The sequence below is a fragment of the Phodopus roborovskii genome, unplaced genomic scaffold (assembly GCF_943737965.1).
Source record: "Phodopus roborovskii unplaced genomic scaffold, PHOROB, whole genome shotgun sequence".
NCBI lineage: Eukaryota > Metazoa > Chordata > Mammalia > Rodentia > Cricetidae > Phodopus > Phodopus roborovskii.
Window position 1 is genome coordinate 1,190,475 of NW_026126461.1, and position 121,896 is coordinate 1,312,370.

General features: G+C 48.7%; 5 protein-coding genes across 8 annotated transcripts; all 5 read left to right on the forward strand.

Moving 5' to 3' along the window:
* Positions 1 to 3,120: 3,120 nt before the first annotated feature.
* On the forward strand, positions 3,121 to 7,773 carry Prss56 (serine protease 56). The gene is made up of 13 exons (XM_051190689.1): positions 3,121 to 3,223; positions 3,767 to 3,874; positions 4,171 to 4,224; positions 4,327 to 4,516; positions 4,869 to 4,968; positions 5,055 to 5,214; positions 5,546 to 5,688; positions 5,907 to 6,069; positions 6,190 to 6,369; positions 6,454 to 6,618; positions 6,709 to 6,771; positions 7,073 to 7,179; positions 7,493 to 7,773. Exons 1-13 carry the CDS (start codon positions 3,121 to 3,123, stop codon positions 7,766 to 7,768), a joined length of 1,812 nt encoding a protein of 603 aa, XP_051046646.1. The 3' UTR covers positions 7,769 to 7,773.
* Positions 7,774 to 10,271: 2,498 nt separating this feature from the next.
* On the forward strand, positions 10,272 to 17,648 carry Chrnd (cholinergic receptor nicotinic delta subunit). Its single transcript, XM_051190690.1, has 12 exons — positions 10,272 to 10,356; positions 10,585 to 10,739; positions 11,146 to 11,190; positions 11,797 to 11,906; positions 12,075 to 12,230; positions 12,446 to 12,555; positions 14,304 to 14,504; positions 14,978 to 15,089; positions 15,172 to 15,286; positions 16,381 to 16,585; positions 16,673 to 16,791; positions 17,457 to 17,648. The coding sequence occupies exons 1-12, from the start codon at positions 10,305 to 10,307 to the stop codon at positions 17,637 to 17,639; spliced, it is 1,563 nt and encodes a 520-aa protein (XP_051046647.1). The 5' UTR covers positions 10,272 to 10,304; the 3' UTR covers positions 17,640 to 17,648.
* Positions 17,649 to 23,951: 6,303 nt separating this feature from the next.
* Chrng (cholinergic receptor nicotinic gamma subunit) lies at positions 23,952 to 29,301 on the forward strand. Its single transcript, XM_051190691.1, has 12 exons — positions 23,952 to 24,006; positions 24,181 to 24,320; positions 24,408 to 24,452; positions 24,616 to 24,725; positions 25,289 to 25,444; positions 26,118 to 26,215; positions 26,891 to 27,091; positions 27,245 to 27,359; positions 27,584 to 27,698; positions 28,335 to 28,551; positions 28,719 to 28,852; positions 29,128 to 29,301. Exons 1-12 carry the CDS (start codon positions 23,952 to 23,954, stop codon positions 29,299 to 29,301), a joined length of 1,560 nt encoding a protein of 519 aa, XP_051046648.1.
* A 2,639-nt stretch (positions 29,302 to 31,940) lies between these two features.
* Eif4e2 (eukaryotic translation initiation factor 4E family member 2) lies at positions 31,941 to 60,200 on the forward strand. Of its 4 annotated transcripts, XM_051190723.1 has the most exons (8): positions 31,941 to 32,051; positions 38,274 to 38,388; positions 40,456 to 40,590; positions 44,398 to 44,502; positions 45,861 to 46,013; positions 46,098 to 46,234; positions 52,403 to 52,481; positions 57,778 to 60,200. In XM_051190723.1, the coding sequence occupies exons 1-7, from the start codon at positions 32,032 to 32,034 to the stop codon at positions 52,446 to 52,448; spliced, it is 711 nt and encodes a 236-aa protein (XP_051046680.1). In that variant the 5' UTR covers positions 31,941 to 32,031; the 3' UTR covers positions 52,449 to 52,481; positions 57,778 to 60,200. The 4 variants fall into 4 exon arrangements, with proteins under 4 accessions (XP_051046680.1, XP_051046681.1, XP_051046678.1 ...); XM_051190724.1 differs by lacking the exon at positions 52,403 to 52,481; XM_051190721.1 differs by lacking the exons at positions 52,403 to 52,481; positions 57,778 to 60,200 and adding an exon at positions 47,802 to 48,064.
* A 19,086-nt stretch (positions 60,201 to 79,286) lies between these two features.
* Positions 79,287 to 120,400, forward strand: Efhd1 (EF-hand domain family member D1). The gene is made up of 4 exons (XM_051190729.1): positions 79,287 to 79,694; positions 103,209 to 103,356; positions 111,103 to 111,237; positions 120,061 to 120,400. Exons 1-4 carry the CDS (start codon positions 79,390 to 79,392, stop codon positions 120,193 to 120,195), a joined length of 723 nt encoding a protein of 240 aa, XP_051046686.1. The 5' UTR covers positions 79,287 to 79,389; the 3' UTR covers positions 120,196 to 120,400.
* The last annotated feature ends 1,496 nt before the right edge of the window (positions 120,401 to 121,896 follow it).

Consider the following 121,896-nt stretch of genomic DNA (forward strand, 5'->3'; position numbering starts at 1 on the left):
GTCTGCATCCCTTTCGGTCCTGCTCGTGCAGGCACACGGCTTGCTCTTATGGCCTCTGTCTCTGTCACATTGAATGGAGAGTCCAAACCTCTTCAGTGTTGCATGCTCCACACAAGGTCACATTCTGAGACAAGGGGGTTAGAATTCCAGCGTGCCTTTTGGGGGGATGACTTGGGCCCCAGCAGGAAGTGACTCACGAAAGCTCACACAGGAGTGCAGTGAGATGCACAGGCCTGAGCTGTGAGTCACAGCCCAGTGGCCTCTCACCCCACTCTGATGTCAGTCCCCTCTCACATTTCATTGCATCAGACATCAGTTCATGGTCACTCTGTGCCCTCTGGGCCAGCTGGCGCAGATGTGGGTGGGGGAGTGGGACAGTCTGGCAGTTTCTTAAGCAAATCCATCCTCTTGCCCCGCCCCTCTTTGCTCCTTCTCCTGACCAAGTATGGAGGTCCATGTCTCTTGGTTTTGAGACAGGGTCTTACTGTAGTACTGGCTGTCCTGGTATCACTATTGACACCAGGTTGGCCTCAAATTCACCAAGACCTGCCTGCCTCAGCCTCCTGATACTAAGTTGGGATTGAGTGTATGAGACGCCACAGAGTCAGGGACTTCATGGTGCAGGAGGGAGCTACGGGCCCTCTGTGCCTCCAGCCTAAGTGGGGGAGGGGAATTCCCCTTCCTGGGGAAGAGAAAGACTAGTCCTGATCCCTGCCAAGGGAGAACCCTGGCTCCCAGGAAGAGATTCCACATTCTTCTGACAATGTGTGGGATCCCAGGAGTCAAGGCAAGGATGGATCAGTGAGGGAGAGAACCCATATCTCCGCCAGGACTGCTCAGTCATGAATAATCTACCATCTATTTACACCTAAATCTCATGTCAGCACCCTCAGAAGACAGACTTGGTGGGAGGGGCCACTGGGACTTTATTTGTTCCCCTGCCCAAGGTGACCACATTGAATAAGTCTGTCTCTTTAATTGGTGCCCAAGCCCAGCTGTGGCTATGAGGACCCAGTCTTTTATTTTAAAACCCTCAGTAACACAGACCCCTCTCCCTCCGACTTTGGAACAGATGAAGGAACACAACCTCTTATTTTATTTAAGAGATGTAGTCCTGCTTTGTGGCCCAGGCTAGCTTCCAGGTCCTGAAGCCACACAACCATCCTGCCTCCAGATCCTGGAATTACAGGTGTACAGTGCACTGGGAATGTTCTGGAGGGCCACCACACCTCATGCAGTCACAGCCAGAAACAGGGCAGGAACACAGCTGCCCCACCTCCTCCTGATCCCCTCATTTGCCTCATTGTGGGGAGTGACACAGCGCAGGGGGGAGGTGAACCTTTAATGATACCTGTATGACCCCTGATTTCTCCTCTCCCTGTTTTATCACCTCTTTTCTAGCCACCCACCCCCACTCTCTCTTTCCTGGAGCAGACCAGCTATCTGCATAACGCAGAACCTCCTTCCATCCCCAGTACATGCTGGAGAAGCCAAGGACTTAGAGATGGCCACAGACAGAAAGAATGACATGGTGAGGAGGAGGGAAAAGAGGTCCCACGCCTCCAGGCAAGGACAGGAGCCCACACTGCTCATCACAAGCATGTGTCAGCTCAGTCCTGGTGCTGAGGACAGCATGGGACAGGGCGGACAAGCACTGCTTCCCTACACAGGTAGGTGGCAGTTGACCAGCTCTAAAGTGCAGATAGCTCTGATTAGTTATGGGGGGGGGGGCATTCCTCAACTTGTAGGGGACAGACCCGAAGTGACTGAGTTCCCAGGCCCTGCCCCGTACTGTGTGGGTGAAGCAAGGGTATGCCCCCTTCCAACCAGCAGAGCCTTCAAAGCCTAATCTACGCCAGGGAGGCAGACTGAGGAAAGATGGCTACATGCTAACCACACTGGCCTGACTGGGCTAAGGCACGAGCCCAGGAAAACCACACCCCTCTGCTAAGAACTTAAAGACCACATAAGATTTACCCCGTGATATATGTGTCATTAAAGTCACACAGCAATCCACACCTAGAATTTCCCCCCACCTTCCTGGATGCAGTACGGTGCTAACAGGGGGCGGAATCGGTAAGTACTGTGATAAACAGTCCTTTGGAAGAGAACACAGCCCCTGGTCACAGTATGTCCCAATTCCTGCACTCAAAACCTTAACCAAAATGACCCTGTTACCAACATAAATGGAGGTGCCAGGGGTAGTTTTTTGTTTTTACCCTAGGGTTCCACCCTACCCCAGGTGGTCACTGGGTACCAGGGCAGCTGCCTATTTATGGCCCTTCTCTCGAGGCTCCCTCCTGCCAGATCAGGGTCACGGCCACTGAAAACAATGCTGGACTGACTGAGCGGACAGGGACAGGGGTCCGAGAGAGCTGTGCTCCCTGAACTGGGCCACAGTAGGCCCTTTCATCTCCCGCCTTTGCCTCTTCCCACTATCCCAGTGCAGCAATTACGGCGCAAATTAGGATACTTTGATCATCTTTAGAAATGGCCACACGGAGGAGAGACACTGCCAAGCAATTAGGGGCAGGGGGCTGGCAGTTCAGTGTCTTGCTTAGGGGGTAAGAATGCCCAGGACACCCACCCCATCCCTTGCTCTCCTCCCTCCAAGAGTGCCTGCCCCCAGCATAGTGAACTCCCCAGGGGAGCAGAAGCAGATGGGGACCCCCCTTCCCAACCCCTGCCCACCAGTCTCCCTCTGCCTGGCCCCCAGCCCAACCGTCAGCTTTTCTTCCGCATCTCAGCCCCTTTGAAGCAGCCGCAGTAACAAGGGCTGCTTTGAGAGAAGTGGGGGGACTCAGAGCTGGGATGATGAGACTTCAAAGGTGAGGGTCGAGCCCACTACCTCATTCCCTTGCCCAGTCCTGGCTGCCCTCCCACACACTCCCCCCCCCCCTGCTTCTGCCCTCTATATAGCCCCCTAGCACCATCTCGCTGAAGGCTCCCCGGATGTGAGGGGCAGGTGAGGTGCAGACCACTAGAAATGGGTAATTTCGTGTAAGACAACAAACAGGATCGGGCGGGTTTGGGGACACACATCCTGAACCCAGGAAGAATCACGGGAGCTGGGGGACTCCTGGAAGGGGACAGGGTGTCCTGCCTTGGCCCCAGGTCACCATGCTGCTGGCTATGTTGCTGCTGCTGCTGCTACTGTCCCCAGACTCCCAGACCGCCCATGGGCATCCACTGTACATGCGCCTGTCCCCCAGCACCCTGCAAGGTGAGCCGGGCTGCTCTGAGGAAGCCACTGGGGTGGGAGGGGCATAGAGGAAATGAGGTCCTGAGCAAGAAAGATGAGCTTGTCAGTCACATTTATGAGGGCCTGTGAAGCCTCTAAGCCCACCTGCTGGGAGGAAGGGCCTGGAGTTGGAATATAGGTAGGAAAGGAGGGGATGGCCTCATCCAGGAAGCAGAGGCAGCAAGCGCTGCCAAGGGGCTCTAGAGTTAGCAAGTTAGGAGACCCAGGGTACTTCAGGCTCAAAGACGGATACCTCAAACCACATTTACTGGGTGTCAGTGGGCAGTGATTTTCCTCTGAAATCTTTAAGAAAGAAATGTTTCCGCAATGCCAGCCCAAATCAGTTGAGCAGTAGGAACCATCTGCCCTGGGGGCTGGGCCTCAGGCCTTGGTCCCTCTCCCTATCTCTACATCCCTGGTACTCCAGGAGCCTACCCTACTTCCCCACGGTCTCCCTAGACAGGGTTCGGGAAGACTGAGGCTCTCTGCCAAGGAGATGTGACTTTGTGTCCCATGTCCCAGCAGTTTTGTCTGCCCAGGGGACTCAGGCATTGCAGGCTGCCCAGAGGCGCGCCCAGTGGGCCATAAAGCGTGTGTTGATGGAGATCCAGCACAGACTGCATGAATGCCAAGGTTGTACTAACAGCTCTTCCCTACCCACGCCACAGCAAGCTCACATTGATACAGGGGACTTGTTCTCTTGCCCATGCCCACCCCTTAGTTTTAGGTTCCTTCCTCCTTGGGGTCAGACTGGTTTTGAAGGTCTGAGTGGAAGGGGTAGAGCAGGGAGGTGGAGACAGTGTGGGCTTATGTTTTCGCAGTTCAAGGCTGTTCAAACGTACCTGTGTGCTATTGGGTGGGCCACCCAACATAGGGTGGAGGATCCGCAAGAAGGCTACAGTGAGGCTTTAAGTATTGTTTCTCAGCAGGACCCGGACGCCCCAGACCTCAAGCTGCCCTCCTCCAGGACCCACCCGAACCAGGTGAGACTTAAAGGCTCCACGGAGCAGGGCTGAGAGCGAGGTGGGCCTCAATATGAAGACAACTAGAACGTTTCCTTCATGGCGCCGTTTCTGCCATTCTAGGACCATGTGGCGAAAGGCACCAGGACATTGCCAACGTGACCCGGGCTCACAGTCGTATAGTCGGGGGCAATACAGCTCCATCCGGGTCCTGGCCTTGGCTAGTGAGGCTACAACTTGGGGGACAGCCTCTGTGCGGCGGCGTTCTGGTGGCCATGTCATGGGTGCTCACGGCTGCACACTGCTTCTCGGGGTACGTCTCGTTGAAATCCCAGGCACCTGCCCAGCAGGATTACCCAATGAGGAAGGAGTCTAGCGTCCATGGGCCAAAGCACAGCAGAGCAGGTCTCTGCTGCCCCCTAGCGGAAGCAGGCTCCCAGCCCTGGGTCTCAAAAGGCCAGCTGCCGGCAGGGTGGGAGGGCACCATACCGTGAATTCTCCCACTCTGGGAGCCTCCCTTCCGAGGCCTCCTTCCTTGCCCCTAGGACCACAATAGCCACATTTGGAAGCTCACTGCATGGTACGGGTGTACAAGAGATTAGGCCTCCTAGGGGCCTTACAGCACCTCTGTCCCTGATGCGAGTCACTTTCTCCTTGCTCAGCAGTGCCTCTAATGAGCTTCTTTGGACTGTGATGCTAGCAGAGGGGCCCCAGGGGGAGCAAGCAGAGGAAGTGCAGGTTAACCGCATCTTGCCGCACCCTAAGGTGAGAAGACATGCCCTGTGTTCTCAGAGCTGGGAACAGCACCCCGAAACCTCTTCCTTGACCTTGTACCACCACCCGTTCTCCAGTTTGACCCACAGACCTTTCACAATGACCTGGCTTTGGTACAGCTGTGGACGCCGGTGAGCCCAGAGGGGCCGGCACGCCCCATATGCCTACCCCAGAGTTCTAGGGAGCCTCCTGCTGGCACCCCCTGCGCCATCGCAGGCTGGGGGGCCCTCTTCGAAGGTATTGCCACCTAGGACCTGGGTAAAGTGCAAATGATAGTGGTGTTGCTCCCCTTAGCAAAATAGTCCTCTTCTCTTTGGGCTGCCAACCACTAAGTCTTCATTAGTAAAATGAAAACAAATGGTAAACACAGAAGCGGCCAGAGCCGCCTTCCCTACCAGGAATGAGACAGCAAGCGAGTGAAAAGTAAGCTAAGGAGATGGAGTTGGGGGCAGGGGCTAGGACGATGTTCCAGCTCACAAGCCGGGAGGAATCTAAGACAGCAAGTGGGAGGATCTCAAGACGCAGCTTCTGTCCTGCAAACCCGGACCCCCTACATTCTTCCCGGTAGATGGGCCCGAGTCTGAGGCGGTGAGGGAGGCCCGCGTTCCGCTGCTCAGCGCAGACACCTGTCAAAAGGCCCTGGGGCCTGGTTTGCGTCCCAGCACCATGCTCTGCGCTGGTTACCTGGCAGGGGGCATCGACTCATGCCAGGTATGAACTCAGACTGACAGGGGGCATTGGATACGCTGCTCCCCCTAGCAAAATAGTCCTCTTCTCTTTGGGCTGCCAACCGCTAAGTCTTCATTAGTAAAATGAAAATAAATGGTAAACACAGAAGAGGCCAGAGCCGCCTTCCCTACCAGGAATGAGACAGGTATAACTCAGAAACATGGTGAATTCACTATTCTTTGTTGGCTCTGGTCCCTTAGGGTGACTCCGGAGGTCCTTTAACCTGTTCCGAGCCCGGCCCGCGCCCCAGAGAGGTCCTCTTTGGAGTCACTTCTTGGGGGGACGGCTGTGGGGAGCCAGGGAAGCCTGGTGTCTACACCCGCGTGGCCGTATTCAAAGACTGGCTGCAGGAGCAGATGAGCGGTGAGCAACCCCTGCCAACGATGGTCCCTTAGGCGGCCAGACTCTCTGGACAAGTCGGTTTCCACCCCCTCTGCTCTGATCTCTGGAGGAGTTGAGGGGTGATTTGTCATCTGCTTGCAGCGGCCCCCTCCACTCGCGAGCCTAGCTGCAGAGAACTTCTAACTTGGGAGCCCCTGGAGGAGGAGCGGGCCCCGGAAGCCGCGGGGCTCTGCGCCTTCTACGCGCGCCTGTGCCCGGGGTCCGATCGCTCCTGTGAGCACCTGGCTCTCCAGCAGTGTCTGCAGCGCCGGCGGCGGTGCGGTCAGTCGGGTTCTCCCAGGTCGGCATAGGGGGCCACGTCCCCCTTGGACGACGGCTCAGACCTTGTCCCACCCCCACCCTCAGAGCTGCGGTCGCTGGCTCACACGCTGCTCGGCCTGCTGCGGGGCGCTCAAGAGCTGCTCGGACCCCGGCCGGGGCTGCGACGTGGCGTCCCCGCGCCTGCTCGCTCGGCTCCGTCGCTCCGGGAGCCTCCCGGCCACAGTGCCCGCGAACAGCAGTTGTACTCAGGTATCCCGTGTGCCCCAGCCAGGCCTAGGCCCTATAGTCGCGGGGTCGTATTCCCTCGCCGAAGTGTGCATCCTATGTAGTCTCCCACAGGATCCCGAGTTGCAGGAACCAGGCTCCAGAAGCCAAAACCAGAGAGGCGCGCGGAAACAAAGGGTAATGTTGCCCTCTGCCGGCCTTCTAGAGAGGTGGTGGGATTGTCCCTTAGAAAGCCCCAGCAACAGAGAAGACCGCTCACTCTCTCTTCAAGGAGAGAGAACAGATGACTTTTGGGAGATGTGGCACTGAGCCCTCGTTGGCATCAGATAGAGGCACTCCGCTTTGCATGACCACGGAATCTCTGCCAGCCTCAGTTTCCCTATCTGGAGCCCGCAAAGGATGCGGGCACTGGGATGTCCACCCCTAGGACCCTCTGTTGTCCGTTTTCTGATAGTTTGGGGGTCTTCCCTTCTTGCAGGCTGCCCTGGGTTGGAGCCTCTGCAACAGAAGCTGGCTGCCATTCAGCGAGCACATGCGTGGCTGCTACAGATCCCGGCTGAGCACTTGGCTATGAACTTTCACGAGGTAGGTCCCCAGGCTTCTCAGGCTCCTTCACAGTGGCCTAGGAAGGCTCACCTGACTCGAGCTCTGTGCAGCGAAGGGACAGGAGGATCCAGCTTTCCGGGGCTGGTGAGCTGGGATAACAGGTGGATATGAAGAGAGGAGGTAGAGAGGTAAGAGGTAAGGACTCATATGGATATTCACCTGATCAGGAAATTAGGGGAACTTCGGGGACAGAAAGGGGGAGGGCCTAAGACCTAAATGGTTTCCCAGGCTCCAGGAAGACTGAATGGTCCCCAGGTCAAAACTCTTCAGAAGCGGTTTTCTCCCTCTGCAGGTGCTGGCAGATCTGGGCTCCAAGACACTCACAGGGCTTTTCAGAGCTTGGGCGAGGGCCAGCTTGGGGGGCCAGCGTGTGGTCTTCAGTGGCCTGGTGGGCTTAGAGCCTTCTACACTGGCTCATAGTATCCCCCGGCTGCTAGTGCAGGCCCTGAAGGCCTTCCGCTCAGCTTTCCAGACAGAAGGAGAGCCCCAGGAACCCTGGATGCATGTGGCACAGGAACAGAGGCTGGGCAAGGAGCACCACCGCCAGCTCCAGCCTCTTGTTCCCTGAGGCAAGAAGCCCTATGAAGGTCACACTGTACCCAGGGGCTAAGAAGGTGGTATGAGATATGACAGACTCACTATCCCAGTTGATCTTATACGTGTGGATAGGGTGGGGGTCCTTACCTCATGTCTTCCCAAATGTGTCACCAGACACAGCTGCTTTAATAAATGTTATTTATAATCTACATTAAAATCTGGAGCCTTATTGGGATGGAGCATTAGACAGGAGGGGGGCAGGGGACAGCCTCCAGAAGCAGTTAACAGAGAGGACAAAGGAGCTGGGAGGAGCCAGGGGTGGTGGCTCATGCTTGCAGTTCTAGCCCTCTGGAAACTAAGGCAGGAGGATTGCTATGAGTGGGGAACGTGCTGTGCAAGTGTAAGGATCTGAGTTCAGGCTCTCAGCACCCAGGTGAAAGCCACGGGTGTAGCAGCACACCTGTAACCCCAGCCCTGGATGAGGAGGGCCCAGTGGGGACAGACCAATCTCAGGAGTCCGCTGGCCATTCTAGCTGCTTCAGTCAAGCTCTAGGTCTCTGTCTTGGAAAATAAGGTGGAGGGGTGCAGTTGGAAACCAGCAGCAGCTACAGGGTCGCCGTTCTCCGTGGCTTTCCTCGTCTCCCTCTCACATGGCTTTGGTGCGGCTGTCTCAAGTGGCTGATCAGTGATCTCAAGGTGTGCAAGCCAACCATGCCAGAGGGAGTGGAGGGCAAGGCTGTGCTCTTCCTCCTGAGTGAGGAGAAGGACTCCATCCTCAGGGAGGGCACAGAGATGCGGCAGGTGACATGGGCCAAACCTATGACAAGATGCTGCCAGAACAGGACACTGCCTCTGTGTCCTCCACTGTGCAACCTATGAGACCAAAGGCAGCAAGAAGGATGACCTGCAGCTCATCTTCTGTGACTTTAAGAGTGTCCCCCACCGCTGCATATGAGCAAAATGATGCATGTCAGCTCCAAAGATGTCATGGGGAAGCTGACAGAGGTCGAGGACAGCTGCATCCTGGCAGTAGACAGTGACAGCACTGTCATCTCCCTGGAGAGCACGCCTTTAGCAGCCACCTCCAACCCCCTGCTTAGAACAGAGAACAGCCTCAGACCTGCCTGTGGGTACTGCAGGCCGCTCTCTTCTTGCCAGACCCCTTGGGCATCCCTTCACCCCATGGCCTGACAATCTCCCTGAGCCCTGGACCGGCAGCCTCCCTGCACTCTGATGGTTCTGCCTTTCCTAAATTGCTTTCCTCTTGTGTAGAACAGATCACGATGTCCCAGGCACCCAGTTTGAAGATGTGTTGCATTCTTTTAACATCTATCCCTACTGTCAGCTTCTAGTGACAGTCATTACTCTGGGCGTGACTGTCTAACTCAGTGTTTAAGGGGAAAGTTGTGGGAACGATGCCTCCTTGCCCCAGTGGGTTCCGCTCCCTTTTTCCTTGGCCTTGGCTACTCATGGAAGCAGCAAAGGTAAGGAACTTTCAGTTAAAATTAAACAAATAAAGAAAAGGAAAAAATGGGCCAGTGTGATGGCTCAGCAGGTAAAGGCGCCTGCTGCCAAGCCTGACAACCTGAGTTTGATTCCCAGGACCCACATAGTGGAAGGCAAGAATTCATTCCTTCAAGTTGTCCTCTGACTTCGACACATGTGCCATGCAACAAATACATATGAACACACACACACACACACACACACACACACACACACACACACACAATAAATAAATAGATATATCCTGGAACTCACTCTGTAGACCAGGCTGGCCTAGAATTCACCTGCCTCTGCCTCCCGAGTGCTGGGATTTAAAGGCACGTACCATGCCTGTCTGGCTAATAAATGTAATATTTTTAAAGACAAAATAAAATTTAAAAAAAGCACAAGTAAAGGTGGAAAGCTATCAAGATAGCTCAGCCAGTAACAGGTTTAACTGACCTGACATAACCTGAGTTCACCACCTGAACCTTTTTATAAAGAGAGAAACAACTGTGAGTTATCCTCTGGCCAAATATACTGTGGCATGTGCACTCTCACACTCTTGCACAAACACTAACATTAAATGAATAAAAATATAAAAACAGGTAAGATGGGGAATAATAGACTTTGATCTTCATAGGCCCACACACAAACACATGTATACGCACTAGACACATGTACATACATCATACACATATACCATATGCACAAAAGAAGCTGGAGACAGGGCAGCTGCTAACATGCCTTTTACCTCCCGAGTGGCAGCTGTTGGCCTGTGTCACCACCCTATCCATGGCTGCCAGCATGGACGACAACACACACACACACACCATGTGTCCCCTCCACCCCTACCAGCCTCCACCCTCTCAGCTCTCTGTGACAATCCCTGCCTGGGATCTTTGCATCCTGCCCTTGGGCTCCTGCCCTAGCTGGCAAGCCCACCCCCTCATCACCAGCCTTGAAGTATCAGATTGCGTTTCCGGCTTCTTCTTTCCAAACCCCGGAGCCAACCCAGCACCTGTTCCATTCCACAGCCAACAGACTGAGGGAAAGACATAAGCCCTAGTCAGAGGTGGGGGATGGCAGGGCTTGTGCCCACACTGGGGCTGCTGGCTGTCCTAGTTGTGTGTGGTAAGGGTGGCCATGACTCCCTTCCTGGGGGTTCTCTATGCCCACCTGTCCCCACCACCACTGCATGGTCCCCTCCCTAAGATTATGCCTAATTCCCACTCCCACCCGAGCCTAACTTCAGGTGTCCCTCTCCCAGGGAGCAGATGGCTTCCCTTTGTTCTGCCCAGCAGGACCACAGCGAAGCTTCCTATCTGGGTCCAGTAACCAGCACCCTGTTTCTCTCCCCAGCCCTCCCAGGCAGCTGGGGCCTGAATGAGGAGCAACGGCTGATTCAGCACCTATTCAAGGAAAAGAACTACAAGAAGGAACTCCGGCCGGTGGCTCGCAAGGAGGACAAAGTGGATGTTGCTCTAAGTCTCACCCTGTCCAATCTCATCTCCCTGGTGAGTGGACCATCCCGAGCCAGGGTGGTCTGGGCTGGGCTGGACTGGGCTGGGGCAGGAGAGGAAGTAGAGAAGGGGCAGTTGCTCTAGGCTGACCCAGCTTCTCTTCCACGAGACACGCCTGACTGTTCTCCATGCTGGATGGTGCCACAGGCCTGTGGCTACCCAAAGCCATCAGCTGTGCCTTCCACTGCCACTGCCGGTCGCCACGTTCCCCCAGAACTCACTTCAGCAGCCCTGTGCCCTCTGCTTCTGTAGTCTGCTGACCCACCTCTACTTGCTGCTCTAGCTGGCACTGTCCCTTCCAGCTGCCATGGTCCACTGATATCAGGCGGCGAATTAGTGAGTGGGCTTGAGTGAACGCTCGATGGGAACCTTTGGGGACAGCCCTCTTGTCTGATTACAGAAAGAAGTGGAGGAGACCCTCACCACCAACGTGTGGATAGATCACGTAAGGACACCCTGCTGAAGGCCCCTGTCCCTTGTGCTCACTTCTGCTAGGGATCCACAAGCCCCTGCCAACACTTCTTTGGGGGAGCTTGACTACACAGAGCCCAGCTGCCCTTTTCCACTGGGGCCTCTGCTAGCTCCAAGGACATGTCTAAGAAGACTAGGGTTTCCTCTGTGCTAAAACTACCACCCTGTCCTGATTTGCTTTGTTGTTGTTTTGAGACAGGGTTCTCTGGCACTAGGTCTCTGGCTGGCCTAGAATTTACTGTGCAGACCAGGCTAGCGTCAAACTCACAGAGGTTCGTTTGCATCTGCCTCTGGATCACTGGGATTAAAGGTGTGCACCACCATGTCTGCCCCTATTTGCATTAGAAGTAGTAGAGGTTCATAACATCAAAACAAGCTTGCCCAGGATGGAAACTGCTCCTTAGCGGTGGAATACAAATCCTGCACAGCTGTCCATGAGTCTCACTCTTTACTCTATCTCCCCCAAACTTCTTTTGTTCCAACTCCCAGGCTTTGCTCCACCTTCCCTAGAGAAGTGAGGACCACTGGGGAGGGTGGACAGTGGCAGAGCCCACCTCTGATGAGCCTTTTGGACTTCTAGGCCTGGGTAGACAGCCGGCTACAATGGGATGCTCACGACTTTGGGAACATCACTGTCCTGCGCTTGCCCTCCGACATGGTGTGGCTACCGGAGATTGTGCTGGAGAACAAGTTGAGAGGAGCCCTCCCAGACTGCCCTCCCTCATCCTGCTTCCCTTCCTCATGCTCCGTAGCCTGCACCTCCAAACCTGCCTGCCCACCCTTCCTCTCCTGCCTCCTCTAGCCCTGCCAGTTCCTGGCTGCCCAGGGTACACAGTGATCATGGTTCCCATCCCACAGCAATGATGGCTCCTTCAAGGTTTCTTTCGCCTGCAATGTGCTTGTTTATAATTCGGGCTCTGTGACCTGGCTGCCACCCACCATCTACCGTTCCTCCTGCCCTATCTCGGTCACCTACTTCCCTTTCGATTGGCAGAACTGCTCCCTCAAATTCAGGTGCGTCCACCTGAATGTCTTTCTGTCCAAGGAACCCTGCCAGGGCCAGGAGGTGGTGAATGAAACGCTCTCAGGCAGAGGCCTTGGTCCTATGCTGACCAGAATCCCCTCAGGCCATGGTTCCCCAACTAGCCCTTTCCCCTCCACCACCACCTCCTGCCCCAGAAGCCCCATCCAGAGGCTCATGCCCGCTCTTTGCCTAATGCTCTCTCCAGTTCACTCAAGTATACAGCCAAGGAGATCAGCCTTAGCCTGATGCAGGTGGAGGAAGATGGCCGTGCCTACCCCATCGAGTGGATTATCATTGACCCTGAGGGTTTCACAGGTACTTCAGAAACCATGGTGGACTGGCCCTGAAGACACATACATTGTGGATGTGCACACGGTCACACCAGCACCTTACACACTCACAGCTAGGACACCAACCTATGTATAGACAGGGACAGGCATGTAAACACAACCTACGTTTACTGACCCAAAGAAATTCAAAAGCAGAGCTGAAGGGAATAGGGATCCTCTTGTCATTACTACCCTCAACACACATGGGAGAGAGTTGAGAGTATGGCAGGGTCTCTGGGGATGGATGGGACTGATACAGGGATGATCGGGCCTTCCTGTACCTGGAGAGCCTGGGATGTGACTGGAGGTCCCATGAATGGATGTAGGCCATCACAGACTGTATCTGTGACTAGTTTAACTCTGTGGGGCTCCCTGCTCACACTTGTCCAGCAGAAGAACCTGGGCCTTCTGGTTTCAGGACTGGGACATCCTAGACAAGAGTTTTATATTCATCTAATATCCTCCCTAAGGTCTAGGCCAGAGAAGAATGGCCAAGAAATGTCATTGAAGCTTTGGTTTCTAACTTAGAAGACAGACTCAAAAGGGCATGGTAACACACACCTGTAATCCCAGCACTTGGGAGACGGAAAAAGAACTGCTCCAATTTCAAAGCCAGTCTAGTCTACACGGGGAGATTCAGGCCAGCCAGGGCTGTTTCAAACAAACAAACAAACAAAACAAAACAAAACTAGCAAAGCAAAAGGGGAAAAAAAAGCCAGTGTGGTGGTGCAAAACTGTAATCCCAGTACTTCAGAGGCTGAGGTGGGAGGATCATAAGGTCAAAGGTAGCCTTGACTACATAGTAATAACGTGATACCAGCCTGAACTGCAAACTCTAGGACAGAGAGCATTTATGCTGTTTTTTTTTTTTTAAGTACTACATTTTGTTTACTTTGTGCACGTGTGTGTGTGTGTGTGTGTGTGTGTGTGTGTGTGCGTGTATGTGCGTGAGCACACCCGAGCACGTGTGGACATACATGCCATACATAGCACATGTGTCAAAGTCAGAGGACAATTGGCATGAGTCAGTTCTCTCCTTCCCCGAGTCCCAGAGATAGAACTCAAGTCACCAGGCTTGGCAGACACCTTCCAACTCATGAAATCATCTCACTGGCTCCTGACAGTGATTTTTAAAAAGTTTCTCTTTAATTGTCACATAACCTACTTTTGACTTGTATCTTTAAAACATATGTACTTATATATTTTACGTGTCTGGGTGTCTCATCTGCATCTGCACACCAGAAGGGGGCGTCTGATCCCACGGGACTATAACTACAGTTATAGACTGTTGTGAGTGGCTATGTGGGTGCTAGAAATTGAACACGGGCTTTCTGAAAGAGCAGCCAAGTGCTTTAACTGCTGGGCGTCTCTCCAGACCCCTGTGATAGCTTTTAAGCCAAAATATATTACTTATTTGAACCTTGTATGGCTTCAGCTGCTGGGCTTTTTTTCCAAAGAGAGAAAGAGGAAACACACACACACACCACCACCACCACCAAACAAACAGAACATAAAAGAACAGACCCCCCTAGAAAAGTCACTGAGGGAAACATCTTGTTTGGAGACTGAACTTGCTAGCCCAACTCCCAGAGATAAACCCCACAGCACCCGACTCCTCCATGCCTCAACACTCCATGCCACAGCACCCTGGCCTGCTTTGCTCCCAGCAGTCCTTGGGCCCATGGGTTCCCTTCTCCAGCTTGATCACAAGCTGTGTCCTTATACCTCCCTCAGAGAACGGAGAATGGGAGATAGTCCACCGGGCCGCCAAGGTCAATGTGGATCCCAGCGTCCCGATGGACAGCACCAACCACCAAGACATCACCTTCTACCTCATCATCCGCCGCAAGCCTCTCTTCTACATCATCAACATCCTGGTACCCTGTGTGCTCATCTCCTTCATGATCAACCTGGTCTTCTACCTGCCAGGCGACAGTGAGCCTCAAGCCCCACTCCCTGGCAGCCTCTCCCAAGTCTGCCTAGCATGGGTGTTGCAGCCCCTCCCTTCTCTTCGTGGTGAGGGCAGCAATGGCCCTGGATGCCATTGTGTATAAGAACTCAGGCAGGAATGGCAGGCAGGCCTGGCTGGTCTTTGGTTTAGGGACTGCATGTTGGGGTTCTGCCAGGGTGCCTGGGATCTTTCTGAGTGGCAGGCTCTGGGCAAACATAATAGTGAGTGATGATCGCTCACCCAGTGCTGTGCTTGAGAAACAGGGATTTGAGGCAAGGGTGCTTGTCCAGATCTCTCAGCTAATAAGCTGTGTGGAGCCAAGACTTAAATCTGGGCACAAGGTGCTGTACCCTAAGATGCTTATCATGGCATTGTGAACAGTGGTAGCAGGACCCTGCTGTGGGACAGGACCTTGTGGACTTGGGGTGTGAGCTTCCAGCTAAGCCTTACTCTCCAGGTGGAGAGAAGACATCAGTGGCCATCTCAGTGCTCCTGGCCCAATCTGTCTTCCTGTTGCTTATCTCCAAGAGGCTGCCTGCCACATCCATGGCCATCCCCCTGGTAGGCAAGTGAGTACAGTGCGGCCCACACCCAGCCCTGTCCACGCCTCTGCCCTAAGTCCCCAGCTCCAGGCATGCTGTGTCCCCTCAGGTTCCTGCTCTTTGGCATGGTGCTGGTCACGATGGTTGTGATAATCTGTGTTATCGTGCTCAACATACACTTCCGAACACCCAGCACCCATGTGCTGTCTGAGGGAGTCAAGAAGGTGAGTGTTTCACTAACGCTAGAAACCAAGTCCTGGCCAGGAGGAGCCATGAGAGTAATGTGTATGCTGAGAAGTCCCAGCCACAGAAGCCCTGGACCCATCCTCGGCCCCGCTGAACTTTAAACAATAAGGGGCCAGTTAGATGGCTCAGTGGGTTGGAGTACTTGCCACCAAGCTTGGCCACCTGAGTTTGAGCCTCAGGGCCCATGTGGAATAAGGGGAGGACCAACTTCTGCAGGAGGTAGGGGACATCTGCGTGCGCGCGCGCGCACACACACACACACACACACACACACACACACACACACACATACTCGCGTGCATGCACACACGTGCACATAAATAAATGTAATTTTAAAATTAAAACAAAATTAAAAAGCTTTTTTTTTTTTTGTGAGGACAGAGAGGACATGGTGCTTGGGACAAGGCTATCTCTGTCCTCAGTCACTGAAGGCCAGCAGGTTCTTCTGGAACAAGTCTTTGGGATGATGGTTCGGTAGCGCTTTAACAGCTTTTGTCTTTAATTGCTTGGAGGGAAAGCTCAACATTTGGCCTTTTATTTATTTGAGACGGGGTCTTACTATGCAGCTCATAAAAAAGCTCGGTTAGTAGGATGCTTGCTTGCCTAGCATGCACGAGGCCTAATCCTGAGTGTGAACCCAGCCTGATGGCACAGAGCCTATAATCCTAGTGGTGAGTTCTAGGCTAAGCTGGGGTGCATGAGACCCTGACTCAAATAAAGAAGAGGAGGAGGAAGAAAGAGGAGAGGAAAGAAAGGGAGGAGGCTGGGGTGAGGCTTGGTGATAAAATGTATGCTCAAACTCTTAATTCTCCTGCCTCAGCCTTCTGAATGTGGGGATTAAAGGTATGCACCCCCGATCCTCAGTTTCTTTTTGTTTGTAAGATTTCCAGGGACTGAGTTCTGCTCTGTGCTGTGAGTAATGAGGGAGAGCTGAAAGTCTCCTACATGACAACCAGTGGGGATTCTGGGAACAGGTGGTGGGGTTGGTCTGGGAGCTACATGTGGCAACCAGGGACATTAGAATGCATAAAAGCCACTCCACATTTGTGAATGACCTGTCTTCCTGCTAAAGTTCTTCCTGAAGACCCTGCCCAAGATCCTGCACATGTCCCACGCAGCAGAGGAAAACCCTGGCCCCGGGACTCTCATCCGGAGAAGCAGCTCCCTGGGATACATCTCCAAAGCGGAGGAGTACTTCTCCCTTAAGTCCCGCAGCGACCTCATGTTTGAAAAGCAGTCAGAGCGGCACGGGCTGGCCCGGCGCCTCACCACAGCCCGTGAGTCCTGGTAGCCTTGGAGCCTGGTCTCTGTGTGGGAAGAGGGCATGGATGGCCATCACTCCTGCCCCTGACCCATGTCCACAGGCAGGCTCCCAGCAAGCTCTGAGCAGGCCCAACAGGAGCTTTTCAGTGAGCTGAAGCCAGCTATGGATGGGGCAAACTTCATCGTCAACCACATGAGGGACCAAAACAGTTACAATGAGGTAAGTGACTTGGGCTCACCATCAAATCAGATACTCAAGAAGTATACAATCAAGGGAATTCTGTCTTCCCTCATATACTTTACCTCATATGCCCACCTAAATGAAGAGCTGAGTGGTGGGTAAGGATCCCACGCTGTATGCTCTCCCAGAAGGCAGAATTCCTTCGTGAAACCCCACAGCATCACACTGGGCCAAGCACAAGCTCAGGGGCCCAAACAGACACACAATCAATCCTACCTCACTAGGACACATTCCAATCACTTCCCGGGTCCCTTCTTACTGTTCAGATGCTCCAGACAGTGTCAGATGTTCATTATTTTTGTTTTATTATGATGTTACTTTTGTGGTGGTACTGATTGACCCAGAGTCTTATGCTGGGGAAGCGCTATAAGCCACTGAGCTAAACCCCTAGCCCAGCACCAGACCTTTAATGGCAGCCATACTGGGTTGTCTATTCTTAAGCAACTTCTTAACAGGTCTCCATTATATACTCCTGTTCCGCATGGGCTGTCCCAACCCACCCTAAGTGATGCAAGCCTAAGGTGGGCCCCACAGACACACAGAAGCCAAGCCTATTGTGCCTCCACTTCTGGGAACTAATTAGGGGTATGGGCCTGCAGTCTGAGGGCCTCCCTCGCCCCCATGTGTCTTTGCACTCCTTGTAGGAGAAGGACAACTGGAACCAGGTGGCCCGCACGGTGGACCGTCTCTGCCTGTTTGTGGTGACACCCGTGATGGTCGTGGGCACAGCCTGGATCTTCCTACAGGGTGTCTACAACCAGCCCCCACCCCAGCCTTTCCCCGGGGACCCCTTCTCCTACAATGAGAAGGACAGGCGCTTCATCTAGAGCAGGCATGAGTGGGCAGCCGGGGAGACAGTAGCCCGAGAATAGCAATATTAGTCCTGGCCTTGAGCTTGGGCCTAGCTGATGCTGGGCTGAAGACAAGGTAGAGAGGGACCCTCTCTCAGGAGCAGTTCCTTTCCAAATAAAGGAGGGGGGACTTGAGATGGGCTGAGAGGGGGCATGGCGGGAGGGAGGCCGCAGGGATGGGGGAGAGGCAACGGGTTTGCTCAGGGGCCAGGGAGGTGACAGTGGGGTTAGCTTCTTGGGAAGAGCCCGAGACTCTTCTCTCCCTGCTCCTTGCAAGTCACAACTGAGTTCCTTGTCTTCTTCCCTACCTGACCTTCAAACTCAGGCCCCCAGTGCCCACCTGGGGCTCAAGAGGGGTCCTATTCCCCAGGGGGAAAAGGCTTTCTATGGTGAGGGACTGTCCAGAGTGTCATCTGCCAGCCCTTGATCCCTTGATCATCCTATCTGGGTCCTTCTGAGAAGCTTGGGACTGCTGTGGAAGGGCCGTGCTTGGCATCAATTAAGGCCCCATCGGCCTGAGTTGTGCATATTCTAGAGCTCCAGGCCTCAGCCTCCCTAAAGTACCCCTACACCAAGTCCCTTCCTCCTTGTCCCCAAGTTTCCCAAACCAGGGTTGCCTTGCAATATTAAAGACACACTTGTGATAAAGAATTGTCTGAAGTTCAAATTCCAATGTGTGCCCAGTTGTCTTATTGACTACAGCTGTCAACCCTATCCTAAAGGAGGCTACATTGAGCCATCCCAAGTCCTATCAGTCACGGGCACAAGGAGACTAGGCCTGAGTGTAACCTGCAAAGCCCGCCTCGTGATTCGCACCTTGCAGCAGCCCCTGACTCCCTCCTGGTGTTCAGGGTAACATGTAGAAGGAGATGGAAGTGATGACAGGTCAGTGCTGCTATCGCTGGGCATGGTGGCATGCACCTTTAATCCCAGCATTCAGAGGACAGAGACCGGTGGATCTCTGTGAGTCTGAGACCAGCCGGAGCTGGTCTCACAAAAGAAACCCTGGCTCACAAAAGGAAAAGAGCAGTGGTCTCCCTCCCACGCTCCCAGGCTCTGTAGGAAGCCAGCTACAGCACCGAGGCTCTGTAGGAAAGTCCATCTAACAGCAGCCACTGGGTGGGTAAACTGGAAAGGGGGAGGGGGTCTTTCTGGTAGGACATGGTAGGATCTCCAGATAAGAGCTGAGCCCCTTCCCAGTTCTGGACCCTCAGATCTGTGGGGGATAATAAGTGTTTGGGGGCACAGAGTTTGTGGTAATTTGTTTCACTCACGGTATGATCTTCAGCGACCTTCCATTCCTGTCATAGCCTCGGTTTTACCTTTTTGTTTTGTGATGGGAGATGTCATTCGGTATATATGTTTCTCATACTCGTTAATGAATAAAACACTGTTGGCCAATAGGAAAGGAAGATAGGTGGGACTAGGAGACAAGGAGAAAAGAGGAAGTAGGAAGGAGGAGAGAAGATGGAAGATGGAGAGAGCAGAACGCCAGCGGCCTCTCTCTCCGGTAAGATAAGGCCACATGAAAATTAATAGAAATGGGTTAATACTTAAGACAGAGCTAGCTGATAAGAAATAAGTAACTGGCCAACAGCATTATATCAAATACAGAGTCTCAGTGTGTTATTTGGGGCTGGCGTGGCGGCGGGACAAGTTTTGTTTTTTTTTTTTTTTGATGCTTGGGTTGGAACCCACAGGCCTGCACATGCAAGGCAAGCATTCCCATTATTTAGCTGCACCCCAACCTTTAGTTTCAGAACCTTCATCTGCACTATGCATGAAGTAAGCCCTGTTCACAAGTTGTTGTTAACACTGAATTTGCTTGTTGGGGTAAAAGTACCTGTGTTCTAGAAACTTAGGGAATCTAAGGGCCATTTCTTGTCCTGATCCTCATTTGTGGGCTTGGATTGCAGGACAAGGTTAAGGGGTTTGTGCCCAGGACTCCTGCATCCTAGCCAACCTTGTGGCAGAGAAGAGCCAAGATGGGTGACAGTGGCCCAAGTATTCCCCTTCTTGTTGAACACATGTAAGATCATCACAGCTCAGTCTATTTCCTCGGAGTGAAATGGTGAAGCCTTTGGATCTGGCAGTGACAGGTTGCAGTTTTGCATCTTGAGATGTGACTGAGAAAAGGAAAACCCAATTCAACCCCAAACTGACCCTAATTACATCCAGAGTGAACTGGATACAAGCTCAAGGTGAAGTTCAGGGAAAGCAGCTTGACCCAACACATACCAGACAAGCGGGGAGTCCAGGCCTCCCCAGAATTATCCAGCCATCCTCATCCGCCCTTCTTGGCTGCTTTTCTCTGCCATTCATTGACACTGCTGGCACATCCTGCCACATGGTGGCGCTGCTGGCAGCAGGTCCAACAACTAGTAGGGTCCTTATCCCAGCTGAGACTGGATTCTCCAGAGGTGACAACCCCCAAATGCCACACCCAACCAAGGGTGCCTTTTGTGCCTTTCATCAGCACCCTGGGTGCCGTCAGGACTGGTCCTCCATAGTTGACTTGGAACCCATCTCCTTGTGGACCAAGATATCACAGTCATAAAACAGCTTCCCAGGAGGCAGTAAGGTAACCCTGCACTCCCCAGTGCAGTAGAGCTGTCAGTCTTCTCAATGGGTAGCACATCGGTTATGAGTGAACTAGACTTCAAGGACAAAACGCAATGAGCCGTAGCCGCAGCTTAAGCAAGCAGGTGTCCTTTTCCTCACAGTAAGAATTTAGAAGCAGCAATGGTTGTCCTGAATCCATTGTCAATAAATAAATAAATAAATAATCTACTACCCTAGACTGGCTCCCATATCTCTCTGGCCTTATTACTCATGTTTTCTGCCTCAGGTTGGGAACCAGTGCCACAGCTCCGTACTTTACATCTATGTTCTGGTAGGAGAGGAGCCTCCATTTATTACTCCCTTTATCATGAAGCAAAGCTTTCCCACCAGTTCAGGTGGAGGAGCAATTGTCTAGTATACACAGAGCACTGGGGTGGGTCTCCAGCCTGGTAATCCTGGCAGTTGTGAAGGCAGAGGTATGAGGCTCAGAAGCTATAATTGTTCCCTAACTACGTAAGTGGCTTGAGGGCTACACCAGACTGTGTCTCCAAAAGTTAATTAATTAATTACAAAAAAAAATGTGGGCTTTGAAAAAATGGCGGGAGGCAAGTGAGATAGCTCAGTGAGCAAAAGCTTTTGCCACCACAAAAGCCTGATGATCCAAGTTTGATTCCTACCAAACCCAGCACACGGCTTTAATAAAAGCAAGCATTTGGGAGACAGAAGCAGGTAGATCTTTGAGTTCGAAGTCAGTCTGGTCTGCAGAGTAAGTACCAGGACATCCAGAGCTAGCCAGAGAAACTCTGTTGCTTTCTGACCTACACACACACACACACACACACACACACAGGCATACACACCATAGCCATGGCATATGCAAGGGCTTTCACACACATAATCATACAACAATAATATAAACTTTAAAAAAAAAAACCTTCCCATGAAACCTTGGAGCATCTTGTCTTAGTTAGGGTTCCTGTTGCTGTGATCAAACACCATGACCTAAAGCAGCTTGGAGAGGAAAGGGTTTATTTATTTCAGCTTACCATTGTAGTCTATCATGGAGGGAAGTCAGGCCAGGAACTTAAGTAATGGGCCAACAGATTATATCAAATACAGAGTCTCGGTGTGCATTATTTGGGGCTGGCGCGGCGGCGGGACAAGACTGGCGGCGGGAGGAAAAACCCATACTCATTACAGGAACCTAGAGTTAGGAGCTGAGTAGTGACCATGGAGGAGCACTACTTACTGGTTTTTTGTTCATAGCCTACTCAGCTTGCTTTCTTATACAATCCAGAGTCATTTCCCTAAGTGTGGCATTGCCTTCTCTGAGCTGGGCTCACTCACATCTATACCGTAGTCAAGAAATGCTCTACATACTCGCACACAGACAATCTGGACGGTGCATTTTCTCAGCTAGGGTTCCTCTTCCCAGATAATTCTGGCTTGTGTCAAATCAACAACAAATAAACATGCAAACAGCAACAAACCAGGCTCCTCTGTGAACCAATGTAGTCATGTAATGATTTGATCCATGAGATGGGAGCCATATTTTTTAAGTTCAGAATCCGGGAATTGAGCCGGATGAAAAGTGTGTGCCTGGATTGTACACAGACTTTTTCTTGTTATTATTCATTGATGGACAAAGCATTGTACAGCATTGCCACTGCAGTAGGAGCTGACTCCCCATGGGGACTGAGGAGGAGGTGTCACTAGTTAGTTCCAGCCTTTGCAGAGGCTGGAATAAAGAGAGACCCACACACATGCTTCTCTCTTCCTTCGGTAGCTTTCCCTCTCCACACGGGACTCTCCCAGGAGACTCCACCCCTCCTAAGTGACTTGCCCTGCTGAGAATGACAAGCCAGCTCTGTCCCAGAGCACAGAGGGGACAGGGAACAGCCCAAGAAGTCTCAGTCTTCACAGGCTGGAAGGCATCACAATACATGCTGGGGTTGGGCAAAGCAGCCTTACACTTCCCTTTTCTCTCCCAGACACTTGAGCCAAGGAAAGGGTGGATGGAGCTGGAGGGAGGGCAGGTGGCCACTGCTCACACCACGCCCTGACTATAGAGACCATTGCTCATCTCTGGCAAAGGTGGGCCAGATGGAAGCTGAGTCAGAGACTCACGAAGGAAGTGCATTTGGGGGACACCAGAGAGCAAATGAGAGGACCAGAGGCTTCTGCGGTAGACAGGAACCTCCGGCTTTGGACCTTCCAGGAAAGAGTGTCTCCCGGCTGTTTAATGAGTGAATCTGCAGGAAAATGAGAACTTTCAAAAGAAACAGGAACCCAGAGCAGACCTGGAACCAAGGACAAGCCACCCACAAAGTAACTCAGCAGAAGAGGTGTCAATGCAAGAGATGACAGAAGAAGACAGATGCCACCTGACCCCATCCACAGAGTCCTGGTGGCACATGGAGGACTTGAGTCCGAGCCTGGCTTCACATTTCTAAAACACACTGCAACATCAGAGACACCCCGTGGGGTGGGGAATATAGTCCCCTAGGCAATTAGGGGTGTCCAGTGCCCTACCCTGTCTAGGGAAGCTCCCTATGATAGCACTTAGGGGCCAAATACTAATACACAGTGACTGGACTGCTTGGAATAATTGACCACATGACAGGTGGCCCAAGTGTCGACACAACCAGCAGCAAGTCCCTGCTCCTAGCCAGCCTCAACCCCACCATTTGGTGGCGACAAGGCTAAAAGTAGACGGGGTTCATTCCCCAGCCTTTCCCCCATGCTTCTCCTCCTTTGGCTCTGGGGGACACATCCTAAAGTCTGGCCTGCTTGCCCCAGCAGCCCACGAGCCTCCCAAGCAGCTGGACACATCCCTGGGTCTCCCCATTATCTGTCTGATAATTTTAGGGACTGCAGCCCCACTGACAAGTCTCTGTTCACAGGAGGCCTAGTCACAAGAACCCCCCCCCCCACTGCAGATCCTTCTCAGCCCTCCTAATCCCAAAGCTTGCTGGGTCTGTGTCCCCTGTCTCAGGGCACAGGTGAAGCTGCCATGGTCCCCTCACTTTCAGTGCCATGGTCTACCGACCCACATGCAGCTTTCTTCTCCAATCTGTGGCCTGTGGGCCACATGGCTCCCAAGATGCAGCCCTGCACACGTGTAAATAAAAACAGGGTGTGACACTGTCAAAAGGTAGACACTCTGTAGGTGCTTCATTCCTGTGTCTTGGTTCAGTGGACCAAGGGAGTGACCCACGGAGGCACTGGGCTACTGGGAAAGGGCGGAGATACTAAGTCATGGGGTACCCCATGTATAAGTCACACCTACCCAACGCCCTCACACCTCCCTGAGACAGAATGACCAATCCGCCCCCTCCAGCCTTCTCAGCACCACCTCCCCTCACGCATCCATCTGTCCTTGGCCATTTGTTGAGTCTCCTAGCGGGAAAAATAGACACACAACTGAAGCCACTAAGTTTGAGGGTGGGCCGTCCCTGTTGAGACCGTTTCGAGGGTGTCCTGTCTCTGCTGGGACCATTCCCTCCCTCTTCCCCGGCTGGCCCCGGGTAATCTGAGCCCAGATTGTACGTCCCCTGCAACAGCTGACAATGCTGTGGTCAGACAGCTGGTGGGGCCAGCTAGAGCTGGCAGGGATGGCTGGGACTGGAATGTAGGCTGACATGTGACACCCCAGCCCACCCTACCCCACCCCCCGAGACCTGGAGACGTACTGTCCCACCCATCGATGAGCGGAGCAGAGGCACCATGCATGGAGGCCAGGGACCTCAGCTCCTCCTGCTGCTGGTGGCTATCTGCCTGGGTGTGACACTTAGGGTCGGGGTGTGTGTGTGGAAGGAACAGATCAGGGGTTCAAGGCTACAGTGATGGAGCTTCTAGGGGTTATCTTGCTCTCCCTGGTCCCAGTGCCCCAAGTCTCCACCTTGCCCCTCTGTGCCTCCCACTCCTCTGGAATGAGTCTCCCTGTCTGTTGCAGGGGCCCAGAGCCTCAACCAAGAGGAGCGCCTGCTTGCCGACCTGATGCGAAACTACAACCCCCATCTGCGACCCGCTGAGCGTGACTCAGATATTGTTAATGTCAGCCTGAAGCTTACCCTGACCAACCTCATCTCCCTGGTGAGCTGCAGGAGAGAAAAATGATGGACACCAGGCTCCTCCGGGAGGGAAGGTATAGGGGATTTAACTCTCTCTTCTGTACCCCAGAATGAACGAGAGGAGGCCCTCACGACCAATGTCTGGATAGAAATGGTAAGAAGCCACCAGCTATATCTTTCTGCTTATTTCAGTTGTCTTTGCTCCTGTCTGCCCTGCCCTCTGCCCAGCCTCTTGGACCCTCTAGGCTGGCCTGCTATTATTCCCCAGCCCTGTGTAGCCCAGGGTAGAGGCCTGGCAACTGCCTCTTCATCTGTAGCAATGGTGTGACTATCGCCTGCGCTGGGACCCACAAGACTACGAAGGCCTGTGGATACTGAGGATGCCATCCACCATGGTCTGGCTGCCAGATATCGTGCTGGAGAACAAGTGAGGAGGGGGCTTGGGCAGGAAATGGAGGATACTGGGGTCCAGCAGCATGAGGAAAGCTGCAGAAAGAGGAAGAAGAGAGAGCAGGATGCTGAAAAGTGCCAGGCTGAGGGTGGGACCCCAAGCATAGATACCGGTCCAGGGCACGAGACTTGACTCTAGTCCTGGCTTCCTGTAATGTGTTAGCTTTTCCCATCCTTGCAATTAGGAGCCAATTTTAACAACCAGAGAAATGGTGAGAGGTCATCATGACAGCACAAAAATGGTTCATTCAGGGCGAGGTCCTTGCAAGAGCCTGATAGAGTTAGCTAATTTGCCACTGTTGTAGTTATTAACACTGAGAAAGAGAAGCAGAGATTACAAGGTGATTGTGAGGGCGCTGTCTCGCCCAGCCCTCAGATCCAGAGCAGAGACCACCAGGAGGTTGCTGGGGTGGAGCCTGAGTGATTCAGTGAAGGCCCATCGGGAATGTGGGGACTCAGCCCCCATCCATGCAAGGCAGAGAGCTAGTGTGGGGCTGTGGGCCTCTGCGCACAGCTCTATAAATTGTCCTGTGCACACAGCGTGGATGGTGTCTTCGAGGTGGCCCTCTACTGCAACGTGCTCGTGTCTCCTGACGGTTGTATCTACTGGCTGCCGCCCGCCATCTTCCGCTCCTCCTGTTCCATCTCTGTCACCTACTTCCCCTTCGATTGGCAGAACTGCTCACTCATCTTCCAGTGAGACCACTGATGGAGTTGGGGAGCTTCAGGGAGCTAGGAGGGGACCGGGTAGAGGTGGGGGACCAGCATCAGAGACACCTCAAGGCCCGGTGGCCTGGATCCATCATCTGTACTTACTCAGGTGACACCTGAATGTGTCCTTTCACCCATTCTCCTTCATTGCTCCAGTTTCCTGCCTCTGTCCCAGGGGAGACACTAATGTCTGAAGTATGTGGGTAAGAACACACATAGAACCATAAATAGGCAGGCTGTCCTGAAAAGAGAAACCTGGCCAAAGCCAGCATGTGACTCAAGCCACACCTGGGACCTGTGGGTCTCAGTTCTCTCATCCATAATGAGTGAATGGGGGTCTTGGAAGAAATTGGCATGACTCCAAGAGGTCGTTGGAAGTTGACAGGACCCCAAGGGTCCTCTTATGGTAGACTTGTATTTATACCCTGTGGTCTTTGGTAGCGGTAGTGGCCCTAAACCCTTGGCCAGGCAGTAGCACTGAGTGCCAAAGAGCCTGTGTTCCCCTGCATGTCACCACTGAGGCTTGATGGAGAGCTCAAGAGCGAGACGCTGCGTATCTCAAAGCCCAGTGCCCACAGCTGCCTTCACATGACTGTCTGTGACCTCATGAGCAGGTCCCCCTTATTCACTGTACCCTCTTTCCACTCCTGACCCACAGGTCCCAGACTTACAGCACCAGTGAGATCAACTTGCAGCTGAGCCAGGAAGATGGACAAGTCATTGAGTGGATCTTCATTGACCCCGAGGCTTTCACAGGTAACCCCATCTGGGAAACCCTGCCAGGCCACGGCTGTGCCCTCCCACACACCCCAAGATGAAAACTACAGTGTATCATAGAATATGGCTTTCAATAGATGCCAACGGAAAGCCAGGTATGGTGTCACATGTATGTGATCCCAGCCCTTCAGAGGATTGAAAGTCTGAGGCTAGCCTAGGCTACACAGTGACACCACCCTTAAAGGAAAAGGCAGATCTGGGAAGATGGCTCTGTGGGGAAGAGCACTCACTGCACATACATGAAGACCACAATCCAGGTCCCCAGAACCCACATAAATGATGGTTAGAAATGGCAGCCTACCTGTAATCCCAGCACAAGGTAAGCAGAAACAAGGGATTCCCAGAGCAAGGTTCTGGGTTCAAGTGACAGACCTTGTGTCAATATAAAGGTAAAGAATGACTGAGGAAGACACCTGATGTCAACCTCTGGCTTCTATGTATATACATACATACATACATACATACATACATACATACATACATGATCCAAAGAAGTTCTGGCTTTTCCTACAATAATTACTTTAATTTTGGGAGGGGCAATCAATATCCAGTCTCCCCTTCCATGTGCTGGTGTTTAATAAGGTCATGCTGCCCCTGTGACTTGGTTGTTCAGGCCATACATTTACCCAGCTCACATCCCCTTGCTCTCCACAGAGAATGGGGAGTGGGCCATCAGACACCGACCAGCCAAGATGCTACTGGACTCCGTGGCACCGGCAGATGAGGCAGGCCACCAAAAGGTGGTTTTCTACCTGCTCATCCAGCGCAAGCCCCTCTTTTACGTCATCAACATCATCACCCCCTGTGTGCTCATTTCCTCTGTTGCCATCCTCATCTACTTTCTTCCTGCCAAGGGTACCTGGGCCTGTGGGAGGGCTGCAGCACATAGGCTCATGGGGGAGGCCAGGCCTGATTATGGCACAGGGTAGTGGGCTCCCTGTAGGGTAGGGGAGTTCCTCAGGGGGGTGTGGGTGGGACACGCTCTGAGGGCATCTTGGTCATGGGCAGCGGGCGGCCAGAAGTGCACAGTGGCCATCAACGTGCTCCTGGCCCAGACTGTCTTCCTTTTCCTCGTGGCCAAGAAGGTGCCTGAGACCTCCGAGGCAGTGCCGCTCATCAGCAAGTAAGGCCAGCCTTCACATCTGCTTACAGCCCCCACCACCCACGCAGGGGTGGGACCCATGGCCTTACTAAGCAAGTGTCCTACCAGTGGGCTATATTCTCTTTACCCGCCTTCCCTTCCTGAGGCATTTGTCCTGAGGGGACCTGAGGGAAGCAGGGTGGGTGGTACCTGTGTGTGAGGTGTCTAAGGGACACCCAGCCTCCTGCTTGCCTGACCCTGGACAGGTACCTGACCTTCCTCATGGTGGTGACCATCCTCATCGTCGTGAACTCTGTGGTCGTGCTCAATGTGTCCTTGCGGTCCCCTCACACACACTCCATGGCCCGGGGGGTCCGCAAGGCAAGGCACTTCCCTATTCACTTGGGTGTCCTCTGTCCTTCTCAATCACATGTGACTCCCTCCACATCCCTGTCCCTCCTCCTTAATTCAGCAGCAAATCTATGCCATACATATCTTCAGGCCCAAAGTAGGCACATGATAATGTTAGTGCCCGGGAATATATTACATGTACCAACTTCTTTAACATTCATAAAATCCCTGAAGAGGATATTGGTGTGTCGTCTCCATTAAATAGAGAGGAAACAGAGACCCAAGGAAGTTAAGCACTTACCCAGTATTTCCCAGTTCCCAGAAAGCACAGGATTCTGTCCCAGCTGCCTGTGTGCTCTGCAGCCCACCTGTAGCAGACAGCTGGGAATAGTGTTACAAGAGTAGATTTCCTAGGCACATCATCCCAGTTGCCTAGAGTGTTCTAGCAGGAAGCAGAGGGTAAAAGTCTGTTTGGGGAAGTGTCCTGGTGATTCTGCAGGAAACAAAGGCATAGAGCTCAGGTTCTGTGTCCAGGAGAAAGTAGTCAAGCTCTACCAGGACCCAGTTGCTGCCCCCAAGGCACTTCCTTCATGCCCATCTCCTGCTTGTGTTCCCAAGCTTGGCCTGGCTGCCCAAGCAGGGCCTACCAGAGCAACCCCTCTGCAGGTGTTCCTGAGGCTCCTGCCCCAGCTGTTACGGATGCACGTGCGCCCACTGGCCCCTGCTGCTGTCCAGGATGCCCGGTTGCGGCTCCAGAATGGCTCCTCCTCAGGGTGGCCCAGCACAACTCGGGAGGAAGGGGGCCTCTACCTCCCTCGCAGTGAACTCCTTTTCAGACAGAGGCACCGCAATGGATTGGTGCAGGCAGCACTGGAGAAGCTAGGTGAGGCCCAAGGGGTGCCACTGGGGACAGTTCTGTCTAGTTAATGCAGATGGAGCCGGACATGGCAGGTAAGTGCTGGGCAAGAGTCCAAATTGGAGAGAGGGGCCACGTCTCGGGGGAGAACTCACATCCCTGCTGACTCTCTTCCGCTGACCATTTCCCATCAGAAAATGGTCCTGAAATGAGACAGACCCTGGAGTTCTGTGGCAGCCTGAAGCAAGCCTCCCCAGCCATCCAGGCCTGTGTGGATGCCTGTAACCTCATGGCCCGTGCCCGGCACCAGCAAAGTCACTTTGACAGTGTAAGCTGGGGGGGAGGGGGACAAGTGCTCTAGTGTGATATGGGGACAGGATGAATGGGGTATCCAGCTTAGGTTTGGGGGTGGAAAAAGCAGAGCTGGGAAATGAGGAGTGACCACTGGGGCAGAAACCACGAAAGGAGACAGGTTGGTACCTAGACAGGGGTTAGAGGGCTGAAAAGCAGAGAATGGAGGCCAGACCTAACAGGGACAGAGGGAGCCAGGCTAAATGCTGCCCCTGGTCACACCTCTAGTCCACAATGTGTTTTTGCCCTCAGGGGAATGAGGAGTGGTTCCTGGTGGGCCGAGTGCTGGACCGAGTCTGTTTCCTAGCCATGCTCTCCCTCTTCGTCTGTGGCACTGCCGGCATCTTCCTCATGGCCCACTATAATCGGGTGCCTGACCAGCCATTCCCTGGAGACCCCCGCCCCTACCTGCCTTTGCCAGACTGAGTCAACCAATCATTCCTGGGCCCTGGAGTCAGCTATATGGGCCATGCTGTCTACAGAGCTGTATTCTGTGTTGGGATTTTGAGTGTGCTCTGTGGGGAGCACCCATACATCCCTGGGATGAGAGAGAGAAATAAAGAGACAGAGGGAGTTCTGGAGTGGTTGGTGATGGGCGTGATCATTCATGATTTCGGGACCAGCATCCCCGTGGCAATAGATGGCTCCTACAGACACCAGTCTTCTGTTTCCTACATTCCTGTCACTTCAGTGGGGCATTATTGACTCCAAGTCACTTTGAAGCCCTAAGGACTCTGCTTTCATAATGTCCTTGGCTGGGTAAGGTCTTAGCCTTTGAGGCCTGAGATTATTTCCTCCTGCCTCTTTGTAAGATGCATATTTGTTATTTTTAACTAGATGTTATGCGTGTGTGCTGGGAGTGGGTTGTGTGCACATGAGTGAGGGTGCCAGCACACTAGAGTTATAGGTGGCAGTGAGCAACCAGACGATGGGTGCTTGGAACTGAACTTATATCCTCTACCAAAGCAAGCGTTCTTAACCACTGGGCCATCTCTCGAGCTCCAATACCTTCCCTTTTGTGAATTTTCTCTGGAAGAAGGTTGGTAGGAGATGTGGGAACTCTCTTAAAAGAAGAGAGCCAATGCTGGGGGTAGGGTGGCGCACACCTCTAATCCCAGCACTTGGGAGGCAGAGGCAGGTGGATCTCTGTAAGTGACAGGCCAACCTGGTCTGCAGAGTTTCAGGACAGCCAGGGCTGTTACACAGAGAAACCCCGTCTCGAACCCTACCGACCCCATCCCACCCCCGAAAACAAGAGAACCAGCGTGGTGGTGTCCCGCGCTACCGTCTCGCCAGCAAGAACGACGCGGCACACTCAGGATCCTTCTGCAGTAAAGCTTTAATGCATCTTGAGAGGGAGAGCATAAGCTTACAGAGCGGAGACCCCAAACATCCAAAACCCAACCCTTATATAGGTTTACAACCTTCGCCTTGGACGTGTCACCTCCTGATTGGCTGTAGCCCATCGGCCTATATGACGCCACGGGAGAGGCAGAGGCCAAGGGAGGGAAAATTACCCTGCACCTATGCACTGATTTGTTTACTCTCCACGCCAGCCGGATGCAGGCGCCATCTTGTAATGGAGAATGCCGGGACGGCTCCCTACATGGTGGGGCACACCTTCACTCCTAAACACGAGGGAGGCAGAGAGAGCCAAGCTCTGTGAGGAACACTGGATATTTTCCCAGGGGATCTGGGTTCCATTTCCAGCACCCACATAGTCGCTCATAACCACCTGTAACTCCAGTTCTAAAGGATCAGACACCCTCTTCTGACTTCTGCAAAACATACATGGGCATGGTGCATAGACATATGTGCAGGCAAACACCCATATACATAAAATGAAAATAAACCTTAAAAAAAAAAGTACTAGGAGCTAGGGGTGTGGAATATAAGTGTGGAGTCTTGGCTTTTTGAACTAAAACAGTATAGCCCATTTTAGCTCCCTGTACCACAGCCTCAAACACACACCTTCAGAGGTAACTTCCCATTCATTTGCTGTAATACCCCCCCCCCCGCATTGATCACAAAAGGTTAAGTTTTATCATCTTTTTCCATCGTTAGAAATTCTTCACACTATGGACAGGCAAGGCATTCATCTGACCCACATTTCACATGAGCAGGTTGGGGTCCAGAATAAGGGGAACTCTCTAGAACACTCCTTTAGGGTTCAAATTCCCATCTCTGACCCATCTCAGACACTATAAGGAAGATTCCAACCTTGCAAACGCAGTTTTTGCCTCTCTTCTCAAAAGCCAGGGCACTTGGAGGACTAAGACTGGTCTGGGTCTGACAGGAGAGCTCCCTCAACTTCCCTTGTACAATGTTAACAGGAATAGGATGATCCCTTGAGATCTAACTGGGGAGAAAAAACAAAAACAAAAACAGGGCCTTGCTGAGTGACCAGGGGCAACAGTGGGTCAGGCCAGGGAGACTGTCTCACCTGTAAACAAAGGCATAAACATCAATTTCTGCCTCTCCTCACTTCTAACAATGGGACGTGTTCAGCAGCATGCACCGCTGGTGGCTTTGGAGACCAATTACCAACCAGGGGATTTTTATTTACTCCTGTGATGTGTTTGGCACAGTCGTTAGGAGCGTGGGGGCAAAGACTGAGGGAGCAATTCGATAAGTGAGACCATTTGGGTTCTCGGTAAATTTCCTTTAGGTGTGTCACCCTAGCGGGGAGGGTCTCATGTATCCCAAGCTGCCTCAAACTCTGTTGGTCAGGCTGGTCTGGATCTTCCTGCCTCCACTTCCCAAGAGCCAGGATAACGAAGTTGTGGAGTAGTTTCTCGTCCTCCACAACACCGAGGACAAAGGATCCGCTCTCAGAGATGAACACTTGCTACCATTTACTAGGTGTCACTGTGCTGACATTTCCCCTGGAACCCACGGGGAGGTTAAAGCAGATGGCCGACTACGACAGCGCACGATGCCTCATGAAGGCGACCGAGAGCAGGCGGGCCTGGCCAACCCGGGCCGCGACAGGCGCCGGGACCGGGTGGCCCGTCAGGGAAAGAAGCCCCGCATCCGGCCTCGGCGCCAACGTTCCGCTAAGCGTCTCGCCAACCGGAAGTGGCCGGACTCTTGCCGGAGGGACCGAGCAGAGCGGAAGTCACTCCGTGAGGCAGTGGCGACAGCGGCGGCGAGAGGATGAACAACAAGTTCGACGCGTGAGTGGCGCGTGGCCGCCCCCGGGGCCCCTTCCCCCAACCGTCCCCCGGGACCGCTCCCGCCGGGGCCGGGCGCGCACTCAGCCGAGCCGCTCGCTCCCGGGCCGCCGCGGCCCGAGCCTCCCTACGCCCGCGGGCCCGACAGGGCCGGGAGAGCGCGGCCGAGGTCGCCGGGACCCCTGAGCCGCCGGACCCCGGCGGGGCGCGGGCCGGGGGAGGGGAGGCCGCACCGCCCGGAAGGAGATTTTCGGACGCCCCGCCCTGGTGGGTGCGGGCTGCCGGCGGCGTGGAGGGGCGGGACCTCGGCGCTTCGGGTGTTTCCGCAGCCCTGCTCCCTTCTTTCTGAAGCGGCTTCCCTCCCGCACTCGCTCTGCGTCCTGGGAAGGTCACCTCTCCCTTCTGAACCTCGGTTTGGTCTTCTGCAAGCGGGGACGGTAACAGAGCCCGTGTCGTAGCGTTGGGCAGCTGCGATGAGGTAATGGGGCAGCCGCGCTGGATACTGTGGCCTCTTGAGTACAGAATGCTTTTCATCTGAGATTCTTCCTGCTTCCTTCCCATCCCCTCCCCACCCCCTCCCCAGTTCCTGTCTTCCAACACTTAGTGGCTGCCCACTTCTGCATTCGTTTCAAGTACCCACTCTCATCCCTAATTCCCGAATCAGACATTTAGGAAGTACAGGCAAGAAATATAAAGGTGTTGCGGGGGGGGGGCGGGGTGCTGCTTCCCCTTTAACGATTATACCTTTTTGCATTTAAAAGTAATTTTCATTTTAACAGCACTTAAAGGATTGCATCTTTTGGTAGTGCTCCTTTTTGTAGTGCGCCCTCCTCTCTCTTGTTTATAGTAATCTAATCTGACATCTCTTTCATTTCAAAGACTACATCTTTTTAGTTTTAGGCCCACCAAATGTTTGCCAGTATGAAAGCTCTTCAGTATGAACTATTGCTCCGACCTCCCTAATGGTTAGAACACGCCTGGAAGGATCAGAGCACGCTCTACAGTGCTTACAGGAACTTGTGTAAAATGCTGATAAGGAGGTAGTGGGGAGGGTAGGATGGAACCACCAATAGGTGGTGGAGCTGCAGTCTTTCTGATGTGTGTACTCAGGAAGTACTGGGATTCCAGCAGTCGAGGCAGCTCTTAGCAGGTTTTCTTGATGGCCAAGTGAAAAAAGCAGAAGCCTTCCCCGTCTTGCTGCTTTGCTTAGCGCTGCAGGATTGCAGCCCCTTTGGCCTCCCATCCTAAGCCCTGCAGTACCTAGCTCCAGATCGACAGCCCCTCTACACTTCCTCTCCTTGAGCAAATCAAACTGAGTCCCAAGAAGATAGTTTTAGGTCATCTGTCCCGAATAAAGGTAGTTATCATGACCACTGTCTTAGACACTGTTCTGTTGCTATGAAGAGGCACCATCCAAGATAACTCTTATGGCTTGTTTTCCACCAACAAGGCCACACCTCCTCCTAATCCTTGTAATCCTTTCAAAAAGTTCCACTCCACAATGACAAAGCATTCAAATATGTGAGCCTGTGGGGCCATTCCCATTCCAACCTGCCCAGCTACCCACAGGCATCTCGAGGTACTTCTTTTTTAGATTAGCATAAATTTAGCAGGGTCTGGTATGACACCTTCATACCGTATGATTACTTCATTCTCATTCTTTCCCCCACTGTAGGGCCCCAGGGTCCCTTTCCTCTGATTCCCTTCTAGTTGGTTCCCCCTTCTGCTTTCCTATTATATGTATCACATTGCCCTCTCTTTCCCACTGTCTTCTTTATAACTCTGCAAAAGAGATCTTTATGTCTTTTCTGACAGGTAAGGGAAATGAGGCTCTTCAAGGCTAAGTAACTAGTGCAAGATAGTCTAAAGAGCCAGCTCAGGTTTGCTCCTCAGCTTTGTTCATGAGTGTCTTTATCAACATTTTGTTGGGTGGTTTTAATTACTTGTAACTATTAGCTGTTGTAATGAGTACGGTCTTTTAATGCCTGCCTTCTAACTTTGCAGAAAAAAACAAAATAAGAGTTTGGTTTCATTTGAAATTAGCAACTAAAGATGATACCCTTGCCCCTAGTTTTGGTTTTATCATTTCAGGTTTTCATTTGAAAAGCCTGCAGTTTGTAGACTATTGTTCCATATTTTAAAGTCTGCATTCTTCATCACATGTCCCTGAAATTTTCTAGAGTCATTCTCAAAGTGCAGTCTCCAGTGAGTGCAGTAGTGGGATCTGATGGACACAGATTAATGAGGAGCTCTGACCTTTAATATCTGGGCTCTGCTTCTGTCGAGAGTAACCAAAGCTGGTAGTGGCTTTAAAGTGTGCTCATTAGACTCTCCAATTTGCTAAGTCTAGTTGCCTTTCTTGTTATTAACATGTAAAATCCTAAAATGTTCTCTCAAGAACTACAGTACCAACTGTGGTAAACTCGGTTTTTAGATCCTGCATTTTTGGAGACCAGGATTGATCTGGTCTGTTTTATATGGTCCCTTTCTATCGTAAGCTTTTGGCCCATTCTTAAGTTTCTGAACCACCTACTCTGATATAATTTTGATATTGAAGATCCATTAATTAACCATGTTTGTATGTAACGCTAGAGATCCAATGGAGAATTAGATCAAGTCCCTACCTGCACAGAATTAGCCTAGTTCAGAAGGTATTGGGAAATGCCTGGACAGAAGCTTGGAGATTTAACACAAGTGTCACTTAGACTGGACATAAATTGGGCAGCTTGAGTCTGGAGTGGCTGCTCTTTCCCTGTGACTGTACCTTGGCTCAAGTCCACCTGCAAGCCTGGAAGAGCAGCTTCTGAAAAGTAGGTTGTAAAACTTTTGCCGTAGGTGTAGGTGCAGAGAGCAGGTTATTTAGTCAACTTCTCCTTCAAGAAATAAACGCAGGTAGGGCATAGTGGCATACACCCTTGAGCCCAGCACTCAGAGGCCGAAGCAGGTGTATTTCTAAGTTCTGGGATAGCCTGGTATACAGAGTGAGTTGGAGGATAGCTGTGACTACATAGAGAGAAAGAAAGGAAAGCACTGGAGCTGCTCTATCTGTCGTGGTAGAACCCTTCCTCCCATGAAAGGTGCTGGGTTCTACTAGCATCATCAACCAAAACTGAAACAAAGACCAGAGCACGAGTTCCCGTTTGCTGAATTAGTACAAGATGGCTTTAAACTGATAATGGCATTACTTTTTTTTTTTCTCTCTCTCTCTGCCTTAATTAATTGTTGTTGTTTCCTAGTAGTGACTGAAGGAAAACCACTAAAAAGGAAAGGACCATAACATTTTTCTTGGGTCTGGTAAAATGGAAGATTCTAGATGACTATCTTTCTTCAACTAAAACCTAATGAAGGGACCTCAGAGGCTATATAGTAGGGATTAGGAACTGAAAAGAAAACAAAAGGGCATTTATCCCTAGGGTGTGCCCACAAAAGGGTAGAAAAATCCATGAGATGTTCTTGATCAGAAGATAAAAACGTTGGCCTTGACATTACAGCTAGTACGAATATAGATGTTAAGAGCAGAAGAGGGGAATTTGATTTAACTGTATTGGGAGAGAGTAGGGAAGGTTTCCAAGAGAAAGTGAATCCTGAGGAGCAGTAAACCAGGGGTGAAGGCATGCCTACATGCTGAACATGGTATGAGTGGGCAGAGATTAGGGAACTGTACTTAGGTGGACACAGCAGGAGAGGAAGAGGTTCATTGGGAACAGGCAGGAGATGCTTTGGGACATGGAAACAAAAAGGGCCATTGCACTAAGTTAAAGTCTTTGTATACCTTATCTCCACAGTTCTTTGAGGATAGGCACTCTGGTAGCTAGTAAAATACTTGGTGAATGTTGGTCATTTTAACCTATGGAGCTTGTGTCCAAATCAGGCCCATTTTGAAAAGGGAGCTAAACAATACATTCATTACTAAAGATTGGCAGGAAGCTTTATAAGCACTGATAATGCAGATGTGATATACCAGACAGATGGCAGCCTCACCACACTTCTCAGCTATACTAATGAGTTCTGTTCTCCCTTCTCTCTCTGAACTGACTGTCCCTTCTTTTGTTGAGTCTTGATTCTTTCATGAACCCTATAGTTGCTCCCTCCAGCTTCTGAATCCTTGGTCATTGCTTTCCCTGATGAAACCAATGAAGAGAGGAATCTGTATTTTAAAGAAGGTTTTGGGGCATAGGTTATTAGGCAGATGGGACTGCCCTTTGCTCCTATGTCTTACCTAGTTGGATCTTGATCAGGTTGGGAATGGGAGGTCTTTATCACAGGGAACGGCCACTTGATTATCTCCTACAATATGGCTGCCACATGGACAGAGCAGGCATCCTAACATATGACTAGTTCATCCATCCTATTGTTTATAGGTGCATTTATGCATTAAGAATTTGTAGATTAAAAAAAAAAAACCACCACCACCACCACCCCCAAAAAAAGCACCACTTTCTAAATGCACAATGCTCTAAACCATGTTTGTGTGTCTGAGTTATAAAAGATGTTTCTGGCACCTGTCTAGAAAATGTCTGATTCTGTTAGTGTATCATATTGTCATAGAGCCCAAAAGATGATTCCAGAGAAAACCTATGGTCTAGTTCTAGCATGGATGTGGGTGGGTGTGTGGGTGTGATGTTTTTGTTTTTGAGACTGGGTTTCCTGTCCTGGAATGCTCCTTGTAGTCTAGGCTGGCCTTGAACTCGAAGATCTGCTGACTCTTCAGTGGTGTGACACTACCGCCCAGCTATGAATTCTATTCTTTCTCCCTCACTTTTTTTTAAGTACCTGTATAGAGGTCAGCTTAGTAAGAGTAGGTACTTGTTTCACTATGTAGGCTATGGGGATTGAACTCAGGTCTGCAGGCTTGGCTGTGAGTGCCCTTACCCACTGAGCCATCATGCCAGATTGAGCAAATGACACTCTTATCTTTGTGCACTAACCTGTTTGTTTTTGTCTGCATCTGGTGAGTCTTAGATAGTTTCATAATTGACTCTGCTAATGAGACAAGAGAACACATCCATTCCTCCTTGTATTTTTTCTTTTCATTTAACCTTTATTCAGTGTGTTCTTGTTTTTGTTTTTGGGTTTTTTTTTGTTTGTTTGTTTGTTTGTTTTAAGATTTATTTATTATGTATAAAGTGTTCTGCCTACAGGGCAGAAGAGGGCACCAGATTGAATTACAGATGGCTGTGAGCCACTGTGTGGTTGCTGGGAATTGAACTCAGGACCTCTGGAAGAGCAGCCAATGCTCCTAACCATCTCTCCAGCCTCGTCTTGTTTTGAGTGCCAGAGATACTGAGTGTATGATACTGGTGTGTGATACTGCTCTGAAGAAACCCTCTAACTCAGGCTGGAGAGATGGCTCAGTGGTTAAGAACACCAGCTGCTCTTCCAGGGTTCCTGAGTTCAATTCCCAGCAATCACATGGTGGCTCACAATCATCTGCAATGGAATCTGATACTCTCTTCTGGTATGCATGAAGACAGAGCATTCATGTACATAAAATATATAAATAAATAAAGCTTTAGAAAACCTCTGACTTGAGGAAGAAAGAGGCAGGGAGGCATGGCACTTTGGGTTGATGGCTAGGTGTCTGCCAGAGGAAAGAGGTGCTAGGGAGGAGAGGAGTATGGGCAGGATTCAACTTCTAAAAGTCTTCTGAAAAACATTTGGTGTTGTTCTAGAGGATAAGTAATAAGGAAGCTGACACTTGATAGTCTTAAGAATACAGGTTAAATAACAGATTTACATTTAGGAAAATGTAGAGTGTGGATGGAGAAGAGAGATTTAGAGAATGATAATGAATTAGATGACTAAAGAAGAAAGTTGACCTAAGGTACAGAGGGAGGACAGCTAGGAGAGGTGAGAAGGGGAGGAAGTAGCAATATATATAGATGGGCAAGTTTTTAACTTTCAGATGTCAAAGGAATTATTTGCCCAGAAAGTCTCATTACTGGCTTGTTTTTGACAACAAAACCATGCTTTTAACTGCTTTGTTGTGCTGGTGATGGGAAATTAAAAGGCTGATGGCTGGAGGTCACAGGTTATCTAATTTAATAGTAGCTATTACTTAGTTCTTGTTTGATTTCTGTTTTGCCCTTTTCACAGTTACATCTCATAGGCCTGTGGTTTGAGCAACTTCGGGCTAGTTACATGGTAGTCCTGTGACCTTATAGTTTTGTTAGGTAGCAAGAATAGTTTAGTCATGGAATGACATTATTTTGCTTTTCTGCTTAGCTTAAAAGATGATGACAGTGGAGACCACGATCAGAATGAAGAAAACAGCACACAGAAAGATGGTGAGAAGGAAAAAACAGAACGAGACAAGAGCCAGAGCAGCAGCAAAAGGAAGGTATGTTTTGGGTTATAATCTGGGTGCAGTTACCTTTGGATGCATGCCTTGGTTGTCTCATGGAGTCGGTTTCTCTGAAGATAGCAGGTTAACTTGATGGTAGGGACTCTTGGCGTCTCTGATTTGTTCTAAAAACAAAAGGTTGCGGGGCTGGAAAGACTTCTTCCCTCCACGTGCTCTCGTGCACACACTCATGAACACATACACATACAGAAACACCAAAAGATTGTGAGACTAGGGCTTTGTGGGAGAGTATCAGGCTTTGGGTTCAATCCCTAGCACTGAAAAAAGGGAGAGAGGTATGGAGTGGGAGGAAGAAGGGGAAAAGGAGTACATGGGTCACTGGATGCGATCAAAGCCTGGTGGATATATGTATGGGAATGTCACAGTGAAATGCTTAGATTCATTTATGATGACACGTTTTTCAAAATAGTGGAATGACTAGAGATCATTTTAGAACTCAGTACTTCCTCTTGTTATGAGGTCTTGGGGTACTGCTGTGGTTTACAATATCCTTATGTGTGATGGAGTCAGGGTTCTTAACTGGGATTTCTTTAAAGTTTGCTCAGTAATTCAATCCTACACATTGCTATTTTAGACTCTTCACTATCCCAAAAGTAGCTTGGGATAGAAAGAATTTAGAGAATGAAGGATAACTGGGTCAAATTTTTCAATATTCCAGTCCTATTTATTTGGTAATCCTGAATGCCTGCCGATAATAAGCATTTACTTCTAGGTGGTAAGAGTCACAAAGGTTTAAGTGGTGGTGGCATATGCTTTTAATCCCAGTGCTCAGGAGGCAGAGACCAGCAGATCTCTGAGTTTGAGGCCAGCCAGGGCTACACAGAGAAACCCTGTCTTGAAAAGCTCAAAAGAAAAGAAAAGAAAAAGAAAGGACAGGAGGTGGTAACACATAGCTTTATTCCCAGCAAAGACAGGCAGATGTCTGAGTTCAAGGCCAGCCTGGTCTACAGAGTAGGTTCCAGGATAGCCATGACTATTACACAGAGAAACCCTGTCTTGGGGGTGTCAGGGGTAGAGATTCACAAGGGCGAGAGAGCCTGTGATTTGATTAGCTTATGTTCATTGAGCACTTGCTATGTCAGGCAATGCCCAAGCACTCTAAGCTTTCTAGTTCATTTGTTCTTCACAGTGACCCTTTGGGGTGGTTATTGTTATCTCCACCTTGCAATAGGGAGCTAAGGCACTATCAAGTTTAAGGGACCTGCCAATCTTTAGTAATGAATGTTGAGGAGGCAGACCTTGGAGTATGCATATGTTGAGATAATGAATGCCCATGGTGGTATAAGAAAGGCAGAAAGTTGTGTTACAGCAATGTAGAGTCATCTAACCACTAAAGAATATACTATGTGAGCAGACTCCAGCACATTGCAAGTAATTGAGATTAGGGTATTATTTTCATTTGTGGAGGTGGGAAGGGAACTATACTTTTTTTGTTCGCTTTTCAAAACAGGGTTTCTTTGTGTAGCCCTGGCTGGTCAGGAACTCAATCTATCAGCCAAGGTGGCCTCAAACTCACAGATCTGTCTGCCTCTGCCTCCCAGTGCTGAAATTAAAGATTTGTGCCACCATTCCTAGTAGGTGTGACGCTGGGAAATGTTTATTAGGGATCAAGAGAGATGGCTCATCAGGCACAAGCCTGATGATCTGAGTTCAGCCCCCGGATCTCACAGTGGTAAGGAAGGGACCAACCCTGAAAGTTGTCCTCTGACCTCCACACACACACCATGGCATGCATAATCCCACATTCTGTCTTTCATACATATACATGATAATAACAATCACAATTTTAAAAACAAGGTGTTGAAGAGATGACTTAGTAGTTAAGAGCACTTGCTGTTCTTACCAGACTTTGGTTCTCAGCACCCATGTCGGATAGTTATAAGCCGCCTTCTGGCCTCACGAGCACCCACATTGCATGCATATGTGTACACACAAATAAAAAAAATGAAAGTAAATCTTATAAAAAAGACAATACACTAAATATTTGGATTTACATCATTGTGACAAATGCCATGAACTAACTTAACCTTCTATACTTCCCAGGCTGTTGTCCCTGGACCAGCAGAACATCCCCTGCAGTACAACTACACCTTTTGGTACTCTAGGAGAACCCCTGGCCGTCCTACCAGTTCACAGAGCTATGAGCAGAACATCAAGCAGATTGGCACCTTTGCCTCTGTGAGTACTTAATCTGGTGGGATATTCCTTGGCACATACTCATACCTTCATTTCTTTCTATAGTTGTGTCTGCCTTCCTAGTAACATGCTAACATTCTGGTTTCCTTATTTAAATGGTTTGCACTCCCACGGTCGTGTTTGTTCAATTCTTAGATTTATCATTAGACATCCATAGGTAACATTTAGGTAATCTAAGTATGGGAAGGTAGCTTTAATCAGAAAGGCATAATACAAAAATAAAAAGAGTTTTGGTTTGAGGTTTCTTATTTTTGCAGGTATTTATTGAGTCTTTATATATAAGGGTCATAAGAGAGACAGATTTGCTATGTATGATATCTGTCCTCATGAAATTGGATTCTGACAATTCAGAGTGCTCAGGCTCCTCTTCACCACAGCCCATCCTTACCCTCCCTCCTGGCTCTGTGCTACATTTGTAAATTCGGATACCCTGACTATATACAGCTAACACCAGTGTGTCTTGTGCAACAGAGGTGTTCCTGCACTCTCAGGCTGTGTGCAGAATCAGTTTTCTAAGAGTGGGTCTTGCTGGGCAACCCAGCTGGCCTGGAGCTTGCCACAGTCCTATCTCAGGTGCTGGGATTACAGATGTGAGCCACCACACCCAGTTTATCCATTTATTTCTAACACAGAAGCCATCAGAGAAGTTTTGATTATTGCCTGTGTGGGAATGTTAGACTAGTTTCCAAGTACAGTGGCAGCCACTATGTTAGGAAGACGTTTTCATTCAGGGTTCCATTGAGTTACTTTGGAATAACTGTGCATTTTTAATTCCTATATAGAAAAAATGTAAAAAAAGAAAGAAAGAAAAGAAAAGAAAAAAGAAAGAAATGTGAGTTTACACCAAAGAAACCAAGGGATTTTATGTTTTGCTTTCTTTGCGTTGTGGCATTAAAAGGTTTGCCATCAACACTGTCAGTATTCACTAGACAAGTGATAGAGCCTGAAGTCTGCTGTCATAATCCACAACATTAAGAAATAGCCTATGACTAGATGGTGGTAGTGCATGCCTTCAGTCCCAGCACTCAGGAGGTGGAGGCAGTAGGATCTCTGGTTTTTCAATGTACAGAGTAATTTCCAGAACAGCCCTACACAGAGAAACCCTATTTCATTGAAAAATCTAAAAGAAAGAGTCTGTGATACTAAATCCCTCCCAGAGAAGTAATGATAGCATCAATCCTTTTTCAAATCCAAAACAATAGTTCTAGTGTTTTGTTTTTTACGTTTCTTTTAAGATTTTTTTTAAAAGTTTCATTTATGTATATGTGTATATATGCACACATGCTTGTGGTCACCCTCAGAAGACGGCATTGGATTCCCTGTAACTGGAGTTACAGCTGATGTGAGCCTCCTGTTGTAGGTGCTGGGGATCAAACAGTTGTCTGGAAGTACAGCAAATACCCTTAGCCACTGAGTCATCTCTCCAGCCCAAAAGATGTCTTTTCAAAAGCTCCACTTGAAGCCAAAAGTACTATTCACTGCTCAGAATAGAGGCTGAGAAAGGACCTATAAGAGCCATTGCAGGTCCTTTTCTCATACATTTGAGAAGGTGGAGTCTGCCTAGCACAGCCAGGGACCAGCACAAGTTGTTATTTTTTGTTTTGAGACAGGGTGTTGCTAGACCTTAGTCTGACTTGGAATTTGTGAATCTCTTGCCTCATCTGGGAAATGGCACCTGTAAGCCACAGCCTCTCACTAGAATGCTGCTTTTGCAGAGGACCCACTGCACCCATATCAGGTAGCTCACAATTGTCTGTAATGCCAGCTCCCAGGAATTCTTGAATTTGGCCTTGTGGACATGTACACACACACACACACACACACACACACACACACACACACACACACCTTTAAAAAGCAGACATCTTTCACAGTTTAATGCTATTTTTGTTATTTTAATTATGGTGGGGGGTGCACATGAATGCAAGGGACCACAGAGTTCAGAGGTGTCAGATTCCCCTGGATCTGATGTACTAAGCAGTTGTAAGTCACTTGATGTGAGTGCTTGGAATCAAACTCAGCTTCTTAGGAAGGTCAATATGTGCTTTTAACCACTGAGATCTCTCTCCAGCCCCTTAATGCTATTTCTTAAGGCGTTTACTTTACCTCACTTGTGGTTTGAATACAAATTTGTATATTTTGCCTGTAAGATCTGGAGACCTAACCATCAAATGATTCTTGCCTATGGAATTAGTATATTTTGTCCCCACCATATTCTTCCATTCCTAGTTCACAGTAAGCCTTGGTTCTCATGAGCTTAGTTTTTTCAGTTGTTATGGTGGGTAAAAGTTTAGATTACTGCACACTGTATATATGACCACTTAATATTCCAAATTACTTATGTACAGATAGGCCTAGCACAGATGAGGTGTTGCATTAAATCCTATTGATAGTATTAGTTTCTGACTTTGAAATAAGTCAGAATAATAAGATGTTTCACATGTTCTGTTCTGAGGCAGCTCGAGAGAGAACAACTATTTCATGCGATAGGAGGTCAGTTTCTCTTACTATCTAGATTTCACAGAGGCCTGAATCTCTGCCAGTACCTGTTCCTGCTACAGTTTTGTTGAGTGTGGTATTGACAGTTAACCAGTAGTTGGCTCCTGTTCCATGTCTCCACTTCTTCAAGTGCTTCCTTACTGCTCATGCCTACAGGTGTGCTCTATAGATCACAGGGACCAGAGAGTGAGAGAGACAGAGAGAGAGAATGTGTGTGTGGAGAGAAAGAGAGAGAGAGCACCTGCTAAGTGTCTACAAAAGAGGACATCAGATCCCCTGGTGTTGTATTTATAGGCAGTTGTGAGCCACCCAGCCTGGGTGCTGGGAACCGAACTCAGGTCCTTTGAGAAGAGCAGCAGAGCCTCTTAACCACCCACTGAGTGTCTGGATTTCCAGCCCTTTGTTTTTGGGGCAGCGGCTCACTCTGTAGCTCCATCTGTATGGTCCCAATCCCCTAGCTCCTGAATACTGGAATTAAAAGTGTATAAACACATTTGAAAGAAAGGTAGAGATCTAAGATGTTTTCTTCAGAAATTTAAGGTAAGTCAAAGAGACACATAATCTTTCCAGCTGAGAGGAGAAACCCCAGCCCTAGGTCAACCTGGGCTGCAGTGACTCTGTTTAAATAAAGAGAAAAAAGTTATATTTGGCTCTATGAGTATATGGAGGTACAGCCCTGTGGTATCTGATATACCTCAGACAGAAGTTTTCGGGTGTGCAAAAAGCTGGTGCTGACACTGCATGCTGGGAAGAGATGTGTGTCAGTGTGGCTTGTTTTGCTGTCTTGAAGCTTCTGCCTAAGGCCAGGTTTTTGTTTTAGATTGCAGTTTTATTTTATCTGTATTAGTGTTTGGCTGAATGGGTATCTGAACCACATGTTGCAGTGCTCAAAGAAGTCTGAAGAGGTTATTGAATCCCCTGAAACTTTGAATCTGGAAGGTCAACCAATGTACTTGACCCTGAGCCAGCTCTCCAGCCCCAGAGTTTATCCTTGTATTCCAAATGTTGTCTGTTAGGGTTTTGCTTTGCTTTTGCTTTTGTTTTTTTCCTTTGATTAAACTATATTTGCCAGGCATAGTAGTGCATACTTATTATAAGAAACCTTGTCTCAAACCAAATAAAAGACTTTTTCCAATATGCTCTTCTTTCTACAATGCTCCAAATGAAATGTGTACTCAAAGAAGATAGCTCAGGCAGGGTGTCTCTCATATTTCTGTTCTCAGTAACACAGCTTTATGTGCATTCAAAGAAGAGATAAAATTTTTGTACTCTTGGCTCTTCTTTCTGCAGGTGGAGCAGTTCTGGAAGTTTTACAGCCACATGGTCCGTCCTGGGGACCTGACAGGCCACAGTGATTTCCATCTCTTCAAAGAAGGGATTAAACCTATGTGGGAGGTGAGGACTTACGCCTCTGGCGTAAGAGCAGATTTGTTTCTCTTCTTTCTTTTTCTTTTTTTAAATTTAAGCTCTATCAAGATTAAAACAGTTTTGAAGTTTCTTTCAAAGCTGTAACACTATTTGATAAATCTTGGGAGTCTTGCACGTCTGGGAAAAGGCATCAGTTGCATATATTCATAGGTGTGGCTGCAGGGTGACTTTAAAGATGGTGCTGTTTTAGTTACTGTTGTGTCCCTGTAAGAGACATCATGACCAAAACAAATATTATAAGACAAAGCATTTAGTTGGGGCTTGCTTAGAGTTTCAGAGGTTTAGTCCATTATCATGGTGGGGAGCATGGTGGCATATAGACAGGCACTGGAACAGTAGCTGAGTATCCTGATCCATAGACAGAGAGAGATTCTGGACTTGGCATGGGCTTTTGAAATCCCAGCATCCCACCACCACCACCTCTGCAACACATTTACTCTAACAAAGCCACGTTTCTTAATCCTTCTAATCTTTTCAAATAGTGCTACTTCCCTGCTAACTATGAATTCAAATAAGCCTTTGGGGGCCATTCTTACTCAAGCCATCATAGGTGCTGTCACTTAAAATGGTGTTATTATAGGAGTAAAAATGTAATGCATTTGCTTAGTAGATAGAGAATAAAGAGGTAAGAAAAATGATTACAAGTGACAGGACAGCCAGAGGTAAGCTCTGTGATCTCTTTGCAGAGTTGTTACTTAACTGCACTTTTGTGCAGTACATGCTCCAGTGCCAAAAAAAAAAAAATGTTGTAGAAGATGTTAAAATCTTCCCATCCTTTGTTCATGTATCCCTGACTCCAGGTAGACATTTTCCTCCCAGTGTCCTCAGCACCCTTCGCCTACTTTACATGTCAAGACCAGCAAGTGTGTTTCCTCCGAGATTTCTAGCCATGTGCTCTCTCACCATCTGTGTGCACTGTTACAGTGTACGCATTAGACTGGCTGTAATTAATTTGTTGTCTGAGTTAGAGCTGAGCTTCTGTCTGTGTACTTGCTACTTAGTGACAGTCAGCTTTTTGCAAATGGTGATTATGGTCTGTGTTTGAAATGTGACTTTATTTCCTTTTGATTCCTAAAATAGTTATTGTAAAAGTGGATTCTTCTTGAAAAATCTATTTCGTGTTTTTAAGAAAATGATGTAGATCAAGAATGCTTGCCTTTTTTTCTTTTTGCTTTTTTTCCCTCCTATTTCTATCTCAGTAACATTGAAATAACTGTTGAACTAGAGAGTGGCCAGACTTCCTGGTCTTGAGGGGTGTTCCTTTGGTTTTCAGAGATGACACTGTGGACTAGAATTTCACCTTGATGCTTTCTGTCTTTCTCTAGGATGATGCAAATAAAAATGGTGGCAAGTGGATCATTCGACTCCGGAAGGGCTTAGCGTCCCGCTGTTGGGAGAATCTCATCCTGGCTATGCTGGGGGAGCAGTTCATGGTTGGGGAGGAGATCTGTGGGGCTGTGGTCTCTGTCCGATTTCAGGTAAGTCAGCCGCTGCTGTGTTGCTGCTGATGCTCTCACTGCTGCCTCTGGTTGGTTTGATGATCCACTCTGTTCCTCCCTCAGGAGGACATTATTTCTATATGGAATAAGACTGCCAGTGACCAAGCAACCACAGCCCGAATCCGGGATACTCTTCGGCGCGTGCTTAACCTACCTCCCAACACCATTATGGAATACAAAACTCACACCGACAGCATCAAGTACGTGTTGGGGGGTCTGGGGGGGTCAGGTCCCTGAGCTTAGCAGAAACAGCTCCATAGTTGGGCCCAGACACGTGGTCATACATGACCCTGACTGGTGGAGTAGGAACACAGCAGTCCCCAGGGCTTTGGCCACTTGCTGAAATTCTTGTTGGTGAGGACCTGCTGTGAGGTGGTGTGCAGCAGAGAGCCCTTCTTCAGGATCCCAGTTTTCCTGCCTCTGCTGGCTTCAGTATTACAGGCTGTCTTGTCTTTCCTCTGCTAACCACTACTTTAAAGTGAAAGACAGAACTCTTTCAGTGGTTTTTTTCATGGCTGTTTTTAAAGACAATTTCATTGAATAATAAAATCCTCTTCCCTGCCCACCCTGACCCCACCTTTGCATGTCTGTTTAACCTGTTAGCTTATAGTCTGTCTTCTTTGTCTTGGGAGGTTGACTTTTTATCAGAGATGGTGACTCCACTTTCTGTATATAGAGCTGAAATCTAGAGAAAGCAGGGTAGATTGTGAGAGAGGAGAATGGAGGGGAAGGTAGAGTCACAGGACAAAGAAGACAGAGTGCTTCCCACATTGAGAATCACTGGTGAGGGTTTACTCCTTCAGGGACAGTGTCAGGGATGAGCTCAGGTCATTATGAATAGGTTATGGGAGTGGCTGCCAGATGGTCTCAAAGGTGGATGGAAAGCCAGCCAGCCAGGACTTAGGTCTCTTTATGTTTATTGTCTCCTGTGGCCCTGAGTCAGTATGTGCCTTTGGCGAGTCTTTACAGCTCTGCTTTAGTTTCTCCAGCTCTAAGACAGGAGTGTAGGAATAAATTGTAAGGTTGTGGTAGGCTGGCTTAGTCTTTGTAACTGAGGGTCCTCAGAGCAAGAAAGCTCTTACAGGACCAAATATTATTGCTGTCATCATTAGTAGTGCAATGTCATCATCATGCCATTCCTGTTCAAGACTAACAGTGAGCCAGTAGTTGTGTTCATCAGCATGCAGACTATATGAGACTCTCTTTCCCATGCATTCACATATGATGTTGTGGGTGGAGTTTGCTTATACCAGCTAGGTGCCAGTTTTTAACTGGGAGTACTGCCATGGGAATTGGTCTGATATCAAGTGGTTGGCTCTGATTCACTGGAGCCACCAGCACTCGTTTGCCATCTATGACCCTGGTTGCTTGTCTCAGCAATCCTGTATCAGCATTATTTTTCTTAGAGTAGGTCTGTCTTACTCTCTGCTGCAGGATAGAGGTAGTGTCTGCCCTCCTGCTAGGTTTAGTCCAAGCTCTAAAGGTCTACATCTTTCCCTAGGACTCTTGTTTGCTAGGTTCCCATTTACCCTGGTTAGGAAAGGAAAAGGGTAGTTTCCATTCACTCCCCAGTGTTCTCCCTCTCTGATACCTGGAGGCAGTTCATCTTGACTTGTAAAATCCCATGAGCAAGTCCTTCCAGGACCTAGGAGCCTCTGGGACTCCTGCCCTGCAGCTGTAACGCCCTCCTCAAGACCCAGATGCCACTTTCCCTTGCTCCCCACTCTCTTTCCTCTCCCAATGAGCTACCTTTTGCACTTCCACTAGAATGCCAGGCAGGCTGGGCCCCCAAAGGCTCCTTTTTCAAAACCTCTGGAAGCCGCGATTGAATGTGCCATGACCCTCTCCCTCTCTGGATGGCACCATCATTGAAGCTGGCGTCATCGGAGTCTCTTGTTCTGTTGGCGTGCCACCTGGAAGACCCTTCTGTCCTGGACAAGAGGAACGGAAGAGCATGTTATGCTTTGAGAACAGGCTGACAGCAGCAGCTACAACAACAGCTGAGATCACAAATAAATGGTGCTAAACCAGCTTGTCTCATGCTCTTGCTCTTTATGGTGCATCAAGATGTGGCCTTTGGATTGACTGTCAACCATTTTCAAGGGATGGCACACAGACTTCTCCATGCAGGGCCATTCAGGGAATGCAGCTTTATATCCACAAGCCTATTGTGTAGTCATATGGTACCTTATTCCTGGACTTGTGCGGTCTGACATAATGAGGTGACATCTAGCTCTCAAAGTAAGCCCCTACTGCCTGGTGCTCAAGTGTACTCATTTCCATCCAGTTAGACCGATGGCTGGCCCAGATTGGTGGCTGAGTTCAGGTCCAGCCTGAAAGTCTCTTGAGGCTGAAAAGGGGGGTATTCTTAGCTTTTCTTTGCTAACTTCCATTTGCCTTTAGTTCATAGAAATCTCTTGCTTGGAGCTAAAACCCTGCTTCTGTCTGTCTGTGGCCGTACATAATACTTTTTGCTTCGTGCTAATGGGATGTTCTCTATGGTGCCAGAGCTGCTTGGCAGCCTCCTCCCTTTCCTTGCAGAGTAGATTGTCTTCCTCTTTAGTAGTCTTGCTTGGTGAGAGCCCTTCCATCCTCCCAACCCAGGGTTGCTATGCCAGGTCTAAGGAGAGAGGTGCCTTCATCTTGGGGGACTTTGCCCCTGAGGTCATCTGAATGTACACTGGCCTTGTGAGTACTATGGCTTTGCTTATGTGTGCGTGCAGCTTGGCTTTCAGGCCCTTAACCTGCATGGAAAGTTTCAGCAAGCTTTGTTAGCTACCCCCATAACTAAACACTAATAAGCATTTTTGTGAACTCTGGGTTGCTTGAGTGGGAGGTAACTACAAGATTGAGTTCTCCAGAGTGCCTCATCCAATCTAGAAGCAGCACACTCCTTAATACCAGCTGGCTGACTTAACCCCAGTCTTTGTGTGGCCCAGGACTCCACAAAACACATAGTGAGACCTTAGGCTCCATGTTCTGGGAATGTCCATGCCACTGCTGCTTTACCACATTCTCCAAATTGGCTAAAATGTCTAGAAAAAGAGATTTGCTGGAATGCAGAAAGACAAGTGTTGAACACTGGTCAAACATTGGCTTTCTTGGTCCTTCTGCCTTATCTTTCACTGTGAAGTATGTGTGCATTGTAGCCGCACCAGCGAATAAACTTGATGTCACTGTCCAGAGTTAGAGTCTATCAGCAGCAGACTGAGCTGAGACCCCTTCAGACCCTGGCCACATACGGGAGGTCTGCAGTGCTCCTGCCTTGATCTGTTCCTTGTGGCTTTTGGTTGAGCCAGTGAACAGCATCTGCTGAGACTTGAGGAGGCCAGCAGTAATGGTTGGCTCCCAAGTGCTCTGGAGATGAGGACTGTTAATAGTGAGGGGCATGTTTTTAGGAGTTACTCAGCTTCTTCACTCAAGCATCCCTCCAGCTTGCTGTGTTCAGCCAGTTTCTAGTGTCCATTACTTGTTTGTCTTTCCAGCCTTCCCTGGTCACCCTGCCTGTTTCCTGCAGCATCCTTGAGTGAACCAGGAAGTATTCATTACCCCACAGACAGGCTACTTTTGCTTGGTCCTTGTGCTGCTGACTATCCCTAAGAAGGACAGAGCTTACTCACTGTGTTTGCATCAGGTCACAGCTCTGAAACTTGCCATGTAGTCCACACTGGCCCCCCACCTTCACATCAGAGTGCTGGGATTAGAGGTGTGTACCACCATGCCCAGATTGTGGTTCCTCTTAATGAAGCAGATTTGAGTTTTCATAGGTTTGGGTCATTACATCAAATGGCTCACTGCATCCTCTACTTGAGAAAACTCATAACACAGCCAGAATTCTGGGGCCACCAGGGTACTGCTCTCACAAAGGTTGTTAACACAGCAGTGTCTTGTGAAAAAATTGCTTATTGGAGTTGCCTCACTTGATTCCTTGTGCATCTGGTCTGGAATAGTAAAAGAGCCCTCTTCCCATAGTGGAGTGCAGTGCTGGAGAAGACTGGTGGGATTTCTCTGCAGAGTAAGGAAGGAGGACAGAGACAGGCCAGATGTGCAGACTTCCTTCACCTAGTCTGGCTGTCATTATATTTCAGCATTGAACTTTAATGTGCAGAAGAGGACCAGCCCACTCACTATAACCTAGTTCACTCAATAACCTGGTGATACTGGGTCGTTTTATTTTAGCTTAACAGCTGCCTAACCTTGCATTGTGCACTATACCCAGGTTAGCAGGTGGCTGAACCCCTTTCTAGGTGTTGAGGGCTGGCTGAGTAGGCTTTGGGCAGTGATAGGGAAGCATGGAAGTACACATAAATGAATCCCCCAGTTCTGAGAATTTGCTTTCTGGTAAGTGAGATGGGATCATTTGACCTTACAGGGTTATTTGCTGCTGTTACTGGGATCTGCTCAGAATTCTCAGTAGGCTTTATTAATCTCTGGTTTGTTTCTCCTTAGATGCTTTTCAAAGCATGGTAGTCTCTAGTATAACTTCCTCTTTAAAGAAGGAAGGTTTGCTGTTACCTCATGTACTTGGGATGCCACCGGAAGGGAAAGTAACTAGGAATTCACACCGGGTTGGCCTTTGAAAATAAGACCAAGTGTACCAAAGTTTGTGGCCAAGTGCTGTATTTACTCAGTCTTCATGTCTGAGTTTAGGGAACAAGAGGTCAGTTTATTCTGGAGTGGACTAGAAGATTTCTGGAGCCCATGTTTTTTCCAGATCTTCACCCAGTGATGTATTTTAGGCAGGTGTAGTAGGGAAGGACCCTTCTGAAACAAAAGGGTGAATGAGATCAACTTCAGCCCTGCTATGTCATTCCTTGTTTACCTCTAAGTTATTTAAAGTAGAAGTTAAATCTTGGTGTTAGAGAATTCCCCAGGCCATTGTATAAGCGCTGAATTGAGGGTGAAGAGTTAAGCTGTCTCCAACATCACTTAGGAATTTAGAGTACAACTCATCACTGTCTCTCCAGAAAGCTTGGGAGCTGACAGAATCTGTCATACTTCTTAAAGAGGCTTAGATTTTTCTTTGAGTCAGTTGTCATAAACTAGTAGCTTTGGTAATATTTTGGGGGGAAAACATTAAAAAAAAAATGCTATTTTGCAGAGGGAAAATATTGATGAAAGTGGGACAAACATTACCTAATCCTTAATTAATAATTTTACTTATTTTGAGACATGGTCTCACAATGTGGCCCTGGGCATCCTGGAACTTACTATGCAGACCAGGATGGCTTCAAACACAGAGATCCGCCTGCCTGTTTCCCAAGCACTAAAATTAAAGGTGTGTTTCACCTTGCCCTTTTTTTAAAACACAAAAGCCACCTATAGTGACTGATAATGAAATATATTTTAGTACTTAAAATACTAAATGTGCAGTGAGAGGCATGATATATTGTCATTCAGTGCTGTTACTACCTTAAACCAAGAAAAGAATAATTGCCTGGCCTGGTGGTACAAGCCTTTAATCCCAGCATTAGGAAAGCAGATGAGGCAGATCTCTTTGAGTTTGAGGCTAGCAAATTCTAGACTGGCACGAAGTTTGATATATAGTGCCTAGGACAATCACTGCTTTCAAACTGAAAAGTGGGTAGGACAAAAATTTGAGAGAAGGTGGGGTGGTGTCAAATTCCAGAACACTGAGGAACTGATTTTCTCCTTTCATACAGCAGCCACCGATGGCCAGTCTGAGCTGTGAGTGTGCGTACTCCCTCCACTCACACTTCTAGTCACATTTCTAGATTATGTTCATCAACATTGTATTAATTGGCATGAAGTTATAATGAGCTCTGTTAACTGCAAGTGTTAGCTGCCGTGACCCACACATCTTAAATCTAAAGATAGGGCCTACAAGGGCATTTTTAGAAGCAGATAGAATCCGATATATGTAGCATCTCAAGTCTAGGAAGGTTAGAAGGTTAGAAAGGTGAGAGCAGGAACCGTGACATTTAACTAGGTTGCATCTTAAGACACAGTGCTAGTGGACCCTTGGCTTTACCCTCAGGGTCAAAGAAGAAAGGTGGCTTCCCTTACCTGTTCCTCGGACCCAGTGCAGCAAAGGCAAGAACTATTGCCCTTTGCAAGATGGAAGTGTTTGTGGGCTTGGCTGAGCTTCAGCTCTGACCTCATTGGCAAGCCCTCAAGGGAATAGTGAAGACTAGACTTCCTAAGTAAAGCAAGCCGAAAAGCCAGCTGCCTGCCGCCTAAGAAGAAAGCCTGCTGGGAACCTCACCACTCTACCAAGCTCCCTGTGTCTTCAGTCAGCATGGAGGGCATCGAAATGGGAGGTGGGGTGATGGTGTCTGCTCTGTTCAAAGCGTTTGATCTGAATGTGCTATTGTTTTGTTTTGTTTTTTTTGTCTCTGGTTTACCAGGGCCTGGGAGGAGTTTCATGGCCTGGTGAACAGCAGCGGCCGCTGATCGGACGCTCCCCCTCTGTCTCTCACACTCAGGGTAGGGCCTTGTCTACCTTCTCTGTAACCCGTAACATATCTCTCAGCCGTAGGAGCCCCCTCCCCCAAGGGATGTCCTCTTCCCATTTGCCTGCAGCCTTGCCTCTGCCAGCATTACACCTCAGGGAAACAAGGCATTCTAAACCCTGTCTCCCTAGGTCCCGTGTCTCAGTGTGAGCCCTGTATAGGTTACCAGACTACACACTTCTCTCCCATTTGGCTCTGTGCACCAACATATCTGAGATCACTTTAGATGCTAACATTTAATGAGAGAAAATACGCACCATATCTTCCTGTTTTGTGCAGATATGGCCATTTTTAAGCCGTCTCCAAATGTTCTGTGGCCAAGGACAGTTCCATAGATCCTCTATGGGTAGGTGAGAGGTATGTCTCTGGTTTTTGCCTGTCAGTTGTGAGGAAACAATACTGTAAATTTGGTTTCCATGATGAAAGTCAACAGACAGGTGAATTTCAGGGCTACATGAGAGACCATGGTGACGACATAGATGGCTCCAAAGTAGGGAAGGCGGAGCCAACTCCAGCATCTACCTGCCTGAATATTTGCAGTTCATCAAGAGCGTGTCTAATCTGTCTCTAGCAGAGGAAACTGGTTAAGTGTAGCTGAAGGAGAGGAGTAGTTCCCTCGATGAGAGCCTCCTAGACATCAGGCACCATGAGCCTCTGTGGTAGCTGCTTCAGGAGCCCCCCTTGCCGCAGGAAGGTTTTCCAGAAAAGGAGACCTGCCACCCTCAGATGAGCTAGAAGAGGTGACACTAAGGAATAGAAGCAGATGGCGGCAAGTCTGGGTGCTGGGTGGTCCACTGTGACCTAGGATGACCAGTTACAGGGTTCCTGAAAGAGGTGTTTTTTAAGTAGGAGGTGGGTAGGGTGTGTGTGTGTATACAACACCTAGGCTGTCTGCCTTAACTTCTATCTTGTTTGAGGCAGGGTCTCTTTGTTATTTACTACTGTATACCCCAAGCTAGCTAGCTGGTCCAAGAGCTTGCCCTGACTGCCTTTATTATAGGAGCATAGGGATTACAGACGTGCACCATCCTGCTTGGCTTTTTATGGGTCCTGGGAATTCAGACTCAAGTTCTTACGTTTGTACAGCAAGTACTTTGACCACTAAGCTATCTCCCCAGCTCTTGTTTTTGTTTTTATTTTTGTTTTGAGATAGCTCACGGGTAGCCCAGGCTGGCCTTGAACTCACTGTGTATAGTTGAGATAACCTGAATCCCTGATCTTCCTGCCTGCACTTCCTGAGGGCTTGGATTATAGGAATGAGCCACCACACTGAGCTCCCTCTCCCCACCCCAACTTAATAGTTTGATTTTGTTATAAATTAAGTTTTGGCCAGGCATAGTAATTCACATCTAGACTCTCAGCAATGAGAAAGCTGAGACAGGAGGATTGATTGATTGCTAAGCGTTTGAGACCAGCCTGACCTACATGGTGAGGCCAAGGCCTACTTGGGCTATGTTGCAGTCTTGTGTGTCCTCCCCTGCCTCCAGCCCTGAAGAAAAACAAAAACAAGAAAACTTTAAACTAGAAACTTTAAATGACTTCTTCCTTAGCAGACACTAAATTCTTCCAAATAAAATACCTTTGACTTGTTTGGAGAAGTCATACCCTTGTATAGTTGCCACTGTGTAGTCTGTTTGCAATTTTTCCTTGTCTTTTTTATGCACTTGATAGTTTAGGTGTCCTTGAAGTATGGGCTTAGGAATCTGTGAGGACCATTCCAATTTAAATTCAAAAAAAGCCACTGCAATACCTTAAGCTTAAAAAGACCTCATATTCCACCTCTACTGATTGGGTCTTGCTTTCACTGAGAGAGGTGTTCTAAGATGTAGACACCTGCCATGTGACATCTTAGCCTCCTGTTCCTTTCTTGTTTGTTGTTAAAGAAATGATAGAAAAAAATCTGTTTAGATAATCCTAGTTGGGCAGGGTGGTACACACCTATAGTCCCAACATGGCAGGTGCAGAGGCAGAAGGCTTACTGAAAAGGCCAGGGTGAGCCACATAATATAATCCTTGCCCCCACTCCAAAGTAATGAAGATGGTGACTCATGCATACACCCCTAGCACTTTCAAGGTAGAAGCAAGGGGATTGGGGTTCAAGGTCATTTTCTCTTACAGAGCCAGCTCAAAACAAACCCGTGTTTTGTGAAATCCTGGCTCAAAACAAAAAACAACAAAAAAAAACAAAACCATACATGCATTCATCTTCTGATATTTTTTTCGCCACATTACTTGCTGTTTTTTTTTTTTTGTTTACACATCCTAAGGCAACTTTCTTTAACTTTTATTATGGAGCCATGGCTTAAAAGTACACTGAGTTGATGAGAAGACCCTAATTACCTGATACCTGGGCTGGTATGGACAGAACAAGAGTGTGTTGTTGGTCAGGGCAGCTGTCATGGTTGTTTAGTAAGACATGAGATTGAATTTCACTCCCATTGAACCTTGGAAGATTTTACAGCTGTGCTGGAACTCAGGAAAAGAGGAAAAAGGACAGAGCCACCTACCAGGGTGACCCACAGATAACCAGGGGTGGGTGAGGTGAGCACCTATTCCAAGCCACTGAGCAGAGCAGAGACTAGGGTGGGCACAGGTGCAGATACAGACATTTGCAGAGGAAGGCATGCTTCTGAGGCATTGCTGTGCCCCTCTCTCCAGGGGCATTCACCTTGCCTTAGCCCATTGTTCCCAGAGTTAGAGCTTGAGCTAAAAAGTGACTGTTTTGAAGCAAAAAAATTAGAAAGTCATTTGAGTGTACTGACAATAGGAATATATGAATTTAGGAACCAGTTTGGATGGGGCTCTCTGGTGTTTCTGAGATCTCATCAAGCTAACATAACTTACCGTTCAGAAGGGTTCTACAGTTTCCTCTCGGGCTGTGTCCTATATGCTCAGGTGTACCCTGAGCAAAACCCAGCACCACCACATCATGGCTAGGGGGCTAATTGCTAGTGTTTTGTTGCTGTCCGGGTGGTTGGTTGGTTTGATTTGTTGTTGGGGTTTGGTTTGTTTTCTTTTTTTGGTGGTAGTGGTTTGTTTTAAAAGAACAGAAGCACAGAGGTGTGATGGCATTCAAGGACTGAGGCAGGAGAATCACAAGTTTAAGGCCAGCCAAGTCTATATAGCAAGTTTAGTTTAGCAAGGATCACACAGAGAGATCCTGTACCCACAGCAAACAAAGATAAAGAAAAGGACAAGGGCAGGAGAAGCCACTGACAGCCTCTGCCACTTCCTGTCTACTGTCTTTATTCCCTTGCCACTTAACTTCTCTGTCTGTAGCTAGGACCTGGCTAAATGTAATTCTTAGTCTAGGGGAAAACATGTCTCAGACTAAATTTTGCATTAAATGTTCTAATCATTCTGCTCTTAGAACGACTGGTCTACAGCCATAGGTCCTTGCCACTGTCTGTCTGCTGAATTCAGCCTGTCTTGGCAGATCCTGCCACCTCCCTTCATTGCTCTTTGTTTTCCTGTTTGCAAATGGGCCTTTTGCATTGGTCGGACTGCTCAGGTTTTCTTACTAGAAAGAGGCTCCTGATGGGAAGTAACTAGAATTAATGCCTGATTGTGAAGGGAAGTGGAGCAGAGCTCTGCAGGGGACCTGCACAGAGTGAAGGCCACTTCTGGCCCAGCCCCAGCCCCCAGCACTGGCCAGTATTTACTTGAGTTCCTCTTCCTGACCCTGTGGCTGTGCTGGATCCAGAGACTCAGCTACCCACCTCCTTATCCAGGAGACAGACTCCTGCTTCTCTTCCTCAGCTGGAAGTTCCTGCTGCCCTGCTCCTCTGTTCGTCCTTCGTCCTTCTCACAAGAGCAGGCTTGTTGCTGCCCAGCCTTCTCTGGGCACAGAGGTGGTGTTGAGATGGACAGAGTAAACTTCCTGTGGTCACTTGAGCAGACTTAGTGACATCACACACCAGCTAAGAGCAGAAAGAACCCTTGAACATCTCTTCCTCCAACTTTCCTTTGTGGTACTAGGAATATTCCTTAGCATCTTTTGCTGGCCTCTTGTGACAACTCAGAGGAATCTATCATTTTGTGTACTATTTAAAAAGATGGTTGTCAGTTAGCCTTGTGTTCAGCTCCTTAAGTGAAAACAGTTGATAAGTGAGCCAGAGTCATATGTGTCAGTTAAAGAATGGCCAGTGGACTTTGGAAATCATGTCCAAGTTTCTTCCCAGTTCCCCTAGGGTAGTTGACCCATCTCCTGGCATACAGAACAGTTGGTACTCAGTTATAGGGCTCTTGGTCACAGTCAGCTTGCTTCCAGTAGCCTGTCGCAGTAGGGAACTGCCATGTGGCTGCCTGAGCATACTCCCCCTCATTGTTTATTTACTCTGAACCCGTTGTCATAGCCCAGTTAAATGTAGCAGTGTTAAAAAAAGATCAGTTAAGGCCACAGCGCTACAGTGACCCTTTAAAATGGAAGAGGAATTGACTTCAGAGTTTCTGGTACATTTAAACCCAAAGCCCTGGGTTAGGGCAGCAGCTCATTGGACCTTAAAGTCCCTGCCAGGGAAATGCATGGGATTTTGAGATTCAGGTGATATGAGCTGTTGAACTGTGGCTGAGTTTCTAATATGAGATGGTCAGGGCTGCCTGTGCCTGCTGGAAAGCACGGAAGACACTGGAACCACATCCCATGTCTGTCTTTCAGGAAAAGCTTTTCTGCTGGTAGCAGGGTTCATCTAGTGGAGAGGCAGTTCTGTGTTAAACTGGGCTGCGGTGGGTGGGGTTGGATTTGTTTATTGCATGGTCTGGTTGTGTCTTCCGCCTCCAGGTTTTACCTGCCCACTTGCCATTGGGTCGTTGTTGTCCTACCTTAGGTGACTTCCTGTGTTTCGGAGTTTCTAAAAGTATTATATCCAGGCAAATGAATACAAGGTAGCTGTTGTTGATCTTGGATATGTTTCCATAGTAGCTGAAAGCTTCTCTCCTTTTCTCTTTAAAGCTGCAGTGTCCCATTGTGAGAATGTGCATGCATAAATATTTCACCGGCATGCATTGATTTTCCAAGCCAACAGCCTAGAAGATTTTGTGAGGACTTGGAAGACAGGCTGCCATTTGGTGTTAGACTGGCATGGAAGGGCTGGGTATAGAGAGCTGGTTAAGTCCTTTCCCTCCCCTGACCCCCCCCCCCGCGAGCGCGTGCGTGCGTGCGTGCGTGCGTGTGTGTGTGTGTGTGTGTGTGTGTGTGTGTGTTTGTATCTAGATGACCCACATTGACCCACATATTGAATACTCTTATTTTCTCTCATTTTCTCTTTCAGGGACAATTCAAGCTTTCGAAATACAAAAATCACATTGTGAAAGTGCACAAGCTGGCAATAATCCTTTTCTGTTTGTGTGTTTGTCTGACATGGATGCGAGGCTCAGGCAGTCCTTCTGTCTGCTCACTGAAGGGGTGTACCTGGGCCATGCACTCCCCTTCTGCACTCGTCCCTGGAAGACGACTCTGCTAGACACCTTCCAGCACTGCTGACTTTATAACGAAGACAAATGGGGATGTGACTTTGTAATAGACAAACAATTTTGAATGGGGTTCTGTACAAGAGTACAGCTGTTTTCTTGCTGTGTGCTATCCACATGCCACTTGGCACCCTGCTGTGCAAAGGACTTGATTACCGACCACATGTATGTGCCCTGTGCTGGGTCCGAGCTGAGCGTTATCAGTATTATGAATGCTTGCACATCCAGGAGCAGCCTCTGCTTAGAGTTGAAGAGAACCAAATGCCTCTTCTAGCTCTACTGTTAAGTTATTGTGTGTTCCTCTCCCCCAAGCCCACCACTCTGAACCTGTGTTAGGATGTGATGACAGAAGCCTAGGATCCTGTGTCCTTTGCGCCTTACACCTCCAGTTCCCTCCAGTGGGACTCTCCTTCCTAGGCACTGTGGCACTTAAATGGTGATCCCAGGCAGCAGTGGTTTTGCTGGTGAAACCTAAGGTATCTACCCTGTAAGAGAAGCTGGAGAAGAATGCAGTTCAATCAGAAGCTAGGTTACAGTGCAGATCCCACGTGTGGGGCTGGAGTTGAGGGCAGTGACTGAAACGAGCCTCCCATAGGAGCGGGACTTGTGTGCTGAGCATGGTCTGTGGGGCTTGAATGTCCCTCATGGAGGAGGAAGTGACAGTTGGTTAGTGCTACATTAACACTCTGTGTAGATTCTTCAGATGAAATGGACATCTGAAGAAATGGATGGTTTCATTTGCTGGCTGTGTCTGCTGTGATTGGAAAAGACTTTTGGTCCTCGTTGCCTGAATGTAAACAAATTGTCCAGATCCCTGATGCCCAGAAGTCTCTTGCAGGCATGTCCTCATCAGAGAAGCTGGGTGAAGCCAGAGAGTTCAAAAGAGCACCCAAAATCAAGGAAGAAATGGACAGCTACAGCAGCTTCTACTGGGCTCTTGTGAGCCAAGATGGCAGTACCTTAAATTAAGGCCTCTCTTTAAAGCATATCCCTGAAGCTTCCAGGTTCTCAGCCATGGGTCTCAGGAATTGGGAATGTAACAGTGTCTCCTTGTGTCCATCCTACTCTCTTCCAGCTTTCCAGCTTTTAAGCTCCCTGAGTCGCTGCTGTCTGGGGACACCTTTTCTTGAAAGAGCAGAGTGCTTGGCTGGAGAGGGGAGGTCTTTCTGCTGTGGGTGAAGCCATCTGAGAAGGATATCCAGCAGCGATTGAAATGACAGGAATCTGAAGAATGCCTTCTGGGGTGGTTGTGAAGGGCTCAGGCAAAACCAGAGCATCATTGGCTGCCAAGGAGGCAAAGGCTGCCTCTGGAGGCTCGGCTAATGCAGGGGGCTCAGGTCACCTCAAAAATCCCAAAGAGCAGACATTTGGACATGCCTTCCTTTGGGCATCTTTCTTTTGTGTGTGTGTGTGTGTGTGTGTGTGTGTGTGTGTGTGTGTGTGTGTTTGTGTTCGCACGTACATGTGTAGTGTGTTTATGAGTGAGGCCTGTGTTAGGCCTAGTGGTTAGATGTTCTGTTTTGCCTTTATTTTTCAATCTCATTTGTTCAAACATTTGAATCTCCTATGTTTTCTAGAGCTGCTTATCTTTTCCCATCCTCTTGGTCATTATAGTATTTGACAGTTGGGTTTTTCCCCTCCTATCCAAAGTGTGCCAACCCTGCTCCCCTTAGTGAGGGGTTCTCGCCGTCAGGTAGCATCTTCCCCCAGTGTTCTTCAGGTGCTCTGCCTAACAGCTAGAAAGGGAAACTGATTGATCGGTTTACCCATGCCACCCATTCTTTGCAAACTAGCTGGGGAAGTCTCTCCATTTATTTTGACTCCATGGGCCTCTATATGCTGAGATACCACATGGTTATGATTATGGTATCATCGGTTCTCAAACCAGGTAGAGGTCTCCGGAGCCAGTATGACCCAGCAGGATAGGTTGCTGCTAGGGAAGGGAGAGTCATGTTCTGGCTGTTCTCCTTCTGCCTTCATGGCCCCACTCCTCTCTGAAGAGAGCCTTTCTCTTTGTCCTTTTGTTTGTGTGTGTGTGTGTGTGTTTTCCCTGTGACACTGGCAGTGGCAATACTTTTTCATCCAGAGAAAAGCTTGTCAGTGCTCCAAGAATGAATTTCCAAGTACTTGCTGGAGGGGAAGGAGCAGGGGCTGCGACAGTGACGTGGTGTTGCACTTTGAGAGGAGTATCTACTGCAGTAATAAATGGAAAGGGTCAGCAGGAGTGGGTGTGGACTTGTTCATACGAGGGAAGTGGGGACTGTGGGTGGGTGGGGTAGCTCTACCCTGGTCTCCATTTGCAGCGTATTCCAGAACTTTGTGTGATGGTGCAGAGGATGCAGACAACACTGACACCGATTGAGTGTGAAAATAGTCTGGATTGCTTTTTGTTGTTGTTTGAGAGACAGTTCCATGTAGCCTAGGCTGTCCTCAAACTCGGTAGAGGTTGGCTCTGAACTTTTGAGTCTCCTGTCTCTATCTTCCAAATGCTGGGAGTTACAGGCATGTGCCATCATTTCCTGGTCAGTTTATGCATGCTGCGGATTGAGGCCAGGGCTTCATGCATGCTAGTCAAGTATTCTTCAGCTGAGCCATATCTCCAGCCCTCAGGTCGCCATAATTCATTTTTACATATTTGTTACTGTTTTGTTGGGCAGGGTCTCACCTTATTGAACGGGCTGACCTGAATTTACCATGAACCTCATGCCTCTGGTTCTTTAGTGCTGGGATTAAAGGTGTGTCCAGCCTCGATTTACATATTTAACATCCAAAGAATGCTTATGGTTAATCCTCAACTGAGGGTATGGAATACTTGAGTGAAGAAAGAAAGAAATTCAAAAAACCTAGGAGATGATAGGATCCAACACTAGCCCCATAGAAATGGGGTGGAAGCAGGGAAACTTGGTTGCATTTTCTGTAGGGCAGCAGTTTCAGCTGAACTGCACAGGGCTATTCAGTGCTACAAAAGATTTAAGTGTTTCTGAGGCCTGGAGGAGGGGCTAGAGCAAAGGTTATAAATGCCTATGCAGCTGCTAGTGGAAAAGTGTTGTAGGAAAGCCCCCTACAGGGAGGAGGCCTTTAGGTTTCAGTAAACCTTCTGGAGCATTTGAGCTGTCAAAATGAAGAGGCTGGCAGGGCCTGGGAGGAACAGCAGCAAACAGATCACCTATGGGATTTGCTAGGGTCCTGAGTAGCAATTGTAAGGGTAGGTCAGATGGTTTTTGTGGGTGGGGAAATTGAAGGCAGGGTTTCTCTGTAGCCCTGGCTGGCCTGGAACTCACTCTGTAAACCAGGCTGGCCTTGAACTCAAGAGTTCACCTGCCTCTGCTTCCCTAGTACTGGGATTAAAGGTGTGTGCCACCACCACCCCTCTGACCAGATAGCTTCTGAAGCTTCACCCAGCTATTGTATTTGAGAGTTATTGAATGGACTTGCTGGGGGCTAGAGATGGCTCAGCAATTAAGAGCACTGCCTGACCTTCCAAAGGTCCTGAGTTCAATTCCCAGCAACCACATGGTGGCTCACAGCCATCTGCAATGAGATCTGGTGCCCTCTTCTGGTCTGCAGTCGTACAGTTGCAGGCAGAACACTGTATGTGTAAATATTTTTTTAAAAAATGGACTTGCCACCTTGTAAGTACAGTAGTATCAGACAGATGGCATCAGCTGGTAAATTGAGTTCCAACAACCAATCAGCCTGCCAGTTCGGCTAAGAATATACTAAGTTTCTAGTTCTCTGGCCAGCTTTTCCTAACTGCCTCAGCCAGGAAGAGGTAGAAAGGGGTGATGTGTGCCTCTTGTAAGCCCAGCAGGAAGTCTGAAAGGCACCAGCAGGAAGTCTCAAAGGCACTGGACAACAGGAAACAGCCTCAGATCTCAGGAGCACCAGCACCTGTCACACCCCCATCATCCTCCCAGACAGCGTAGACCTAGGGCTCACATTCACTGCCTGCTCTGGCTGCCCACAGGCAGGACTGCCCTTTCTGCAAGCTTCGCTGCTCACCAGACTGCCCAGAACCAGCACTCCACCTCCCCAACCCCCACCCCCGCCACACACACACACACACACACAAGGTTTGTCTCCCTTCTCTAAACAGCCTACTAGACTTTGGTTTTTTGTTTTTTGTTTTGTTTTTTAATTTGAGACAGGGTCTTGCAATGTAACCCAGGCTGACCTTGACTCTTATCTGTTTCAGCCTCCCAAGGGCTGTGATTCCAGGCATGAGCCACCATGTTAAACTGTAGCTCTTTTATTTCTTATTTTAAAAAACGGCATAGTGGCACATGCCTATAATCCCAGGACTCTGAAGACTGAGACAGGAGGGCCACAGATACAAGGAAAGCTTTGGCCACATAGCAAGACTGTCCTGGAGCAAAACAAAATTCCCAAGTTAGATAAACGATAGATCCACATAATGAGATATGATTCATCAATAAAGAGAAAAGTACTAAGCATAAAAAGATGTGGTTCCTCGAATGCCATTACAACGTCATGATGTCAGCTCCGAGAACTGCATTTCCCTCTGTTTTTTCTGTAAACCGTAAAGTGCCCCTTGGCAGAAAGCATATAGAAAAGTAGAATGCTTTTTTTAACAGTCCATGCTCTTACTCATTCAGAGGGATGTTTTTGTTTTGTTTTTTGTTTTACTTACTAATGGATAAATGTTACATTTAAATGCCTTGTCTATTGTGCATGTGTTTGTGAGTGCAAGAGTATGCGAATATAGAGGTCAGGACAACTTTTGGGTTTAGTTCTCTTTCCTCTGTGGACATTCACAAGAGCAGAGAACTACTCAAGTTCCAGGTGGCCAAGTCTGACTTGTCTCAAGTGCACAGTGGTGGAGGACAGCTCCTGGGCCACACCTTGAAAGTGAGGTGCCATTAGCCAGGAAGGAAAGGCTACTTCTGATCCATCCTGAAAGGCTTGAAAACAAGTCTTCAAAAGACCAGAGCAATTTCCAGGTGAAGGGTCTGCTTGCCATAAAAGCTCTGATGCTCTTTAAGCACACAGGATAGTCCACCAGCCAAAACCATCAATTTCACAATGTTTGATATCCAATAAAAATTTCTTGACATAGGAGGAAGTGGAGAATGACCTTTAGTCTGAAGAGCAAGCACTATAAATAGGTTTAACAAGGGAAAAGATACTAGAATTTTCCAAATTTCCATTTTAAATGTATCTCCAACTCACATTCCTTAGTGGAAATTGAAACTAGAATCCCTCTTGTCGTCGCTCCCCACCAAAAGTTGTCCTGACCTCTATGCTTGCATATACTCTTCACACATGCAGTGAGCTGTGGCTAGTGACAGTGGACCAGCCCTGCAGTTTGACCTTGTTAAAACTTACCACACCAGGCCCCCATGCTGATTCCAATGTGGCCTCCTCCAGAAAGCCCTCCCTGTCCTCCTGTGATGTGACAGGTACACCTGCACCGCCTGCAAGAAGCGCACTGGCTGCGGGAACAGATCGCTCAGTAGCTGCTCTCCGCAGTTTCTCTTCAGGCCAGGAACTGTGGCGCGGAGGGCGTCGCCTTCACCTTTGATGTGAGTCGTTCCCGGGGCATAAAAAGCAAAGTGCACCCGATGCTCTTGGCCTTTGTTAAAAGTCTACCTCTACCCTCCTTGGTCCAGGTTGGTTTCAGTCCCTTCCCCACCGTGCCCGCGATCATGCCCAGATTTCTCCACTAGGGGGCGCTCCGAGATCCCAATTCCCCCAGCGCAGCCGGTCTGCAATCTTAAAAGTCTGTGTCTGCTCAGGCTGGTCTTCTAGAGAGAATCTGAAAATGAACAGTCTGGAAAGCCTGCGAGACTCGTGCAACCTCTTGCGATCTTCCAGGCCTAGTGAAATCTGCGATGGATCTTAGCTGTCCAGGAATGAGGCGGCTTCCTTACCTTAATCCTCTGCAGTCGAGGCCGGGTCGCCTAGGGAAATGGGGGGACAAGGCTGGTATGGGTACAGCGCTGGGCAAAGGCTGCGCCTGCATCCGCACTGACCCTGGACTTCAAAGCAAGGAAGCGCCAGGTCGCTCCATTTTCACAGAGGCAGGCCCTTTTGGAAACTTTCTCCTCTTCCTTCTGCCCCCCCCCCCCCCCCACACACACACCTCGGTCCTTCCGCTCCAAGTCTCCTTTCTTTTGATCTAACTCACTAACTGGTAGAAGATGACCTTGAACTCCCAGTCATTCTCATTCCACCTCCCAAGTGTTGAGATGGCAGGTGTGTGCCACCACTCTAGAATGGTATTTTTGACTATTAATTTTTAAAAAAACTATTAGTTTAATCTTTGGGGGGGGAGACGGGTGGTAGGAGGCAAACCTAGAGCTTCATTCGTGCTTGGCAAGTGATTTATTACAAATGACACTCCAGCACCCCGGAGTTGGTTGGTTTGTTTGTTTGTTTGATTTTGTGTATTTGGAACTGCAGGGTAACTGGGGAAAAGGCAGGGTGCACAATGACAACGACTCACGCATCCACACATCTCATTATCACGATGCCAGCACGTGGACACTGCATTGCTTGGACTTTTACTACATAAACATGACTGAGCTCTTCTGTTAAAAATCAGAGATTATCTTTCTGTTTGTTTTTATTTCTCGAGGCAGGGTTTCTCTGTGTAACAGCCCTGGCTGACCTGGAACTCACAGAGAGCTGCCCGTCTCTACCTCCAAAACGCTGGGATTAAAGGTGTGTGCCATCACTGCCCGGCGGGATTATCTACTTTTTAAAGATTTATTTTTACTTGTGTGTCTCTGTGTGTTCCGGTGCCTGAGGAAGCCAGAGAGGGCATTGGGTGCCCTGGAGCTGAGGTTACAGGCAGCTGTGTGGAGCCCTGATGTGGGAAAGCACTTAGTCAGCATGTGTCCAGCACTGCCACTTCCCACCTATTTTTAAATTATAAGTGCACATTCGGCAAATATATTCTGGTTTGTTTTTTATTTGGCACCAAACGGAAGGCTAAAATATTTGCTCTTCCACTAAGCTAAACCATCAGCTTCTGTAAACACAAGTGATGAAGGGAGCTAAGATTATGTGAAATATACTTTTTTTGAGACTGAGTAGTGTGGGCTGGTCTCAAACTCAAAATCCTTGCCTCAGTTTCCCAAGGGCTGGAATTATAAGCCCACCCCAGCACAAATTTTCGCTTCAACTGTTCTTGACTTTTCTCCTTGTTTTTTGTTTTTGTTTTTGTTCTTTTTCAGTACCCGTACAGTGGTAGACACTGTATGGGGATCAGGAATCCAAGCTGAATTGAGGCCATCAGAGACTTTTCCCTAGTAGAAGGACAGGTGTGACACTCAGAACCAGAGGAAGTCTTGAGCTTCTTTCCTCTTTCACTTTCCTCTACCCCTCCATCTCTAGGCCTTGTATTTCCCTTGATGTGAACCCTGCTTATCACTCCCAAGATGGAAACACTCTCATCTGTGGGTGGGGCCCTGGGGCCCACAGTCATTTTCAACGGGCCCAACATAACACATAGGTGTCTTCCTGCAAGTCTTCAGTGATGCCATGACTCAGCTGCCTCAAAACATCTGTGGGTGCCTCTGCAGGTGGGCGGGCAAAGCACCCAGGTTTGCTTCTCAGAGAAAGGAATTCATGCAGAACTGAGGACATACATCTTTGGTACTCAGCATGGTCACTGTGGTGTGGCACACACGTCATCCACCCAACTCTGTGGAAAAAGAGACTAGGACCCAAAACACTGACTACCCCTCTCAAGCCTCACAGAAATGGCAAGAGTGGGACTGAGGTAGAGAAGGCCATCTCCCATTGGCCAGGACAGGTTGTTGAATGCTAAGGGGAGTTCTCAGAGGCTCAGAATTGGGACTTAAAAGGCTTGGGGGGAGGGGCATCGTTTGCAGAGTTTTATTTTTGAAACAGGATCCAGCCCCAAACTCACTATGTGGCCAAAGACTATCTTGAATTTCTGATCCTTCTACTTCTACTCCCCTAGAGTTAGAATCACAGGCAGCATCATGATTAGTTTGCAGTGTTAGGCAGTCTACCAACGAGCTACATCCTCATTATACTTATATGCATTATGTATACAGCCGGGCATGATGGTGCTCATCTCTAATCCCAGCACTTAGCAAGCAGAGTTGCAGGACAGCCAAGGCTACAGAGTGAGGTCCTGGACAGCCTTGGCTTCTTTTTCTTCTTTACCTCGAGCCAAGACTGGAGTTGTAAACTGAGTACAGTGCTCCATGTAGTGATTTTATCTCTAGATATAAATTGTTTTCTTTATACTCTTGTGTGATTTTCTGTTTTTAAATTAAATGAATTATTTTTCATACATATCCATTCTAGAAAGAGTCTGTGTGTGCAACCAGAGACCATCAAGGGGCCAGGGAGTAGGTGGGCCAAGTCCCCTAAAATGTCTTTTTCCTGAGGAATCACCAGCTGCTTGCAGGGTCCCACTGTTAAGTCTCAGCCAGACACAATGAGCAGAGATGCTCCAACTCCAATGAGAGGAAAGGCACCAGCCATCTGGGGACCTGCTCCTACCTGTTAGGTGTTCAGGGACCTCAGGAAAGAACAATGTCAAGCTGGGTGGTGGTGGCCCACACCTTTAATCCCAGCACTTGGGAGATAGAGGCCAGCCTGGTATGCAGAGTGAGTTCCAGGACAGCCAGGGCTATAAAGACAAACCCTGTCTTGAAGTCCCCCCACCAAAAGAACAATGTTAAGGCTGGAGAGATGGCATTTGATGCTCTTATAGCAGACATAGGTATAGTTCCCAGCATCCACATATCAGCTTACGTACATCTGTAATGCAGTTCTGGGGGATCTGACACCCACCCTCTTCTGGCCTTATAAATCTTTTCTAAGCTTGAGGAAGACCACAGCTCAACACTCTGGTCCCCCTGGATCTTGAGAGGGGGTAGTACACCCCACACCTTACCCAAGCTATCTTTGTAATAAGCTCTTCAGAGCAAGAGGGCTCCAGCTGCCTAAAGAACAAGGAGTTATGATTGAAGCTCAGTCCCAGGTGTAGGCCCTGAAGGCAGGCAGAGAACTTGGTGAAGGGTGGACTACTCACCAGTGGACACAACTCCCTCAGCATGCCCCCCTCAGGTAGAGCAGTTTCCTCCCAACCTCGGGGCTAAGGCTGACATCCCCTTAGGCAAAGACTGTTCTAGCCACTGAAGCACTGCCAACAGGAAACCTTTGCTCACATTCGAGCCAGGGTAGGCAAGAGCCTGCATGGCCTATGGAGTCCTCCTTTCTGGTTGTTCTTCATGGAAGCCAGCATGGACAGCAGCCTGTCTGAGACCTCCTGGGTGCTATATTCTCCCAAATTAGTGCTGGCTCCCCACCCCAGCATCCCCTTCCAGAAGAGAGCCAATGGGTCTGGCCTGATGCCAGCCTGCTGGTAAGTTTCCTATCAGGATGTGGGCACAGTGACACCAGCTGGTAGTGACAACATAACCTCTACATCATCCCAGCTTTGTTCTATTGAAGATTCTGAGAAACCCACAGTCAGCTGGGCTCAGGACACCTGAGAACCTAGCTAGCTTCACTCTCTTTGAGCTTTTTATTGACATGAAAACAAGCACACGCCTCAGAAGTCACTAAGAATAAATCTAAAGGGAAGCTACAGGCTAAGAGCAAATGCCTTCAAAACATGCCTGCCAAAGGATTTGTGTGCAGGATATATATAAGGAACTTTTACAGCTCCATAGGAAACCACGCAACCAGAAATGAACCCCAACTCAGACAAACATGGTACCAGAGAAGATATGTGCAGGATTAACTAAGACTTGAAGCACCAACCAGCATCACTGGCCTCTGGAGAAATGCTACTTAAAACCACAATGAAGCTGGGGCTGTGGCTTCTGTTGGTAGAGTACTTGCCTGCTATGAACAAAGGCCTGGCTTTGATTCCCCGGCGCCACATAAACTGGCCGTGGACGACATACCTGTAACCCTAGCTCTCTGGAGGCAGAGACAGGAGTATCAGAAATTCAAGGTCATCCTAAGCTATAGTGAATTCAAGGCTGGCCTGTGTTCTAGAGACTATATCATAGACAGACAGACAAGCAGAGCCATAAGGAGAAAGCCCAAGTTTGTGAAGGAGAGTTTGAGGCCAGCTTTGGTTACACAGCAAGCTCCTCTCAGAAAAAGCAGTGTCTTCCTTGGCAGCAAATATACTAAAATTGGAAAAATGCAGAGAATAGTATATCCTGGGCTAGGATAACACAAGAATTTGTGAAGCAGTCTGTATTTTAAAACAAAACAAACAGCTGGGGCGGGGCTCAGACCACTTGCCTCACATTAAAGCCTTAGGTCTGATCCCCACCACCACTAGACAAGCGTGATGAGCCCGTGAGCCCAGACGCCTGCTCTTTGAATAGCTACAAACCTCTGAATGTGTCATACACAGGCAAGTGGGGTCTTAAAACTGAAGCATAATATTGAAAACACTTGCTGTCTTACTGGCAGTAACTGACAGAGCGGCGTCTGTGTCCACACAAAGTTTGTACATCAATTCTCACAGCAGCTCACTAGTCAGAGACCAAACTAAAAACGGCTCCCATGCTCACCATGAACAAGAAACCAACTAGCTGTGGTATGCCCACCCAACGGGAAGCTGCTGCTCAGGGATTGGAAGGAACCAAGTCGGACATGCACACCAGTGGCGAAGAGAAGTGTGTCTGCCCTGACTCTAATTCTACAGAAGGGTGGGAGGCTCAAGGGTCTCTATGTCTGCTCAGGTCCACTTGCTATGCAGTGGTTGACCCTGACTTCTTCCTTCATGGAAGCCCTGCCCTGTGGTCCAGCTGGGTTCTCCCCTGACCCCCTCTCTCATACACACACACACACACACACACACACACACACACACAGAGAGAGAGAGAGAGAGAGAGAGAGAGAGAGAGAGCATAGATGCCAGAGACATTGGATTCAGAGCTGGACTTACAGGTAGTTGTGAGCTGCCTAACATGGGTGATGGGAGCCAAACTCATGGCCTCTGCAAGAGCAGCAAGCACTCTTAACTGATCAGCCAGCTCTATTCCCTTCTTTGTTGTCTTAATTATTCAAAATAAGCAATTAACTCCATGTGGTTCAGTAAGAGCTACAGCCGATTCGCTTCCTGCAGTCTAACGGAAGCGCTGATCCCTATCCCAAGGGCCCAGTCTCCACTCCACCCCACCTACAGGCAGAGCCGGATGTGTGTGCAGTGGTATTGTTACACATGAAACCGATGCAACACTGTGTGCAGCTTTGAACAGATGTGCACCCAGGCCAAGGCTGGCATCACATGTATTCACCACAGTACACCTTCTTCAGTCCTTGCGGCTGCTTCTTAGTTTGTGTGTGTCTGAGATAGTCTCATGTAGCCACAGCCACGGGCCACTACAGGCTGAGGCTTTGTATTTAAACAGATGGTGGTTCCTGCTGCAGCTTGCCTGTGCCTGTCTGTCCATGCCCAGTTCTGTTTGTCTAGATTTGGCCCTGGGTAGTGCTGTGAGGCAGGAAGCAGATTTTTTTTTCCTCTGAAAAGAGGCTGGGGTATGGGGAGGGGGCTGCATTCTCTGATAATCTGTATGTCCTCAAAGCTTTGAAGCAACGCTTTACTGAATGACACAATTTCTTTTAATAGCATAATCATTTTCTTTTAATAAACTTCTGTTGAGGCACAGCATTGTTCCAGGCAATTGTTGTGGCTTAACTCCTGTGTGTGTGTGTGTGTGTGTGTGTGTGTGTGTGTGTGTGTGTGTGTGTACACAGAGCACTCTATGGTAAACTACCTTCTTAGCAGCTGGCAGGAGAAAGACACTCTGTGGGCAGATAGATGCCCAGACCAACAAAACATGGTCTGCATGCACGGTGGCATTATCACCAACCTTAAAGGAACCCTGACCCAGGCTTCAGCAGGGACAACCATGATGACCTCAGCTCAGAGAAACCAGCTAGACACTCAAAGGACAGGTGCTGCCGCTGGAGTCTATCTGTGTGAGCAACTTCAATGAGCCAAATTCCTAGAGACCGTAGGGAAAATCAGTTGCCAGGGGCTGGGGAAGAGGCAATGGCTTGTTGGTTTCTAAAGTACTTCTTTTGGAACCTAGACCAGCTTCAAGTGCCCTATGTATCCCAGAATAATCTTGAACTCCTGATCCTCCGGTTTCCGACTCCCACGTGCTGGGATTATAGGCCTGAGCCACAATGGCTAGAGAATCAGATGGTTTAGATAGCAACTTTACCACTGTTAAAAACATGGATCCTAAACACCTGTAATCTCAGCCCTCAGAAGGCTGAGGCAGCAGGATCACAAGTTTGAGGGTACATAATAAAACTTTAAAAAGGAAGAAAGGGCCAGGAGGTGATGATAGCCAGAGCTACATAGAGAAACCCTGTCTCAGGGGAAAAATAGGAAAGGAGGGAGAGAGGAAGGGAAGGAGGGAAGAGAAAGAAAGGAAAAAAGGAAGGAAGGAAGGACAGAAGGAAGGAAGGAAGGACAGATGGAAGGAAGGAAGGACATTGCCAGAATCTCATATACCCCCACCTTACATCTGCTTCCAGGTACATCTCTCAGCACACACCATCTAAACTTTAGCACTCTCTTGGTGTGAGCTCTATACAAACATTCCAGTTGTCTTGCTGGGCTCTTTTCCATCTGCCTTCCTTATCCTGACATGCAGTTTATGGGAACTATCCATGTTTTCACATGTTCATTTTCAATGCCATGTACAGTTGCACTGTATGCATTTTATCATTAACAGGCATGTGGATTGTTTCTAGTTTAGTCTTTTATGTATAAAGCTATGGTGAGAGAGAGTCACACACCTGCCTGCCTGCCTTTCGGTACATGCCTTTTTTGTTGATGCATGCTGGGAAATCTGCCTCCTCCACTTCTCCACCCCCCCCCAGGCATGTGTGTGTGTGTGTGTGTGTGTGTGTGTGTGTGTGTTACAGATAGTTGTGAGCTGGGAACTGAACTCAGGTCCTCCAAAAGAACAAGCAGTGTTCTTAACCACTGAGACATCCCTCCAGCCCCAGATCTAAATATTTTTTAAAATGTCTCCTCCTCTCCATGTTCTGACAGTGAACCTTGGCAACAATTTTTAAAAGTGAAAGAAGCCAAACACGGGTTCATATGTGGCATGAAACTTCTTGAATGAAGTAATTAGAGTAATCAAACCTGTGGGGATAGGAAGCAAACTATCACCAGGAGGTTACAGGGTTGGGGTGTAGAATGGCTTCCTAAGAAGTGTGAGTATTTTTCTGGGTAGGTTTTGAAATGCTGTGATTGCACCAAATTCCAGGAAAGGAGGGAGGGAGAGAAGAAGGGGGAGGGAGGGAGGAGGGAGGGAGACCAGTTGAAGTGGCACATACTTGTAATCCCTGCACTTGGCAGGAGGATCAAAGATTTATGTCATCCTCAACTACATAAGAAGTTTGCAGCCATCCTGGGCTACATGAGATCCTGTTTCAAAAAAAAAAAAAAAAAAGTAAGTAAGAAAAAAAAAAAAGGCAAGGAGGGAGCTCGAGGTCAGCTCACTGGTACTTTCCTAGCATCCCTGAAGCTCTAGCATCCCTCCCCCCACATATATATGAAGAAAGAAAAGCTGTTACTGAATATATGTTAGTCATCTTTCTATCAATGAAACAGTCATCTGAGGTTGCAGCCATCCATGGTCAGTTGGCCCCATTGTTTTGGGGTCTGAGCAAGCCATGGCAGAAATGTTCATAACAGCCAGAAAACAAAGAGAGAGAACAAGGAGCTTGGATCTCAACGTTCCCTTAAAGGGCATGCAATTTTACTGGCAATGTCACCTCCATTCCTTTGCACTGGGCCCTGTTAATTTGGGTCTTTAATAGCGCCCCTTCTAGCCACTGTTTTAACAGGGTTTATGGGTCTTGTTTGTTGTATTTTGAGAGGTTGGTTCCCTTGTAGTTCAGGCTTGAACTTGCTGTGTTGCCTAGGATGATCTTGAACTCCTGATCCTCCTGGTTTATACATTGCTGGAGAATATATAACCCCAGCTCTTTGTGCTTGCTGGGCAAGCACTCTATCAGTTGAGCCTCCCCCCCACAACCTTCTAATTGTTGAATGAGATCATAATAAGGCAAGAAAGCCAGGCGTGACTCAGACTCCATCCCCACCCCAGCTCTGCATGCATAGGTGGGATGGCCTTGAGTTTGAGACCAGACAGACAAGACCGTGTCTCAAAAACTAAACCAAAGCCTGTCTTTTTGGCCAATTTTTTTTTCCCTGACCACGTGATAACTGAAGGGCGTTAGGTCATGCTCAAAATCTCTTTCAACACTGAATTAGTCCACCAAAGAGAATTTAGCCCAGCACTCGGGAGGCAGAGGCAGGAGGATCTCTGTGAGTTCGAGACCAGCCTAGTCTACACAGAGAGCGTTCCAGGACAGCGAGGGTAGGGAAAACTTGAAGAAAACAAAAAAAGCAAGGACCTTTCAATGTGGGCGTGGCTTAACCTGGAGAGATAGGGAGGGAAGGAAACTGCAAGACCCAACAGGCATGGCGATCCCCTGGTGTCTCCAAACCTCCCTCCCTGGTAAGGGCTGAGCTAGCTCCTCTTCTGCACAAGTGGTGGGGGTCCTAAGACTGTCCCCACCTCCAGCTTAGCATAGGGCCTACAACAGAGCACAGAGAGCCCTGGGGCTGAACCGGTTGCCCACTCGCCCCCTGCAAGCTCCCATAGCAGACATCTGCTGAGCACCGAGCAATTTTCTTGTGTTCCATCACACTTCCGGGTCAAAGGCCCTGGCGTTACCTCTGCTGAGCAGAGGAGCAAATGAGTTCAAAGCGTTTACAAAGTTATTTAAGGGCTCATGGCCACCAAGTGGCAAGAGCTGAGTGTATAGCATGTCTCTCCTCACGTGGCTATGATGGAGAATTCCTCGTTCCGTTGGCTTCGTTGTCTGTAGTTGTTTGCAGTACATGACTTTGACCATGCTACACTAATGCTCTTCCACTGAACAACATCCTCAGCCCTTACTGTGTGTTTATTTATTTTTGGTTTTTCGAGACATGGTTTCATTCATTTATTTATTTTTATTTTGTTTTGTTTTTTGAGAAAGGGTTTCTCTGTATTGCTTTGGAGCCTGTCTTGGAACTAGCTCTGTAGACCAGGCTGATATTGAACTCACAGAGATCTGCCTGCCTCTGCCTCCCAAATGCTGGGATTAATGGGAGACATGGTTTCTCTGTGTAGCCCTGGCTGTCCTGGAACTCACTCTGTAGACCAGGCTGGCCTTGAACTCATAGAAAGCCACATGCTTCTGCCTCCCCTTACTATTATTTTTGAGGCAAAGCCTGTAGTATCCTAGGCTGGAATCCACTATGTATTCTGTGCTAACCTTGGACTTGTGGGACTCCTCCACCTTCATCCTCCTAGATTTTGGAATTACAGGCATAAAGGACCATACCCTACTAAGGCTTGACTTGTGTTTTATATAAAAACTGGCAGAGAATTTGGGGGATTAAATGCAGTGTGGTATCCCCAAACCTCTAAGAGAAATGTTAGCATGTACCTAGCACCACGAAAACTTTTCAACTTTGAACTTGTCCACTCTGAAGGGAGAGGCAGCCCCACCCACTCTTATGAGCTTCCTGCAGCCAGGGCCCCAGACTTCAAGGGCGTAGAATGTCTGGAGCAGCAACGCCACTCTTTTTTTTTTTTTTTTTTGACTCAGGTCTAGCATCCACAGAACACTGGGTGGATTTGGGAGGATATACACACTGCTGGAGTGACAGGGTCCAGAGGACACAGCAGAGACCTGAGCAGCTCTAACACATTCCCAGTGAGAGTTGGCAGAGGAGCAGTGGGAATAGCAGCTACCCCCTAGATGCCCTAGACCTAGAATATTCCATGTTGTAGGCCTGAGTTCACAAGCCTGCCACTTGTCCCACATAGCTATTGCGCCCTGGGAATTGGCTAGTGTCAATCGAAATAGCCTTGATTGTAAAATATACTCTAGCCCCCTACCCCCGACTCGTTGCTGAGGCTCAGCCCAGAGCCCTGTGCGTGCTCTCCATCTCTACCACTGAGCTACTTTGTGAAAAAGCTATTTTTATTTACGAATTATGTTTATATGTGTGTCTGTGTGAGGGTGGGTATCCTGTGAGTACAGCTGCTCTCGGAGGACAGAGACCACCCTCCCCACTCCCCCACTTCCCCCATCCCCGGAAGGTGAGTGACAGGCAGTTGTGAGCCACCTGATATGGTCCCCCCCCCCCCCCCCCGGGAAGTGCAGCCTTTGCTCTGCTCTTACTGGATGTGTCCCCTCTCCAGCCCCAAATGAATTGATTTACAGCCTATACTCCACATTTCTTAATATGGAAGTAAGATCATATAAAAATAGCTTATTAATATTTTTAATATTGACCCCATGTTGGGATGATGCTATTTGGCACATTTTGGGTTAAATAAAGAATATTAAAATATTTTCATCTTTTTTGTGGATGTGTGTGTGAGAGAGAAGGAGACAGGGAGAGAGAGGGAAAGAGGGAGGGAGAGAGAGTCGCTGGAAGATTCGGAGGTCTGCCTTGTATATGCTGAGCTGGCCACATTCAGTCCTTCTTTTACATGTTTCATTTAAGCTGGCTACTAGAAAGTTTAGAATCCGTTGCAAAGCAGAACGGAACATAACTATCATCCAAGCACTTAGAAAGTGAAGGCAGAACAGGAGGAGCTCAGGGCCAGCCTTAGCTACACAATAAGTTCAAGGCCCAGCCTGGGCTACCTGAGACACTGGCTCAAAAAAAAAAAAAAATCAAAAGTAAAGTAAAATAAAAAACAAAACAAAACATGCTTTCTTCTTTTTCTTTCTGTTGGATGGTCTAACCATCAGTATTGCATTGCATGCAGGTGGGCATAGGGTGAAGCTCCTAAACATGAATGCACTATCACCTGTAGAAACCTGGTTCCGGGGAGGAATGGAGGTGGGGAGAACTGGGCCACCCCAGGTGCTGGAACCCAGAGCTGATCAACAGGGTTGAGGGTGGATGCACAGGAGCAGGAGAGGAGGATTCTGAGGGAATGGCCTTGCCTGTGAAGTTGACACAGGCAAGGCTTTTCTGAGAAGAGGAAATGCTTCTATCAGAACGCCCGTGGGGAAGTCTGTAGGCATTTTCTCGATTAATGATTGATGTGGGAGAGCCCAGTTTGCTGGGGGTTGTGTCACTGATGAGCAGGTGTCTGTGGGGAGCAAGCCAGTAGCACCAGTCTTCTATGGCCTGTGATTCTGTTCCTACCTCCAGGTTCCTGCCTCGGTTTCCCTTAAGGAGGACTGTGCTCAAACATACAGACCAAATAAACCCTTCCCTTCCCCAATTGCTTTTGCTAGTAGTGACTTTATCACAGCAATAGAGACCTAATGAAGCCACCAGCTATGGTGGTGCACATCTGTAATCTCCACACCTGGGAAACTGAGGCAGGTTTGAGGCCAGTCTATGTTACACAGAAAGACCACGCCTCAAAAAAAATTTTTCCATGTTTTTTCTTTAGTCTCATGCCAGAGTCTCCTGGTTTTCTAAGTCAAAGACAGCTGACACCCCCCCACACACACACAGGTAATCTAGGTCTGCCCTAGGCAGCGTCCTTGGTATGTCCGTGTGGTCCCTAGGCTCTGACCTGTCCCCCGAATCACAGGTGTAGGTGACCAGAGCCTAGAGGTCCTAAGAGGGTTGCATCTCTGGGAGTTGGAGCCTGCTGGCCTGGCCGGCTAGGTCTGAGGCATCAGAGCCCCCAAACTTTTGCATCCACATTTGGATGTGGACTTTTCAGAGGACACTGCCGCAGCTGTGCCAGCTCTGGACCTCAGGGGCTGTGCCAGGTGCACCACAGGTGCACGTTTAGCTAGCTGGAAGTGACAGCTGGGAGTGTGAGGGACGGCATGCTGGCGATGAAGGGAAGAGTTTGTTACCAGCCACCTCCCGATGACTGGTGTTACAAGCACGCAGTTCAGTTAGGCCCCCTCACTTCGTGCTGCTCATTACTTAAATGTCACCTCCAAGATGCCAGAGGCCCTTTATTTATTCCAACTTATTTTTATTATTTAAGAGTGTATATGACTGTGGATTCCAGTGTGTGTGTGTGTGTGTGTGTGTGTGTGTGTGTGTGTGTGTTACCCGAGGAGACCAGAAGGTGTCCAGTTCCCTGGAACTGCAGTTACAGGCTGTTGTTAGGCATCATGAGGATGCTGGGAACCCAGCTGGGATCTGCAAGTGCGGCCACACTGCTCCACCACCAACTTTTCTCTCAGTGTACAGTGTATGTTGTAAAGTAGATTCCAGAGGAGGTTTCTCTGCCGAGCTCGGCAGATGTGTAGATGTGTGAGCTAAATAAATGTCTGAAGGCCCAGAGTTTGCATATGGTTTTTTTCACAGCAGCAGAACTGGACCAGAAGTCTGGGATCTCAACCAAACTTTACACTGTCCTTGGTGGTCTTGAGGTAGAGGCAGGAAGATGAAGTGTTCAAGGCTATCCGTGGCCACCTAAAAGGTTGAGACTAACCTGGGCTACATGAGACCTTATCTAGAAACAAACAAACAAACAAAAAGAGCAAAAAGAAAAAGAAACAAAGAAGCACAATTCTTTGAATTTTCCCTATGAAATGGAGAAATTTTTCAGCCATTCCAGAAGACCATTAGCAAAATAAATGAGATCATGGGGTGATATAATCAAGACTTCCAACTGTTCTAGAAAAAGCATCAACCCTCCCTATATTTCTTCAAAGTCAACATTGCATTTCTAGTTCTACTTTTTAGGTTCATTTTTAAGCTATGTGTATGAGTGTGTCTGCATGTATGTATATGCATGTGTGTATGGGTGCCCACAAAAGTCAGAAGAGGGAGTTAGATCCCCTGGAATTGGAGTTATAGGTGGGTATGAGCCACTCAATGTGGGTGCTAGGAAGTGGACCAGGGAACCCCAGGAAAAGCAGCTAGTGCTCTTAACCAGGCTTGCCTAGAAGCTTTTTGACCATTGTGTTGCACACTTTGACTCCAGCACTAAGGTGGCAGAGGCAGACAACTGTCTGAGAGTTTGAGGCCTGCCTGCTCTACATAGTGAGCTATAGGACAACCAGAACTAAACAGTAAGACCTTGACTCAAAAGAAATTGTTTATTTTGTGTACATATGTGAGAAGGTGAATACGTGCTTGCCATGGTAGACATGTGTGAGGGTCAGAGGACAACTTTCTGGAGTCATTTCTCTCCTTCCACAAGGTGGGTCCTAGAGATGGAACTCAGGTTGTCAGGCTTCCTAGCAAACACCCCATCCTGCATGGGGGCTCCTTAAGCCGGAGGTAAACAACAACAAAAGAGTTTCAAGAACTCCCTGAAGCTGACCAGATTCACTAGGCCCCTCCCTGCCAGAGTAAACAGGGCCAGGCTGCAAGGAAGACTCTCAGAGGAGAAAAGCTGCAAAGAGGAGTCTGTGATCAGAACTGCCCCGGAGAGGTTTAGACCAGAGTCACCTGGAAAGGACACTCTCCAACCTGCTGAGCTGCCTGCAGGTTTTCCAGCTTCTGTGAACTATCACTCATGCTGGGTGGGCCTTGGCAATGCAGTTGTCCTTGAGTCATTTCTGCTCCTATAAGTAACCCCTCACCCATATTCCTGTAAGTAATCCCAATAAAACTTGTTGATTCACCAAGTTGGACTTTGGTGGTATCCGGTCTGCAGTGGGTTCCCTATATGGGATGAGTAGACAAGTATGTTTTGTCTCCCCAGGAAAAGTTTTATCACACAACACACCTTTACCAACTAAGCCCATCTTGCTGGACCCCTAATAGCATTTTAAATGTATGTATGTATACACACACACACACACACACACACACACATTCTCCAACTTAAACTCAGGTTCTCTTCCATGCAAACTAGAAAGGTCAGCTGTTGAACTGCACCCCTCATGATTACTTCCTCCCCCAATAACTTTTGTTTTTGATTTGGTTTGGTTTTTGAGGCAGAGGGTCTTAACTGAGAAAGTATAGTCCAGGCCGCTATGACCCTCCTGCTAGAAGCACAGCCATGAGTAGCCATGCCCAGGAAAAGTACCTTTAATACTTTATTTTCTTAAAGGACTTTTAAAAAGAAACACACATTTGACTTTGTGTGCTAGAGACTGAACTCAGAGCCTCCTTCACACTGAGCTTTGGGACTCTGCTACTGAGCCATACCTCCCTCCAGTAATTTCTTTTTTGTTTTGTTTTGAAAAAGAGGGTCTTGCTATGAACCCCAGGCTGGCTTCTGGTCCTGAATTTTCTTGTCTCGGCCTCCTGAGTGCTGGGATATTAGACGTGCACACCCAAGACCATCTAATGGAATTACACTGTCATCAGACTCTGAGACTCTGAATAAGCCTCCCCCGCCTCCGGCTCCCAAAGATGTGCAGGCTACCAGATTGTCCCTTTCTCATCACAGACACTACCTCAGACCACAGGGTTCGAAGCAGAGCTGGTCCCCAGTGCAGCCACTACCGTGTTTACAAGCTCTTTCTCCATGCTCTGACGTAACCCCTGTCCTTGCCATCCTTCCTTAGGGAGAATGACGGCTCTGCTTGTTTTTTACTTCAATCTCTTGTTTTAAAAATTGTCTTATTTATTTTTTCAAGCCTTTTCTTTCCTTCACAGTGGTGGCCCACACTTAAAACACACACACACACACACACACCAACCAAAAAACAAAACAAAACAAAAAAAACCATAAAAGCCAAAATATTTGCTGCATTGGTCTCTTACTCCCGGGAATTGGGAATTCGGAGGTTCTTTTTTTTTTTTTTTTTTTTTTTCCCTCAATTTATTTTTGTTTAGTGTTTTTAGTTTGTTGTGGAAACATTTCAGTGATATATGAGGAGCAGCCCCGCACTGCCTCGGGCATCTTCTACCCCCTACACACGTGGGGATGTGCTGATGTCACCAGGCGCTCCCAGTTCTCCCATTTCAGCGGGCCCTAGGCCGCGAGCCTCCTGGTTGGAGCACTTCTGGAAGAGAATGGAACTGCCTGAACGGTTGCCAAATTTAACTCCCTAGTCTTTGCTACCGGTCCCCTGTGGATCACGAGGTCCCTCAGTTCCTCGAGGGTGGATTCTGGAGGCAAGATCAGAGTTGATTTCAGGGTCCATGCCTGGATTGAGGGACCGGTCAGCCTCCAGTTCCCAGCCTCAGAGAGAATTAGGCAAATCCGACCCCTAGAAGGCACAGACACCGGCTGGTCGCTTGCACCCTTGTCCAGCAGGCAGCTCTGCTGCTCCCGCGCCTCCTTAAAACCGCAGCTCCGCCCCGCCTGCCCCGCCCACCCTCGGTTCTACCCAACCGCCGGGTCCCGAGCTACACCGCTGAGCGTCACAAAGCCACGAGCCCGCAAACAGCGCGCAGACCTCTGCGTCCTGGTGCTGGATCGCGCGTCCCAGCTCCTCCACCACCACCCGCCACCATGTCCAGCGAGGAGCTGGCCCGCAAGCTGCAGCGCCGGTTGAGACTAGAGGCGTTGGCAGAGACCGACCAGGGCGCCCGCCAGCCTGCACCCTGCGCTGCCACAGCGGGGGACCGGGAGCCCGAACTGCCTGCCCGGGAGCCCGCTGCCAGCGCGGATTCCGAGCTGAGCGCTCAATTGAGCCGCAGACTGGACATCCACCAGGGCGCAGCGCGGTCCCGCCGCAGCAAGGTCTTCAACCCCTACACCGAGTTCCCGGAGTTCAGCCGCCGTCTCCTAAAGGATCTGGAGAGCATGTTCAAAATGTGAGCGCTCGTCCTGCGCCCCCGAGGAACGGGAGGTCTGGGACAGGGCGAGGGGCGGCCGCGCCGTCAACGGGACGTGCGGGGAGGAGGTGTAGGGATCCAGGGATACACTAAGCATCTGTCCCTGAGCAGTCAGATCGTTCGTTCGCACAGGACTTCATTGCGCGCAATTAGAGACCTAGCCAGGCTAGGGATCTGAGAGTTAGGATCCCTGTGTCCCGAGCAGAGCTCCAAAGTTCCCACTACAGCCCCCTCCCTGGAATCCCCTGCTCCTCAGGGAGGGGCCCGGCCTCCTCCACACACACAGGTCCAGAGATTTGCTTCTGAGCAATTTCTAGGAAGCAAGCCTGGGGCGCACCTCACCTGCCAGTCTTAACTTTTTCCCTCAGGGAGAAATTAGCTGGATTGCTCTATTATCTTTTAAAACAAAGGAGAAAGTTAATCTTTGTCTTCCGCGCACGCACCGCGTTTGAGGGATGAACCAAGGCTGAGAACTTGGTTGAGTTAAACTCAAAGAGACACGGACCTGGCCCAGATGGAGCCAGGAGCCACCTGAGGGCGTCGCCTAGTCAGCTACCCCTTCCAGCCGGTTGGGTTGCAGATGCGGCTGACTTGGGACCGGTTCCCGCTACTAGCTACTAGTCACTAGGATGGTGGCTGCTGGCATCCGTCCGGATCACCCATCAGAAGAGGAGACCCCGTGAGTGGCCTGTCTTGTAAGAGGTCTCTTCTCTGGTCTCATTTCCCTACCTGAAGAGGGAAAGAAAGCAGTAAAGAACCTTTTTTTTTTTTTTTAGTTTAGGTTTGTTTTCTAAGTGAGATGTGGTGACACTCAGATTTCATCCTAACATTTGGATTTGGAAAAGTAGAGGCAGGCGATCTTTGTGAATTCGAGGCCAGCCATACCTGCACAACCACACCCTGCCTCAAAAAAAAAAAAAAAAAATCACATTTATTTACTGTGAGTGTGTATGAGTGAGGGAATGCCATGACACACTCGCGGAGGTCAGAGGACAACTTGTGAGAATCGGTTCTCTTCCTCCACCATGCAGGTGATGGGATCGGACTCAGGTGGCCAGACTGTTAGCAAGTGTCTTTACAGGCTTAGCCATCTCGCCGGCCCCACCTTTGCCTTTTAAGGTCACAGAGTAGTCTGTACACCGAAAATGCCTCACCAAGCTATTAATATTATTTCCAGAATTGGGCCGAGACCGGAAAAATGGCTGGGGGAGCGAAGGCCGCTGGCCAGGTCATGCTTGGGCGTCTTTAGAAGCGCTTGGAATGTGTTTGCCCTCTGCAAGGAGGCTCTATTTAAAGTCACTGTGGCGAGCCCCGCCTCCACTACTCATGCGCCTATAATACTGCCTCTGACACCTTGATCTCTGTCCCTGGCTCGAAGCCACTGTTTTCTGGGTCCAGTTTGGGCACCTCGGGAAGGTGGAGTTGGGACTAAAAAAAGTAAACTTGAGCGAAGGTGGAAAAGCCCGGTAACACACAGTAGCTTGACAGAGCCCCTAGTGATTGATGTACTGTGGGTTTTACATTTCGTGGGAAGGGCTGCTCTAGCCTGGATGCTCACCCGTGGCAATCCCTCCAGTCCTGGCAAGCACATCTCCACTTTGTTCTTTGGTCTCTCCAGCTTCCAAAACACTCTTTGGAAGGTTAAGTTTATTAGTCGGCTGCCTACTAGGTATAAAGGCAACCGGATCTGGAGGCCTTTTGGGCCCAGCAACGTTAGCCCTGGCACTGGCCTGGTACTGGCCCAGCATCAAGCTAAGTGTGTGAACTAGTGTTCCAGGAGAACCTACATCCTGAACTATGTGTGCAGGGCATTTCTATAGAGCTATGCTGCCCACCTGCATCCTAGGTTAGATCTTCAGTCACTTGCAATAAACTTAGCATAAACAAAGGGGCACTATCCGTCTCCTAAAACAGGGCAGGCTTCCGGCACGGCTGGATCTGAGAGACTGGGGTGATGATGCAGTCAGTCATGTTTCATTTGTCTTTTCTTTCCCTCCACTCTCCCTCCCTTTCTTGTTTTTTGAGTTAGGGTCTTTGAGGCTCAAGCCAGCTTCAAATTTACTGTGTAGCTGAGGCTGGCTAGCTCCTAGTCCACGATGCTCCCTTCTCTCTGACAGGACCTCACTCTGTAGCCCAGGCTGGGCCTTCAACTGTCAAAATTACTTGTGTACATACATGTCCAACATATTCTTAATTTTTTTTATTGTTTGTTTGTTTTCGAGACAGTTTCTTTGTGTAGCCCTGGCTGTCCTGAAACTCATTCTGTAGACTGGCCTGGCCTGGAATTCACAGAGATCCACCTGCCTCTGCCTCCTGAGTGCTGGGATTAAAGGCGTGCACCTTCCAGTGGCAGAAGTATGGTTACAGCTGCTCCAGAAAAGTCCAGTGAGAAAAAGTAGTCACAGCATCAGCCCTTTTTAGGGAGGTGTGTGTGTGTGTGAGTGAGGGTGTGTGTGTGTGAGTGAGGGTGTGTGTGTGTGTGTGAGTGAGGGTGTTTGTGTGTGTGTGTGTGTTTGTGTGTGTGTGTGTGAGTGAGGGTGTTTGTGTTTGTGTGTGTGTGTGAGGTTGTGTGTGTGTGAGTGAGGGTGTGTGTGTGTGTGTGTGTGTGTGGGTGGGTGTTACTGCTTGTTATTGGCTCTTAGTCAGGTACTGTGCTTAGGGTGAATGCATTCCTCTCATTGGCCAGGACTTAGTGCCATGCCTTCCCACCAGCTCTGCCTACCTACCCTAGGCTCCCCATGCCTGGGAGAAACAGGCTCAGCTCAGGCCTTCTAAATGCCCATGACACTCAGTACTGAAAGTTACTGTCCCCAGCTGAGTTCATTTTCCCATGGATGCTCCTGCCGGGTCTTCCATGCCTGAGGCAGCAGGAGCTCCATCCTCTTCCTCCCCTCCCCATAGTTAGGGTCCCCCAGTCTGTGAGTTCGCTGTGTAGACTCTCCTAATAAACTCTGGTGTGAGCCCTCATCTGGCCTGCTGCCCCAGGGAGACATGAAGCCCTGGCCAGCGGTGGGTGAACACATTTTCAAGGGTCCCGAGGTCAGATCTGCCCAGTGGCTCTCTCTCCTTGCCAACTGCTTTCTTCCATCTTGAGCTGCCTCGGTGTGGCCAGCTGGCTTCCCAGTCCTTCACTGTCTATCCCATCAACTGGTGTGTGTACGCACGTACAGGTGTGTGTCTGTGCACTGCTGCCCTTACCCAGGCAAGGGCAGGCCCTTCCACCCTTCTGTTGAAGCCACTGGACCTTGGTGATTTGTAGATCTGCTCTGGCCTGGCCATATCACCTGTCCTGTGGGTTGATTAGTGTTCCTTTCTCTCTGCCTACAATCCTACATGACTTAATTTTATTTATGTATAACCAGGCTGGTCTGAGACTCATGGTGTTGTTCCTGCCTCAGCTTCCCAAGTGTCAGCTCTGTATTACTTTTTTCTTTTCTCTGAGACGGGATTTCATATACTGTAGGCTAGCCTTGAACTCACCATGTAGCCAAGTTTGACTTTGAACTTCCTGATCCTCCTGCCTCTTAAGTGCCAGGGCCTACAGGCTTGTACCGCCACATCCATTGATGCAGTACTGGGGATCAAGCCCAGGGCTTTGAGTATGTTAGGCAAGTATTTCACCAACTAAGTCGTACCCCTATCCTTATGCATGACTTAAAGAAAATATAAAACTGTCTAGGTCCCCCTGAACACCCACATGCCCTCTAAGCCCCACACTTTGCCTATAGAGTGCTGCCTTGATAGTTAGCTTTGGGTCAGACAAGGAACCTTGCAGAAGGTCTGGGGCTCCTGTGACCGGGACTCCCCCTGGAGATCAGTGCATTCGAATCAGGTCCTCTCTGCTTTCCTGACCTGAGAGTCTCATCTGCTGGGTGGGCCAAGTTCAGGTCCCCCTTACCACCCCTCTGCCCCAAAGCAGCTTGCTAAAACAAACACACAAATACCAGAGTGTACCAACCTGTCTTTAGTTGGAGGGCTTCCTACCTTTTCCTCCTGGCTGACCAACCACTCTGGGAGGTTATGAGGAGCATAACTGTGATCAGGACTTCTGAGGTTCAAAGCTGGCCTTACCTCCGCTCTACAGGAGAGTAAGTGCCTCTGGGAAGCTAGCTTAAGCTTTCTTTGTGTTTGGATGCGAGGCATGGATGTCCTGTGGTGTGTGAGGAGCAGTTCACTAATGTCTGTTGGGAACACTAGTTGGGTCAGTTTCAGTCACTGACATCCAATTTGTATTTATTGCTTAATATTCTCCTTACTATTATTTGCTTTTGGAAGTAGCATCTCAGTCTGTAACCCAGGCTAGCCTTGGATTCAAAGCAATCTTCCTGCCTCAGTGTTAAGTGCTGGATTATGGAAATGAGCCAACACATCTGGCTTTATACACAGATTCTTAGATGATTACATGGCTGTCATTTTGTCCCTATGAAAATTGGCACTGCCCTTGTTTAACGATATACTTCATACACTCCTGGAAGTGGGAGGTGACTGACCCTGAGGGGCCTTTGCTTAGCTATTTGTCTTTCCTCTTCCGGTCAGTTTTGGCAGCATCTCGCTGTGAATGGACTGAGGGCTCCCAGCACCGCACCCAAAGACAGCCTGCTCTTAGAGCTGTGTTGTGGTGGTCTGGTCTTTCTGGGGTCAGTGGTCTCTGGCTCAGTGTCCCACTTCCCTGAGGCTTCCAGAACTCAGTTTCATACCCCAGGTGGCTGAAAACAGACACTTTTGATTCTTCATAGCTCTGGAAGCCAAGAGCTTTTGGTGCAGGTGTTGGCCATGCTCTGCCGGCTCTGCAGGCTCTAGGCAGATTCTTACTGCCTCCTATCTGTCTATCTCTGTCTCTCTCTGTATCTGTCTTTCTCTGTCCCTGTCACTCGGTCTCTCTCTCTCTGTCTCTCTCTCTGTGTGTGTGTGTGTGTGTGTGTGTGTGTGTGTGTGTGTGTATGTGTCTGTCTGTCTGTCTGTCTGTCTGTCTTCACATGGCTTTCTCATAAGGCTTCTAGTCACTAGCTAGCCTAATCCAGTATAACCTCATCTTAATTTATGACCTCTGCACAGACCCTATTTCCAGCCAAGGTCACGTTGTAAGGTTCTGAGTGGACATGATATGGGGGATGGGGAGGAAGGGGATTCTACTTAACTCAGGAAAGTGAGTGAGACAAGCCACTCAGGTCTCAGACAGCTCTGGACCTGAGACTTAGAAAGGTGGGACTCTCGGCACAATGCCCCTGCAACCCCAGCCCCCTCCCTGTGGACTAGCCTCCTCAAAACCCAGTCTCTTGTAGAAAAGCAATCCAATGGAGCCAGCCAGGAGTGCTCTGGCTTCCAGCGGGGCTTGCCAGAATTTCACTTTTCAGTAGTTTCTAGATGTGCATTCTGATGTCGCCTTCTCTCCCTGGGCCCCTTGCAGGGTGTAACCTGATTAGACCAGCACACACAAAGCTCACCCACTCTTTGTCAGGAGGCAAGGCTAGATGGATTCACCCAGACACAGCAAAAATATTCTTTGGTCTTTTATATTTGATTTTCCTATTTTAAATGACATGGTATAGAGGCTCCTTACATTTTTCAAAGTCTTAGTATTCAGGGAGAGAGGGAATGGTTCCCAGCCTGGGAGCTTGCTGGGTTCTTGGAGTAGGTGTCAAGTGTCCTGAGTTCTAAATAGAGAAGAAAGACAACTTTCTAATGAGTGTGGGAAGCCAGAGGCATCGGCAGCAGCCTGGCCAGAGCTAGTGCCTCTCTGTTTCCAAGCGTGTAAGTGTGTCACTGGATAGCTGGGGCCAGAATGGTGGCCTGATTTTAAAGGAAGGGTGAGACGGGCCCAGAAGAAACTGACTCTATAGTGTGTATATGTGGCTGAAATGTGATCAGAGCTGGCTGTGCAGTCATGTTAGGCAGGAAACTTTAATTACCCTGGCTGCTCCGGAGGCCCCTGGCAAAGGGAGGTAATGGGGACAGCCACTTGCAGGCAAGGGCCCAAGCACAGCAGCTTACCATGCAGCTGTGGTAACTCTTTAGCATAGTAGTGAGAGTTGTGTTTCAGCTCCCCAAAGAGAGGGTGGGACGGGGCATGTTAGCCGATAGGAAAGTTGCTGTTTTATTAAGAATCTGAAATACTAATGTCATGATGCCCTGACACGCATTCCCCATTGCCAAGACACCCCCGACCGCTGAAAACATGGACTTCCCTCTCCCCTCTCACTTTCCTCCCTCCTTAGTCTGCCTTAGTCCTGCCCTTCCTGCAGGAGGAAGAAGGGAGTGTGTGGTATGATGACTGGATTTTCTTAGTTTTGGTTCTGGGACTAGAACTCAGGGCTTGTGCATGTCAAGCATACCCTCTACCATGGAGCCAGACTCTCAACTCTTTTAGATTGGCTGAGAATTTTTCATAGAAGTGAAGTGCGTCCTCTTAAAGGGGTTGGAGGGAGGTGCCTACATCTGGGCATCATAGACTTTAGTGTGAATTGGTTCTTACCACAGGGCAGACGGGAGCCAAGGCATAGCTCATTGGTAGCATGTTCACAAGTACACTTGAGGCCCTGGGTTCCATCCCCAATGCAAGCACACACAGACACACACACACACACACACACATGCATGCACACACATGCACACACAGAACACACATGTGTGCATGCACACACACACACGCATGCATGCATGCACACACATGCACACACAGACACACACACACAGACACACACATGTGCACATACACACACATGATAGGAAAAGTGGAATAGAGAAAAATAAATGGGACCTAAAGGTTTTTCTGACTCCTGGATTTCAGTCCTCGCCAGTAGTGACTCACCTTGGATTTGAAATGTTCTCAACTGCTCTGGGTTGTACATTTAACCATCTTGACTTGAGAGAGAGGCAAAAGAACCCAGGGATGACCCGAATCCTTGGGAAGCAGCTCCATCCAGGCTGGCCCTCCGAGGGCCTTGGCTCTAAAGATGCATGAATGTCCCTCCTCCCCGTCCCTGGCTTTCCATTTCTCTCTCTGTCTCTCTGTCTCTGTCTCTCTCTCTGCCTGTCTCCTCTGCAGCGTGTTATATGGGATTTGAAGGGTGGTGCTTTAAGTGGAGTGATGAAGACAGTCTTTAAAACCTGAGACATCTTTGTGGTAGGGAAATCATAGCGGGTATGGTAGCCTCTGTGTTGCCTAAGCAGCTCCCTGTCATCTCAAAGGCTAGCACTGCACCCTGGGCCCATCCAGGCCAGGGACCACCCAGGCAAAGATGACATCATAATGTGTTTTGCCAAGCTGGAGCTAGCATCCCTTTGACCTGTAGTGGGGGTTCTCTTAGTGAGAAAAGACAATTGGCCCCAACTGTGTCCCTATGAATCCCTTTTGTGAAATACTCTACCATGATTCTTGTATGCCTATCTGTTTTGTGTGTGTGTGTGTGTGTGTGTGTGTATGTGTGTGTGTGTGTGTGTGTGTTCCAGGTTTTGGTTTGGTTTAGTTTTTTTGTTTGTTTGTTTTTTGTTTTGTTTTGTTTTTTGAGACAGAGTTTCTCTGTGTATCCCTGGCTGTCCTGGAACGCACTCTGTAGATTAGGCTGGCCTCAAACTCACAGAGATCCACCTGCCTCTGCCTCTTAAAGTTGTGCACCACCGCCGCCTGGCCCCTACCTGTGTTTTTGTCTACCTGAGGAGTTTTGGATGGCAGGCATAGAGGCCAGCAATGGGACATGGAGAACCCTATCATGAAGGAGGGGTGTCTTTTAGTGTCCTTTCCCCTGAGACACTCATGTCTGTCTCTGCAATCCGCATCTATTCCCAGTGTTTTCTTCTTGCCTGTGGGTAGGCTAGAGTATGGGCTACCGTGTGGGGCTGTGCAGGATGTTAGTCAACTGCCTTCTCTCAGGTAACTCTCCATCCCATTCCCCTCTGTGTCTGGAGGACCCGCCGGACAGACAGACAGACGGACAGACCTCATCCATTCCTGCCTGCCTTTTATCCCTGAGAACTGCTTACTGTTGCCTCCTCCCCTGCCTTGCCTCCGTCCACCCCTCAGCCTCCTTTGTGTTCTTCACCCAGTGAGTCTTGGGGAGTGTGGGGGGGATGATGCCTCCAACTTCCTCCCCTTTGAGCCAGGAGTGTATGGTGTCAGCTCACATTGATGGGCCTTGTCCCTTTAGTGGTGGCCCACAGTTTTGTTGCTAAGGCTCCTAACCCTTGACTTAGAGGCCTTTGTGTAGACAGTTGTGTGTTCGTGTGTGTGTGGGGGGGGGTGTCTGTCTGTCTGTCTGTCTGTCTGTCTTTGCCTTGTTTCAACAGTGCTGGGGATAGAGCCTAGAGTTTTGTGCTTGTTAGTCAAGTGTTTTACCACTGAGCTATGCTCAGCCCTGGGCAATTTTATTTATCATCAAACAAAGTATCCTTGTTGTGTGTGTGGTGCACACGTGTAGAGGTCATAAGACGACTCTGTGGAGGTCCCTTCTCTCCTTTCACTTCTATGTGGGCCCTGGGGATTGATTTTAGGTCTCCGGGCCTGCATGGCAAATACTTTACCTGCTGAGGCACCTCTTTGGCCTGTTCGTTTCAGCCTGGAACCCCTTGCTTCTGAGTGAAGGTCATTTCTTTGACTTAAGAGCTGGCCCTGTTTTGATGGTGACCACAGCAGACCTCCTTCCAATCGTAGGCTGAGCAGGGCCTTGGGGACAGGGTGGGGACTGGGTGGAGATCCAGCGGAGTGGCAGGGGGCTCTTTGTAACTCTTAGGGTCTGATTCCAACATAGTGATCCTCATCTCTGGTGGGTGTGGTGGCTGTCTGGTCTCCCTCTCCGAGGCCAGTGGTAGGTCACAGACCCACCCTGGGCCCACTGCCGGCTTGGACTAGGATTGCAGGGAGCAGAGGAATAATGTTCAGGACCCACAGGCTGATCTTTCCACCCCTTCCTGGTGGTAAAACACCAAGAGAGTCCCCCCTCCCCCTCCCCTGCAGCTTCCCTAGTCTCTCCTCTCCTCCCTCCCTGCCACAGTGCTCACTGAATACCCATTGTGCTTTGGGACAGCTCTTGCCAAAAATATCTCACTGCTGACAGCCCTAGGTCTTTGGCCATGGGGGACCTGCTGAGTTCAGTCATGGCCTTGGGGAAGCTGGCCCTGGATCCTGCCCAGCTTGGTCTTGGCAGTGACTTTCTCTGCCCCTCCCTGAGTGCTTCAGGCTTCCCCGTGCTGGGTAACCAGTGAAACCGAGTGCTGCCCCACCCCCCTCCTCCTGCAGTGTTCTGGGCTTAGAGTCACACCGAGTGCCTACTGTATACAGGCTGAGTTTGCAGCCATCCCTTCCTTTCAGTGCTCTGAACTGGGTACTAACAGCACGCTTACGGTACAGTAAGGAAATGGAATCCCAGAGAAGCCAGATGACCGGCCCTGGTGGTTCAAACTAGAGTTTGAACTTAAATGGCTTGCACTCTGGTCTTCTGTGTCAAGAGCTTTCTTCATTAATGCCACTTCTATCCTGAACCCCAGGCTTCAAATCACAGCCACCCTAGACACAGATCACAGAACTTGTTGCCTGCCTGACCCCAGGTCCCACTGCATCCACCACCTCTCGTCATACTGGGCCTCGTCCATCTATTGTACATACTGTATCCACAGGGACCTTGCTGAACCCAGGGCTCATTACTCGCTTCCTTTCTCAGAAGCCCTTGTGGATTAGAAGCAGCAAAGAACATTCAAGAAACAAAGCTCAGTCAGAGTCCTCATTGCTGACCCTTAGGGCTCACCCCAGTCTTCTCTCACTTTCCTTTTAGCCTGTCTCTGCCTTGTCCTCTAGTTAGTTTCCAGAAAATGATAATTAGGTGTCTTTCAGTTATTATCTCTTGTGTGTTGTGTGGTCCCCTCCTCCTCGGGGGAAGTCAGCCGTGTGTGTGTGTGTGTGTGTGTGTGTGTGTGTGTGTGTGTGTGTGTTGAGACAGGGTTTCTCTGTGTAGTTCTGGCTGTCCTAGAACTCACTATGAAGACCAGGTTGGCTTCAAATTCAAAGAACCTCCTGCCTCTGCCTTTCCAGTGGCCTGCCTACAGCCAAATGTTTTAAAGGGCAAAAATAGTATTTCTAAAAGACAAGGTCTCATGCATTTCAGGCTGGCTTCAAACTTGGTATGTAGCCAAGGATGACTTTGAATTTCTGATAGTCCTGTCTCTACCTCCAAGTGGAGATGTTGGGATGTTATAGATGTATGCCACCATGCCTGATTTATGTGCTGCTAGGGACCAAAGCCAGGACTCAGAGCATGCTAACTCTACAAACTTAACTGCATCTGTAGTCAAGGATTCTCTATAGTGGAGGGTGAGCAGCATTTCTCTGTGGTCTTCCTGGCCCTCTCAGGGGCATGGACCTCCTACGGAGATTCTGCAGTTGCAGTTGCATGAAGGCCCTATGCACTGCTAGGCAGTAACTGGAACCTGTGGTGGGGTTCTGTGGCTCCCTTCAGCAGAGCTACTGACCGGCTCAGGCTCAAGCCGGAAAGTGAGATGGGGAGAAAGGTAAATGACCACTTCTCAGGTTGTGCCCAAGATCGCGTGACCACTGAGTGTGCAGTTGGGGAGTTGGGGCATTAATTAGGTCACTGGTTCTAGCTGGGTACTCTAGACACTGAAGGCTGTTGGGTTTAAGGTGATGCCAGCCTAGAAGTGGACACGGAAAGACTTCTTGGCAGGGAGGAGTTGGGGCAGAGATGGATGGCTGAGGACAGGAGGGTGCCAGCCTGCGTGTACTCCCTTCATTTTGGAGCCATAAGCCATTCCTTATCTTACCCTAGAGCTGACTGTGGCCCTTGGCTGTCTCCAAGCCCTCCCTCTCTCTCCCCTCCCCCAGCTGGCTGCAGAACTATAATACCCTTCACTTAGTGCCTCTCCAGGCTTTTACTTCATGAATTTCCTGACCTGGGAATCAACTATAGACTATAGAAAACCTGTAGTGTTTGAGGGCATTGTCCCTATAGTCCCCAACAAGACTAGTCCTGAGAGCACTTCTACCCTGGGACCCAGACCCTCTGGATTTTTTGAGGCTGCAGCATGCCATGCTCTTGTGGCTAACCACACCTTCAAGTGTGGTGGGAAGGTCTGTAAGCCTGGCTCATCTGAGGTCGAAGAAGCTCTCGACTGCAAAGGCTACTTGAGCTACAAATTGAGTTCAAGACTAGCTAGAGATGTTGCGCAGTGATGGGGTGCTTGTCTAATGTGAGAGATGCTGAGCTCAACCACCAGTAACCAACAAAAAGAAAAAAAAAATAGCCCAGGACTTTCCCTGCCCACCTCCCACCGCCCCAACACCCACTGGCTAGGGTTGCTCCAGAATGGCATCCTACAGGCCACCAGAGCCTTTGCCGTCTCCATCTACTCAGTTCCTTCTTTCTGAACGAACCACCTGGAACTCTAAACCTCCAGGGTTCCTCACTCTGTTCCCTGTCCCAGATCACAGGCCAGCCTGCCTGTGTCAACTCAGACCCAGCTAAACCCACACCCCTTTTGAAAAACACCCTGGGATCCTGAAGTATAGGGGGTCCCTAACCAGATGGGTTCTTTTCTATATGCTAGGCGCTGCTAAGAACTTACTTGCCTGCAATCTTCTTTTTTTTTTTAAGACTTTTATTATTTTTAATTATGGGGGGAGTGTGCACATGAGTGCAGGTATACATGAGTGTGTATGTAACACACGAGTGCTGCAGGTCCCACTCCCTGTTAGCAGCTTTACTCAGAAGGTTTCCATGGACTCTGGCAGCTCCAACACCTTGGAGTCTCCAAGGCAATCCAGGCTTCACCTTTACAGCTTTATGCAATGACCTTTCTAGGCCTCCATTCAGGGACACCCCTGACACATGGTTGGGCAAAGCACCTGTCCTTAGTCTTGGCGGAATATTCCATAACTCCATTCTTCTATCCTTGACTCTAAAGGCAGAAGAACCATGTGGCTGGAGCTGCCAAGTTCTGCTGCTTACTGGGGCTGAAACATGGCCCTCTTGTTCAGTTACATCTTTACCCGCTTTCTGTCTTTCACTGCCGAAGCTTGACTGTCCTGAGACTTGCTCTGTAGATCAGAATGGCCTCAAACTCAGAGATGCGCCACCCTCTGCCTCCCCAGTGCCAGGATTAAAGGCATCCCCCACCACACCTGGCTCTAAGTTTTTCTTCAGTTCCTTTTCACAAGTTGGAAACAACTGCAGGTGGCTATATCTTGACCAGAGAGGGAAGGTTGAACAAAAGAGACCTCAAAGCCCACCCCCACAGCCACACACTTCCTCCAACAACACCCCACCCTCCTAATGGTGCCACAAGTCTTTAGGAGCCATTTTCTTTCACACCACCACAACTGCAGCCTTAAAAACAAAAACAAAAACAAAAAACAAAAACCAAACAAAAAACCCAAAACCTACATCTTTTACCATCCTTTCCAGAAGGGAGTCCTGAGGCACTGGCTGTGTAAGAGCAGATGAGTTCAAACTTGCCTTGTGCTACTCCACATTCAGGCCACCCTCTCCCAACTGCTGTCCTTTGCTAAAGCTGCCATATATTCACCGGCTTGGTGGAGACCTCCAAAAATCTATCCTGTGTCGGCACCCAGAGGAGAGGCTTTCCTGAGACAGACATCTGACGGTGGTCCTTAGTTCAACCTCACTATGCTCCTGCTACCCTGATGAAAGCACAGCCCTTCCAGAATGCCTTGTGTGAGTTGGCCTGCCTCTCCCTTTCCAGAATATCCTGGCACCCCAAAACCACTTAGCAGCAGAAGTCCCCTTGCCGGGTTCTGCCCGTTTGCCTGTCTGCTGGCCCCCGTGCAGCAAGTGACTCTGCACTTGCCACCTCACAGCACAGCAATTCCTTCTGGGACTGCCTTTGCCTCACCGAGGTCCCAGCACATGTGAAAGCCATGAGCTGTGGGACAGAAGTGGCGGTGAGCCCGCTAGACATCAGAGGTTTTGTGTTAGCTCTGTCGTTGCATTCACCTGCCGAGAGCCAGAGCCAGAGTGAGTACTCTGATTTTTGGAGTAGTCATAACACACCGAAGATCTGGTTTCCCAGGCTGCTGCAATTGGAAGGTAGGAAGGGCAGGCGCTGTGACAGCCAGGGAGTACTCAGGGAACTGGATAGAATGACTCCAGGCCTGTAGACTCAGGAAGTCCCTGAGGCTAATCTAGACAGGTACAGTTGGGGCCTTCAGGTTGGGCCTCTGAGTGACCACCTGCTGGGTGTGGAACCTGCATTGCCTTCCCTAACTTAAAAGTGCCTGGGGTCACACAGGAGCTGATGACATAAAGGCTCTTATATAGCTGGATGGGGTCAATGAATGACTCTGACTATCCCACAATGTCCTTGCTCTGTGCTCCCAGCTCTGGTCATTTGAAAAGACATGTTTGCAACAAAGCCTTGTTATGTGTGTTCACAGGTGTATGAGCCTTTGAGCTACATGTACCCAAAAATAGCTATGAATGTGCCCCAACATAGAATTGTAAAATTACTTAAAATAGACTTTTTTTTGGGGGGGGAGAGGGGATTATTTTGTAACTCAATTGTGAGCTTCTAAAGCATGACTTTGTATATGACATTGTGTTACAATCAAAAGATTGTCCTAGCTGAGAAACAGGCTCCACCCATCCCCAGGGACTCCCACCCTTCTGGAAATCACTGAGGGGTCCCTGGGGAGTTTCTGATGGCAAAACCTCTACACAAAGGTTACCTGGTTTCTTTCTTTCTTCATTAATGGCAGGATTATTCTGGTGAGGTGGAAACCAAGAAAGCCCAGAGGCTCCGTGCAAACAAAAAGAATTAAGTAATTCATGGCCCCCTGGGGGCAGGGGGGCAGGTGACACTAGAAACCAACTCTTGTCCCCTCACTGTTGTCTTTTAATAGCTGGGCCCCTTAGGTCAGGTGAGGGGTGGGGTGGGGGTGTCAGTGCGGCTACCCTAGCCAGGGACTCAGTCTTCCCTCCTCATGTAGCCTTCATTGCTGTCCAATCAGCAAAGAGCAGAGAATCTTTCCCGGTGGAGCTGGGACCCTGACCTTATCCCAGTGGGCCGGCACAGACAGTGTCTTCTGACGAGAATGGGGAGGCAGATGGTGGATTACATTTTCCTCAAATGTCTAAGATGGTGAAGACTGGGAGCAAGTTGAGTCTTTGGGGTAGGAGCCGGGAAGCCGTTTACTTGTCTCGTCTGTGGACTAGACTTGTCTGTGGGTAACAACTCTATAAAAGGAGCCCCAGGCACTAGTCATAGTGCCCGCTGAGGACTAGCTCCATGGACAACTCCACAGAGCAGGTCAAATCTCTCCCAGGTGCTTAGTAGGGTGGGCTTGTGCCCAGGTCTTCAGAGCTGGAGGGGGCAATGGGGCTAGAGCCCCCCCCCATTAAATCCCAGAGAACCTGAAGAGGAAGGACAGAGAAAATGGAAACATGACACATCTAGATGGAACCCTCAGGAAACATTGGGAGAAGGCTCGGGCTGTGCTGCTTTCCTCCTCCTCCTCTTCCTCCTCTTCCTCCTCCTCCTCTCCCTCCACTCCTCCTTCTCTCAATTGTGTTGGTTTATTTTCTTTTATGTGTATGACTATTTTGCCTGCATGCACATGCGTGTACGTGTGCACCACATGCCTGGGGAACCTGTGGGTGTCAGAAGAAGGTGTCAGATCCCCTGGAACTGGAGTTATAGTTGGTGACAGATGAGCCACCATGTGGGTGGGTGCTGGTATCTCAACCCAGGTCCTCTTGAAGAGCAACCAGTGCTCTTAACCACTGAGCCACCACCCTGGGGCCGCCGGTGCTTGTTCTTTGCTGGGTAAAACAGCAAAAGGAAAAAGATTTGGGTTAAAATTTAAATCAGAGGCCAGGTGTGATAGAGCATGCCTTTAATCCCAGCAGTGGGGATGCAGAGGCAGGTGGCTCTCGATGTGGGCCAGACTGGTCCACATAGTGAGTTCCAGGCCAGTCAGAGTTACATGGTGAGACTCTGTCTAGAAACAATTCAAATCACAGGAAGGCATGGGGTAGCGGAGTGGTAGAGAGCATTCTTAGTCCTGGGTTTGACCCTAACACCCTCCTCCCTCCAATTATAGGGACAAAAAGGACTAAAAATGAGTGTGGTGACATATATCTGAAGTCCTAGCACTAGGGAGGCTGAGGCAGGAATGTGGCTATATAAGTAAGCCACATCCTAAAACAAAACATAAGGAAAGAGGAACTAAGATACTGTGGAGGAAAAATGGGGATCAGAGGGCTTTTCTAAGCCTGAAGCCATTGGAAGATGTAATCTATGCCCCCCCCCACTGTGGGGTTGAAGGGTGTCCTCCCAGTTGTCATTGCTGGGCCTAGTGACCTCAGGCTCATGAGTCCCAATGGACTCCCATTTCTTCAGCAACTGGACCGTGTCACACCTCTGGGAGTGGTGCTGAAAGATTAAGCAGGTGAAAATTTTCTGAGGCACTCAGCCGGTGAGACCTCTCCTCTGCATGTGTGTAAGGTGGTAACAGAGCTCAGAAATGAACTCAGTTGCATATACTTCGAGTCATGGGAGCCATGTAGGGCCAAACTCAGTGTCCACTCATGCCTAGGCCTTACAGATAGAACTCTTACCATTTATTTCTGCTACTCTTCCGGTGCAAAGTGCAGAAGATGTAACTCATCTTAAACAGCTAGGGCCTCCCTGGGGACAGTGAACATGCTTTGTGCCTGACCTAATCTCTTGCAAGTTGAGGGCTTCATAATTTCAATGCAGTCACTGGTTGTCTTGCCTTCCCTGCTAAGGTAGAACGCCTAAAACCCCATGCCCGAGCGACTGGAGAGATGGTGGTGGAGAACACCAGCTCTTCTTCCAGAGGACAGGGGTTTATTCTTAGCTCTAGCTTCAGTTCTGGGGGACCCTGTGCCATTTTCTGGCCTCTTTAGGCATTGCACACACTTGGTGCATAGATAAAACACAGTCAAAACCATGGATATACATTAAAAAAAAAAAAAAAAAACCCTTCTTGAGAATTCCATGTTAAAACTTGGCAACTTGGCGCGGGGCTGGTGAGATGGCTCAGCGGGTAAAGGCACTTGCCACCAAGCCTGACAACCTTAGTTCTAGCCCAGAGACAGGAGCTAGCCAACTCCAGCAAGTTGTCCTATGACCTCTACCCACTGCCGTGGCATATGTGCCCCCCCATGAATAAATGAATGTAATAAATAAATAAATATAAATAGATGAACAAATTGTGCCGGCTTCGACCCATAATGACAAGAGGGTCACTCACCAATTTGAGGCTAGTCTGCGCTAAATAGAAAGACTATCTCAGAGAGAGAAAGAGGAAGGTGAGAGAAAAGAGAGAGAGAAGAGAGAGGAGGGACGGAGAGACTACACCAGCTTAACTCAGATCCACCTGACTGTTTTCATGATCCATCGAGTGAGGCCACTAAGTGCCACGCTCAGTGAGGTAAGGCCCTCAGTGAGCTCTTAATTAACAGTGAGGGCAGGCAGCTATGATTAATTTGTTACAGGATTGACCCAAAGACCAGAAGGCTTACACTGAGACGACACACACAGTTGGAGTCACTGAGTCCTTTTTTTTTTTTTTGTACCACTGCTGCTTGTATCCCTTCCCGCTTTTTTTTTTTTTTTTTTTTTTTTTTTGGGGGGGGGGAAGGCAGATGAAATGGGAGCATGAAAGCAGGCCTGGGAAGTTTTACTCTTGCCTGCCTTGCAAACCCAGGCCTTGAAGGAAGTGACTGCTCTGGTAAAGGGTCACTTTGAAGACAGGGCTACACGTCTGCTTTTAAACCCCAGCTCCACAGGGGAGCGAGTTGTCACTGATGTGGTCACTTTATAGCCCAGCCAGGGCTTCAGAAGATGGCACTAGGCGGATGTTTCCAGTAGGAACAAAGGGAAGCATCCTTGACTGAGCACTGGGGCGGGATGGGGGCGGGAAGCTGGCTGGTGCCTCTCTGGCTTTCCTGCTATCTTGACCTCAGAGATGTCCCTTCACGACGACATATGCTTTATTCCTGTGTCAATCAGGTGGCCTCCCGCAGAAGGACTCAGTCAGGGCTCTCTTGTCTCGCCCTTGGCTCTTTTTTTTTTTTTTTTTTTTTGCTTGACATTACTGCCTCTGGGGGGCTTCTGCTTCCCAGCAAATACTTTTCAAAGGGCATGAACTCTACACTCAGCCCCTCTTTCCCCCTTTTTCAGTTTTACAGTCATTTTGGTTTTGTGACAGGGTCTCTCTATGTAGTTCAGTCTCAAACTCTTGATGTATCCTCAGCCTTGTGCCTCTCCCTCCCAACTGTTGGGATTATAGGCTTGAATCCCTGTGCCCTGCTTTCTTTTCTGTTTAGAAAGAATATTGAGGGGAGGGGGCCCAGAGAGACGGCTCAGTGCTTAAGAGCCAATGGCTGTTCTAGAGGGCTCAGCTTTGGTTCTGAGTCCCGAAAAGGAGGCTAGCAACTGTCTGTAACTCATGTCCCAGAGAACCTAATACCCTCTTCTGGCCCCTGCCATTACTACACACACACATGCAATGCAGGCAAAATACCCACTAATATTCTTAAAAATAATTTGGAGGCTGGGAAGATGGGTCAGTGAATAAAGCATTTGCCATACAAATGTGAGGATCTGAATTCAGATCCCCAGAAGCCATATAAAGCTGGAAGCACTAGCTTGTCTGTATTCCCAGCATTCCTGCTGTAAGGTGGGAGGCTTACTGGGCTCCGCTCTGAACTATGTGAGCTTTCTGTTAGACCTGGAAGGTGTTTCAGACACCCGGTCTATTAGAAGGTTTTCCAGGTCAGAATCCCAGGGGGAGACTAAAGGGCTGCTGTACTCAAGCTCTTTCTTGTGTCTAGAGGGGAGCCCCTGCTCAGACTGGCCTCATTGGCAGCTCTCTCTAGTGAGCATGGGGAAGGCTCCCTCCCCTCCAGTGTGACTGTAGACAAGTCTTTGCCTTGTTTGTTGACCTTTACTTATCGCCCCCATCCTTATACCTAATCCTTTCAGCTGCTCCTCCTCCCCTGTTCAATCAGCACTGGAACCCTCTGTGAATGCCTGGGCTGATTGTGTCCTGACTGCACCATCCTCCATGGTTCCAGTCTTCTTTGTAAATGTTGGAATGCACAGTGTGAACAGAGGGCAGAAGATATTTGTCTACACCTCAGCATCACAGTTACTTTAGTGGGCCCTATCTAGGCCACTTCTCCTGCTGTTTTTGTGTAGTGTTGGGAATGGAACCTAAGGTTTGGTGCCTGCAAAGCAAGTGCCTTGCCACTGAACCACAACCCCTCCCTGAAGGCTAACCCTTGAATACAATATTGCCACCTTCTCCCATGGAAAATCCCCAGACCTGGAAGATTGCGAGCTTGGGATAAGTCACTGGGTGATCTGGTTCTCTCTTGTAAGTTTTGGACACAGAACCTCATGGATGGAGTTCTGGAAAGTTCCACATTGCAGAAACCTGTTGCCTTTGACCAGGATTCTTGTAACAGAGACATCCGGTTCTAACCTGTTTGTAAAAGCGTAACTTTGCAGGGTCAGTTCTCAGTGGCTCTCTGAAAGCTCCACTCTGCATCTGAAGCCATCTCCTGTCACCGCTGAGCTTTGGGCAGCATCTGCAGGCAGCTCTTTGCTTCCTTGTCAGATACCTCTGGTATTGTCTACCACTGTCTTTGAGTAGGATTTTAGGCGTCCACGTTCCTAGAGTTCTCTCATTGACCATCTCTAGCCTGTGCGTGGTAGAACAGAACATCATGGGACTGGAGAGAGTGGCTGTGTTTTGGGGGCTTTGGGACTTTGCAGCCTGCCTTGACGTTGTTGAGTGTTGTCACAGCCTCTTGGACTCTTTGTCCTTCAACAGATATCCAAAGTCATGCTGCTGAACTCTGGCTCTTCTGCAGCCTAGGCTTGAGAAGTTGACCTTGGAGTGGAGGGAGTTTCAGGACCTTCTTCTTCACTTGTTTTTTTTTTTTTTTTCATTAAAACTTTTATATGTATGGATGTGGTGTGTGTGTGTGTGTGTGTGTGTGTGTGTGTGTGTGTGTGTGTGTGTACCTCATGTGTGTATGTATAATGCCTTCAGAAACTAGAAAAGCATTCCCTGGGGCTGAAGTTACAGGTGACTGTGGACCACCCAAATGGAGCTGGGAATAGAACCCCAGCCTCTAGAAAGGTAGCGGTGCTTTTAACTGCTGCGCCACCATCTCTCCAGTCCCAGGACCTCTGCTTTTGAAAACTGTAAGATAAAAGCCAAGGGAATTTTCATGAGTTCAGCTGTTCCTGCGTGCAAAAGATTAGCCCAAGCTGGGCTTATGGACAATATCCCCCACCCCCCACCGCCATGGGGTCCCAATGACAAACCAAAGTTCATCTTGGGTAGCCATTGGGTTTATTAGGTAGGGTTACTTACAGAGCACAGGTGAGGGCTTCTGGGCAGAAGTGTAGGTGACCCACATAGAAGGTCTGCAGCCAGCATGGATGATGGCTTCCATATGGCTGTGTAGATGGATCACTGTCCCTCTAGTCCTTCCCCACCCTGTATTCTAGCCCCTTAACTCCCCCAGGCAGGCAGAGTGACAACATACAACTGGATATTCCAGTGAGGTCCCATGCCTTAGTGTTTTATTGCTGAGATGAGGCACATGACCACTCCAACTCTTATAAAGGAAAACATTTAATGGGGCTGGCTTACAGTTCAGAGGTTTAGTCCATTGATGTCTTGATGGGAAACATGGTGGCATTCAGGCAGACGGTACTGGAGAGGTAGATGAGAGTTCTACACTGGATCAACAGGCAGCAAGAAGAGAGATAGTGGGCCTGGCTTGAGCATCTGAAACCCCAAAGCCTAACCCCAGTGACACACTTCCTCCAACAAGGCCACACCTACTCCAGCAGGGTCACACCTACCAATCTCTGTCAAGTAGCACAATTCCCCAATGACTGAGCATTCAAATCTATGAGCCTGTGGTGGCCATTCTTATTCAAACCACCACATCCCATACCAACCCACCCCTTTTCTATGAGGGGATAGCTTGGATGATATTTTGCAAGCAGGCACAGCTCTACTCACGAACACGGTTGACTCAGAGGGTAGTCCTATACAACAGACACATAGGAAATGTAACTCCTGGGCCTTGCACACTCTCGGCAAGCATTCTGGCTTTAAACACTCAGCCCAGTGGTGTGAAACACATTTGCACTGTGGTACGGTCATCACCTCGGTACATGGCCCCCAGAGCTTTTTTACCTTCTAACACTGACAATCCCCTTGCCCCTCCCTCAGTCTCTGGCTACTATGTACTTCTGTCTCTGTGAATTTATCTAGTCCGGGTGCCTCATTGAAGTGGAATCATGCAATGTGTGTCCTATACCTTGTTTTACTTAGCGTGAGTGAATTCACACAACTTTGAATTTACTTCATCCATGCTTTAGCATGTGCCAGAACTTCTCTTCCATTCTGTTGCATGGATCCACCCCATTCTACATATCTAGTCATGGGCTGATGGACACTTGGGTTTCTTCTATTTGACTATTGTGGATAGTGTTGTGATGAGCCTTCATGTACAAGTGTCCTACTTCCATATCCATAGGAAGTAAAATAAACAGAAAAGAGAACCTAGAGCTTATGCAGACACAGACTCAGCCCCTGGACCTGTTGCCTAGCAGTGGGATCCCCCTGGCTCTGGGCAATGATGGACAGAGATGAAGAAAGGTTCACTTTCTGGATTGGATCTCCTGCTGGGCTCCTGTCTCACCTGGAAACCTGAAGGCTCCCTACTAATTTCCAGACATGGGGCCCTAATATTACAGGATCATCAGAGGTCATCGCCAGTTACACTGAGATCTTGCCTGTATACTTTACAGAGTAACTCTTCCAGGGACAAGGCTGTACCCAGTGGGAGCTCAGAGGGCTTGAGGAAGAAACAGCCAATAGGAGAAAGCAGTGAATTCTGGCACCAGAAAAGGACCATACATACAATGGATGCTATTGGGGAGCAGGAAGGCCACACAGCAGAGGAGGGAGTGGTGGCTGTGTTTGCATTGGGCTGAACAGCATGAGTCAGCCACTGTGGCTAGAATGGAGTGTGTCAGTGTGTCAGGGAGGCCTGGTCCCTTCTCCAGTGTGACAGTATGGGCTTTAAATACCACTGCCCACAATTAGATTTCCAGTTGCCCACAGGCTACATTTCTTGGTGAATGGTGATCGTTCTCAACAGAGCTGCTTTTTCAATATGAGGATGGGATGGATGGGATAGTGGAAAAGACTGAATGTAATTTGTAAAAAAGAGTAAAAAGTGTATAACAAAAATAACCACTTCAAGCTGGTATAGTTGCAATCCAGCTCTTGGGAGGTTCAGAGAGAATTTGAGGCTGGTCTGAGTTACAGAGTGGAGCCCTGTTTAAACACACACACACACACACACACACACACACACACACACACACACACACACACGAGCATATGCAGGAAGTATGGAGTGGACCTGAGGATGTTTGAGTGGTTAAGAGTGAGCTCTACTCTTATCAGAGGACCAAATTTGGTTCCCAGCACCCACATCCGGTAGTTCACAACCTCCTGTAACCGCATCTCAGGGCAATCTGAAGCCTCTGGCTCTGTGAACGCCTGCACTCACCGGCACATACCCACACACAGATTCACATAATTAAAAATTATAAACATAAGAAACAGAGGAAATAAAATGACAGTTTTAACCATTCAACTGAACACAGTTCAGGGGCATTGAGCATGTACACAGTGTTGTACCAGTAACTTGACCCTTTTCTTATCCCAGATTGAACCTTTATCCATTAAGCCATCCCTCCAACCCCAGAAAACATCCTTCAACTTTGTCTCTATGAATTTGGCTGCTGTTCTTTTGTGGCTGACTTACTCTATTATTGTGGCGTTCCTGAGGGTCACCTGTGTGGCAGCATGCATCAAAGTTCTCTTTTGTTGCTGAAGAATATTCCACTCTGGAACTATTCTATCCAGCACTGTATGGGTGAGCCCATTGTGCTTACCAACCCATCTGTCCCTGGACTCTTGGGTGGTTCCCAGCTCTTGCCTGTGGAGACCTCACTGATTCATTCTTTTTTTTTTTTTTTTTTTTTTTTTTTTTGAGACAGAGTTTCTCTGTGTAGCCCTGCCTGTCTTGGAGCTCGCTTGGTAGACCAGGCTAGTCTCAGACTCACAGAGATCCACCTGCCTCTGCCTTGAGTGCTGGGATTAAAGGTATGCACCTCTCATCCCTCCAGCTGATTCATTCTTGTTTCTGTGTATGTGGTGCTGGGGGATGGAACCTGGAGCTTCCTGCCTGATAATAAGCCAGTGAACTTCATCCCAAGCCTCTTATTTGTTCTTTTTGTGTGTGAGAGATGCAGCAGGTGGGGGGTAGGGGGTGTCTTTTCATAGGCCTGGCTGTCCTGGAAATCTCTATTTAGAGCAGGCTGGTTTAGAGCTCACAGAGATCTGTCTGCCTCTACCTCCAGAGTGCTGTCACTTATTTGTTCTTTAAAGCAAGATATTCAAACCTGAGCAACAAGAGGTTTCTGGGAGGGTCTGGAGAGATGGCTCAGATGTTAAGAGTCTGCTCTTCCAGAGATCCCGAGTTCAAGTCCCAGTAACCACGTGGTGGCTCACAACTATCTGTAATGAGATCTGGTGCCCTCTTCTGGTGTATAGGCGTAAGGCAGACAGAGCGCTTGTATACTGGGAAGTAGGAAGAAGCAGGAAGTATAAGGCTGACTCACTGGGAAGGGAGCCAAGGAGCCCTTGGGAAGTCCTAAGAGGCCATATGTGTTGAAGAGGGACCTGGGTAGGAAGTGGCCAGGAGGAGTCCCAGAGCAAGTACCTGAAGATGGTTGCCCCAAGGAGAAGGGGTCGAGGGAGACCTCTCACCTCATGAAGCTGGTCTTATTTCCAGACAGGGATCCATGGCCAGCCAGAGTGACAGTTCAGGAGAGGGGCCAGCCATACAGCTGTGACTACTCAGGCCTGGATATAAGTGACCTGGAAGTAGAAACACAGAGCCTGAGCCGACTTCACAGCCACAGTTGGGGCAGAAAGCAGCTTCAAAGACATAAGACAAGCGGGGGGGGGGGGGCGGTTTGCCAGGAATGGGTGGGGTGAGGACACTAGGATGGTGACCACTAGGAAGGTCTGTTGCTGAGGGTAGCATTTGTTGAGTTTCAGCATGGCCCCCCTACATGGCCAGAGTCCAACATTTGGAGATGAAAAAGATGAAATACATGAAAATCAACATGTTGAATGAGGTCCGTTTCATGAGTGCAAAGCACAAAGACAGACTTTTTGCTAAAGGAGGCATCTCTTCTGATGAGGGAGCCTTGGTGGGGCTTCCGTCCTGATGAGGTAGCCTGGAGGGGTCAGCTATGGTGAGTGGTCTGAAGAGCCTTGCAAAAGCAGGAGGCAGTTGAGTTACTTTTCAGTAGATAAAACAAGAAGAGTTGCATATCTGGGAAACTAACATGTATCCTTTTGTCCTGACCCTTTCTCCTTTGACCTTGCAGGTATGATGCTGGAAGGGATGGCTTTATTGACCTGATGGAGCTGAAGCTCATGATGGAGAAACTGGGAGCCCCTCAGACACACCTGGGCCTGAAGAGTATGATCAAAGAAGTGGATGAAGACTTCGATGGCAAACTCAGCTTCCGGGAGGTACCTATGGCTTACTGAACCTGAGAAGCCCAGGTCCACAGCCCCTGAGTGCAAATGGCTTTACCTCTTGAGAATGCTCTTTGGATGAATGTTTTTAAACACATCTTCTGTAAATTGTGTGAGTGGAATGTTCATAGTCCCAGCACTCAGGAGACAGAGAAGGATCATGAGTTGAAGGCTGGCCTCAGCTACACAATGAATTACATGAGAACCTATCTCAAAAACAAAAACAAAACAAAAAACAAAACAAAAAAAAAACTTTCATGGTAGCTTATTTCTGTTATCCAAGTACATTAAGGTTGAGGCAAGAGGATTGCTATGAGTTTCTGCCTGTGAGAAACTATGCCTGACTATATGTGTATGAGTTTTATTGGAAGACTTTGAGATGTTTCAGTTGGATATGGTGTCATATAACTAATGACAGCCTGATAGAATTAGGCCATTTTCTGTTTTCTTGTTTTTCTGAATTAGCCAGGCCCTTGACATTAAGAGCAGTATCTTAACCACTAAGCCATGTCTCCAGCATCCTCTCTCCCATAGGTGATCCAACTGAATCTACGCTACTTGGCCATCTTTTGGTTGGCTTCTAGAGTGGCCATTTCTCACAGAAGTGGGCACCCAAGGCTTAGAGACCTCTAAAGCAGTTTTGTCAGCTCTTAGCCCCTGGAACAAGCTCCAGGGACATTCCCATTAATACTTTGTGCGGACATGTGACCATCTAGACCCCACAAGCTTCGCCCTGCTCTACGATTTGCTTTGCTGTGTCCACCCATGGTAGAGGTCGCCTGGGCTTGCAGGCAGACCACACCCTGTCAGAGCAGTACATGTCTCTTGAGAAGGTTCTATTTTTAATCTATCCCAGGCTGGCCTCTGACATGGGACCCTTCTGCTTTAGCTCTCCACATGCCTGGTTACCTTGGAGTGACATAGCCTAGAACTCACTATTTTGCCTCGACTAGCTTTGAACTCAGTAATCTTTCTATCTTAGCCTCCTTAGTGCTGGAGATTATAGGCATGTATCACCGCTGTCTCTGTCTCTCTCTGTCTCTGTCCCTCTCTCTGTGTTTGTGATATATAGAGTGGGGAGAGTTAAAACACGGTCTTAAAAACATTTTATGTGTGCGAATGTTTTGTCTGTTATGTACACCTGTTTATCACAGGTGCCTTGGAGGCCAGAAGAAAGCATCAGATCTCCTGGAACTGGAGTTACAAATAGTAGTAGGACTCCATGTGGGAACTGAGAACCAAACTTGGGTCCTCTACAAGGGCAGCAAGTGCTGTTAACAGCTGGAGCCATCTTTCTATCGCTGAAGACAGGGTTTTACATAGTGAAGGCCTGGCCTCAGACTCACTACGTACTTAAGGATGACCTTGAACTCCTGATCCTCTTGCCTCTACCTCCTAAGTGCTGGGATTACAGGCGTGCTCCATCACACTTTGATTTACCCTTGGGGGTTCATTCTTATTTATTCATTCATACATTCATTCATTCATTTTTGTTTTTTTGAGACAGGGTTTCTCTGTGGTTTTGGAGGTTGTCCTGGAACTAGCTCTTGTAGACCAGGCTGGTCTTGAACTCACAGAGATCTGCCTGCTTCTGCCTCCCAAGTGCTGGGACTAAAGGCATGCGATGCCACCACCGCCTGGCTCTTTTATTTATTTATTTATTTATTTATTTATTTATTTATTTATTTACATTATTTATTTATGGGACATATGTGCCTCCGTGCATCTGTGAAGAGCAGAGGACAACTTGGAGGAGTCAGTTCTCCCCTTCTACTATGTCCGTCCAGGGCTTGAACTCAGGTCGTCAGCCTTGGCAGCAAGCACCTTTACCTGTTGAGCCATCTTGTCAGCCCTCCGTTGGGTGCTTGACACGTTATTTTTCTACACTTTCTACATTGTCCTAAAGTAAGAAATTTATGTCTGACACCTACAGATGGAGAGCTTTAACACAGGAAGCATTACTTGTACACCACTAGCCACTGTCACGAAGTTAGAAATTCTCTCCATCTCAGGGCAACATCCACGCACAGGCTTGTGCCCGAAAGAGCTTCTGCATTGGGCTATAGCTCCCTCTGCCCTCGGCCTTTGTTCTCTACCTCTCCTTCCCTCCCCCTTTTCTCAGAGTCACAGCTCGGATGTTTTCCAGCTCGACACTGTGCCAGTCTTTGTGGACTATAAATAGGAAAACAAACAAGGTTTGGGCAGTGAAGGAGACTGCAGAGATTTCAGTGGGAGAAATGGGAGTGCCTGGTGGGCTGGGTGCGCCTGGCTGGGGTTAGGAGACCCCTGAATTATGATGGGGGATGCTGTCGGTCATCTAGCAGAGCTAGCGAGCATCTGCCGTCTGGTGTCCTGGACCTCAGGGCTCAGAGCAAGCAGTGCTGGGAAAAGCCCAAGGGATTGGCTAATGCTTCTGGTTCCCAATGTCCTTCTGCGAATGTGAACACTGTCGCCTCCACTTACGTTTTAAGATTTTATTTTTGTTTATTTTGTGTTGAGGGAAGGGGTACATGGGTGCCAAGGCACACTTGTGGAGGCCAGAGAACAACGTCAATGTGTGGGCCCTGGGGACCCAGTGTAGGTTGTCAGTCTTGATGACAAATTCTCTGAGTCATCTCACTAGCCCTGCCTCCACTTTAGAGGTGAGAAAACGGAGTCCTGGGGAAGGCAGAGTCCCTGGATGCTGAGCTGGGGCAATGCTCCCGCTTTGCTTTCCTGAGTTGTCTCCCCGAGTCTCTGAGAAGTGTTGCCCTAGAAGGTAGCTCTCCTTGTGGGGCCCTCCAGTCAATGCAGTACTTTAAGGACACTTTTGGACTAAGGACCAAAGCATCATAGGAGCCAGCTGCTGAGGAGCAGGCATTTACTCCATCCACAGCTCACGCTTGCAGTGCTGAAGTCTTTACTTTGTCCATCTCTTCAGGAGAGAAGCGAGAACTGAGAGAAACGCAGCAGCCACTACTATCCCCACCCTCCGGGCCTCCAGCCATTGTGGGGGCCTGGCCTCCTTCAACAGGCTTGCTTTCTCTCCAGCCAACCTACGAGCCTTGCTGCAAACTGAGCCTTTGCCGGCCTCTAGTGAGAGAGTTGGAAGCTGCAGGTGGGAATGTGGCTTTTCTGTTTACTCAGAGAAGCTACAAATCCCTGCACATCCCACTTGGGTTAGCATTCACCCGAGTCCACAGCAGAGTGAGCATTGAGCGAGAAGGGCAAGCACAAAGCAGGCTTCCTAGCAAAGAGAAAGCTGTATCCTTGAGAGCTAAGACACTGGGGTTGGGATTTGGAAAGCCCGTTGAAATGATTGACTGTCTTTCACAGAAGGCATTTGCCCCCTTTGGTTTTTGTTCTTGTTTGTTGATTTGTTTATTTGTCTTGAGACAGGGTTTCTCTGTGAAACAGTCCTGACTGTCCTGGAACTCACACTGCAGACCACAATGGCTTTGAACCCACAGAGATCCACCTGCCTCTGTGCTGAGATTAAAGGCATGCGCCATCACCACCGGGGAGAAAAGGCATTCTTTAAGGGAACATGGCTGTATTTTCCTTCTGTACATGCTTTCTGTTGCGTGTGAAAACCTGAAGAAACTCGGTGGTTTGGCCCATTCACTTATAAATGGGGTGGTGGTGGCGGTGTCCATAGAAATTGCGTATAAATCTGTAATTTTTAAAGCCCTATTTTATTTTATGTGTATAAATGTTTTGACTGCATGGGTGTACATATACCATGTGTATGCCTAGTGCTCATGGATGCCAGGGGAGGGTCTCCGACCCCCTAGAACTGGTTGTGAGCCACTGTGTGGTTGCTGGGAAAGGACCCAAGTCCCCTACAAGTACGACACATACTCTTTACCATGGATCAATGTCCCCACTGCCTGACAACCTGAATCCAATCCTGGGGGACATGTGGTAGGAGAGAACCAACCGAGTTGTCCTGTCACCTCCATATCTGCCCCATGGCATGCACATATACAGAACGAGTAAGAGGTGATAGGGACATGTTTGAAGTTCACAGGTGTGTGTTGTTGGTTTTGGTTTGTTTTGGGCTAGAGTTTCGTCGTAGCCCATGCTGGCCTGAAAAGTCTTGGCAATCCTCCTACCTCAGCCTCTTGCTGCTGCTGTTACACGTGTGAGCCACCGTGCTAGTTTTATAAAAATACTTAAATCATTAGAAAGTGGCCCAGGGAGAGAGGGTCAGGCAGAGGAGAGACTTGTGTTTAAGAATTTATTCAGTAGAGGCCTTAACACAATTGCCCTCTCAGATTACTTTGTTGAGCTCGTGCATTTTGAGTGTGGAGGAAGACAGTGGATTACACAATAAATGTGGGCCTTACTAAGTAACTATTTGGAAGAAAATAAGGTTAATGATTACCCTCGAAATAGAACAGACTACATTTCAGAGATTAAATATTTACATGTTTTAAGGAAAAGCCATAAAAGTACTAGACAGAAACATGCCTGACTGTTTGTGTAACCTTGGTGTTGGGGAAGGTTTCCCTAAGCCTGTCTCTGGTAAGAGGGAAGAAAAAGATCTGGCAGAGCTTATGTAAAACTTTTCGAGTCAAAAGATGCCATAAAGAAGCCAGGATCGGTGGCACACACCCGTGGGCTCGCTCACTCCGGAGGCCGATGATGCAAGTCTCAGTTGAGACCAGCAACCTAGCAGGACCCACCCATCTCAAAAAATTAGTAAACAGGGCTGGGTGTAGTGTCGAACACTTTTAATCTCAGCACTCAGGAGGCCAAGGCAGGCAGATCTCTATGAGTTTGAGACCAGCCTGGTCATCAGAGTGAGTTTCAGGATATACAGGACTATGTAGAGGAACCCTGTCTCAAAAAACAAAAACAAACAGAAATAACAGGCCTGGGAAGGTGGCTCAGTAGGCAAAGATGCTTGATGCCCAGCCTGCTGACCTGAGTTCGATCTCAGGGACCTACATGGTGGAGGGGCAAGAACTGACTCTTGCAAGTTACCCTCTGACCTCCACACATGTGTCCAAACAAATAAAATAACCGTGGCCACAGCCCACTTAAATGACCAGTAGCAGATCTAAGGCATTCAAAACATACTAAGGCCTACAAAGGTCTCTTAGTAAACCACAAGAAAGGCAAGCCACCTCACATAAAAACAGAACAAGCTAAGAGGATATTCAAAAGGTGGGGCGGGGAGGAGGGGCATAGGGGTGGCTCAACAGGTAAAGGCCCGGGCCTAACCACCTCGGTTTGGTCCCAGGGACTCACATGGTGCAAGAAGAGAACCAACTCCTTCAAACTGCCGTCTGACCTCCACGTGTACCATGGTACACGCACGCACTCACGCACGCGCACACACACACACACACACACACAAAGTAAATAAATATATGCTTTTTTAAGCATAAACATATATATATATATATTATTTTTTCTTGTTTTACATATTGATCCCAGTTCCCTCTCCCTCCCACTTTCCCATGCCCCCAATCCCCCTCCCATCTTACCCCCCCCCAACTCCACAGGGAGGGTGATGCCTTCCAGGAGGGATCATCAAAATCTGTCAAGTCATTTGGAGTAGGGTCTAGGCCCTCCCTCCTGTCTCTAGGTTAAGGAAGTATCCCTCCATGAGAAATATGCTCTCAAAGTCCTTTCGTGCACCAGGAATACATCCTGGTTCCACTGTCAGAGGTCCCTTAGACTTCCCAGGCCTTCTAACTGAGACCCATGTTCAGGGGGTCTGAGTCAGTCCAATGCTGGTTTCCCAGCTATCAGTCTGGGGGCCATGAGCTCACCCTTGTTCAGGTCAGCTGTCTCTGTGGGTTTCTGTAGCCTGGTCTTGACCCCTTTTCTTATCACTCCTCCCTCTCTGCAACTGGATTCCAGGAGTTCGGCTCAGCTTTTTAAAAAGTAAGATGATTAAGTTGGGGCTAAGTGTGGTGACAAAGGTCAGTAATCCCAGCACTTGGGAGGCAGGTGGATCTTTGTGAGTACAAGACCATTTATGCACCTCTAAAACAAAACAGTTATTTAGTTTAAAAAAAAAATAGTGTATAGGAAAAAAATATTGTATAGGGCAGGGAAATGGCTGGATGGATAGAGGCTCCCGATGTTCCAGCTGTGCAAGCCTGACACCTGAAGTTTAATCCCGGGAACACGGATAAAAAGCTGTGTGTCTTAACACATCTCTAGTCCCAGCACTTCTGTGGGGAGATGGCAGGTGGGGACAGGAGGATTGGTGGGAAGCTGGAGGGCCAGTTAGTCTTGAGTGGACAGTGCAGCAGCAGAAACATGACAGACCTTACCTAAAGAAGATTAAAGGCAAGAACTGACTCTGACCTCCACACACATTGAATACATGAATGAATGAATGAATGAATGAATGAATGAATGAATGAATGAATGAATGAGGGCTAGGCATACTACGCCTTCAATCCCCATACTCAGGAGATTGGCAGACAAGTGTATTTCTATGACTTTGACACCTTCCTGATTTATAGCTAGCTAGCTCTAGGCCAGCCAAGGCTACATAGCGAGACCTTGCCTCAAAGATATAAAGACAATCAAATAAACACTAGTATTACAGGCCATTACCATTATGTTTATGCAGTACTTACTGTGGATTGAATCCAGGGCTTTCTACCAATTGAGCTACTCTGTAGTGTTATTGTATGGGTTTTTGAGGAACAGGTTCCCAGCAGTGACATTACTGGATGGGGGAGAGAACAATATTTTAATTAAATTAATTTATTTGGTACTGGGGATTGGACTCAGGTCCTTCACACACCAAGTATTGCTTTACCACTGAGCTATGCCCTTACCCACCACCAACACTCCCCACTTTTTTTGTTTTGATCATTTGGTAAGGGACAAAATAATTCTCCATACATACATAGACATAAATGTCCAGGTAGGAGCAATGGCTAAGAGAGTTTGCTGCTCTGGCAAAGGAGCCACGTTTGGTTCCTGTTACGAGTAGTTTTCCCACCAGCCTGGTCCCACTGCCACGCCAACCCCAAATAACACAGAGACGCTGTATTAGATATAAAGCTGTTGGCCTGTTACTAGAGTTTCTCATTGGCTAGCTCTGTCTTAAATATTAGCCCATTTCTATTAATCTAAGTATTTCCATGTGGTCTTATCTTACCAGAGAGAGGGTCCAGAGTTGTTCTCATTCAGTTCTACATGTTGAATCTTCTACTACATCTCCCCCGAACCCTCCTTGTCTCTTAGTCCTACCAATCTTGCTTTCCTATTGGCCAACAGTGCTTTATTCATTAACCAATGAGAGAAACATATTTACAGAATGACATCTCCCATCAGGTTCCTAGTACTCATATCAGGTCGCTCCCAACTTCCAGTAGCCCCCAGCTCCAGAGTTCCAAGGCCCTCTTCCAAAGTCTATGGATACCTGCACCCACACATGTGCATCCTCCCCCTGTGTGCATATAATTAAAAAAAATAATAAATCTTGGGATGGGAGAGATGGCTCAGCGGTTAAGAGCACTGACTGCTCTTCCAGAGTACCCAGGTTCAATTCCCAGCACCCACATGACAGCTCACAACTGTCCCCAAGATCTGATAGCCTCACACAGACAGACATAGATGCACAGAAAACACCAATGCACATAGAATAAAAATGAATACATTATTTAAAACAAAACACACATTTCAAGTTCTTGGCAAGAACGTCAAGGGCAGAGGGATTATTGGGGATGCATTGGTGTGGCATCGGGGATAGCAGTGACCCTCCTGTCCCTCTCCCTCCCACAGTTCCTGCTCATTTTTCACAAGGCCGCTGCAGGTGAACTGCAGGAGGACAGTGGGCTGTTAGCATTGGCCAAGCTTTCTGAGATCGATGTTTCCCTGGAGGGCGTCAAAGGTGCCAAGAACTTCTTCGAAGCCAAGGTAAGTGTCTGTTCCTTCCCTACCCAGCCCCCACTCTTCCTTTACCCTGTCCCCATGACAGGCACTTCCTGCACAGTGACCTCTTAGCTCACTCACTGGGAAGTGAGAGTTTGTTCTCACACAGCACAGAAACATCTGACTCAGGAGGGTTTGTGGATCCCAGGCTCCAAGATAGACTCTCCCTCTAGACCTTGAGTTACTTCTACAGGCCCTGCCCCCCCCCCTTCTCTTTCTGATCTTAAACATCTGGGTTGGAAGAGAGAAGAGGACTAGAGTTCGGTTCCCAGCATCTATATTGTGCAGCTCACAATTCATCTAACTCTAGTTCCCGGGAATCTGATGCCCTCCTCTGTCCTCTGTGGACACACACACACACACACACACACACACACACACACACACACACACACACACACGCTGAAGTACTTCAGTGCTTATACTGCTCTTCCAAAGGATCCAAGTTCAATTCTTAGCACCTATATTAAATGGCTTGAAACCATCTGTAATCGTAACTCCAGGGAGATTCAACAACATCTCTGGCTTCTGCAGTCACCTAGATTTAAGCACGGGCGTGCGCGCACGCTTCTGTGTGTGTGTGTCTACAAGAGTATTTAAAAATAAATATCACAGGCAGTGGTGGTGGTGCACGCCTTTAATCCCAACACTCAGGAGGCAGAGGAAGGTGGATCTTTGTGAGTTCAAGGCCAACCTGGTCTACAGAACAAGTCTAGGACATCCAGAGCTATACAGAGAAATCCTGTCTCAAACAACAACAGAAAATCATTAAAAAATAAATCTTAAAAAAAAAAAAAAATATATATATATACACACACACACACACACACACACACACACACACACACACACATATATATATATATATATATATATATATGGGTTGCAGACAAGTAGGAGAGGGGTCAGGGGAGAGTGCCAGAGTGGCCTGCCCTAAATCAATGTTTGCATCACTGAAAATGATCAGGAGGTGGGGAGGCCTCACAGCCCTGCGAGGTCATAATCCCCAAACACTGAGGCAGCTATCCAAAGCTAGCAGCGGCCATTCTTGTCTCTGCAGAGCACACCTGCAGACACACAGATAAGGGAACCCCTTCACACCTGCTGCTAAGCCGAGCAGTGTGCAGTGAGATGGGCACATCACCCCCGACCCCAAGCAGGCAAGCCAGCCAAGGGATCTGCCTCCCTCCCACACGTTGCTACACTAGCCCTGTTTCCACTTGTGCCACAGAGGCACGGGCAGGATGAAATGAGCTTGCATGTGTAGTGTTAAGTAATTGCCTGGCTACTGGGGAGCAGTCAGCATGCAGTCCCAGCCATCCAGATTGCATGTGTCTTCAGTCAGTTGCCGGCCTCTGGGGGACTTTGAGTTTCTCCCATTAGTTTACCCCAGGACAGAGCAACCTTGGTGACATCCTGGCCTGTTTAGAGCTTGAAACAGGACTCCATTCTCACTTTGTCTATGAGGCTGTTTGCAGATAGACTCTGTTGGCGAAGACCAGCTAGTGCATTGACTTCTGAAACTCAGGAAGAAAGGGACACAGCATTCGTCTTCCTCGGGGGCCCACACAGTGTGGGGAGGGAAGCCAATTACTTGTTGACACAGGGTGTGGGGGTAGTGATGAGGAAGGGGCCCCTTCCCCTGTGATGGAACCTCTCCATCCATTAGTGCCTTCGTGTTTACAGTCTCTTGAGACTTCTTGGGAAAGGTCCTAGGACTGAAGCCCAAGAGTAGCAGGACAGTTCCCTGCCAAGATACACTGGGCTAAATGCTCCCTGGGACTGCATCATCTGGGCACGCAGGATCTGTCATGACTTGCCCATGATCTCTGTTCCAGCCCCATCCAGCCCTTCAGACAGACGTTGCTGGGAATTTTCACAACCAATCCTTAGAACCTGTAGCTCTCTTTGCCCAGAGCTCCAACACAAGGCTACTGTTTGGAGAACTCTACTCCTTTGGGACCACCTCCTAGGGCAGCCTACTCTTGCCTGTCCACACCTGGAAAGGCCCCTCTCCTGAGTACAAGCAGTGCTGTTTTGTATCTGTTCATGGTGCTCTTGGATACTTGCAGGGACAGTGTCAATCAGTCTGTAGAGCAATTGGTATTTTGCCTCCGGAACTTCTCCTTCCGAGGGAAGGATTTACAGCAACACTGGTGGGGTTGTTACAAACTGGACACAACTTAAACTTCAGTTGTCAGAGATGAGTCCATCATGGCATGACCATATGGTCATTCATTCTGTAGCAATCAAAGATTCGAGACGAGACTGTGTCATGTGTGTACACATATGTCCAAAGTAAATCAAGCAAAATAATATGTGGACACCTGACTTTAAATGCTGAATACAGCTTAGATAATTACATATGAGAGTATTAGTAATAGTTAAGTCAAGGGACGCATTTTATACTTCTGTGGTGTTGTAGAATTGGTGTGCATTATTTTTATAAGGAGAAAAGATGAAACGCACAAAACAATAAACCTTTTCCTACTTTCTGTGTTTATATGTCTGCCTCCTCAACCGGACTCAAAGGCAGAGTAGTAGGTGTGTTATCTTTGTAATTACAGCGCCTGGTGTGTAATGGACCTCAATAAATGTTTGCATGAATGACGAATGGAGGGAAGCACGGCTTGGATTTGGGAGAGGCCGTAAGGGAGATGACACTAGTAACAGATGTTGTAAGATGAATGGGGATTCACCTTGTAATCAAGGAAGGGAGGGGCCCTGGCCATGGGAACTGCAAGGGAAGGCTCCAGGGCATGGAGGGCTGGGAGTCCTGGAGGCCAAGGAGAGAGGGCGAAGGGCTGGCACCACCTCAGGGACAGCAAGCTAAGATGCGAGTACGGAGAGCTAGGACCTGGATCACCGCTTCCCACCTTTGGTATGAGGTAGGTGACTCTGAGATCAGATGGTCCCTGGTTGTAATTCCCAAGCTGAGGATTACCTGTAGACTGGCCTCCCAGGCCCAACCCAGGTCTTCTTAAAACTTTTTTTTTGGGTGTGTGGGGGTTGGGGGAGTCGTCAGGAAACAAGGGGTTGATCTAACACTGCAGGTGGCATCAGGTGCAGCCAGGCTGGGATAGCCCAGCTACAGGGGCTGGAGAGCCCTCAGAACTGGTTGGGGAGGTCTGACACTAGAGGAGAGATGTGCTTGGGGAGGAATATCAGTTTGTCTAGCGTTGTGACAGTGGGACCAGGGACAACATAAAGACACACAACTTTAGAACTTCTGTGCTTGTGACTACATTTTTGGGAGTTTGGGGAAGACCAACATGAGGTGTGCATTGAGGAGGGGAGCTGAGTTTTTTTTTTTTTTTTGTATCAAGGAAGTCCCTCCCTCAAGTGGGAGTGGTTTGAAGAAGAAAAGCAATAAACTGGGCTTTGGTGTGAAGTCCGAGATAACTTCAGGCACAGTAAAGACATGAATGAATTTGATGGGTATGGTGATGGCTGCAAATGGTCCTCCAATAATGGCCACACGGAGGCTATAAAAAATATCCGTCCATCTTTCTTGGAGGTCTGTGTGTCTTGCTGTAAGGATGGATCCACCACCATTGACAATGGCTAGAATATGACTGTCCTCATAACCCTCTCCTGGGGTGGGGTCAGACTCCATGTACCAGGTGAGCTTCCCATAGGAAGAAAGAAGGGAAGAAATATGCTCTATGGACACCAAGTAACACAGAGGTAGGAGCCATCTTCAGAAGTACATGTTGAAACAGGAGGAGAGTGGCCGAGAGTGGAGGGAGGCTTTGCATTTATGTCTTCAGGCCCAAGGGAATGCTGGAGAAAAATGCTACTTTGCTGGGCAGGAGTGGTTTGGGCTTTTTAAATTTTATTTTTTGTTAATTATGTGTAGGTGTGAGTCTGTGGCCATGACTGCTGTTGCCCAAAGAGTCAAGAGGTGTCAGATGTCCCTAGACTTCCAGGTGCTTCTGAACCTCCTGATGTGGGCGCTGGGACTCGAACTCAGATTCCTGTGGAAGTGCTCCTAACCTCTCCCATCTCTCCAGCCCTAGCAGTTCTCGCCTTCCACCATGTGGGTCCTACAGATCGAACTCAGGTTGTCAAATCTGGCAGCAAACAATCTGACCAGCCCTCAGAAGAGATGTTTAAGGGATCAGATTCTCTATGTTGAGTTGGGATGGACCTAGTAGGAGGAACCCTGAGAGCCAAGTCCCCATTGCAGATGTCAGAGCAGGTGAGACAGCAGCTTGGGGTTAGGTAAGAACATCTTTGTTTACTTGGCAGCCTCTGAGAGAAGTCAGTATGTTTCCCTACCAGGGAGAAATTGTCTAGGTCGTGGGGTGGGGGTTTAGGGTCAGGGAGGGTTATAGAATCCCAGAGGCAAGATTTGTTGCCTGGCAGATGGTGGGTTTTTGAACTCAGGGATTGGTAGGTTTGGATGGGTTTTCAAACCGGGAAGTAAGCCTCGGACCTTTTGCCCTGGTTGAGTGGGGGCTTCAGAGATGATCCAGTGGTTAAAGTGTTTGCTGCAGGAGGAGAGTTCAGAGCCCCAGAGCCCTTGTGAAGCAGGGCATGTTAGCATACATGTATAATCCCAGTATTCTGTGGCAAGAAGGTAGGTGAAAAGAAGCAATCTCTCCCACCCACCCAGCCCAAAAGCTAGCAAATCAGCTAGCCTGAATACAGAGAAATGAACAAGAAAGAAACCTGTCTCAAACAAGGTGAGGATGAAGATGAACAGTTGAGGCTGCCCTCTGACCTCCAAACACATGCACTATCGAGAGAGAGAAAGAGAGGGAGAGAGAGAGGAGAGAGAGGAGGTACACACAGGCAGAGAAACACAGAGGGGGAAGAAGAGGAGAAAAACCACTTCATTTCTTGTTGTGCCGAGCAATTTCTCTTGGATGATTTCAAGTACCAAAAGGTCATCCTCTCATAATGCAAAGGCAACAGACAACACATTTCAAGTTTCACCTGCATTTTAAACATGTTCCAAGTGCATTATGACAAGACTGTGTAGACAAGGACAACGAAGGCCAACGTGTCATGGGGGCTGCTTCCCATGGTGTAAATATTCACACCGAGACTGAGCTCAAGCTCTCAGTGGAATGTGAACACGTGGTGTGGAGCAGGGGCGCTGTTCTCAGTCAACGCTCGGTTTTCCCACGCTGGAGGCACAGCCCTCGCAGATAATAACAAACTGTACTGAGATCATCAGAGTGTGATGGCCCCTCAGTACTTGTTCCTTTTGCTTTTGCTTTTGGTATAGTTGATTGCAGATTCATACAATTTAAAATTTTGTGATGACTAATTTTATAAATGGCTCACAGACATTCAGGGGACGAGGCAGTTGATTTTTGAGCAAGTCCAAGCCAGTTTCAGCATAGCATCTCTGTTTTCCTCCAGCTGAAAGAGGGAGGGGTCAGGGACCACTGTGAGGAGAGAGATTAGGAAGAGGGCCATTGAAGATCCAGCTCTGGCCTGAAATCTCCAAGTCCTAGTGAATCCAGCCACTATTCTTTTTTTGAGGTGGTTGTTCAAGACAAGGCTTCTCTGTGCAACATCCCAGACTGTCTTAGAACTTCCTCTTAGACCAGGCTGGCCTCCACCTCAGAGATCCACCTGCCTGTGCCTCCGAGTGCTGGGACTAAAGGTGTGCACCACCACTGCCCAGCTTAGCCACTATTCTTACGAGTGGTTTTTGAAGGATTTATTTGTTTTTACTGTTTTTATTATATGAGTGTTTTGTCTGCATATGTGTGTGTGCACCATGTGCCTGTAGAGGCCAGAAGAGGGTGTCCAGAATCCTTGGAACTGGAAGTTCATAGGGTTGTGAGCTGTCAGGTGGATGCTGGGAACGGATGCTTGGTCCTCTGCAAGTACTCTTAACCATTGAACCTCTCCAGGTGGAAGAGTTCCCTTTCATTTACTTATTACTTATTATTAAAAAGTGTGCCCTCGGCTTAGAGGCATGCATACTAAGTCATGGCAGTGAGGGTGGGCCTTACTGAGGAGGTGGGCAGATGTGAACCTTGTGCCAGGCAGAATTGAAGGTGTAGTTGGCCTTTTGTGTCCATGGAGGGGTTGGTTCCAGAAACCTCAGATGTGAACATTTTTATATGTTAAAAGCCCACCCCTCCTGCCCCTACATCCCATATAAAATGGTATGTAGGGCTGCAGAGAGAGTATAGTTGGCAAAGCACTTGCCTTGCAACCATGATGTCATGAGTTCAATCCCCTGAACCTGCCTGAAAAAGAAGCTAGGCATGGTGATGTATTTGGATCCTCGGGGCTCCCAAGCCAGTCAGCCTAGAGTACTTGGTGAGCTCCAGCCTAAAACAAGGTAGACACAAGTGTGTCCACAAGTGCATCCCCATATATACACACACGACATGAAAGGAAAGAGTAAATGGTTGACAAATTACATCAAGATTTTAAGCACTGTGGTGGTCCAAGATACTCTAAAAGACCCACCAAGCTAGGAGGTGACAATGGAAATATTAATTCACCACAATTAGGAAGTAAAAAATAGCTGAGTGTGGAAGTGGGTAATTCTCCATGGAGGAAACGAGAGAAGACAGTATTTGACTATCGGATTGGCAAGGAAGTAAGGATGGTCACGGCAAGCTTTGGCCAAGTGTATGTGGGAATACTTCCAGTCCATGATGGTGGAGGTATAAACTGGAACAGCTACCTTCAAGGGCTCTATTGTAGCCTTTGTTAAAATCACATACACAGTGGGCTGTTGATGCCAAATATGTAAACTACAGAAAAAAGTCAGTTCTAGAAGGGAAGATTTTTAAATGATTTTATCTGATAAGGCATCATTATTATTATGATTGAAACATATCTTGTGTGTCCCAGGCTTTCTTCAAACTGGCTATGTAGCCAGGGATGATCCTCACACTTCTAGTCCTCTGCTTCTACCTCCTGAGGTCTGGGATTATAGGCTTTTGCCACCACATCAGTTTTATGCAGTACTAGGGACTAATATAGGGCTTCATGCATGCTAGGCAAACACTCTACCAATTGAACTGCATCCCAACCCCTAATATGGTTTTATTGAAGAGTAATCATTAGTTTAAAAAAAAACTATAAAATCCCTCATAATACAAGCAAAAACATGTTGAGTTTATTTTTATTGCATTTAATTTGGAGACTGGATCTCATACTGTAGCTCTGACTGGCCTAGAACTCTATATGTCAAGATTGGCCTTGGACTCAACGCTCTGCCTCCTGAGTGTTAGTATTGAAAGCATGAGCCACCATACATAGCTAAACATGTGATACTTTATAATAGATGTTACCAAAGCAAGCCAAAAATGTAATATTTCGAAGTAAATTTAGAATAAATGACTGGTGGATAAGTTTAAAAAATGTATTTCCTTTTTGTGGTTACTGAAGATTGAACTCAAGACCTCCTGCGTGCCAGCTCAGTCCTCAGCCGCTGAATTATATTCCAGCCCAGAACTAAACTGTTGATGGGAACACAGAAGCAGGATTGAACAAGAACTGATGCTCTGGGGCTAGAGAGAAAGAGTATGCACTGCTCTTCCAGAGGACCCAAGTTTGCCTCCCAGCATCCACGACATTCAGAAAGCTACTGTAAAGCTTTCCCCTTCCAGCCCGACATCAGATGCAATCCCAACCAAAGACTCCCAAGACATTACTTTTGCTCTTCCACCTAGGATATAGTAATGTTTAAAAAATATTTTATTAATTCTTTGATAATTTTATACAATGAATTTGGATAATATTTGTGTTCCAGCTCCTCCCAAATCTGTCTCTTCTCCTTCACCCCACAACTTGCATCCCTTGAAAAACAAATGCTCGGCAGTGGTGGCCTACACCTTTAATCACAGCAGTGGAGGCAGAGGCAGGTGGGTCTCTGTGACTTTGAGGCCAGAGTGAGTTCCAAGACAGACAGGGCTATACAGAGAAGTCCCGTGTCAAAAAAACTAAAACAAACAAACAAAAAACTATTTTGCTCACCATATACCTCTGAGTATGGGGCCATCCACTGAAGCTTGGTTGACCTACCAGGAGTCACATACCCTTAAAGAAAACTGACTCTTTCCCAGAAGCCATCAGCTGGCCATAGTTCCTCAAGGACGGGGGCTCATGAACCCCTTCCTACTCTGCTCCATGCTAGAATGGCAACTGGTTGATGTGTGCAGGTCTCATGCAGGCAGCTACAGCTGCTGTGAGTTTGAGTGCAGCTGTCACTCAACTGAGGTCCCCCGACCCCTTTTCCCCCCTCCCCCGACCTCTAGTTCTTAAGAGTTTCCACCCACTCTTCCATGATTCTCCCTGAGGCTTGGTGAGGGAGTATGACCCAGGTGTCCCATTTGTGCCTGAGCACTCCATAGTTGCTTACTCTCTGCACCTTGACCGGTGCTGAGTTTCTTTGTCTACTGCCCTCTATCTGATGCACAAAGAACCTTCTCCACCGAGGTAGCACCGACCCTGGTTCAGGACTGGTCCACCAGAATGTAGTGATGTTGTTGTAAAATCAAAGGAATCTAAGTGTGGGCAAGAGTTTGGGGAAGTGTCTTCACAGTAGAGCCTGCCTACCGCCATGAAGTAGTGGATTCTCACTAGGACGCTGAAAAACAATCGAGGCTGAGCAAGCCCAGAAGATAGAAGCATGTAAAAGTCGGTCACCAGTAAAGCAGTGGTACCCACACTCACCCGGACCAAAGGAAGAGGTGTCGTTGGAGCCCCTGCCCTGGGCAGCTCCATTTGTTCGGAGTTTACATGTCCACTGCAAAGGCTTGGGTGCCAGATCCCCCGTACCCTTCCCTGCCCTTACTGTGTCATCTGTTTGCTATTTCTCTGCAGGCCCAGGCCTTGTCGTGCTCCAGTAAATTTGAAGCTGAGTTAAAAGCTGAGCAAGATGAGCGGAAACGTCAGGAGGAGGCCAGGAGACTCCGCCAGGCAGCCTTCCGGGAGCTGAAGGCTGCTTTCAGCGCATGAGCACAGCTGTGCCTTACTGACACCCAGGAGGAGATGACCACAACTTTCACATTTTTACCCCTGCTGCCCTCTGCCTGAACGACCTCCCCCTCTACGCCCCAGGCCTGTTTCTTAGTGCCTCTGGATAACTGGAGACTGCTTCCATCTTTCCCAGGGTCCCGCCTCCTCCAAAAGGCTTGCCAGCTGACCTCTCCTGCCTGCACTCCTCTGCTGTTATCTGTAGTGGAGACTTGTTTCTTCCAGAAACCCGTCCTTGTCCCTGCGTGGTTCTATGTCAGTGAGTCCTGTTCATCTATGGTCCTCAGAGGACACGTTGCCCATTTCTTAGATGGTTCTTCCTTGTGGTCCCTACATTGTTTCCTGGCCACCGTCTCTCTTCTTGTCACTACTCAGATTCTGTTGACTTCTTTTTCACCATTTTCCATTCCAGCGTGATGGTGGGATTTGAAGGAGGACTTGTGGATCATTACCCATCCCCTCTCCAACTGGGGATTAGCTTGCTGTCATACTGCCTGTCTCCTGGCCTTAACAGTGCCCACCTCATTCCCCCTCATCCTTTTCTTCCCATATTGGCCATTTTCCCACTCCTAAGTTCTTTTCTGTAAGAATGAAAGAATTGTTGGAAGTAATATTAATGGGCAGAAGGATATCAGTCACCTGACTCCGTGCAAATCAGAGTGGACCCCTGCAATTCTCAAGTGACACAGCAAGATCTTTTGAAATCCCAGAAGTCATGACCATCCTCTGGTATCTGACACTAGCTCCATGGGGCTGAGGAAAAGGTACAGTCACCCGTGGGACAGATTTTTGTATCTTGTGAGTTCTTGGGATTCCTCACAAATACCAGGGGGTTGTATTTTTTAACAAAATTCCCAATGTCATATTTATTACTTCTCTTTTATAACTGCTGTCTTTACAATAAAGAAAACATTTGTCCTCTGTCTTACAGCTGAAATAAAATGTGCAAATAATCTTTGCCTTCACACCAGTGTGCCTGTGTGTCTCTGGTCGTATTTTTGAATGAAGGGGTAGAAGAAAGTGTTTTCTATGGGTTCAGTCTTGGGCTTCTGTTGCCACTGAGTTCCTGAAAGTATGTGTAGAAATAGGAACAGGATGAGAAGGGCTGGGAATGGATGCGGCTCAATTAGTGGAGTACTTGCCTAGCGTGCATGAAGCCCTGAGTTCAGTCCAAGTATCACATACAACCAATCATGGAAGTGCATTCCTGTAACTCCAGCACTCAGGACACAGATGCAGAATTCAAGGTCATGGCCATCCTTGGCTATAGAGAGAGTCTGAGGCCAGGCTGATCCACATGAGACCTTCTTTTAAGAAATCAACCAACAAGAACAAAAGTAGGACCAGGACGGTGGGTCCCCGCTGATGACCATCACACTTAACATTGTCACCTGCTCTCCCCTCCCCACCAGCAAGAATGCTTTCTGCTGCTGGTAAAACTGGACATTCTGTTTCTTTTGCTTGCAAATCCCTTGAAACCCTCACTAGGACATAGCTTTAATAATACCATGTACCTTAGCACATCAAATTTAACAAATATTTCACACCAATGAAAAAAGATGAAGGGTAGTCAGGGCCAGAGGTGGAAAGATATACAAGATCTGAATTTTATTTATGTTTTTCTCAGTTTCTCTGTAAACCTTAATTTCTCTTTAAAACACTCTATTCAGCAAGATGGCCCAG

Coding starts and splice junctions, on each gene's coding strand:
- Prss56 (XM_051190689.1), top strand. CDS start 3,121: ATGCTGCTGGCTATGTTGCTGCTGCTGCTGCTACTGTCCCCAGACTCC. Junction 6,619..6,708: donor CGAACAGCAGTTGTACTCAG/GTATCCCGTGTG, acceptor AGTCTCCCACAG/GATCCCGAGTTGCAGGAACC. Junction 6,772..7,072: donor GAGGCGCGCGGAAACAAAGG/GTAATGTTGCCC, acceptor CCCTTCTTGCAG/GCTGCCCTGGGTTGGAGCCT.
- Chrnd (XM_051190690.1), top strand. CDS start 10,305: ATGGCAGGGCTTGTGCCCACACTGGGGCTGCTGGCTGTCCTAGTTGTG. Junction 11,907..12,074: donor GAGATTGTGCTGGAGAACAA/GTTGAGAGGAGC, acceptor CCCATCCCACAG/CAATGATGGCTCCTTCAAGG. Junction 15,287..16,380: donor TGTCTGAGGGAGTCAAGAAG/GTGAGTGTTTCA, acceptor TTCCTGCTAAAG/TTCTTCCTGAAGACCCTGCC.
- Chrng (XM_051190691.1), top strand. CDS start 23,952: ATGCATGGAGGCCAGGGACCTCAGCTCCTCCTGCTGCTGGTGGCTATC. Junction 27,699..28,334: donor TGGCCCGGGGGGTCCGCAAG/GCAAGGCACTTC, acceptor ACCCCTCTGCAG/GTGTTCCTGAGGCTCCTGCC. Junction 28,853..29,127: donor AGCAAAGTCACTTTGACAGT/GTAAGCTGGGGG, acceptor TTTTGCCCTCAG/GGGAATGAGGAGTGGTTCCT.
- Eif4e2 (XM_051190721.1), top strand. CDS start 32,032: ATGAACAACAAGTTCGACGC. Junction 32,052..38,273: donor ATGAACAACAAGTTCGACGC/GTGAGTGGCGCG, acceptor TTTTCTGCTTAG/CTTAAAAGATGATGACAGTG. Junction 46,235..47,801: donor ACTCACACCGACAGCATCAA/GTACGTGTTGGG, acceptor CACTTCCACTAG/AATGCCAGGCAGGCTGGGCC.
- Efhd1 (XM_051190729.1), top strand. CDS start 79,390: ATGTCCAGCGAGGAGCTGGCCCGCAAGCTGCAGCGCCGGTTGAGACTA. Junction 79,695..103,208: donor CTGGAGAGCATGTTCAAAAT/GTGAGCGCTCGT, acceptor TTGACCTTGCAG/GTATGATGCTGGAAGGGATG. Junction 103,357..111,102: donor GCAAACTCAGCTTCCGGGAG/GTACCTATGGCT, acceptor TCCCTCCCACAG/TTCCTGCTCATTTTTCACAA.